Source organism: Manis pentadactyla, chromosome 2 (assembly GCF_030020395.1).
Source record: "Manis pentadactyla isolate mManPen7 chromosome 2, mManPen7.hap1, whole genome shotgun sequence".
In the NCBI taxonomy this organism is placed as follows: domain Eukaryota; kingdom Metazoa; phylum Chordata; class Mammalia; order Pholidota; family Manidae; genus Manis; species Manis pentadactyla.
In genome coordinates this window covers 102,762,126-102,906,304 of record NC_080020.1, presented here as the reverse complement: position 1 = coordinate 102,906,304, position 144,179 = coordinate 102,762,126, and positions in this window count along the sequence as shown.

Sequence of the window (144,179 nt, the reverse complement as noted above, 5' to 3'; positions counted from 1 at the left end):
AGACAGGATGTGCACATTTTCAGGAGCTGTCAATCTCTAGGAGGACAGGAAGAAGCATGCATTTGAGGACACCTAAAGGAATTAACTATGACACATGGCCTGATTCAAAGTTCACAGCAGAAAACATGTAGCTGGGTAATGATTTTTTGTATCCATTCTGATATACTCTGTCATTTAAGTGGTGTAATTAGACTGTTTGTATTTAAAGTGATATAGTTGGATTTGAATCTACCATGTTTGTAATGTTTACTTTTTAATCACATTTCTTCTGTGCCCCCCACTACCCCCAATTTATCTTCTTTCTCTGGTTTAAATTGAGAATTTTACATTATTCAATTTTATCAGCTCTATTAACATGCCAATTACACTTCTTTCAAACAAATTTTAAAGTTACCCTAGAGATTACAATATATATTTTAAAAGGAATCTACTTGCAAATAACACCACATCATTTCATAGTACAGGTAATTTATAACAGAGTATTCTCAATCTCTTTTTTCCCACTCCCTGTAACATTGCTGTCATTCATTTCACTTATCCGCACACTACAACCACCCAAAACATTATTGTTACTATTACCTTAAACAGCTATCTTTTAGATCAGTTAAGAATAAGAAAAATAAAACATTTTATTTTGACTTCATTTATTCATTCTTCCATGCTCTTATTTTCTTAATGTAGATCCAAGCTTCTTCATCTATATTATTTTTTTTCTGCCTGAAAAACTTAAGCTTTCTTCCAGGCAGGTATGCTGGAATGTACATGTTATACCTTTTTAAATTGAGCTACAATCCTGTTTTCTTTTCTTTCTTTTTCATTCTTCTATCTCTTTTTAAAAATCAGTTTGGGGAGTTCTTACTGACTTCAGGAGTACAAATTCTTTCCTTGCTGTATCAAGTACACTGTTGAGTTCATCAGAGGTATTCATTATTTCTGTTATAGTGTTTGATTGCTGGTATTTCTCTTTGATTCTTTCTTAAATTTCCCCTGTCTCTGTTTATATTATCATCTCTTCTTGCTTATTGTCTAATTTTTTTTAATTAGCTCCCTTAACATATTAGTCATAGTTATTTTAAATTCCCTGTCTGATAATTTCAACATTTATGCCTCAGTTTGTTTCTGCTTTAATGCTCTATCTCTTCAGACTGCTTTTACTTGCCTTTTTGCACACCTTGTAATTTTTGGTTGAAAGCTGGACATGTGTAATTAGATATCGCATGATTAGAAGTGAGGTACATGGTATTTACTGTGAGAATATGTGGTAATCTGACTGGGAGTCTGGCTCTGTTTAATGATTGCTCAAGCTATAGGTGCCAGAGGCTTCAAAGTCCTTTAATATTCTTATTTTTGTCTCCCCTCTTTATTGTGGGCTTTCCTATGTTATTCTCCCTCTGAAAGCATCTGTCTTTCAGCTGTAATCCACTGTTACACAGACTCTTGGTGTTGCAGTAGTGTATAGAGGAGAGAGAGAGTTCTGTACTTTCCCAGTTGAATCTCACCGCCTTTGCTGAGCCTGTGTCTTACTGAGACTGTGACATTCACAAGTGTTTCTTCAGTGGTATAACAGCTTTTTGCCATGTCCACTACTACTTTCCCTGACTGCATTGCCCCAAATCTATTTCCTTGAATCCCTAATCCATTTTGAATATTTTTTGCTATTGTTTTCTTGATTTTTGTTTTTCCCCCCTTAGATGAGACAGCAAGGCTACAAGTTGCTTTAATGGGAGGAGAAATGCCCTTTCTCTATGCCTATTCTAAATGAGAATTTAGGTGGGAGTGATTGCTAAAAGTAAAGCTTGGGAAGCAGGCCTGGTTTCCCTAAGACTGGTGACCCCAGGAGTTTCTTATTGTTGTGCCATTTCACGCTTAGACTCTAATAATTTGTCAAAATTATGATTTAAATGTTCCTACTAGTGTATAACTCCAGAAACTTATGCTTCAGATAGGTAGATCTCAACTGTGTCTTTTGGTATGAGTCTGTCCCTCCAGATTTTGGGGTGGCAGTTTGTCCACCTCAGTTCTTTGATAAACCAAAAAAAAAAAGTCACTGATTATCAGTTTGTCCAGTATTTTTTCTTGTTATGTGTACCAAATCCCTTACATGTTAGAGCAAAAACCAGAAATTAGTGCTAGACCTGAAGGAAGCACAGGTTACCATAACAAAACCAAAGGATGGTAAAGCTCAAGTGTGGGAAACAGGAAAAACTTTTGGAGTGGAGCCACAATAAATAAATTAACTATGTGAAGATTAAAAAAAAAAAGACTTTCCAGATAGAGTCTGCAAGAAAATGATGGCAGAACATCATATAGTACAGCCTACCAATAGTGCGCAGGCAAGAAGGTAGTATGAAGAATAAAGTTTACCAAGAAAAATGTGCAAGGACTTGCATACTTTTCTAGCATTTTCTGTTCAGTTGTTTTATGGTATCTAGTTATCTAAAATCAAAGTGTGTAATTAAAAGATTGATATCAATACACAGAATCAGCTCACAGTTCAGGAAGATGATAAAGTCTAATCTAGCAAAGAAAAAAACTTTCCTATAGTGAAAGTGTGTCCTCCCCTTTTCTTGCATATTTAAAATGAAACAAATATGTATTTAGTTAACGTCAACAGGGAATTATGGCAAGAAACAGAACAACTGGGGTTTTGGTTTTATCTTTGTTTAGCAGGAGTGAGGAGGAACAAAAGGAAAGAAGTATAAAGGAACCTTGAGGAAGAGAGGCCAACAAGAGCCCAGTTTCCCTTTTTTCTGCAATAGCCAGCACGCAGAAGTGAATGCTTCCATAGTGGATGAGGAAGGAGTGCTGTGGAGCATCTCCTGCCGCTACAGGTGAGCAACCACCCAACCCCTGCATAGGCAGTCATAGCAGGCACTGACTTCATCTACAGATCAAAAGGACTTTAATTTGCATGATATAATTTCCATTCTTATAATTCAAATGGGATTCTTGGATCTATAAACTAACGGAAGAAAAATGTGATCCCAAGAACCCAAAATCAAGGAACCAGCAACACAACTGCTTTTATCCTTGGTCTACATTTTGTATTTTAGCTCATAGGAATTGAGGTCTCTATTCATTTATTCTTTTCTTTCTTCCTGAAGAATCAAAGACACTGACAATGCAACCTATATAAAAAATAGGACCGCATAATTCAGCCATAAGAAGAAAGCAAATCCTACTATTTGCAACAACATGGATGGAGCTAGAGGGTATTATGCTCAGTGAAATAAGCCAGGCACAGAAAGACAAGTATCAAATGATTTCACTCATCTGTGGAGTATAAGAACAAAGAAAAAACTGAAGGAACAAAACAGCAGCAGACTCACAAAACCCAAGAATGGACTAACAGTTACCAAAGGGAAAGGGACTGGGGAGGATGGGTGGGAAGGGAGGGATAAGGGGAAAAACGGGGCATTATGATTAGCATATAATGTAGCGGGGGGTGGGGGGGTCATGAGGAAGGCAGTATATACAGAGAAGACAAGTTACTGATTCTATAGCATCTTACTATGCTGATGGACAGTGACTGTAATGGGGTATGTGGGGGGGACTTGATAATAGGGGGAGTCTAGTAACCATAATGTTGTTCAAGTAATTGTACATTAATGATATCAAAAAAAATAGGACCGCTTATAAGTTTATGATCAAGTGAGAAATTTCTATTTGTTTCAGTAATGTAGTAAGTGTTTTGGCTTATAGGTGGCTAAAGGAGGTTTTAAAGAACCTGGGAGATTGCATTAAATCTAAGCACATATCTTTTTGATGACTTTTATTTCAAACACGAAAATAAACATTGTTACTGATACTCTTTAATTATAAGTAGTAGATTTCTGTCTCCCCTAGCTACAGCCCTGAGGTTGAATTTCCTGTTGGAGGCTGTAACAAGAGATGTAATAAGTAAAGCAATTACTTCAAAATAAACTTGAAGATGATCACTCTAGAACAACAGGCATAGTCTCTGAAAACCTAGCTCACCTCCCACACATGGCTCCTATGGAAACCTTTCCCTTCTTCCCAACTCTGAGCCCCTGGTCACTGCATTCTTTTTATCTGCACTCCTCTTTTGTGGCCTTGTGTCTCTGTGTGTGGCTTCATTTAGGTCCATCTGAATTGGAGAAAGTCTTTGTAGTAGGTAGACAATAGCTTCAGGTTCCTTAAATCTTCTACAGCCTGAGAAAAATCTTCTGAAAGCCCAGTATCTGTGCTCCTTAAAAGTATTTGTGCAGACTCAGAGCTCCTAGGGACTCTAGAATGTGCATCTGTATTTTGCAGCCTTGGTTTCAGATTACAATTTTAACACATTAATTGGTAACCTGAGTATTCAGGCTTCCTGAGTTTTATGTCGGCATCTTCGAGCATAGGAAAATGTAATTTTCCACCTCCATTCTCTCCCTTGTCTGTGCTTTTGTTCCCACCATTACTCTCTATTTCATTATATAGGACTCACTGTGTTGGAGTCATCACCTAAAAGCCCTAGGTCGAAGTTCTAAAAGGATGGCCCCCCCCTCCTCTCCACAGGCATCAGCAAAATAATATAAATTTTAAAAATCACACTTCTCCATTATCAGTCATCCCCTCAATCTGCGATGATTTTCTTGGCTGGACAAATAAATATGGTACACAATTTTTAAACTCAGGGTCTAGGATTATTTATAAGTGGAATTTTAGGTGGTAAATGGTGAATACTGGTCAAAGATTCAAAATGAATATAGATTTTCCTTTAGGATGCAAAGGACTACCAAATGAGAAGCTAAGCTCCTCTTCCCAAGGGTGCGGAATTCCCCGCGGGACTCAAGTTCCTCATCAACTTGCTTGCAGACTTGGCATTGCCACTCCTTCAGGCTTTCTTGTATGAAAGTTCACTCTGCTCTCAGATTAGGACTTCATCCTGGATCCATCTCTCTTATCTCATTTATGCATTTCTCAAGTATCAGTCATTGATTTCAGAAATTATCTCAAAATGTCAGCAATATAAGAAATGCTGGTCACAGATGAATACAAGAGGATTGGAAGAGGCTTTGGGGCTCCAATTTAAAAACAAAGAGTTTTTAAATTAAGTAGTAAATAAATTTTCAAAATAAGCCTTAAGAAATAGAAAATATTTGCAATGTGCCTTCCCCCTCAATGAACTTTGTGATTTACATTATTAGGTGAACAACAGGAATCTTTTGGAGATCCCTAAATATTTGTATTACTCTTTTCTGCTTTCCCTATGAGTAAAGAAAGAGGCAAAAATCTCACCTTTATTAATGTTAGGGACATGTTGGTGGATGTGACTTTAGATCTCTTTGCCCCATGGGCTTGCCCTATATTTCAGACATCGGCAAAGATGGACTAGAATAAGCCTTTCCACATAAAAGGGGCCTGTGTGTGTCTGATTTATGACATAAAGGAGTAGAAGGGAGCTCATTCTTTCTATAGTCAAGCTGGTACTCAAAAGGAGGAAAAGGGCAGATATGACCTGAGTGTGCCTAGTTATTCTTCTCAAGGAGGTCACTCTACCTCTAAGTCTAGAATCAGTAGCAAGATGTGTGCTTTGAGAAAATCTTGGAAGAGTGAGAAAGCAGAGAAGGTGCTTTTCTCTAACACAGAGTAGTACAAGTCCATACTGCCTTATCCATAACTTCAAGATCCAAAAAGCTTTTAATTTTTTAAAAAACTGCAGCCAGCTCATTTGGCTGTAAAACCTCAATTGAACATATGTTATGCCATTTCTTTACTGTTCCTACTTGGGGTGAATATTCCTTAATTTTGTTATAAACATAGTAACCTGTCATTAAACTATTGTATTATACCCCAACCCACCCTTCCATATTTGGCTCTGAAAAGGAGGGGTAGAGACCCTACAAACTACATTTCTCTTTTTCCAACTGGCTTCCCATTCTGTTTACCAGTAAGTGGCACTAAAGGGAGGCAGGACCTGGGAGAGGAGACTTGCTGCTTTCTGTTGGTTCACTGTTCCTAACAGAATCAAGCTTCCAGGCCCTCGCTTCTTTTGGTAGCTCCAGAGTCAGCCTCGTAGCTCCAGTTGGGTAATATCCTGTACTAACTTCTAAATTCCCATAAACTCTATTTGCTATAATTTTCTCTGGATCCCTCAGTGTTTTCTTTTCTGGTTTTGCATCTTTCCAATGCCTGTGTAACCAAGCTTTTATATTAAACTTCCATTGCAATATGTGGTGAGATTTCTCTTTTCTTGAATCTTACTGATACTGGCACACTATCTCAGGATCTGCTAGGATATATATGGTATGTACACCATTTTTCCCTTCTAAAATTAAAAAATTTCACAATACCAAAATATTTCTCATGCTTAAAGTTTTAAATAAGGGATTAGATAAAAGCATTTTTGTATAACTGTATCAGAATATCCTGGGTTGCTTTTCAAAGGGCAGACTCCTAGGCTCCACGAGATATTTCAGAATCTGGGACGTGGCCTAGGCTCCAGCATTATTCAACAATCGCCCAAGAGGGTCCCTCTGGCTTGGTTTAAAAACCACCATTTCTATCCATTAGAAAACAAAAAGGGCCATGTATACCTTAGTGGCTACTCTCCTAAGCGAACATAGAGAAGCTGTAAACCAACTGTTACAGGAAGCCCCCATTAGTCTGTTACACAGAAGTCTATATTCTCATAAGGCACCATCTGGGAAAAGGAGAGATCACTATTCTTACCTGTATTACCTTGACTGAAAAACGAAAGTATGTATAATGATTGGGGTAATGTTCAGGCTGGCTTCCCCCAGCACTGCCCTCGAGACCAGCCAGTGGTGAGCTCCCTGCTGACTAGGATTAAACAGTTTTGTACACTTCCTTCTGGCATCTAGCCTCTGGTTCCTCTCGGCCTTTAAGCTTGGAGGACTCATCCAGCTGCTGCTGCTTTTTATGTTGGCTCTTCCTTCCTTACCACTACTTACAGATATTAATGGAGACACAAATCGGTGTTAACAACTATCCTAATATCCTACAGTTCCTGAATTATGTATGCAAATGAAGCTATGTCTATAACCCTTTAGGAAACATTCCTTCTTAGTACAGATTAAATAAGAATCATGGTGTCCAAAGGTGAGATGACATATGCACCCAAATTGCCAGCAAGATGGTAGAGGTGTGTAGGTAGATGTTTGTATTTAATTGATGTTACTAAATAGACAACAGAAAACCTTCCCTCCATGTGATGTGAACATAAAATTATGTAAATATATAACCTGAATTCAACTATATGAAGTCATAGAATCCTAAAAAGTTAAGCTTAAAGAGACTTGACCATAGTTGAAACATAATCATTATATACATCAACAGTCTCCACGTCTTTTAAATTGTGCACCATTATATTCAGCTACTTAATGTGTGTAGACATACATGGACTACTTTATTACTACAATATGCACATTATAAATAATACAGGAAAATATGAGAGAAAGAAAAACAAACCCAACAGCTCCAATGTTGTCCTTTTCAATCACAACAGAGCACCTGGCTTGCACCATCAGGTGGACATACCTGGAGATCCCCAGGTAGCACAAGTATCCACATTCATATAGGAAGGAAAAGCAAATAAACAACAATACCAGCAACTGAATTTGTCCATCATCAATGCCAGATCTCTCAGATAAGCATATTCACACCCTCTTTGCTTGCTGTGACAACCGATGAGAAATCTTGTTGCCAGTTTTTGCTGTGGGTAAAACTGGGCAGTGCTTATCTTGTTTTCTCATCTCACTGCCCCATGTTTTGGTTTTGAGTTGTAAACATAAAAGTTGTTGAAGGCAACTCACCCACCACGTTCCTACTTTACTTTTTCCCTTTACGTAGCCTCTCTAGACATATTGTATGGTCTCCTATATTATTGTTTTTCCACAAACTATTTTTGGCTATCATGTAGATACATAGTATGAATATCAGCATACTTCCCAAAGACAGATTTTCCACAAATTAAAATATTCTATATAGCTCTAAATATGGAAACTAAAAATATACAACCCACTGTGAAATGAATTACTCTTACATTATGTGTCACATTTTAAACCAGCAACTCTATAACCTTAAAATAAGCACAATCTTTAAGTATTAATTTTGAAATGATGCATTTGTGCTAATGATTTACTGGGAGGAAAAATCCTTTAATCTAACCTTCTTGCTTATGAACTTGAAAGTTGAACTCTATAGAAATGACTGACTGCAACAGCAGGGCTTTTCACCAGCTGATCAAAATTAACAGTTTCTTTCAATTGTTCTAATTAAGACCAAAGGGAGTTCTGGAATGTACCAACAGTATCTCAAATTGCTCCCTTGCTTAAAGCTAGCTTCTGGGAAGGAATACCAGCTTTTACCTCTTCGTACAAATAGTTTAGTCTAAGTTGCTATTATTACTACTTACTAAAAGGCCTTTTATGAATATATTTAATGAGAATTAATTTCCAGATTAGAAAGGATAACAATTAAAGATGAGAAACATTTTGTAACCTTGAGTAAAATTTTGTTAGAAACCAGAAGCTCTATTATTGATCTGTAAAATTGATGAAAGCTCTATGAATATGGGTTAGCGCTTTACATAGAAATAATTTTATCTTATACAATAATTGTTTCATATTCACACTGGAAATACAACTTAAGAAATCAGATAACTGAATCATGATCATGGTAATAGTATAAATTAAACTTATTTAAATCCTAAGTAATATAAGCACATTGCATTAATGTGTATACTTTTTCTGCTTTCTAAGTATCAGTCAAGGAATATTTTCTACCCTTCAAAAGCAATTCTTTCCTATTACACTGTAGTCTATTGTCATACATCACCTAGAGTTTTGACATGGGTTATTAATAAAACATGTTTTCTTAATAGTGATTTATTTTAAAATTATTCATTTAAAATGTTAATTTACTTCAAGACCCTTGCTTTGGAGGACTTAAGGAGATTTTCCTATTTAAATAAAACATTTACCTTAAAAATTACAGAAATGGTGGAGAGTGCATAAAGCAAATACCAATGTTTTCATCATTGAAGCAAAAGTAGGGTAAAGTTAAAATCTTCACCTGTATGTAATTCAGTAGCAAGTTATTTAAATGGTTATTTACAAGTGATAGATAATTAAAGAATTGTTTTCAAGGTCAACTTATTAAATTCTGAGAGCTTTGTGTATTATGATAAAGATTCCAGATCCCTGTAAGTCAGCTAAGCACCAGCTTGCTTAAAAAGTGTGACTGTGTGATGGGTGATGAAAATACGTCGCCTTGCTTCATCACTATTTTCAGTCATTTCTTCTCCGAATGTGGCAATTCTCAGTTTAAAGACCTTTGAAAGGGCATACTCTTTAACCTCATATACAATCCCTAAATAAGTAATTGACTCTTTCAACTCTCACCGCTGTGTTAAGATACAAGCAATCTCTTGTTGTAATTAGCATTCTTTCCTAGGAGAAGGACGATGACTGGGTGGCTAAGTGGGCTAGCAGTCTTCAGGGAAGCATTCTCTTCCCTAGGGCTGGACACAGACTATTTAAAACTGCTATGAAAGAGTCAACAGGATTAACATGGAGTCAACTTCCTTGGGAAATGGAGCCAAAAAGATTCTAAGGAGACAAAATACTTCAAGGCAATCACACTAGTGGTGAAAATCTCCAGACTTACTGGTCCTGTCACATGTAATTTAACTGATGACATGAACATTAAGCAGGGCCACAAAGACTTTTTTTTATGAGCTTAAACTCTTTTTTTACTTCCTGAAAGCTTAGAATATTTCCATTTTTTTCAAACAGAAACTGAAGTGAAATCCATCATAAAAACTTGGAAAACACCTTCTGTTTATTTAGACACCCAAGCAAGAAGATTAGCACCCTCAAATAGAAGCAATTTCGCCACCAAACTTTAAACTGTATTCAGGCTTCTCTTTTATTTAACTTGTAATCCTTATCATGTATCTTTTAAAAGTTTAAATTATATATGAAAGTTTTAATTTATAAATAAAGATTCTGGAAAGTAATGTCTATTTTGTGGAACTTGTTTATGTAAATCTTTTCAAGGATTTAAGTACTTTCTCATTATCAAATCTCATAACTGAGGACATAAATATCTAAGTAGGAAATAGAACTTTAGGAGACAACTGCACTACTTGAAAAATGAATATTTTAACAGTCAAATGTTCCATTACTGTTAGATTTTTTCATAGAAGATAAAAATCGTAGTCATCATTCCTTGTTTTATCTGTATAATAAGAAAAGCATTTTATTAACTATTAACTATGTACAAATCATTTTGATGCATATTTGTAGTGAAGAAAGGAATAACACTCAGTTTCTCTCTCTACAGCATGTATAGTATAGTTGGCTAATCAGACATATTCATGAATAATAGCACCTATTAACTATGGACAGTCTGCTATGTCTGGCAATAACCAGCTTCTAGGTTGAAACTGCAACACTGGTGTAACCCTGTGGGCCAGCATTAAATTCCACCCCAGGAGAGAAGCAGATGTGAAAAGCTCTGTCTGGTGCTATGGATGGGAGAAAGCCTGGGGCTTTTAATTATTTATCAAATTTAAACTAGATCAGTTTTCTAAGGAAAATAACTTTTTTAAGAGAAAATACGTAAATAATGATTTTGTATTATTATGGTTACTTGCTGGTCCAGGCATAAAGATTCCAGTAAATCTGGGATGGAGTTCAATTCTTTGACTCATTGGTTGAATGCAATCATTTCACAACAAGCATTTATGTAGTATATGCAATGTGCTTGGTACTGACTTATCACTTTACATATACTATTCCTTCCCTCCCATAAGATTTCAAATCTCCAAGTATATGTAATTGCATGGATGAAGTCAGTTAACTCTATTCATGCTTGTGGCACTGGCATAAAGTTAATTGGGGAAAGAAAAGGATGCCAGAAAAGGAATGATAGAATCTGCCATGAGGGAATCTGTGTCTCTGGGAGGAAAATTAATCTTAAAATAAGACCAAAGCAGACCTAATAAGAGGGATTCAGTTATAAAGCATGATAGTCAGCAGGGCATATTTAAAGCCTTCTTGACTCAAGCACTCTGGATCTATTATACATCCTGAGAATGAAAGAGTTACTAGGTGACACTGTGTGATTTATTGTGTATAAACCATCTCATTAAATGCTCATACTTTGTGCCCAAGAAACCCTACTATGGGACCCCCATAAGTGTGTAACATGGAGTAGAAGAGCCTCTCCTCTTCCTACTTTGGAACAACTTTAGAATTGGCACAGCTCTGTGATAGCTGTGAGAGTAATTAGTTAGGATAATGTTTTAAGAATCTGATAGATAATGTATGTTTCAAATATACCGAACTAATTTATATCCAGAAGAGAACATTGGAAAGAACACTGGGAGTCTTGCATTCCCACAGATAGAGGCTGATTAGGTAGAAAAATTCACATAGGCCAGTGCCTTAAAATTTGCAGAGGTCATTATCAACTTTTAAGTAAGACCAAGAAGCCATAAAAGGTTAAATCCTAATCTCCTGATGTACCTAAAAATGATATTGTGGCTTGGGGGCCTTATTATTCAACCCCTATGACTGAAATGGTAATGGTAAAAATTGAAGGATAAAGTGGTGTCATGTCAGAAAAAGTTACACATCTTGGCCTATTGTTTGTGTACCATTAAAATACTATACTAGATCTTAAAAATGATTTACCAAATCTTCCACTCTATGAAAGTTTTCCCAGCATAAAGAACCATTATGTTAAGAAACAAAATAAAATGCTTCAGTAGAATTTAAGAGGTCAAAAATTTGGCTATTTTGGCTATAAGACACTTGAATTTTAAAAACAAAAATCCAAAAATGAAAACCATTCTATAGGGTATCTATCATATATTCATATATAAATCTAGAGATGAAAACAAAACAAAAACATTATTTTGCAAAATTATAGCAACAGAATTCTGAAGAAAAAAATAGCTGCATAGACATTGCACAGATAGGTAGATAGACTGATTGAGAGAGACAGAGGTAGATGATAGATTCCACACTTCCTTCAAAGTGCTTTATATTTACCAAATCAGTTAATCTTCACAATAACTTTATTGGGGGCTGTCTTGCCAACTTGCCAAGTAAATTTTTTATCTGCTATCTATTGTTTCCATAAAGAAAAAATGTGATACTAAAAAAATGGACGGTTGTTGAGAAAAGAGTAGATCTTGAAATTAAATAATTATAAAAAAAGTTCCAAATTATTCTTATTATTTCATTCCATAGAAGACTTGTGAAATTTATGCACAGACTCTATTGTTGGAAAAGCATTTATCTAAACAATATATTGGAATAATTACAGCAATTAAAACACTAATAACCTACTATGTAAAAATTGTGAGTTGAGGTAAATACTGTGCCTTGTCAGTCCAGAATGTCTTCTCTCCCTTCCTTACAAATTCTAATTTTGCTCAGCACTTTAGTTTATTTCTACGCGTTCACATGCCCTGGAAGAAGCTGGTCCATCAGCCATTACCAAAGGTAACATTCTGATTAGATCAAGCCACTCAGTAGTCCTATGTGCCTTGATGCAGAATTTCTGATGTCCAAAAAATATGAGCATTTGGTTTGATTCTGGTCAATGATACTTAGAGTTTCTGGGAAAGGAGATTCCCCCTTTCTTGGGGAGAAAATTGAGGAACCAGTTCTCTCTTTCTCAGAAAATGAACAAGGAAGCCTAAAGTCCAGAACTAGCAGTCATTCAGTGGAACCAGCAGCAGGGTAGAGTGAGACAGTAGATGACAGGACAGACAGAAACTATCTGGGTGCTGGTTAAGTCACTCATTATATAAACCAGTTTTTAAACTCACCCTACATTTGGACTTTCTGTAACTTGATAGAATAAATGACCCAATTGTGTTTTCTATCCCATACAGCCTATAATAACTAATACAATGATAATAACAAAAAATAGATATAAAATTTTAAGTCTGATGTAATATCCCCTGATTAAATTATCTACAGACAAAAAAATGAAAGAAAACTCTATGTAATTGCAGTAGCTCTAATTTGTTTTTCTACATCCAGTAAAATTAATGGTTAAATAATTTTAAGTTATATATTCTTTAAGAAGGTGAAAGTTAAATAATTTCCAACAAAACCATGTGTATACCTATCTGCCCAAAATTATCTGAAATTTTACTTTCAATTTGAAACCCATCTACAATGCCAAGTTGGTCCCTAAACCGCAGGTTAAAAGTCCTTGCATCTTTGAAAATAAGCATTTTTAAAAAGAAATTTGATATCCATTTCTGGCTTAGAAATCTTCAGTGGTTTGCAATTACCATAGAGGATAAAGCACAAGTTTTTTTGCATCGTGTTCAAGCAAAACCACTTATTTTCCTTTGTTTTGCTCTTTTCTGGAATAACAAATCAACAATGTTGAGCTCTTACAGTTCTATGTGCCATGGTCTTTCATGCCACTACAGCAGTGGTTCTCAATCCTCTTTAACTTAGAATAATTTGGAGGAGATTTATAAAAATATAAAACCATGGTCAGCAGTCAGAGATTCTAATTTAATTGATCTAGTGTAGGGTCCAAATGTAAGTACTGTTTGAAAATTTCCCCAGATAACTCTAATGTGTTCTCTGGGTTGAGAAATGTGTGGGCTGTCAAGTAGACTGATTTTTATAAAAATGCTCACTGTAAATGCTGTGGATCACAGGTAGGTATGGGGGCTATGGTCACTGATAAACAGGTAAATTAGTACAGTTGTTAAAGTAAAGGTTAGAAGAGGAGTTAAATCACGAATAATCTTTCTTGAGAGGTAAAATTAAGGGTGAGATTCCAGTAGGAGAATAATTCAGGCTGGACAAGGGATGGCGGTCATAATTTAAGCTCACCCTCTTCCTCCCTAAATCCCTCCATCCAACCTCTGCAACCCCATAGATAAACAAATGTTAAAACATGCATTCACTATGAAATTATATGAATGCTCCTGTTACATTATAGTGTAGTACTATACATGCGTGTGTGTTTGTGTCTGGAGTGGGGGGTCAGTATCGACTTGTTTGGACTGTGAAGTAAAAGGAATTTATAAATTATATTTTCTCTTCAGATTACAAAGGTATCTTATGATTTAAGACAGCCAACAAATGAGATTCTAAGTCTGTACCTGGCCAAATGAATAACCCCATCCCACACTTTTAATGTCTTTAAAGATACAAATAAATCATTACTACAGCAGGAATGATATGAGAAATAAATGATGGCCTCCTTCCCATTTGCAAACATAACACAAATAATTATTAAAATAAGAAATTCAATTGGATCTGTTCACATATATCTATTTCATAGTACAGGCCTGATCTTTTCTATGCACAATGTTAAATAAACATTTGCTTTAGGTAGCATTAGTCTTTTGAATTAATGTTAAAAACACTTTACTTCACAGTGGTTTGCATACATTTTCACACATTCATCTCAGTCAGTCTTGCTTCTTTAGCAATAGAAAAAAAATTCCTTTTAAAGTAGGATGATAAAAAAAAGTGAAACTATTTGCAGCAAACTGAATGATTACTAATAGAAATGAACATTATTCTAAAAACTTAGAAATTCCTGACTTGAAGATATGAGAGAACAGAATCTCTGAATCAGTATGAACCTGAGAAGCATTATTAGGTGCCATTTCTCAGTGAACCTACAGTAAAAAGCCATAAGGCTAGCACCTGTCACCACTCTGCTCAGATTAGTTACTCTGCTTGGCATGAGATTTAAGCATGGTGCTGAATGCTGTTTCACACCAGATGATCTGAATATGTTGCCTTGAAAATGAGTATGATGTTTCCATTGTTATTTTTCTTATGATTTGGGTCCCTGTACATCCTTACTAGAAAGAATTTTTTACATGGAGCAACTCTAATACACTGACATGTGCAAGGATATTTTACACAAATTACAGGCCCCTTTGATCCATTAAGATATACAGCAGTATAAGACATTCATTTTCTTGAAGAAATTCTAGGCTTCCACAAGAAATTTAGTAACAAGATCTTACTTCAGACCTCACACGAACAGGGCTGTCAGGCTCTTCCTTCTCTAAGGTTGGAATACATGTAATAACAAAATGACTTAATAGAAGAAGAACACATTACCCTACAAAAGACAATTTTAACCATTTCAAACCTGGATAACTCATGTTAGCTCTAAATAATTGCTGTTGTAATGCAGCTACTTTATCCAAGAGACATCTTTTGCCTGTTCTTCTCCCTCCTAGAGGAGATGCGGTAATTCCAGGGATTAGCTACTATTGTTAGACAATTATGGCCACAAACCATAATGGATATCAGATGCAACACCCCGGTAAAGGGAGGATATGATGTAAATACTTCTGTCCATAAATGACTTCATGTTTGGGAAATGGATAAATTAAGGGCAAAGTTAGAACCTAAAGATATGACCACCATTATGACCCTCTTCCTCTGCTGTCACCAGCCAGAGAGAAAACAAGGACTAGGTCAGAGGGTTATGCTAAGTCCTGGTCTATCTTGCTGATGGTACTCAAGAAATACAGCTTGAAGAAAACTAACATGAATTAACTTGAAGCACTTGCTGAGGAACAATATCGACAGCCAGACATGCTCAAATGCATATGGTTTTTCTTTCTTAATAAGGAAACCCTCAGGTGACGATTATTTACCAGAGAAGCCTGGGATTTTTCATGAAAGACGGAAAAGTTACCACTATGAATTCTTCTATTACTCCAATTCCTCTCCAGTGATGTCCGGGAGTATTAGATGATGGGAAATCTAAGACTCACTGTAAAGAGTTTCATCTATGATCAGATGCAAACAAAGCCAGGAATAGTTGTGATAAATTTCATTTCCCAGCACAAGGCAAGCAGAATAATATCTTTAATAAGAGCATCTCCAATAAAAAGATGCAAAAGTGAGCTGTGTATATCATAGCCTGATTATGGTGTTTGGATTTGGTTGAAAAAAAACTATGACACTCATTGATTCATTCATTTAGTCACTCACTTATTCACTCAAAATGCTTTACATTATTTCCTTCCAGAGCTGATCATATAGCACCCGTGCCATAATGGCATTGGAAGAAAGAACACCCTAGGCGTTTCTTAAAGGATGCTGGTTTTATTCAGTTTCATTCTTCTTCCATTGGTTCCTCAAAGATGACAACTCTTAAAATGATCTCCTAATATATTTCTGGATTTCAGAGCAGGCTGAGCTTCTATAATGGATTATCTCCCCCTCATCCAGACCTTTTTCTATACTCTTTGTAAGGAAATGCCAACCAGCTGGAGCAGAAGGGCAATGAGTACAGCTGGGAATTCCTGACTCACAGGTGTCCATTCTCACATGTGATAGCTTGCCAATAACAAAGCTAGATTTGTCGAGGGGATACCCACAGTTGTTTCACAGAAAGAAAATTATCCTCTGGCACTAATAGTAATAATCCCCTCTTCCATATCTGACTTAGTACTTGAGCTAGAGCCCCAGGACCCTTCCCCACTAACACTGAACCAGTATCAAGTTCTCCACCCTTTTAACAAGTGGGTGGCAGATTGTCAGAATAGGAATTAGATGGGTGCAGGTGGCACCACCTGCTTGAAATGTTTTTGACTATTTTGTGTTTCATTATTGCTGCACGCCATTGCACCATTCTTTTCTTGCCAATAACCATAGTACCATTTGTTTGAGCTTAAAGTTTGTTCCAAACTTGGATTTTGGATAAAAAGAACATTAAAGAGATTTTTTTCACGAGAATGTGGAATAAGTCAGAGCAAAGTAATTCTTTTGTTGTATAGAATAGAATATATACAATTCTATTCTAATGTAGATTAGAAAGTGCACAGGTTCACTAGCAGATAGATGAGAAGTGATATTACTTATGATTCTCCAGGAGCTAATGATTTTTGCTTGTTGGTTTAGTTAAAATACAATAATCAGTAGGCTGTGTTTCTAAATAATATTTATAGTTACAAAATACAAATATAAACACTTATAAATTAAGGATGGATTCCTAACATCCATATCTTATTTTGATTAGTGCCTCACATAATACATTACTTTTTAAATAATTTTTATAACAATATATTTTTAATTGTAGTCCACATATAATACTACATTGGTTTCAGGAGTACAACATTGTGATTCAAAAATTACATACATTATAAAATACCAAGATTAGTCACCATCTGTCACCATGCAAAGTTATTACAATATTACTGACTATATTCCCTATGCTGTACTTTTCATCCCAGAGACTTATTTATTTTATAACTGGAAGTTTGTATCTCTTTATCTCCTTCACCTATTTCTACCATACCCTTACCCTAGTCCCCTCTGGCAACCATCAGTTTGTTCTCTGTATTTATGAATCTGTTTATGTTTTGTTCATTTATTTGTAATATATTATTTATTTTAGAGTTTTTAATCATTTTATTTTGTGTTTCAGCTTTAAACAGATAAATGGATGGCATTTGATGGGCTTGTGAGATGAAATGCAGTTTCACTGTACCACCTTGAGTGAGACAGCAGACAACAGAGAAATTGCAAAGGAGAAGCAAAGGATGAGACTAGTTTAACCAAACTTTAGTCTGAGTCAAAAGCTTCAGTATAATGACTTCAAAAAGTGTTTTCAAACATCCTGAAGATTATGTGGAGTGGTTAAGAGAGTCTCTGGAGTAAGCTCTCTTATCCACAGCACCCAAGTTTTCTAAATGGAATCTCAGCATATGGCCACAAAGACTATTGTTTAAGTTTGTTAAATTTGCTTGCTTTTATCAGTCAGAGTCCTGGAATGAAAGATATAGCACATTTAAACAGCAAAATAGTAAATTTAATAAAAGAGCCATTTATAACTATGTAGGTGGGGATGAGAAAATTAATAATGAATGTTGCAGTCCCAGGCACAATATCTGAATGGACAAGGAGAGAAAGTGATTACTGGAACTCACAGAGTAGATGCAAAACAGGGAGGGCCAGCTAACAGTACATGTAGCCTTAACTAGAGGGATGGAGCTACTGCCAAAGCAGACAGGGAAAAAGACAGAACCTCACTTTCTGTCCCCCAATTTCTGCACATGCCTTCCTTTAGCCTAACCCAACCAGAAGCCAGAAACAAGGGAGTCATTTAATGAAGTCCATACAGTTTAGTCTCCCAAGGAAACAATCAAAGTGTCAAAAGATGGAGATCTGGAAGGGAAAATAAAATTATCCAGTATAATCCACACATTTCTTCTCTATAAAATCTAATAATGTATTCTTTTTCTTATTCCAGATCATGACATTATAATGTCAGTTTGCATTTCATTTATTATATATTTCTAAGGTCATGAGAGGATGAAGGAAAGAGAAAAACAAACAGCAAAATAATGGAAAGAAAGAAATACAGATAGGTAGATAGACAGACATATAAAACATTACACCTACAGTCCCTACTTCTATACCTGGTCACAAGGCCCACGCTGATGATTACAGTTTGTGTCTCCCACCACATATTCTATGCTCCCCTTTGCTTTAGCCATATCTTGACTGGATGGTGTCTGGAGTAAACCAAACATTCATTTTTGCAGGATCTGAGTCTTGGGTTCGTAATCTTATCATTATTGAGTTGCTGTAGTTTTCCAAAGATCAAGAATATTAGGCAAGGGAGCTCAAAGGGGTGCCTTAGTAAATCCTTCTTGCCTCCATAGCATAGCTAAAATCCAATATCCCCATTGATAATTCGGACCACTCTTCCTAACTGCTATACGTGATCCTCTCTCAGTCTTTTAATTGAGCAACACACCCAAAGAGAGAGACCTCAATTTTCAATAAATCTGACCTATGATGATGTTCTCTGATAGGATGATTCCTCTCTTGAGTAGTGACACATCCAAACACATAAAGTCCAAGGTGGCAGGGAAGATAAGCAAAATGTTTTCCAGTGGGTAATTTAGTGAAATAATGAAGGGCCAATTCCATCTTTTTCAGAACAACAAATTCTATATATAAGATACTATGATCACAAATCAACCACAAGTTTATGGTATATAGAATATCCAGTAAGAAAATGTCCCACCTTTCCAGGTGTTTTCTCCAAGTTGTTACCACAACTAAGTTTTTAGCAGGCTATTTATTCATTCTATCAAAGTTGCTGCTTCTGAGTAATGAAAGTCAGCTTCTACTAAGCCTCATGAAATTCCAAATAATTCTGTGGGAGAGCTCACTGTTGCATTTCCCTTGCATAAAATGAATTATCTATTCAGAAGCAATGTTGAATGGGGTATCGTGGTGATAGGTAAGGCATTGCTAATATCCTTGAATAGTTGTTCTGTGAGAAACACTGCCGTAAGGGAAGAAAACAAAGTCCCATAAAATGTGTCAATCCCTGCTCCCTCTCTGAGAAAAGAGGCCTGATGCAATTTTCTGCCACCAGTGGACAGTGCCCTCTTGGGGGCTGTGGTGCCCTGTGATGTTGGCATGTTGAAAAATCAACTTGGGAGAGAAGCCAGAACAATCTTGGTGAGAGGAAGTCCATTTTGCTAAGCCAATATGTAGCTCCAATCCCTATCTCGATGGGTTCTTTGTACATAAGCCCTTTGATCAAGGGTGACTACAGGGAAAGAGGCTGAAGAACAACCCCAGGATAGGTCATCATGTCTACTTGTTTAATGACAGCCTCCGATCTAGTGAAGGGTCTCTGGTGGGCACTTAGTGAGAAATTTACATCACACCTTGTATCACCTTTGAGAGATCCAACCACATACTTCAAACCTGGATTTCTTAGTAATCACTCGTCCAATCTTTTTTATCAGCCATATAACCTGTTAGCCACTATATGTCAATATTGCTCTGAGTCTCAGGCCATCACTTCCACATAAAGTGGACCACTAGAAGTATCTAAAGTTTTTCTCACTGGGAATAATTTCCTTTACCAATGCCCTCCAAGGCTACCTGTGACTAATGCTACAGTGCTATTATATATCAATTCCTGTTTAGGTACTGGGCAAAAAGTTAAAAAAGACAAGGCTCCTGCCTATATGAACCTAATAATTTAGGGCACAGGTTCCCAAACTGTCTTGGTTCACAGCATACTTAGTCTCTCAGTAATTTTTTGCAGCATCCCTAGGCCAAAAGAAATACCTTACAGTTCAATTTATGAAGTATTTAAATCTAAACAACTTATTTATGTCCTAAGATGTTATTTAAAACAATAATACCTATGTGCTAAAAAAAATGAAATTCTATTCTTTAAACATCATGATTAATTACTAATGGGACGTGTGCAGCTATTGGACACTACTAAAACTTTGGAATCACATTGGAAACCCCGACCTTCCTTTACTATTCCATATTGATTTTTTCAAGGTACTTAAGGTTTTTTTATTGCTATTACAGCCACCAAAAACCCAGCTTTGTAAACAAATGATGATAAAAAAAAGAATATAATATGATCGACATTAAAATTAATCCTTCTCAAATTAGCAGTTTATGTGGCTTCTGAAATATATCAAGTATGAGGAAGTTTCCCTCAAATGTTTACAATATTCAACAGTGACCTTGTGAGTGCCCCAGGGCACCTGGTGCAGGCCTAGTGAAATATGACAAAAAAATATAGAAAATGTTAGAACATTATAAATGGTTCAAAGAAAAATAAATCAGGATAAAGAGGTAGAAAGGTGTACAATTTTTTTCACCAACACCACCTATCTTTGGTAAGAATCCAGTTTCAGCCATATGCAGCCAGCCAAGCCCAGCTGCCCTCTTCAAGGGGAGGAAAAGCCAGAGTGCATCTAGTACATGAGTGCTTAACAAAGCCAGCACTGGCTGCCCTTTTTTTTGTTATTATTAAGGTATCATTGATACACACTCTTGTGAAGGTTTCACATGAAAAACATGTGGTTACTACATTCTCCATATTGAGTTCCCCCACATACCCATTGCTGTCAGGAGTACAATTTTAAAATAGAGCTTTCAGAGTAACACAGAAAGCAGTGAAATGAACAGAGAGTTGAGTAAACATGCCACACAAGAGAGAACAGGAGGATAAATGTCCTGAGGAAGAACATAGTTCACATACTCTAGAAACATCAAGGAAACCAGTATGGCCAAAGTCAAAAGGGTAAGAGGTAGAGGATTCAAGATGGTGGTATGAGAGGTGAGATGAAGAATTCCTCCCAAAACCACAAATAGTATGAAAATATAGTTAATTGCTACAACTAACCCTAAAACAGCAACAGACCTCATCAACAGAGCAGACCTCAGCTCACAGGCGGGAGGAAGAGAAATGGAGGAGGGGAGGGGATAGAAGCCTAGAACTGCTAAACAGCGAGCCCAGGAGGACTGCTTTGGGAGCAGAAACCTACATTGCATGTTGCTCTGGATGTTGGGGAGCTCAGACAGGTAGAGTGCTTGAATAACAGATTGCAGCCATTTGTGGAGAAGGGAATCCACACCGGGCCTCTCTGGGACAAAGGAAAGGCAGGTAGTTTGAGAGGCTTCCTAGCAGCGAGAGGGCTCCTGTAGGAGCAGGGTTTGGATGGACCTTGCTGTGCAGGGGAGGGAAAAAGTGGACAAGGTTGTCTGGGCGTGCTCTGCCCAGCTGGTTGGGAACTTTGAGGAGCTTCAGGTACCCCATCCCCCTGGCTTCCTACTCAGCTCTGGGGCTACCCACTATGACACACAGCCTGCTGCGCCCTCCTCCTAGCCTGCTGGCACTGGTTCTCAAACTGGCAATCACTGCGCTGGCATCAGGCCAGCCAGAAGGAGGCTCAACCTACAACAGCTATAGACACAAAGCACAGGGGCTTACACCTGTGTGCTTGGACCACTGGCTCTGACACCTGAGACAGGCACTACAAATGGGAATCAGGAAACAGATCTTTCCTCCACTCAGGCACCAGCTCCGCTCCCCTATGACTCCCAGCCTCACTCTAGGGGCTGAGCAGCTGCAGAGACTGGAGCTTCTGGGCACTAGTGGGCACCACACAGAATGATGAAACATCAAAAGAACATGGGTCAGACCAAAATTTCACAAACACCAGAAAAAGGGCCTAATGAAACTGAACTCACCAATATGCTTGAAAGAGAGTTCAAAATAAAAATCATAAACATGTTTATGGAGGTACAGAAAAATATTCAAGAACTCAGGAACGAATTTAAGTCAGAGAGTCAATCATTAAGAAATTCCATGTCTGAAATGAAACACACAATGGAGGGATTTAAAAGCAGATTAGTGTAGTAGAGGAGATGGTAAAAGGAATACAAAGAAGCTGAGGCACAAAGAAAAAAAGAATCTCTAAGATTGAAAGAATATTGAGAGAACTGTGTGACAAATCCAAAAGGAACAATATTTGTATTATAGAGGTACCACAAGAAGAAGAGAGAGAAAATGGGATATAAAATGTCTTTGAGGAGGTAATTACTGAAAACTTCCCCAATCTGGGGAAGGCCATAGTCTCTCAGGCCATGGAGGTGCACAGATCTTCCAACACAAGAGATCCAAGGAAGACAACATCAAGACATATAATAATTAAAATGGTAAAGATCAAGGATAAAGACAGACTTTTAGAAGCAGAGAGAGAAAAAGATCACATACAAAGGAAAACCCAGCAGGCTATCATCAGACTTCTCAACAGAAACCTTACAGGCTACAAGGGAGTGGAATAATATATTTAATGCCATGAAGCAGAAGGGCCTGGAACCAAGAATCCTATACCTGGCAAGGTTACCATTTAAATTTGAAGGGGGGATTAAACAATTTTCAGATAAGAAAAAGTTGAGAGAATTTACCTGCCACAAACCACCTCTACAGTGTATTTTAGAGGGACTCCTATAGATGGAAGTATTCCTAAGGCTAAATAGATGTCATCCAATGGATAGACAAAGAGCACTGAATACGATTCATAACATACAAAGAATGAAGGAGGAAGAAAAGGAGGAAAAAAGAAAAACCTTTAGATGGTGCTTATAATAGCACACAAAGTGAATTAAATTAGACTGTTATATAGTAAAGGAATTGCCCTTGAACCTTTGGTAGCCACAAATGTAAAGCCTGCAATGGCAATAAGTACATACCTGTCGATAACCACCCTAAATGTAAATGGTCTGAATGCACCAATCAAATGACATAGAGTCACTGAATGGATAAAAAAACAAGACCCATCTATATGATGCCTACAAGAGAGTCACTTCTAACCAAAGACATACACATATTGAAAGTAAAGGGATGGAAAAAGATATTTCATGAAACTAACATGGAGAGAAAAGCAGAAATTGCAGTACTTGTATCAGACAAAATAGACTTCAAAACAAAGAAAGTAACAAGAGACAAAGAAGGAAATTACATAATGATAAAGGGGCAGTCCAATGAGAGGATATAACTATTATAAATATCTATGCACCCAACACAGGATCAACTACATATGTGAAACAAATACTCACAGAATTAAAAGGGGAAATAAAATGCAATGCATTCATTTTAAGAGACTTCAACACACTACTCACACCAAAGCACAGATCAACCAGACAGAAAATAAGTAAAGAGACAGAGGCACCGAACAACGTATTAGAACAGACGGACATAACGGACATCTACAGAACACTCCATCCAAAAGCAACAGGATACACATTCTTCTCAAGTACACATGGAACATTTTCAAGAATAGATCATATACAAGGCCACAAAAAGAGCCTCAGTAAATTCAAAAAGATTGAAATTGTACCAACCAGTTTCTCAGATAACAAAGGTATGAAACTAGAAATAAATTACACATAGAAAATGAAAAAGCCCACAAACACATGGAGGCTTAATAACATGTTCCTAAATAATCAATGGACCAATGACCAAATAAAAACAGAGATCAAGCAATATATGGAGACAAATGACAACAGAAATTCAACAACACAAAACCTGTGGGATGCAGTGAAGGCCATGCTAAGAGGGAAATATATTGCAATACAGGCGTACCTCTGGAAAGAAGAACAATCCCAAATGAACAGTCAAAACTCACAATTAATGAAACTAGAAAAGGAAGAACAAATGAGGCCCAAAGTCAGTAGAAGGAAGGACATAATAAAGATTAAAGCAGCAATAAATAAAATTGAGAAGAAAAAGACAATAGAAAGAATTAATGAAAGCAGGAGCTGGTTCTTCAAGAAATTAAACAAAATAGATAAACCCCTAGCCAGACTTATCAAGAAAAAAGAGAGTCTACACACATAAACAGAATCAGAAATGAGAAAGGAAATGTCACCACAGACACCAAAAAAAAATACAAAGAATTATGAGAGAATACTATGAAAAACGATATGGTAACAAAGTGGATAACCTAGAAGAAATGGACAACTTTCTAGAAAAATACAACCTTTCAAAGGTGACCCAGGAAGAAAAAGAAAATCTGAAAAGACCAATTACAAGTAAAGAAATTGAATTAGGAATCAAAAATCTACCTAAGAACAAAACTCCTAGTCCAGTTGGTTTCACTGCTGAATTTTATCAAACATTTAGTGAAGACCTAATACCCATCCTCCTTAAAGTTTTCCAAAGAGTAGAAGAGGAAGGAATACTCCAAAACTCATTCTACAAGGCCAAAATCACTCTAATACCAAAACCAGGCAAAGACACAACAAAAAAGAAAATTACAGACCACTATCCTTGATGAACATAGATGCAAAAATACTCAACAAAATATTAGCAAACCAAATTCAAAAATACATCAAAAGATCATCCATCATGATCAAGTGGGATTCATCCCAGGGTTGCAAGGATGGTACAACATTCGAAAATCCATCAACATCATCCACCACATAAACAAAAAGGACAATAACCACACGGTCATCTCCACAGATGCTGAAAAAGCATTTGAAAAAATTCGACATCCATTCATGAGAAAAACTCTCAACAAAATGGGTATAGAGGTCAAGTACCTCAACATAATAAAGGCCATATATGACAAACCCACAGCCAACATTATACTTAAAAGTGAGAAGCTGAAAGCTTTTCCTTTAAGATCAGGAACAAGACAAGGATGCCCACTCTCCCCACTTTTATTCAACATAGTTCTGGAGGTCTTAGCCACAGCAATCAGGCAACACAAAGAAATCAAAGGCATCCAGATTGGCAAGGAAGAAGTCAAACTGTCCCTGTTTGCAGATGGCATGATATTGTACATAAAAACCCTAAAGAATCCACTCCAAAACTAGTAGATCTAATATCTGAATTCCTCAAAGTTGCAGGATACAGAATTAATACACAGAAATTGGTTGGCATTCCTATACACTAACTATGAACTAGCAGGAAGAGAAATCAGGAAAACAATTCCATTCACAATTGCATCAAAAAGAATAAAATACCTAGGAATAAACCTAACAAAGGAAGTGAAAGACCTATACCCTGAAAACTACAGGACACTTTAAAAAAAAAATTAAAGAGGACACTAATAAATGGAAATTCATCCCATGCTCTTGGCTAGGAAAAATAATTGTCAAATTGGTCATCCTGCCTAAAGTAATCTAGTGACTCAATGCAATCCCTATCAAAATACCTACAGCATTCTTCAATGAACTAGTGGAAATAGTTCTAAAAGTCATATGGAAGACCAAAGACCCCGAATAGCCAAAGCAATCCTGAGAAGGAAGAATAAAGCAGGGGGAATTACACTCCCTGACTTCAAGCTCTACTACAAAGCCACAGTAATCAAGACAATTTGGTACTAGCACAAGAACAGACCCATGGACCAGTGGAACATATTAGAGAGTCCATATATAAACCCAAGCATATATGGTCAATTAATATATGATAAAGGAGCCATGGATACACAATGAGGAAATGACATCTTCTTCAACAGCTGGTGTTGGCAAAACTGGACAGCTACATGTAAGAGAATGAAACTGGATTATTGTCTAACCCCATACACAAAAGTAAACTCAAAATGGATCAAAGACCTGAATATAAGTCCTGAAACCATAAAACTCTTAGAAAAAAATGTAGGAAAAAATATTTTGGACATAAACATGAGCAACTTCATCATGAACATGTCTCCCCAGGCAAGGGAAACAAAAGCAAAAATGAACAAGTGGGACTATATCAAACTAAAAAGCTTCTGTACAGAAAAGGATACCATCAGTAGAACAAAAAGACATCCTACAGTATGGGAGAATATATTCATAAATGACAGGTCCAATAAAGGGTTGACATCCAGAATACATAAAGAGCTCACACACCTCAACAAACAAAAGCAAATAATCCAATAAAAAAATGGGCACAGGATCTGAACAGACACTTCTCCAGAGAAGAAATTCAGATGGCCAACAGGCACATGAAAAGATGCTCCACATAGCTAATCATCAGAGAAATGCAAATTAAAACCACAATGAGATATCACCTCACACCAGTTAGGATGGCCACCATCCAAAAGACAAACAACAACAAATGTTGGCGAGGATGTAGAGAAAGGGGTACCCTCCTACACTGCTGGTGGGAATGTAAACTAGTTCATCCATTGTCAAAAGCAGTATGGAGGTTCCTCAAAAAACTAAAAATAGAAATACCATTTGACCCAGAAATTCCACTTCTAGGAATTTACCCTAAGAATGCAGCAGCCCAGTTTGAAAAAGACATATGCACCCATATGTTTATTGCAGCACTATTTACAATAGCCAAGAAATGGAAGCAACCTAAGTGTCCATCAGTAGATGAATGGATAAAGAAGATGTGGTACATATACACAATGGAATATTATTCAGCCATAAGAAGAAAAATAATCCTGCCATTTGCAGCAACATGGATGGAGCTAGAGGGTATTATGCTCAGTGAAATAAGCCAGGCAGAGAAAGACAAGTACCAAATGATTTCACTCATCTGTGGAGTATAAGAACAAAGCAAAAACTGAAGGAACAAAACAGCAACAGACTCACAGAACCCAAGAATGGACTAAAAGTTACCAAAGGGAAAGGGACTGGGGAGGATGGGTGGGAAGGGTGGGATAAGGTGGAAAATGGGGCATTACGATTAGGACACCTAATGTAGGGGGTGGGGACATGGGGAAGGCAGCATATACAGAGAAGACAAGTAATGATTGTATAGCATCTTACTATGCTGATGGACAGTGACTGTAATGGGGTATGTGGGGGGACTTGATAATAGGGGGAGTCTAGTAAACATAATGTTGTTCAAGTAATTGTACATTAATGATATCAAAATTTAAAAAAAAGAGTAAGGGGTAATAGTAGGGAATGAGGTCAGAAACTTCAAGGGGGATTAAATTGTATAAGGCCTCATGCCTAAATGGAATCCTGATTTTCTCCTAAGTAAGACAGGAACTATCAGAGTATTTTGAGAAGAATGACATTATCTAACAACAAAAAAAATCATTTGAGACATATACACACAAGGAGAGAAAATCTGTCTGTTTTATTCACTAACATATATCAAAAAAACAGAGGAGTGCCTGGGCCATAGTAGATGTTAAATAAAGACTTGCTGAATGAATGAAGGAATGGGTAGTTTATGTGCAAAGAACAAATTCAAAGAGACAGAGTAGAGGAAGGGAAAACAGGTAGTTACTTCAGGAGTACAAGGAGTTAACAACAGCTTGGTCTAGGATATACCTGGTAAAAGGTTATCAGATTTTGGAGGTATTTTAAAGGTTCACTTACAAGATTTATTAATGGACTGGATGAAGGATGTGAAAGAAAAACAGAAATCAAGGTGGTAAAGACAGGGAGAAGAGCAGTTTAGAATGAAACTATTAATTGGACAAATAAGTTTGAAATGGTCATTGTATCTCCAATTGGAGATACTGAGTTGGCAATTTGGCAATATATTTATATAAACATAGTCTCATATGACTATTTATATATAATCATTTGCGTATATGTGAATATTCAGAAGTCAAGCTAGTGATAATACTTCTATGATTATATAAATTATATACAAAGTCAGGGGACATGTTGTCATGAAGGGTTTCCCCTATGATTTTTTCTAGGAGTTTTATAGTTTCAGGTCTTACATTAGTTTCTATAATCTATTTTGAGTTTATTTTTGTGTGTCATGCAAGATAAGGATCCAGTTTTATTATTTTGCATGTGGATTGTTTTATTATAGTTGATACGTAATATTATATTGGTTTCAAGTATACAGCAAAGTGGTTCAACAGTAACTCACATTAAATCCTCATCCCAACTAGCACTCTTACTATCTGTCAACATAGAAATATGTTGCAGAATCATTGGCTATATTCTTCATGCTATACTACCATCCCCATAGCCAACTTATATTAGGATTGAGAATTTTGGGGCCCTTTTATTCCCCTTCCCTTTGCCCTCCCCACCCACCCATCCAATCCCTCCCCCATGGTAACCACCAGTCGCTTCTCAGTGTCTATGAGTCTATATCTATTTTGTTCATTTTGCTTTTAGATTCCACTAAAGTAGAATCTAAGTGAAATGTAAATGAAATCACATGGTATTTGTCTTTCTCTGACTGGCTTATTTCATTTAGTTTAATACCCTCTGGGTCTATCTGTGTTGTTGCAAATGGCAGAATTTTTTTGTTTTTTATGGCTGAATAATACTCTTTTGTGTATGTGTACTATATCTTCTTTATCCATTCATCTCTTTATGGATACTTTGGTTGATTCCATATCTTGGCTATTTTAAATAATATGACAGTATCATAGGGGTGCATATATCTTTCTGAATCAGTGATTTTGTTTTCTTGGAGTAAATTCTTAGAAGTGGAATTACTGGGTCATATGGTATTTCTATTTTTAGTGTTTGAGGAACCTCAATACTGCTTTCTACAGTGGCTACACCAATTTATATTACATATATATTATATAAATATAAATATATATATATATCTGCATTAAGTTGATAGTCACTTTGTTTTGAACACAGTCTAAAAGTACTTCTTTTTTATTATTCTTCCTCCTCCACACTTTATGTATTAGATGTCATACTTGTTTAGTTAGTAATTGGTCTACTACCTTTACTGTGAGTTCATTTTCACTGATGAAAAATATTTAGGCTTAAGAACATTTCCATCTAGAGAAGTCTCTTTAAAATATCCTGTAAGGCTGGTTTACTGCTGGTGAATTATTTTAATTTTAATTTATCCAGGAAACTTCTAATCTTTCCTACAATTCTGAATGATAATCATGCTGGATAAAGGATTCTTGATTGAAGATTCTTCTGTTTCACATACATTAAATATTTCATGCCTCTCCCTCCAGCCTGTAAACTTTCTGCTGAAAAATATGCTGATAACCCTATAAGGTTGACCTTATAAGTAATTTTTTGCCTCTTTCTCGCTGCTTTCAATACTCTCTCTTTATCCTTAATCTTTGTCACTTCAATTACTATATGGCTTGGTGTTGTCTTCCTGGGGTTCCCTTTGTTAAGGGCTCTCTTCCCCAGATTGGGGAAGTTTTCAGCAATTATTTCTTCAAAGCAACTTTCTTACTCCTTTGTCTCTCCTCCTTCTGGTATCCCTATTATGCAAATAATGTTTCATTTGGAGTTGTCATACAGCACCCTTAGCATCTTCTCATTTCTAGAGATTCTTTTTTCTCTCTGTTCCCCAGTTTTGTTGATTTCCTGTTCTCTGATTTTCATCTCATTATCTCCTCTACTTGCTGCAATCTATTATTCATCCACTCCATTGTATTTTTCATTTCAGATACTGTATTGTTCAATTCTGTGTGGCTCTTTTTCAACTTTTCTATCTTCTTGTTGATGTCCCTGAGATTGCCGAAACTTTTCCACAGATCAGTGAGCATATTTATGACTGTTAAATCAAATCTTTATCAAGAAAATTGGTGATCTCCATTTCATTTAGCCCTTTTTCAGGTGTCTTACATTGCTCTTTTGTTAGTGACATTCCTCTGCCTCCTCATTTTGTCTGGGTTTCCATGTTTCTTGCTTTGTATTAGGTCCACTATGCTTCCTGGTCTACAGAGTAATGACTTTATGAACAAGGTGTCCTGTGGTGCCCAGAAGCTCAAGACTCTTTGCTCACCTGTGCATGGTTCTCCATTGCGGTGGAGCCCCAGTTACTGTTGATGGGCTATATGCAAGGCCACCTTTCTGCCTGTCTGCAAGCAGTGGGCTGTGTCAGTCTGCCATGAGTGGCAGCTCACTTCAGCCAGCTTTTTGTGAGCTAAGCAGCAGTGCTTCTGCTTGGATTCTTGTGGGAATAGCTGCCCTCTGTCATACCTGAAGCAATGGCAGTGCTGCTTGGCTAACAGGGTGGTCCCAGGGTGGGTGCACAGTGCCAGGCTGGGATGCCAGCAAGAAAGAAGCTCTCAGAGATGGCTCCAAAAGGGGCCTGCCCAGTTGGGCTGAAAAAGCTGGGAAAGCCTCCCTCTGCCTGCCAGGCAGCAAAGTCTTCTTCTGCCTGGCAGGCAACAGAGTCTGATGCTGCTAGTACAAGCAGGCCAGGCCAGGAAGGCAGGCAGGTGCACAGGGAAGCACCTCAGGGCTGGGCCCCCAGCAAGAGGGATGGAGCATTTGGGGTTCCCGTGAGTGCCCAACCAGTTGGGCTGAGGAAAGGCTGGGGAAGTGTCATCCACCTGCCCTTTCTCCTGTTGAGAGAATTCCATCTATCCCCCATCCCTCTAGACCCCCTCCTGCTGATGGTAAATGTTTCAAACTGCAACCTCTCTGTTAGGTCTCAGTGGGCCTGACATAGCATGTCTGTCCTCCATAAGCAGCAGGAGTCTCAGCCTCCCAGGGTGCTCCAGATGTCCCTGGTGTCCAGCCTCATCAATCACCAAAGCTTGATGCAATGTAAACTTGTGTTCCCAAAGCAAATTTCCAGGGTGAGGTGTGCAGAGTTCCTGAGAGCTTATCCCCTCCCCACTCCACTCCTCTCCCTCCTAATTGTGGGCTGGGATGGGGGAAGGGCTGTAGTTCCAATTGATCATGGCTCTGCCACTTTACTTTTCTCTGTGTGGTCTTCTCTTCTTCTCTAGGTGTAGGTGGTCTGTTTTGCAGTCTTCAGGTGGTTTTCAGGGTTAGTTGTATTTGCTGTAGTTGCTTCCTTGGTGTGTATGTGAGAAGAGTTTTCCACATTGCCTTCCTACTCTGCAATCTTTTTAGCATTCTTCTGAGATGACCCTACATTTTTTATCCTTGATTCTGTTAATGTTGTTTATCACATTGATTGATTTTAGTATGTTGAACCATCCTTGCTTTCCAGGGATAAATTCCACTTGTTCATGGTGCACAACCATTTTAAAGTGCTATTGGATTTGGTTTGCTAGCATTTTGTTGAGAATTTTTGCAACTATATTCATCAGGGATATTGGTCTGTTGGGTTTACTTCTTGTACATCTTTTTCTGGCTTTGGCACTATGGTATTACTGACCTTCAATTTTTTGGAAAGACTGGGAAAGGAATAACATTAATTAATCTATAAATGTTTGAGAGAATTCACCAGTGAAGTGATCCACCCCTGGAATTTTCCCTGTTGGTATGTTTTTGATTATTAATTCATTCTCTTTACCAGTCTATGTCTGTTCAGATTTTCTATTTCTTCATGATTCAGTCTTGGTAGATTGCATATTTCTAGTAATTTATCAATTTGTTCTAGAGTGTTCAATTTGGTGGCATATAATTGTTAATAACAGTCTCTGATACTCCTCTTAAATTTGTGGCATCAGTTGTAATGTCTCCTCTTTTATTTTTACCAGTATTTTTTTTAGCCTTCTTGTTTTGTCCTAGTTAATCTAGCTAAAGATTTGCCATTTTGTTAATATTTTCAAAAAAGCAGATGTTAATTTCACTTTTCTCTATTCTATAGTTCATTTTTCTGTCCTGCTCTAATCAATCATTTCCTTCCTTCTGCTTTTTCTAGATTCTTGAGGTGTAAAGTTGTGTTGTTTATTTGAGATATTTCTTCTTTAATTTGGTGTATATAATTAAAAAGCTTTTTCTTAGTACTATGTTTGCTGTATTCCAAAGATTTTATATATTGCATCTTCATTTCCATTTGTCTCAGGTATTTTCTAATTTCCCTTTTATGTTCTTAATTAATCCATTGGTTATTCAAGAGTGTGTTTTTAATGTCCACACAGTTATTAATTTTCCAGTTTTCCTTCTGCCATTAATTTCTAGTTTCATTCCACTGTGGTCATAAAATATATTTGGTATGATTTTGACCTTTTTAAATTTGTTAAGACTTGTTTTTTGACCTGACATTTAATCTACACTAGAGAATGTTTTGTGTGCTCTTGAAAAGAATGTGTGTTCTGCTGCTGTTAGATGGAAAGTTCTGAATATGTCTATTAGGTCCATTTGGTCTATAATGTTCAAGTCCTCTGTTTCCTTATTGATTTTTTTGTCTAGAATTTCTATCCATTATTGAAAGTAGGGTATTGAAATCCCATACTATTAACTGTGTTGCTATCTCTCACTTCAGTTCTATCAATGTTTGATTCATCTATTTGGGTGCTCTGACTTGTATACATATTTACAATTGCATATATATTCCTGGTGAATCAACAAAGTCTATTTTTTTCTGATACAAGTGTGGTGACCCTGATACCCTGATCTTTTTTGGTTACCATTTGCATGGAATATTTTTGTCCATCCTTTAATTGTCCAGCCTATCTGTAGCCTTAAATCTAAAGTGAGTCTCTTGTGGACAGCATATACTTTGATATTTTATTTAAATCTATTCAACTACTCTATGTGTTTTGATTGAGGAGTTTAATCCATTTACATTTAGAGGTATTATTGATAGGGAAAAATTTATTACTGCTATTTTGTTCATGGTTTTCTGTTTTGTAGCTTTTTTGTCTCTTCCTCTCTTGCTGTCTTCCTTTGTGTTTTGTTGATTTTTTTAGTGACATGCTTTGATTCCTTTCTCATTTACTTTGTATACTTTTTGTAAGTATTTTCTTTGTGGTTGTCATGGGAATTACATAAAGCATCTTATAGTTATAATAATATCTTTTGAGAACTTAAACTACATATAAATACTCTACATTTTTTATCCCTCCCTAACACTTTGTTACTGATGTCAAAAATTAAATATTTTTATATTGTGTATCCATGAACAACTTTGGTTACAGTTATTTTATATACTTTTGTCTTTTAATTCTACATGAGAATTAAAAGTGATTTATGAACCATCATTACAGTAGTACAATGTTCTGTATTTGTCTGTATGCTTACCTTTACTAGTGAAGTTTATACTTTCATATGGTTTCATATTTCAGTTTAGCATTCATTAGTTTCAACTTGAGAGACTCCCTTTAGCATTTCTTACAAGGCAGTTCAATGGTGATAAACTCCCTCAGCTTTTGTTTACCCAAGAAAAAGTCTCTGTTTCTCTTTCATTATTGAAGGATAGCTTTGGCAGATACAGTATTCTTGGTTGGCAGGTTTTTTCTTTCAGCACTTTGATTATTTCATCCCACTCTCTTTTGGCCTGCAATGTTTCTGTTAAAAAATCCACTGATAGATTTATGGTGGTTCTCTTTGTTTGGTGAATCACTTTTCTCTTGCTGCTTATAAAATTCTCTTGGTCTTTGACAAAAATTATAGTGTGTCTCAGTGTGAATTGCCATTGTTATTTTATGACTCTAAATATAGGCAAGGTGGCATGTATGTGTGTATATAAGTGTTTTCAAGAGAGCAAGCTTGATAGGTATGGGATAGACTGGGTATATATGTGGGCTGAAGGCAAGTTTATTTAGTTTTATCAGCAATAGAAAATTATTGTAACTCAAACATTCATCATGAAAGCCATCTTTTCTCTTATGTCATTTTGGTACATTACCATTCTCTGTGCTGTAAAGCTCATTATCCATATATCCATTTCTTTAAATCAGATACTCAATTTTTTTTACTCAACCTCTGTAACAGGATTTGACATTCTCCAAAACCTCATGCTATGTAGGTTAGTACTCCACTAAAAATGCCACTTAGCATTTCAATACAATACAACTGGAAGAACATCCTAGGGAGATAATTATAATTAATACTAATTTTGTCCCTTTTTTAAAGTATAGTTGATGTACAATATTACCTTAGTTTCAGGTATACAGCATAGTGATTCAAAAATTATATACATTATGAATATTTAATTATATTTATTTTAATATTTATTATTATGCATTATAAATAAAAATATATACAAAATATATAACACAATATAAATTATATATAAATATAAATAAATGTAAATTAATAATTTATTTTATCATAATGAATACTTTCTAATTACTTAAGAAAAATAACTGTTCAAATGCCATAGTCACATGTCTACTACAATACAACTTTCTGGTCCAGGCTACATTTTCAGCTTATCTTCCTAAACAAAACTGAAGAATTCTACAGCTTTCCAGTATCCAGGATTTCTGCATTTTGCTATCCACTACAATAATTTCAGAGATCTCCCTTTAGAGAAAAATGCAAACCAATCCAAGGTACTATGCCATAAGTTTTATAGCAACCATAAAAATTTCTTAAAAATAAATACAGCAAGTAAATTCAGATAATGAAAATGCATTTAAGATAATTGATTTGAGAACTTATACAGCCCAAACCTGACATTTCAATTCCCATCCTCATTTGGCTTTTAAGGATATTTCCATTCCTTGACATGTTTATTATTTTGACACTTAGCCAGTTTTCTCAAAGCATTTTCACTCCAAGGATCCTAAACTAAGCAAATAAATATTATGCTATTTAAAATATTCTTAGCTTTACTTAGAAAACTAGCAACTGACAAGTGATTGTTCACACACTGAAGCTCTCAGCAGAAAACTGCCATCTTCATTAATAAATTAAAAATTATACCTCCAAGCTTGTCAATAGAAAAAAATCTCAACTTATGAAGAGGTGACTGGCTTATACTGCCTTCCACATGAATCCCTATGTAGTTTGTCCTTACATGATGACTTTAGTGGACTGATGTTTGATTTCATTAAGAGTGTAACGAGAATTGACATTAAAAATAGTTAGCCACAGTATATTAGGGACACAAAGCCATCTGAAAAGAAATTGGCCACAGGGTTGGACCCCAGCTCTGGTTCCCGATTATGTGGATATCATCCCTTCATTTGATGGACTGTGAGCCGTATAGAGGGGTAGTCAGGGTATCAAGATCACTCAAGGGGTTCATGATAACAATTATTTATCAAATAGTGGAAAAATATTACAATAATTGAACTGTCAGTGAGTCAGTATGCACCAACTAAATATCACCTAAAATGGCATTTGCTCTCCTGCATCTTCATGGACTGACTAGCCTTAATTGCAAAACTCAGTACCTTCACAGGATCACAGAGGGAAATCAAGCATGATGAATACATTGTACTTTATTGAAGATTTGTAAGTCACCAGAAGGGGTTACAGCTCTTAGCACATAACATTCATTTGAAAAGTCTCCATAGGGCTCTCCAACCTGCTTCCAACCAAAGACTCTTTCCTATTTCCCTACCTCCTTGCTCCACTTGACCTCAGAGATGGCAGAGAGGATTATCTTTTTCTTGAATATTCTCTCTTTCCCTTAAGGATTTCTCAGCCTTGGCACTATCATCATGTTGGCTCATATAATACTTTGTTGTGTGGAAAGTGGGGAATCTTGTGCACTGCAGGGTATTTAGTACCATCCCTAGCCTCTATACACCAGTTTCCAGTACCATCTCCCTCCCAAGATGTGATGACCAAAAATGTCTCCAAACTTTGTTAAATATACCCTCTCCTAAGGGTCAAAATGTCTCCCATAGAGAAAAGCTGCTCTAAATCTGTTACCCATTTCTTAATCAGAACAATTTAAAAACTCTATTCTAGTGCCCTTAAACATCTACACACATCTATGAAGAGTGCAGAAAACAAAGAACACATGCTCCTAAGAGGCTGGAAAAGGGAATTGTACTTTGTTGTTGCTGACCAGAAGGTTTCCTTAAAAGCAGACAAATACCTTGAATCTGATGAGTATTCAATGGAACTATGAATGTTGTTAATCCAGGTAGCTCATTTGGTGCATCTGCTATGTTGAAAGGCCTTCAAAGATAAAATACAATCTATTATTGGGCTATATATAAAACCTTTATGCTAACAAGGCCTAAATTAAAATAAATCCTATATGTAATTGCATTAGTCTAGAATATTTCTTCTTGGTTTGCAAAATCCTCAGGAGTGAGAGAGTTAGGGTTGTTTACCATTGAGGGCTGCTCTTAGTCCATCCTCTTAGTTATTCTTACTTCCTCATTTAATCATGTATTATCTTTATTGATCTGTTATTTATATTTCTTTCTTTATTCAAGTCATATGTACATTCATTAATTATAAAGCTTAGAACCAGTTCTAAGATCTTGTATATTGTCCAACTAAGCTCAGATCAGTATGAGAAATTCCTCTCAAACCATGTCCTGCTTTTTTTTGTATAGTAAGTTATCTTTGAATTGTAACATGATTTGTTTCAGTAAAATTCTCTCAACCAAATCAGATTTTCTAAGAAAATACTCTCCACAAAAATAATTTAATTGTTGGCAAATTTATAAAGAGAGTAAAATTTGTATTTGGTTTTCTGTGTCTCTGACTATCACAGATATTAAAGGTCTGTGGAAAGAAAATGTCTGGGAAAAGAAAATTTGTGAAGATTACATGATTTATTCATTATTTGGTTAGTAAAGCTATCAGAAACTTTTTAACAACTATTTTCAGACCTTGCTTTTTAAAGGAACTAATGCATTATATATAAAATTTTTTAATGTAGAATTCTAACTTATAATAAATAAATTTATATGAAAAAATTGAGATATATTAGCTTTATATTCAAGAGCTACAGCATCATTTCTTGCAATAGTAAATATGAATTCTTTTCCTAGAAAATATACAGAATTATGAAATGTCTAGCTAAAACCTGCTTTTGTTAATTTTTAATAATTCATTACAGAACTACATAATTGTCACTAATAAATACATCCTACTTAAAATAATGTATAAATTTCCTGCTGCTAGTTTTCATGACAATGTCAAGGTAGAAATATATATCAAACCTCCAATGCATACAAAAAAATATACTCTGGAATATTTTACTATATCATACTTTTTTAAATCTCTATATAAATACGGATTTATGTTCTGCCATTCATTTTTGTGAGATTTAGCCTTTCCAATAAAAACTCTACAACCGTTCATTTCCAGAATTATCTTCTTGGAAACTCAGTTAAAGATACTTAATTTTGATAAGGTTCTTTTTTACCCCAGACTGTTTCTGTTACATAAAATACAACTGAAAGCATTGATATAAATGCCATAGAAGCATCATGAGTGATATTGCTCCTACTGGGATGTTTTTAGCTCTTGACTTTTTTCTTGGCAAACTTAGAGGGTAAAACATTTCTAATTTATATTAATCTCTTTTAATGTAAGTTCTTTCCCTATGGAGAATTTTAATTAGAAAGACATAGTGGTAATAGCACTACTGATAAATGTTTCTTTCCAATGAAATCTAAATATAAAAAATGCTGATGAGAATACAGCCCAATATTCCACAAGGAACAAATGCTGATTTTGATAAATAAGTCAAGACACACATCCTTAAACAAACGTGAATTTAATTTAATCATTTTCTACCAGATTTGTCTTTACTTTTGGCTAGCTACATTGCCCCATTAAAGGCTTTTTCTGTTCTAATGCTGATGGATTCTACACAAACTAGTGAAATATCGTCCCCTACTGTTCAATTTTGATAAATTGGTTACAAGGAAACTGTTTCAGCCTATCAAACGTGGCTTTTCTGTGACCTCTGGATGCTGGATTGCAAAGAACTCTATTTTTGTAGTTTATGCTGCTAACCATTAAACTCTCTATTTTCAATTAATTCAGTCAAGGCATTCTCTAATTGAGTTGACTGCTGACATTTTGGATAATTTTCACTATAACAGTAAGAAAAAATATGTTATTCTACCTATCCTACTTAGTGTGAAGGAATACTACATTTAGTAAATAAGTGAATTATTCCATTTAAGATATTATAATCTCACGTATGATTACCTTATTAAACTGTGTACTTTTAAAACTAGATTTTCTCTCAAGAAAGCTTGTCATTCATAGATTTTGTCACATATTAGAGCACAAAATTTTTTTAATTTAAAATTCAGAAGGGATAATTTATAATGTAAACAACCTTTCCATTCTAACTGCCTGCAATTTGACTCATTTTTGTAAAAGATAATTTTTTAATACACACGTATGTTTAACAGCCATTAATCCTCATTTATCTTTATTTGTATATTATTTTTACATGTTTCAGGAAGTTGGACTTATGTCTACCCATATGGTTTTTATACTTGTAATATAATGATAGATATCTAAAGCAATTATGTCTGAATTGATATTAAATTGTAAAAATTAACAAAAGAAACCATTTTGAAGTAACACCTGCACAGGGTTAAGGGATCTGTCCTGTTGCAGTTAACTAAATCACCACACTTCTTTTCCACCAGTCTTTTAAACACTTAGCTGTAAGAAGTGAAAAGAGAACACACTTTAAACTGATTTATTTTTAAGCAAAGCATCTTTAAAATCAAAGATAATTTCTTTTCCATTTCTCCTCTGACCAACCGAAAGGGCAATAAAAAATAAAGTCATTTTACCTTACCTAAAAACTGATATCTCAGTTATACTCGCAACTATGAAGGAGAATGGCTATAAGTAACAGAGATAGAAACCAAAATTCAAAGCCATGAATGTCAGTTTATACAGTCTTTTGTTCATGCAAGGAAGAATATTAAGAATTAGGTTGAGAGAACTTTAAAAATCTAGACAAACAGTGTTGTTGTATAGAAAAGGAGCAAATAGAAAGTAATCCTTATATGAAGATAGATAGAGGTTAAAGGGTAGAGAAACTGATAGACACACCAACCCAAACTTCAAAGACGAGTTACATATCTCATTTTCTTAACTATATATGTACAACTTTTATGAATTCCACAAAAAGCAATGTAGATGTGGCCCGGGATACTGTCATCACTGATGGAGGATCAGAATCTTCTGCGGTGTTTGAAGATTTGCTAAGTTCTTTTAGAATAATCTTTCAAACATCAGCCCCACTCACTATGTCACCTCTCTCTTTGTGACTAAGTCATTGCTTACTTTCTGCCAAACATAACTACATTGAAAAGATGTTTCCTACCAGTTTTAGAGCATATATTAAATACTTAAACAACTGGGCTTTTATAAAACCTGTCCATTGGAATATTTTAATTAATAGAGAAGCTGAGATAGCATATGGTTCACTCAGAGGGAAATGGGTAGGTAAATCATGAAGCACAGATGAAATAAAGTACATGAGTGATTCCTAGTGCAAGGTGCTGCATTTATTATTTGTTCAATATGTACCTGTCAAATTAGAAACTAAAATTTAAAGAATATAGGTAGAATAATGTTATGTTCATTGTATTTCAGATATATTTTCTATCCACACATAGGAATAGAATTCTGTAGAAAGTCTTTTATTTTTCCCTGACATCTTTGCTACCATTTTAAGAAGAAAGGATGAGGGGGGGAAAGGGGTTATCAATTCAAGAAGCAGAGAAAAATCTAATGAACCAAAATTGAACAGAGGACCCCATTAGAATTTATGCAACCCAAGAAAGCTAGCATTTTAATTTTAAGACTTATTTTGAGGTCTGTCTTTATAGAGTTCTGATATTTGCCCAAATTCTACACTAAACTTAACTTCAGAAGAGTGGATAGGTAGATAGACAGATAATAGATAAGCAGTCAGAAAGATAGGCTCTTGAATCACTGATTGTTGGAGTTCTTGTTCTGTTTGGATCCTCAAAAAATAAGAAAAATTTAGACCAGCCGTCCTGTGAAGAATCTTACTCTAGTACTAACTAAAGGGTTAACAATACATCTTTCAACACAAACTTCCTTCTCTTTTGCTCAGGACCAGTTTATCTCCAGAATGAGTCAAGTCAGTGAAATGAGTGTATACAATGGAGAATTTTGAGGCTTAGGCTGCCACTTTGTTATTTAAAGTAAGCTACATTCCAATAAATTATTGTCAAGTTCAAAAAGAACTGTATTTATTCCTTTGTGACCTTTAGTCAAACTGTGCATAACGCTGTTTCCTGTACAAGAACCACCTGTACAGATAAGCCTTGATAAATGTTCATGATCATTTGGCAAAATGTTATTCAACTTGGTTTTCAAAGGCCTATTGTATTTTCCTCATCTTAAGGATAGGTACTACATTTGTAATACAGTACTGTTGAAATTAAAGGCCTAAATAAGATTTTAACTAGAGGCACATTCTCTCTTCTTAAAAGGTACATTTACATTGAGAGCTCTACATACATTTTAACAAACGTTAATTATCTTTCTCATAAAAGTGAAGGATAGAAAACAGATATAGTAACACCAGCTCAATTATTATTATCAAATATACTGTAAAGTCTACCATAGATAGATTCATTATATTTTTAAGGACCATGTCTTTTATGAATATCTTAATATGTTAGGTAACCTGGCCCATTTGATTCAGTTGGGAAGAACAGTGAATTGATCATCTTAATAGACTTTTTTTTTTTTTTTCACAAATACACCATTCTTCAGCTACAGATTCTGGCCCAGTAAAGCATTTTATCTATATAGGCCTTTTATTACACTAGAGTCCAGAAGAGAGTATTAATAATTTATCATGGATTATCATCACTATTAAAAGAAAAACAGAAACCCTGCTGGATTACTCACTGCACAGTCCTCAATAATAAGGAGCCTTCCAACCTCTTTAGTCTCATCTAGTGTTTCAATTCCTTCAACATGTCATCAAGGAATCTCTTGAGGCTCCCTGTTGCACCTGTTGTTACCTCCCTCTGCCCAAAGTGTTGTCCCCAAGCCCTTTCACTCAGCTGGCTCCTTCTGTTCTTTCAAATAAACGACATGCCCTGTCTGGCTTTGACACATACCAAGTAAACTTCTGCCAACCATCAATAACCCCACCCTCCAATTCTCTACATCGTAACATTCCGTTTGCTTTGTACCAGTCTCCAGAATCTATCTTTTGCCTGCTTATCATGTACTTCCTTACTCATTATGTGTCCCCTACTTGAACAAAGTCTCTCCTTTATATCTATGGGTTTTATCATCACGTCTGGTAAGTAATAACGACTCAATAAATGGAAAAAGCAAACTGCTCCCTGTATTTAATACAGAGTAACATATAAAGCATGTAAGGGAACTGCACTGAGTAATTCTATTGAGTACTATTCATTACTAGGGGTTCTAGAAGGAAAGTATGAATAAAAAGAACATTTTCATCCAGGTGAATGGACATTCTCACTATTGCTATAAACATGCCAGCCAGGGTAAAGTGACTGAGGCTCAGTTGGAATCAGAAGTGTTAACAACACAGGCCTAAAAAGAGAACTAGATTAACCTGGCATTAATAACTAGGGCCGACTTTGTGAGGAAGTGAGTTTGAATCCCATATTTGAAATGAGCTGTAAAGGATTCTAAAAATTTGGCAGAGGTACATAATATGTCTGAGGTCTTGAAGTGAAAGGTAATATTTCAGAGTAAAAAGATGTGGTAAAGTGTCAATTTAATTAATATCCAAATTAGGCTACTAACCTAAAAGAGGTCCACAGCATAATTTTTCAGAAATGGTATGCCATGGCTTTAAAAGTATGTAGTAACTCTTATTGTTATACATGACAATATTAGGAGCTGTGAAATTGCAGTGAAGTCCTAACTTTATAAATATGTATGCTGTTTCCCCAGAACTCTAAAAAAGTTATGGGAAAATGCTCAGCAAAACTAGACAGGACCACAACAAAGAAGGTAAGAGAAAAGGTGATGAGATAAGGCAAAACAAATCAAGCGATTAAGATGCCTTCTAGCAGTGGCAGCCAAGTGCATCACCCACTGCAGAGACATGGCTCAACTGTACAGTCTGGCAGTTTTTGATGTCTCAAACTGATCCTCCACAATGCAGAACAACAGTGACAGTTCAGAACTCACAATTTTTCACTGCTTATCGTTAAAATGGGGGCTTTATACCCACACCTAAGGGAGAGTAAGAATCTTATTTTCTTCTATGAAAGTACCAGAAAATTTCAAAAAAACGTATTCAAAATACAATTTTCTTCTCTTTGTAAAATGACTGTACCCTGGGAAAAAGACACAGACTCCTCCTTTTAAGTCCTCTTTCTTTGAAAATAAATACTCAGAGTTGTGCCTAATCTGGAATATGTAAATGCATGTCTAGGTGGATATAAACTGTCCTGTTAGTATGTGAAATTTTATCTTTCTGTGTTTATTTCTTTACTCATTCTTGAATTCAAAAAATTTCCACACATAGAATTCCTCTGCTGTAGCCTTTTTTTATTCACATTTAAGGTTCCTACTGGTAATTCCTTCTAGCTTCTCTGAGAATCACTGAAAAAGTAATAAATGATAAGCAATATTTTTCCATTAATCAGAAAAAAATTGTTTTCAGTATTATCTGTCCTTTTCATACCTATATGACATCAAAACAAACAGGTAAAATGCAAATGCCTTTATTTAAATGGTAGTTAAGAACAGAAACACTGATTCTGTCTCACCTCTCTGTGCCTCAGTTTCCCCATCTGAAAAGTAAGGAGAATAACACTATTCAGTTGGTAAGGTTGTTGTGAAGATTAAATGACTTAATCTTTGTAAAATGTTTGGAATACTGCCTGCCACACAGTTAGCACTCCAAAAATAGAATTTGTTAATATTTATGAAGATTAACCCTAAAGGAGGTTGGAAATTAATTCGGCTCCTCTGTAAACATCTGAAATGTCAATTTGCTTGGGCATTGGGTGAAAATAAACAATGACTGACAAAAACTTGCTCAGGTCAACAAAATCTACTGATTTCAGTTCAGTTCTATAATTAGATCTAAATTGACACTATTCTTTATCTTCCAGTTCTCTCTAAATGTGATCAAGGTTTTTGTCATTTACCATACTACTGAATATCAAACAGATTAGCTTTTGACCCAGTGTATATACTGAGAATCTTCAACTTTATGAAGGACTTCTCCTAGTGCAGTCCTGTAGTTTCCTTCAACCTGCTAATTGACAGAGGCTATAAAAGCAGTCCACTTATATTGGTATTTCTTTCCCTAGACATGATTCAGTGAAAGAGTTTCTCAGTGACTCTCTGAATACTCAGGATGTCTCTAACTTGGGAACTAAAAGAACTTTCCAAAGGTCTTCTTACATTACATACAAAATAACTTTATGTTCTTTTTTTTTTAATTGGGATCCTTGTATTTTCCGCACTGTGCTTTGATTTCTGAAACTTACAAAAATGTACTGTTCCTCTGGTAAGCTACATACAATGCTATTTCAATCCATTCTCAAGCAATCCCCCAAAAATCAGAGAAAAGGAAGGTCCAAATAGAATATCCCTACAGTATATCTCCTTACTGGTACTCATTTTCCTAAAAAATGTCTTTCTTTGATTTTAGGATGAATAAACTAAATTAAATTCAGTATTTATAATGTCACTTATAGAGTTAAAGTAACTAATGCCTGTCATTCCAATTAAGACTTTGGTATTAGTACTAGTACTACTACTTCAACTACTTAGGTAAACTTACATTATTTAGTTATTTATTATGTGTTGAGCATTTTATATGTAGAAATGTATTTAGTTCTCATAACAACCCTGTAAGGCATGATTATTTGTGTACTTATTTTACATATGAGAAACCGAGGCATGGAACAATTCAGTAACTTGTTCATGATCACAGTGCAAATAAGGAGAGGGCCACAATTTGAGTCCAGAATTCAGATTATGATTCCCTTACTTATAGAATATTATGCTAATATATATCATAATCATTTTAGAGGAAAGGTGACTATTCACTGAAACAAGAAATGTATAGATTACCAGTTTCTTAGCAGTGAAATCTAAAATAGAATTATGATGCCAAACTCAGGATTGCTCTTTCTGAAGGTCACTCTCTGTATGTGTTTACTAGGATCATTTTAATGTCTGCCCTTATCGTGTTGATGGAAAATTCTATTATACAAAATAAAAATAAGAAGAAAATAATTTATTACTTAAAATATAAAGTTATTAGGAAGCCAAAAATATTCATAACATTGTCCTTCTCCCCCCTAAATGGATTAATATTGTCCTGGGTATATGTGGCAAACTATCTGTCATTGTGCTGAATTAATCAAGACCACAGATAGAGCTGAAGTTTCCAGATAAATATGTAGATGTTGACCGATTTTGAGCATCTCAATCATGAGCACCCACTTCCATTGGTGCTTTAAAAAGTTCCTTCAGTCTACTGCTGAGTGTTCATTAATTAGAATACTCTAGTTTAGTTATATTTTCCTTCCACATTCTCAACATTCTTGTGTACTTCCCAGAGCTGGAATTGAGAGATTTAAATTGTTGGTATATCCAATTTTTAAGAGTTTAATATAAGCAACACATTATACTGTAGCCCTATAATTGACTGAAGTTCTAAAGTTGACAGTAATGAAAAATGGTAAGAATATAAGTCTGATTCTGATGCACTTAGACAATCTCATAAATGTATGGAATAAAGTACTCTGCACTTACCCTTGGGAAACATTCAACCCAACTTCCATAATGTAAGTGCCAGAGAGAATTTCACCGCAATGTAGTAGTGCTGTTTATTTCAGAGCCAAGAATGAAAATTCATAGGGAAATCACACTGTAAACATAGAAATTCAGCAGCTGCCTGGTTGATAATGCTCTTACTTGATTCAGCCATGCAATAGGATCGCAGGTAGAGCTTCATATACACAAAGACATGAGACTGCATTTCAGATCTACTTGCTCTTGAATACTGCACTTCTTTGAAAGACTGGGACAAATACTAAAAACTCTGTAAGAGATTATGATGCATTTAGATCTCATACTCTTAGTTCTTGAACATGCACCCTAGACAAAAGCCTGAGTGCACCGAATTTGGTGGACTGTTACAGGTTCAGATTCCACTTGCCTATACTCATGAAGCTGTTTATTTCATCATGGTAATATTCTCAAGGTCCAGGAAGCTAGACAGTTCACAAGCAAAGTCTGCCCAACTACCTCTGCATTATGTTCTTTTTTGAGAAGACCTTGCTTGTCCAGGATTTTGATTTGAGAAAAAGCATTACCTTTAATAAATCTGTAACTAAAATGTAAGTGAAATGTTTGTTGTTTGTTTGAAATAATTTTTAATAAGACTCTGCTTTAATGTTTTCTACTTCAGTCCTAAAAGTTAAACTCAGTTCCTTATTGAGTCATATTTTTACTATCTTTTTTAAAAGCTTGGTTATCTTGTTTTCTTGACAACAGCAGATGAGAGGAGCAGTTTAAGAGATGGGAAGAAGGGTTGACTCGTGTCAAAGAGACTATGAGAAGGGACAGAATTTGACATATAGAATAGTGATATGGTTTAAAAGATTCAGAAGAAAAGACTAAAGATAAATACCAATTCTAATAATATACAATATAATTAAGTATGCTCATGACTCCAAGTAAACAAGAAATGTCAACTTAATTTTACCATTACATAAAAGAAGATAGAGGCCTAAGCAGATTTTAGGAAGAGCCCTTGAAATATTCTAAAGCCACCATTCTTAAAAGAGAAAGTTAGTGCTATAAGCAGTTCTTATGTGTAGGAAAGGTTATGCACTAATGAAGCAAACTTACAATGTATTTTACTTAAATACATCTTAACAACCATTTTCTAATTGACTCATTTAGCTTCTCTTTCACAATATTTATTGAGTGCTACTATGTGTCAGGCTTTGAATTAGGTATTGACATAGGCCAAGGCAAACAAAACATCCTAAAGAAGGAGTAAAATATTAACCAAATAAACAAAAATAGTTATACTGCAACTATGGTAAATGCCACCAAAGAGAGTTCTTTGTGCTTTCAGAGTGCTTGAAAAAGAACACCAGTGCCATAAGGGGAGTAGTAGAAACCTAGAAACTAACAAGGATGATAATAGTGAGTGAAGGGAAAGATATGGGGAGATGGGGTGGGGGCAGGTACAGAGAAGAACACTCCAGACAGTCCAAGGGCCTGTGGTCAGAAGGGACAAGAAGAGACATCAGGCTAAGAAGAGACATCAGCAAGAGTTGAATTGCACCAAAAGAAAAACCAATAGGTTGTATACTTTAAAACATATATAATTAAATTGTCTGACAAAATAGCAAAGCACTAAATGTGCTGCTAGTGTACACCTAGGAACTAAACAGCCTGATCATTTTATTTTTTATGATTAAACCTCTTTAAATCTAAGTAAATGCAAATCTGGAACAGAAAACAGTTTTTAATCCTTTGAGGTAGATTCCTATCCTATCATTTTTAGAACTATAAATTCAGTAGTTTACTTGATATTTCCTATTGATGACTAAAGCTTCTAAAATACAATATATCTAAAACTGAACTTGTGAACATATACCATCCAAATATCACCCACTTCTGCTTTTCTTTTTTAATGAATGGTACTATCATTTTTACCATTTATTCAAGACAGAAATCTAGCTATTACTATTTATACATAGAAGTGGCACATAATTATTCAATAGGCATATTTTACTTATGTTGTACCATAGATACCTCATTTGTGAAAAAAAAAAGAATAAGAAAGAGGTGTCAAATGATAAAGGGATAAGTAAATATAATATTGATTAAAAAATAAAAAGTAGTGATGTCTCTCAGGGTCTCAAATCTTAACTCATATCAAAATTCTAATACATAGAGGAAACATTTATATTTTATATATACTTTCATCTTCTTCACCAGATCACAGTTAAGAGGGTTGAGAGTGGGAACTGCTATATGTTTAATTCAGATTGAAATTTAGTCTCACCTAAAAATAAACACTGTTTTTTAAATTTTTGCTTATTATCTCAAGGAAAAAAACAAACATCTGTTAAGAGTAACAGATTTCTAAATCTTTCTTTTCCTCTTTCCTTTTCAAGAGGGTATCTGGATATCATATCAGTTTGAGGGATATACACTACCCCATCTCATATTACAGAGAAAGATTCACAGTGTCCTTGTTTCTAGGGTGGATAGACAAAAATCTGTTTTCCTCTGAGTGCTGCCTACAGGTTGCTGCAAATCTGTTGTTGGTATATATTCTTGGAATGTTTCTCTAGACTTGAGTTCAGTATACAGTGGCATGCTATAGTGGAAACCTCTTCATGGTGGCCTTCACTGGTGCTCAGGATAGCCCTTGGCTCCCTTTGACTCACACTGTGCTGGCACAGAGAGTGTTCTCAGTGGACTTCACGCTTCAAACACACTCTCAGTGCCATCTGGGCCCCTTCTCAACAATCCCTGAGGTTTTGGGGGAAAGAAGAATTCAGAGCAGCTCAATATTGATAAATCAAGGCACATTGTGGGCTGTACATGTTTTGACTCCCTGTGTTCTGAGCTTCCTTCTGGAGTCCCCAGTGGGGAATAAGGCAGGAATAAGATGGGCTTTCATTTTAGTGATACATCCTCTCTAATTTGCCCCCCTTATTTCTAACTTTAACATTATAGTTAAATCATAATAGGCAACAGTAGTAATTTTCTCTACATAGCTATAGAATTCTAGGGCTGCTTTTTTAAGGTTTGACTTTCAATAAGCTAAAGGAAAAGATAATGAAGCCTGGAAAATCTTATAATCTAATTAATACAATTAGCCTGGCTTATAAGAATTCTGTATACAAAAAGTCTATTTTGTATGTCAAAGGTTCAAAATCTATTTCTTTTATCTTCTTGCATTCTCCTATAATAAAATTATGTTCTCTTTTTCTTACCGCTGCTGCAGTCCAGGTAGAAGAACACTTAAATCACTGCCTATTTGTTCTCACATCCATTCCTTCTCCCTTTTCTACAGTCTCCCAAGCTCCCTTGCTAAGTTTGGCTAAGTTCAGTCAAATGGAAGCACTGGTAGAAAACTGTAGGGTAGAAGGCTGGGAAAAGCCAGGGCATTTTTCTTTCTCTTTCCCTCTTATGGAAGACATTTTCTTTGGTATCTTCTCTTCCCTCCTGTAATAATCCACGTTGTGGTTTAAGCTGTTACCAGGTATCTTAGGTATCTAGATTAAAATAATACCATATTCAGCTTACTATCTTTACTCTTAGGTGGTAGATTTTTACTAATCTATGGTTGCTCAATCATTCTCTGCTTAACATCTCATCTTGTATCAAATTTCCTAAAATTGACTATATTCTCGACAGGATCATAATTGATACAGATACTTAGGGTCAAACAGAAGCAAGAACCATATATTTAGAGAGGCAGGAGAGGAAAGTATATTTTCCTCAAATATCCACATTATAACCTATTTTTTAAAAATTAAAAGGTTTTATTACCATTTTTTCTTGTAAAACTTCCTATTTGCTTAGATATATAGTTCTTATTGGTCCCAAATATTATATACTTCTTCAGATGAAGCCCATATCTTATAATTCACTTAGATTATTTACAGTTCTCAGAACACTTTAATATCTAATAGTTAGGGACTCTCTATAACAAAAATAAGGTTTTTTGAAAAATCACTTCTCAGTTTATGGATTTGGATAAAATGTGGTTTGATCATAATTCCTGAAATAGTGCTACCTATAATTATATATAATATGCTGTCAACACTGATCATTTGCATGCAATTTTCACAAATTTGCCATATCCAATATGTAAGTTTGTTCATATCCCCCTTTTATCCTCATGCTTCAGTGGTTACTTTTCCACAGTGACTCTGAACCTGGCCATGAGATTCAACGTTAGTCACCGGGTAGTAGCAAACCTGACACAGTTTGATAAATGTGATTAAGATAATGAACATAGAAAGCACTTGTCCATTGGGGTGTAACTTCACTCTGCTCTGGAACTCTGCCATCAAATGAATACCTGCCTACCACGCTGGAGGGTGAGAAACCTTGTAGGCGGAGTCTCCAGTCCTCCCAGCTGTCACAGCCAAGAACGTTACAAAGCAGCGAGCCCAGAGCCAACCAGCCAACTGTGGAAAGATGCACGAATGAGTTCAGCTGAGATCAACCAACACAACCCAAAAGGAACTGCTCAGTGAACGCCAGCCCAAATCACCAATCTACAAAACTGTAAAATAAATAAATGGTTATATTTTAAACCACTAGGTTTTGAGTAAGTTTTATAGCAGCAAAAGTTAATTGTTATGACTAATACTATTAAGTTTTTCTTTAAACCAACTTTATATTTAAATATCTACATTATTTTTATCCTAAGCATTCTTTGCAAATACTATAATATTTGTATATGCTAACACTTATCTTTGCCCCATCTCTGCTGTAGAGGGAAAAAAGAGAACCAGAGAGATGCAAGGAAAAAAAACAAAGAAATGGCTACTAAGAGATAAAGTTGTAATTGCATCAATGTGCCATTAAACACAATTTTGTTATAGTATACCTACACACACACACACACACACACATTTTGAGTGGAGTTCATAAAGGTATTTCACATGAAAAGAAAGTGATAAACCTCCTTGTACACAACTAATGATGCTTTTTCTAGAAAACCATGTGTTTTTCATGCTCTGATTACCAGAAAGACACAAACTGGAGGGAGTTCAAATAATGGTGAAGGCTTTGGAATCATTGGTTTATTTACTAAAGAAGCTAAATATGTATTGATTGCCTAAATGATAATGGAGAGAGAAAACAATAACAATTCATGGGTGTTTGAAATGAATGAGAGCAGCTATATTCTGCCTGCTATTAAAACTGATCCAGAGCCCTAAAGGTCATTTTGTGGGGAGAATTTGAAAAGACGGAAAAAAAATTGTCTTGACTATCTCATCTGAAATGCCAGAGGCTGACGTAAAAATAATTAGTGGTTAAAAACAGTCCCAGATCTAAATAGATAGGAAAAGGAAGTTTTCCCTCCAGAAAAGGAAATTTGTAAACATATAATATATATATATAGTATAAAGCATTGCAGGGTGCATAGTGGGCCAGTACAACTATTACTGCTGACTTATTCTCCCTCCCCTCCTCTTTCTCTATTGCTATTTTGCTGGAAGTTTTTCATCTTGATTTAAAAGACAAACTGCCCCTTCTCTATGGGATATGATCTTTTGCCTCAGTTCCCATCTCTCTGTTATCAGGGATACAATTCTTTCAGACTCATTAGTAATATAATGCTGAAGTACAAGTGATCTTAAATATCATGTAGTTAAAGCCGCCTTACAAATAACTGGGGTGCTGGAATGAAAGGTCCATAAATTTGGAACTTATGTCTGACACTCTCTCATTGTGTGACTTGAAACAAGATATTTAATTTATTGTAACTTCTTAGTGTATAAAATGAGGAAAATAACAATATTACATCCTGAGATATTTTTAGTATTAAACAGACTACCATTTTTGAGATTGCTAGTAAACCTATTTATTTTATTTCTAGAAGCAAATTAGGTGAACTCAAAGTGATTCCTTTACTCTTCTCCAAGATACTCTCAAAAAGACGTAAAAATTCTCCCTATCTCCTCTCACTTTGCTCTTTTGAATCCAAGTTTCTAAAACATTTTTCCCTTAGTTTCTATTCTTTGCTGTTCTTCTTCTGTAAAGTTATCTAATAACTTAAGTTCATTGTAGTATCTTTTGATAGATTTGATGCTTTATATCGAGTACTTGCTCTATGCAGAGAATTGTATGAGGTTTCCCAACTAGGTAAATTATGTGCCATTACTCTTGAAGTATTTTCACTGTTTTCCAGTTATAGAGACAAACTGCTAGTAAATCATGTGAAATACAGAATCAAATAACCAACAGTGACTGTATCATGAACTCTAGTGGAAATTTTTATGCTAGCTTCTTACTTCTTAAGCATTATTCTATCATGTTTGTTTGTTTCCTGCCTTTCTTTCAGCACTCATTTTTATCTTTATCAATCTATGATCTCTCTATATCAGTCCCTGCATTTCTAGTATTATCTTTTTTGCATAGTTGGATCTTTACTCTTCCCTTTCTATACTTCCTCTCTTACTGGTATTCAATTTCAATGCCATCACTATAACACAGAAGTTAAAAATTAACATTCCTCCTTCTCAAGATGTGTGTCTCTAGCTTAGAATTTTTTTCTGTGTCACAAACCCACCTTTCCATTCATCCTCCACCTGCCCAAGAGTTGGAAGATATGATGGTTCAGAGTATATGGTAATCCAGGAATTACCATACCTGGATTCGAATGCTGGCCTTAGTTAAATGTGTGACTCCAGATAAGTTATCTAGCCTTAAGTACCTCATTTTCCCAAGCTAAAAGATAAAAATAATATTAGTGCTATATTGTAGCATTGTGAAGATTATAAAAAACAATATAATATTTGGCCTTTCTCCATTACTTCTTTAATCTCTTCTTTCCAATGCAGTAAAATAAATTTTATCAGGCCCCAGTGAGTTGAAAAAGCAGCCTGGTAGCAGCTGTCACCTACATAAAGATGGCAGTGGTGCAGAGCAAGAAGGTAGCCCAGTGGATGTGCTGGTGGCCCGATGGATTTAGGGGATTGACCACTACATACAAATGAATTAAGCAAAAGGTAATATATTGAGGGTAAGAGGAGCTAGAATTTTACACTGTTTGAGAAAGGAAGTACCAATATGAACTCATGGTAAAATGGAGTTATCATTGTGAACTTGTGGTTTTTTTTATATAGATATAGAAATAATGTGAATTACATGAGTACACATGCACATATATGCACATTCATATGTAAAAGTTGTATCTATATACTTACATGTATGTTTTCTAATTTCACCCTTGAGACAGCTGGAAACAGCAACACTACAGTAGTTACAACCTTGTGCCTAGCTTTGAGATTCTACCACTGTTCCACAAAAGGAACAAGGCCTTCTGGGAGAAATAGTGGGTTCCAAGATCAAAGCAGGGAAAGAATGAGTCTGGAACACATTGTATGAGGAAGTAAAGAAAGGCCCAAAGAAGGATGGAAGTGGCTTGAATAGGCTCTAACTGGAACAATTTGAGCATCAAATAAGAGACTAATAGATAACAACACACTGAGTGAATTTTGGAAATAATTAGTACACACTGATATAAGTAAATAAATGAATTAATAATTGAAGAGAAGAGAAAGCTTTTCCTTATAGTTGAATGACATCTAATAAATATAGACAGAATGATGGAATCAGAGAAAAACACTATTTGACATCTATCATAATGAATCTTGAAAGAAACAAAGATTAAACTTGTCATTTAAGACAACTTGTTCTCCCTCCACAGTGCAATCACCTATACCGTTACACTGATCACACTGCATTGAGTATCTGTTTATGAAGCTGAGGGTAGGAACTACAGTGTACTGTTTTGTTTTCCAATTTCAAAAACATATCATGATTTATGTCACATATTTTATGCTCCATTAATGTTTTTATCTAAAAAGTTAATGAATACAGGTGCTTGGAGTGCCAATACAATATAACATGGCATAAACAGGTCAAGCTGTTAAGGAAGTAGAGCTTGGAATTAGATGCCAGCTCCACCACTTACTAGTTGTGAACTCATTTGAAGTTACATATCTCAAAGCCTTGGTTTCCCGATTTGTGCAGTGAGAATAATAATGACTAGTCTACCATGTTGTAAAATTTAACATAAATACCCAACTTACATCAAATTTCTAACTACCTTCTTGTGCTTGGCAGTCTGGGGAAATTCATATCAATTATTGGTACCTTGGGATTTCCCCAATCTGCTTTCCTCAACCTTAAACATGAACAGTGAAAATTTAGGGATCAAATTGCTTCCTGTCCCATATTGTGCTAAAGGATGTCTTCTGGTGTTTGAAACTTATATAACATTAATTCTCTAGCTGAAAAAGTTTCCCCCCTTCTCAAATCTTTTAATTGGACTTTACTAAAAAGTTAATTTTACTGTGAACACTTCTATTTTAATTTATTTGATTTTTAAATAATTTAAAAATTTTAAATTTAACTAAACATTCAAATTTCTTATCCAAAGCTAGGCTGCTAGACTGTCCACTTGATTTTGATTCTTTTGATAAACACAGTTTTAACTTTATTTTCCTTAGTTCCTGTGATCTCTCAGGAAAATATTAATGTCTAACTGAATCATATAATTGCTCAACCTACACTCCAAGAAATATGAAGTTATGCATTCTCATAAAAAAGAATATTTTATTGTACAGAGCTCCACATTTGTAAATAAAAAGACTATTATGTGTCAGCCAAAAAAGATGATGAATAGAGATGGAGCAGAGACAGTTTTCCACTAAGTGCAATGGTTAAGTAAAAGGTGAAACTTATGGGGAATTGATGTCATATACTCATCTCATTTAGCTTCTTTACTAAAAATAGTCTTTCAAAGAACACTACCTCCATTTCTAACTTTAGATATGTTATTACTGGAAATGCTGCATAGAAATGCCATCATGCTTACCATGGTGAAATTTTTAGCCATTATGATTTAATTTCAGGTTAAATTTAAAAATAATAAAATGTAATAATGTATAAGAAATATAAACAATATAATCTCATCTTTATATTCAATCAATTTCTAAATTGCCTTTGCAAAGATTACATACCCAGAATAGATAAGGGAATATATATTTTAAAAATTATAACATATTTGTAAATGATGACAACGTTGAACTTCACCAGAAAGAAAAAAATAGACTTTGACATAAAACAGAAATAGATCTTCACACTGACCCTATAGTGGCATCCTTTCATTATAGTGGTTAAGTACGTGGATTCTGGAGTGAAATCGTCTAGATTTGAATTCTCACTTTACCACTTACTATGTGTGTGACCTGAGTCCAATTAATCTTTTTTACCCTGGTTTCTCCAATAACAGTACCTACCTCATAAATTTGCAAATGAATATACACATATAAAGGACTTAGGAGAGTGTCTGGCACTTAGTCAGCTCTCAGTAAATATTAGCTATTGGTGATTAATTAAGCTGAACTGTAGGATCTCAACAATCTATTTAACCTTTCTTAGTGTTCACTTTTTCATTCTATTTGCAATAGAGATAATAACCTTGCAAGATTTGTATGAGGATTAAATTAGTATATATTTATATGCTTAGCATATAGTAGTAGATACACATAGGTGTTATTAGAATTAGTGTTAGTATTCCAGAAGTCTGCACATATCTTAAACCTACTTATGTAATACTTATTCCAGATTCTTGAACTTGGCTGTGAAAATCAACACAGAAGTTTATAAAATAAGATTTTGAAGTGAAGAGATGCCAAGCTAGAGCATTTAGTCAACATTTGGGCAACTAAGGCCACAACAAATGGGACACAGCCATAGAAGGCACTGAGACAAAGCTGGTATTAGTGTATAAGAGCCTCCTTGGCTGTTCCTGGTCAAAGAGGAAACAACATAGTGTTTTCCCTTCACCTTAAGGTCAGGTTCATTAATGCACTCATCTATTCATGCATTTGACAGGTTTTGAGCACACCCTGTGTGCCAGGAACTGTGCTGCATCCTGGAGTCACTGCAGTGAGAGGGGCAGACACTAATCAGGTCTGTGTGGAGCTGAAAGGTTGATACAACACAACAGCTCATCACAGTTGCCAAGTTCCAATGGTATTTTTTTTTCAAAACTTGAATATAAATTTCAAAATAAATATTAACATCTAATAATTGTTGAATACATCCTACGTGTCAGAAATATTATTTGTATTCTTTTTTCTTTAAGTATAGTTGATATTCAATATTATATTGGTTTCAAGTATACAACACATGATCTGACAGTTACTCACATTATTAAATCCTCACCCCAACTAGTATAGTTACTGTCAACATAGAAAGATGTTACAGAACCATTGGCTATATTCTTCATGCTGCACTTTCATCCCCATGATTTATATTATGACTGAGATTTTTGTGCCCCTTTATTCCCCTTAACCACCCTATTTACCTGCCCTAATCCCTCCCCCATGGTAACCACCAGTCACTTTCAGTGTCTATGAGTCTACTGCTGTTTTGTTCATTTTATTTTGTTCTGTTTTTAGATTCCACAAGTGAAATCATATGGTATTTGTCTTTCTCTAACTGGTTTATTTCACTTAACATAGTACCTTCTAGGTCATTTCGTGTTGTCGTAAATGGCAGAATTTATTTCTTTTTTATGGATGAATAATATTCAATTGTGCATATGTACTATATATTCTTTATCCATTAATTTATTGATTAAGGAAATTTTGTTGTTTCCTATTGCCAATTCTTTATATGCATTACATCTAATACAATAATCCGAGAAAGTGGGCATTATTGTTACCACTCATTTACAGTTGGAGCAGTTGAGTGACAGAGATCCCAAGTCATTTATCCAAGATTATATAGCTGGTGTAGGAGAACTAGGGTCCACAGTCAGGCAGTCTAATTCCTCAGTCAATGTTTTCAACTTCAATTCTATTTACTATGGAGTTTTAAAGAGCTTTGTAATTCCATATTTACATGGAAAGAGGGATGACACAATGAGATTATAAATTTTAGTCATATACAAAAACACTAATCCATCCATGCAAAAAGTAGAAAACTGAAAAATTTTGTTTTACTTTCTTACATAGGTCACCAGACTATGCTGGATGTCATAAGATGGTGGTGGGAAATGTTTCCATTTTGATTAAGATATTTCCATAGTGATTTACCTGCATCTAAAATATATTACACCTTCATATATATTTCTAGAAATCATGCAGAATTCATATTTTTACTACTAAAATGTTTTTTATTTACTTTAAATATATTCAGAAGTAAAATTATCAATTTAAGAGCTTTTTTATAAACTTTTTTTTATGTTGTACAAGCTAATATCAAAATACACTTTGTGTTTTTAGGTCAGAAACATTTATGTGTTTTCTCATTTGCTGATGCTGCTGAATGAGCTCAGAATGACTAGAGCCAGTCATTGAAATTAAAAAATATAAACTTAGGTTGTTCAAAATGTTTATCTAATAAAAATATATGGTTTAAACATTACAGTAATATAAAAATACCTCACATTCTTATAGTGTTTACATTTGACACAGCATTTTATATGCATCATCTGTAGTTTTGAAACTTGAGCTGGAGTAGCATATTAATTTTAAAAGTTTGCTCCTTCCCACCTATTCCCAATCATAAACTTGGCTGGAATGAGATCTTTGTTGTCTTGCAGGATCCAGCAATTAATATTTTAGGTTTAGAATACAGCTTCAAAAAGACCTCCTATCTCACTGATAAAACTAGAGATGATATTCTATGCTCAATGTTTTATTTGTAACAATTTTATTTAATAGCTTCTATTCACCATTTTATTCCTTATAACATCCCAGAGCACTTTCCAACATATATTAGACCATGTCGAGAATGTGGAAGGCGAGATGAGATAAAACACATGCCAACTGTCACCAGGTTGGACCACCACCAACAAGGCAGTCAACTAGCACCTGAATGTTTATAGAGATCATCATTAGTCATGAAGTAATCTTGCATGATACATTATTCCCCATGGGACCTTTTGAAACACATACCCCTCCTATTGCAAGCAAGGCACCTGCTTTGGCAATAGAAGGGAATGCCAAATTGAGAGATGGATGAAAATGAGTAGGGAAGCATTTGACAGAAAACAGACCTGGAGTAATAAGCCTTTGATACTTTGAAATACAGGCTTTCAGCCTTTACTTCTTGCTTCTCCTACACTGTCATTTTGAAATCATGTCTTCAGCCATATTTTGATTTAAATGATTATGGATTTGGGGGGATTTTTGTTTGCTTGCTTTGCTATTCTAAATTCAGAAACAAGTTTTTTTCGTAAAATTTTTGGTAACCCTTCATCTAATCAAATAGGAAAAGAAAGTTCTTATTGAATTACCACTTGTCTGACTAGTTTATTGCTATATTTATAGTAATGGGAGTGTATTTATACATATAGTTTATACATTATACATAAATTATTAGCACACACATTTTCATAATTATGCATAGGTGTGCTGTGGACAGCTGATGAGAAGACTGGTTCCACTATGGTCTGATTGCAAATGGGAAGGGCAAAGTAATTCTGGTCATTTTTTAGCCTTCACCTTAGAACTGTATGAGTATATTATTCCATTTTCTAAGTATGACATAGAACTACAATTTTTTATACAGACTGCATCATATTAGTTAGCTATTAAATATTCAGAAAAATATACCTTGGCGGTGGGTGGGGGGCATGTTTCAGTAATCATGATACATAATTAGAATAGAAATAGTTTTCAGCTGGTGACCTTCTAAGTGTATACGTTTTCAACTATATTCCTAGTATCATATTAAGAGAGAGAAGACACACTAAGTATTTGACTATCTTCTATTTAGTAGGCCTTCTTATACCTTATCAATAAACAAGATTGGCATTTATAATTTGGAAGGGCAATAATCAGCACAAGAAAAAAAAAGATAGTCTTATTGCCGGGACTTCACTTTTGGTTTTCTAGTATTAATTGCGAACAATACTAATAAAGAGTTTGACTAAAGGTTAGAAAACTATGGCCAGAAGGTAAATTAGGTCTACTTTCTAGTTTGTAAATAAAGTTTTATTGAAAACAGCTACATTCAATCATTTGCATAGGGTCCATGGCTGCTTTGGATTTACAATGGCAGACTTCGGTTGTTAAGGCAGAAGCCATATAGCCTACAAAGCTGAAGGCTTTACTATCTGATCCTTTACAGAAGGTCTGCAGATTTTCTCCTCTACATTATGAGGATTTTCTGTCATTAAAATAGAAATGTCAAGCTTTCTTCTTGTTTTTACCTCACAGGATTCATATGACACTGAGACAATATAATACTGATTCTGAAAGATGCTAAAATGAAATAAAATGGTTGGATAGACTACAGCTCTGTATCCTTTTATGCAGGTGTTTATAGATAATCTTGATTGACCAAGATTTGAGATTTTCTCTAACTCTCTGTTAACAAAACCTTTGTTCTGACCAGTTCTTCTGTTTACTTTGACCTGTTTCTGTAGGATTAGAGCCACATGGCACTCCATGTGTCTCACTTTTTGCATTTATTATAGCTGCAAGCACTGGGATCTGTGGTATGCTTGTATTTCAGATTTGAACTAAAAGATAACCTTGCCATTTTAAGAAGTCAATTTCATTCATTAGGCAAATTGCCACATTTGAGAACAAGCAAATTAAGCATTTTCATCTGTCTCTTGGCTTCTCTGAGCAATGTAATCACCATGGATTGTGTCATGGATAACATTCAAAGCCTTGTAATTGTATGTCAGTGGGCAACATGACGCGGAGCTTTCTCCTGGAGCTCCTTCAGCCCACCTTCAGCTACACACTCTCCTTGGACATACCATGCCTTCAGATATACAATAAGGATCATTTGGAAGCATTGTTCTTTCAAGCCTCTTAGACCATATCCAATTTGGAGGATCTTGCTGTCCCCATCTTAAGCTGAAGTAATAATAATACATAGTAGAAGTAATGAATAGTTGCCTATTGTTTGTGAGAACTGTGTGGCAAAGAAACACTCTGCATGTGGACCCCTTCCAGGAAACTCAAATTTGTATTATTAATCCTTGTTGTAAATTGCTACCATCTATGGAAATTGCTACAGTGCAAAATGCAGAAATATATTTCCTTTGTTAAAAACCTAATTGATTCATTTAGAGCTTTCTTTTGTTAATCTACCAAATCACAGCTACTAAATATTGCATGTTATAGCCATAGATACAGTCATTATTAACATGGCAATTATTGTGGGGGATTTTCAACCCACATTTACATATATTTTCCTTTTAATATCATGGCACTTCAGGAAATTTTCTTGCAACAGAATTTACAATCTATCTTGAAAGGCAAAGCATTCCAGGAGAACACTATGACAAATCTTTCTCCATTATATAAGAAATATGTGTGTGTGTGTGTGTGTGTATGTATAAACATTTATGTTCAACTATCTGTGTGTATACATATATATACATATATACAATTCTGTGTGTATATGTACATTCTTATAAATTATTTCTTCTTATAAATTATATTTTATGGCAATCAAAAAATATATTCTTGATAAATACCACTGATCAATTATGTCTCTCCCTAAAATGATGCTTATTTTTAATAATGTTAAGCATAGTAATAAAACAAAGTAAAAGTCTTCTATTCTGTCTTAAATGTGGTCTTTTGTATTCATGACTATCAGGATCCTTCTAAATAATAAAACCTAACAATTTATTGATGACTTACTATGTGCTAATACATACATAGTAATCCATACTATCATTACACATCTGTCCCCATAACAGCCCTATGAGGGAGATGCCGTTACTTGGCCCATCTTAGGAAAGATAAAATGAGGGGAGAGGTTCCATACCTTCTCCAAAGGTATAGAAACTCATCTTGTGTCATCCTGGATTTGAATCCTGAAGCTCTAGTTCTAGATCCTGAGTACTAAATCACTACATCGTACTACCTCTCCTGCAACATAGTCAACTAAAAATTTGTCAAATTCAATGAACTGAGTACACAATTAAAGAAAATTTCAGCTTTTTCAAGCCTTATGAGTTTTAACGTAGCAATAGCATTTTCAATTTGTGATTTTTTAATTTTAATTTTGCAGTGTGTAGAAATTACATATTTATATGCAATTTGAATCCTGCTACTTTTAGAAAGGATTAGAGTGGTATGAGGAATATGTGCCATCTTTCTTTAGTTTATGTGTCTATTCCATGGATTTTATTTGGTTTTTGGTTCTTCCAAAGACACCCTCTGCAGATGACACAAAAGGATATGGAGGGTCACTTGTGGAGTGATATGGAGATATATGGAGTGGTGTGTTCTTGTACTCACCTCATCTCTCAGATTTACTTTCCACATCCAATGATGGGATGAGACCTGAGAGTACATGGAGTGCTTCCAACTCTGGCATTTATGATTCTTATGAAATTCTCAGCATTCATTCACTTCTCAGGCATTGAGATAATTAAGCCATTATAGTACTTTGAATTGTTGCCTGAGAAGTAACAACTCAATCAAACTAATTCTTAGCCCACTGCTCATTGAAGATCTGCTAATGGTGAATACTGCTAACTTAATCTATAAGCAGTCTATTTTTACATAGTAATAAAGACTATTAAACCAAACTGGCAGCTAAGTTCTTTTATTCAAGTATGTAATAGTATGAATCTCTTTGACTCCTAGTGAAGAAAACCAGTTTTCACCAAGACTGAGCACTAATGACATGAACCTTGTTGGTGTGTGCCCCGTTGAGATAACAACATCTCTAGCCACATAGCATCCTTTTGATAACACTAATATGTTCACTATCTCAAATGTCACATCTGAAATGCCAACATAACAAGGGATAGAAATCTAGATACTTTTCCTTCCCTAGGGTATCTATTGACATTTCATCATTTATTTTCAAAAATAAGTTAGAGCCTAAAACATTCTTATTTTATATGACATATGCAAACATCTAGGGATGCCATTTTCTGCTTCTAAAAAATATCAAATAAAATATATTTATACTCCCTCATTTATCCTTTCTATATATTCTATCTTTTTTTTTCAGAAATCATATATTCATTTTTATGCCCAATTTCTGATTCTTTTTGCAAAATATACCTTAAGTATCTAAAAGTATAACTAACTTCTATAGCAAGTTTTAAAGCAACTTTTTACTTTCAAATTAGAATGCAAAATAGTAAGACTTAGATGGTGGTAAAAGGAAAATTCCTATTACAGCATCTACAAATTATGAGTGAAAGTCACTTATAACTTATCCTGCAGTGCTTTTGATAAACTTAGCTTATTTTCTTCAAAGAAGAAAAATGCTTCATGAAAGGCCTAATAACACATTTAAATTACTGAGGATAATTTGAAAATTTAAGTTTTATGGAATTTAGATGATTACTAGAATCCCAGCAAGTAGCATAATGGACATAATTTTTATAACAATTGAGAATTACTCTACACATGATACACTTGCATTTAAAAACTGCACTTAACCCAAGTCAACAATCAGAAAGAATTTTTTTGGTAAAATACAATTAGCTTGATAAGAAATTTAGGTAGCCCTCAGTATCCTATATATTCAAATAAAATGGAAAGGTACATTTATCTTAGACATCAAGTCATACAGTTTTTGCTTATTTTCATATTTTGATGAAAAGTTTTCTGAAAACTAATAAAGATATATGGATAGAGGTATGTCTGAGCATGGATGTATATTTGTGTATATATCTATATGTACGTTATATATACACACACCCATACAACAATGTGTTTGTTTACCACCCAGAGGATGTATCTGCTCTAAAAGTGGCTGCTTTCACCAAAAAGTCCAGGGGGGGCAATTACTGAATGCCTTTTCATGATCTTTTCATCAATCAACTGAAAGTGCAAAAATGGCAAGGGGGGACTCCTGACTTTACTCTAAAAATAAAGTCTAGGAAGAAGACTGTGTAGGAGGGAGAGAGTACTGAGGGGCTCCCCTTTTTTTCTGTGCCTCAATCAGTTTAGATCTGATTATATCCTTCTTAACCACCCAGCCACCTCGAAGGTAGATCCATTTGCAAACCCAGAGAAAAGGATAGTGGGAGAACACCATGCCCACCTCAAGTGGAGAAAGAAACTCTAGAATCCTCACTAGATCATTGTTGAACCACTAATCAATAACCTAATTTAAGAAGACTTGCTGTAGGCCAAATAACCTGAGTCCTTAAACTGGATCATCTAAGCCTTCAAATTCTGAGTAAAAAGAATTTACTTCGGTTTTAAGGAATAAATTGAATAAAAAATAATTATGTACAACATTTCTACATTATATGCATCATCTAGATTTTGTTCCTTTAAGGAATTGGTAAACATATTAAAGTTGAGATGATCCAAGTATATATTAAATGTCTTATGCTTCATGACAAATTACTCCAAAACTTTACAGTTTTAAAATAACCTTTGTTATCTTACATCATTTCTGAAGTTCAGGAATCCAGAAGCAGCTCTCTTGGGAGGTTCTAGGTCAACATCTCCCATGATGTTCCAGTGCAGCTGTCAGCCCTGGCTATACAAAAGCTCAACTAGGGGTGGAGGATCTACTGACAAGTTCACTCATGGTGACTGTGGGCAACCCTCAGTTCCTCATTATAGGGCTACTCATGACATGGTAGGTACCATCTCCCTGAAGGAGTAATCCATGAAAGAGAGGACTCTAAAATGGAAGCCACAGTCTTTCATAACCTAATTTTGAAAGTGACATACCATCACCTCTGCCACATTCTATCGTTCATTCAGACCACTCTAAGACAATATGGGAGGGCACTGCATAAGGATTTGAAGATCAACAGGTGGGGTTCATTGAAAGCCACTGAAGGCTGGATACCACACCATCCTTATATATTTACTCCCTAAGTCACATAAATATATAAATGAGTAGGATAGAATAGGTTAATGAATGCAAGAGTTCATAATGAAATATTTATTATCAAATTATCCCAACATTATTTTATGATTTTATTGCTGCATTTCCCAAAATGAAAGCAATTTTCTATCATTTATCTGGAACTAAAACACATAAAAGACAAAAGTGAAGAGAAAGTTCTAATAAAGGTACAATAAACATGATGGTTTAACACATGTTGCTAATAAAAAGGAATGAAGAAAAATGGACTTTTAGGATGTAGAGTAATCTGAACTCTCCCAATTAACAAAACAAAATAAACCCACTGTAACATACCTACTGCTTCTATCATCACACTAAGTATTTCTTTCATAGGAGGGTTATAATGACTTCTTTAGGTAGTAAATCCTATAAAGCCCTTTTGACCTTGACCTTTCTTGACCCCAGGTTTCAGTGCTTATTATTTCATTTTTGGTTTTGAACATTTCAGTTATCATAATCTCTAAGTGCTCATTCCCTCCACTTCCAGCTACACTGTCACCCCAAAGATAGTCCTGAAGAGAAAATTTAGAACTACTTTACCCAAGCATTTATCTGCCATTTTATAAATTCATATAAATTAATTTCCTAAACTTGAAGACCCATATTTTGAATGGAAATTAAGATACCTTCATTTTCATGTCCTTAAATACACCAAAATCAATGTTGAAAGCAAATATTATTCATCCCCCAACATTTATTCTTCTAGATGATTTTCTTCCCTCAGTGAATTGCATTCCAATAATGTAGTTATTCAAGTCAGAAATTTGAGAACAGTCCCACTAACTAAAACTTCTATGTAAGACTGTGCAGTCTGTGCACTGCAAAAAGGAATCCAGCTAAGATGACAGGCAGGGATGGAAATCTAATCTACCTACCATCTGCTCCTCAAGCCCTGTGACCTGTGTGCCTGTGTTCCATCAGGCAGACGGAAAGGGTAGCCACATTTTTCACAAGGTCATTTCTTGTTTGCCAGCCTAGAGGAGCTGCATCTGTCTAGAATAAGTATCTTTTTTTTATTTGCGAAATGATACTGAACCCTGAGCTCCCAGATGTAATCTGCCACCAGACCTGTTGATTCTCTCTCTTACACAGTTTAAATCAATGATTTACATTTTTTCTTTGGTTCAAGTCATCCCTTGCCTAAATCATGCATTCGACTCCTAACTGTTCCTCTCATCAGAACTCTCTAATACAATCTCTAAACTGCTAACAGATTGATCTTTCTAAAATGCTCATCTGACCAGATGTCACCAAGAACCTTTCACATATCCATTTAAAAAATATTTTTAAGTACTTCCTATATGTCTACCACAGTATGACACTTAATCCTCAAGCAGAAGTCCAAATTCTATAGCAAGTGAGTGCAGCTCTTCACATCTGACCCTTGCTTATGCATCCAGTCTTACTTCTCTTAAGTGCCTCCTCAATCCCTGAGAGCCAATCACCCTGAACTGCTAAAGCAGTCACATTATCTCACACGGCTAAGATTCCTCACATGCTACTCTCTGTCTGAAATGGTTTCCCACCTTCTTTGCTCCAATAATTTTGCTTCATTTAAAACTAACATGAAACATCCTCTCCTCTTTTCCTGCCCACCCATCACAGTTATTTTGTTTCTCCTGTGTGTTCCCATAGCCTGTGTGTTTCTAGCTCCTAGAGACTTTTCACATTGTGTGGGTACTGCATATTTACTTGTACTTCTTTCTTACCTGGATGTAAAGTTTTCAGACACAGGAAAAATAACTTATTAATCCTTGCATCTCTGCATAATAAATTCCATTAACCATCTTTTTTTCCTGAGAAAGTATCTGTAATTCTCAACTTTTATCATTTTCTATCATATGTATATTAGTATTTGTTCTTCATAGGTTAGCAATTCTAGTTTCCCTATTTCCTTCAATACTGAATGACCAGAAAATATTATAAATTAAGACAAGATTAAAAAAATGCGTTTCCTTTTAATTATCCCTTTACCAGAATGCATGTGATCATTTCAACTGATTATTCTTTTTATAATAATGCCATTTTATTCTTAGGATATTCTTGCTTGCTGCAAGTTTAAAATTTTTATAAAAACTTAACACCTTTCGTATGTATCTGATATGTAGGATTAAAAGGTAGAAGTAACTTCAAAACTGGAAGAAACTCCATATGCAAGTAACATTTAAATGAAATTTGTTACCTGAGGAATTTGCGTACAAAGCATTATGTGCCTGATTCTATATGTGAGCGGGGATAATGTGAACCAAAGCCCTAATGTCTTTTTACCGCATGATTCCTTCCAATGCAGAGCATGTACCCTATGAGCAGTTCTAATGAAAGATTTGTTCTCTAAAGATTACTGATGAAAGATTTATTCTCTAAAGATTACTGTCTCTAGAACTTAGTTTCATCTGTGCACTATTCTGCCAATTTATAAGTGCCATTTGTTTGGCACTCCTTTGAATTGTAAAAAAAAAAAGCACTTTCAAAATATCATCTAATTTAATATCCAAAACAACTTTATGATTAAGTAGTGCAGATCTTATGCCAAATTCACATATCCTAACCCTAATATCATAAGTACTTGGGAATTGATGTCTTATATTATTAGAATAAACTCCTATTTCTGTTTTTCTCCCTGTTGTATCTTCTTGATACAGTGGCAGCCATCTCTGCCATCCAGCCCAGTTGCTAAAGTTCACATTTACATTTGTAATGGGAACATTTCTGAACCTCTGCTGGCTCTTCACAGGTTGTTTATTGCACACTGGTGACATAATCATTATCTTTTCATTCTAATCTTCCTTGTCAATGTAACATCTGAAGTGCAGGATAGAGGATTAGCAGTGCCTCGACTTAATCAGTTTATAAAAAGCTCTAGAAAAAGCCACCTCCCTTTCGTACATCACAGATGTTTTGTTTTCACTTGATTAGGCAATTGATTTGGCCCTCAGTGCCTCAAGAAAAGATGCTCTTACCATTTATTTTTATACTAAAGGACGGCAAGGGAATGAGACAGGTCATATCTAGTACAGCTGGATACAGAATAAAGCATTCCAAGAAGCTGCTGGGTGTTGACTTTACCAGCTAGAAAAGGGGAAAGAACAAAGCATTTGCAGACATTTTATTCTTTTCATCCCACAACCTGTAAAAGTGTGGTCGAGTGCACTGTGATTCACAACACAGCAGGGCCTTCTCTACTATAATTCATGTTTTATATATAGCAGCTGTACATTGGGAAGATTACTAGGAAACCATTTGTAGAGAAGTCGAGTTCAAGTTGTTTGCACAGGTGAATGAGCAGTGCAGCTGGGGTTCAGGACTTTTTTCCCCTTTCAGCCCATTACCAAATGAACCTATTAAAGGTTCATTTAAAGGAGCAGAGGTGGGACAAATGTGTCTAAGTGATGTCTGGAGTGATTTAGTTCCAGAACTGTTAAAAATTGCTCTCCTGTCTGAATTCTGTATTTCATCCAGTGGAATCTCTGGTGTAACTATTCTGCAGAGGCTGCCCAGCTATAATGATATTTTGAAAGTTTACTTGCTGCACTAACCAATTTATTACTGTGGGTGCTCTTCAAGCATATTTCTTAGTCCAAATAGTGAAGATATAATTTTTAATATAATATTTTCTAAAAGTGCTGTTCCCTAAATTACTACAAACAAAAAAATCGTCCTGGCTATTTTATTTGATTTTAAGCCTGGTAGAGGCATTGAGCTTATTTACCGGAACTATTTGCTATCTGAAGTTTATTTTTAAATATTTTACCTTAACTTATTTTGAGGGATGTGTTTTGCCTTAAGTATCTTCCCAGTCAGTACATCATTACAAAAATGAGAATTACTTTTAGTAAAAAATTTTATTAGAAGTAATATATTGTGTGTAGATCCATTAGGGTAATAGATTGTTGCAATTTTAATCATATATAACATATTTTCATGAATTTAAACCAAGTAATTAATGAATAAGAAACTGTAGTTCTGTATTTTTACTGTTTGCACATTTGCCTGTTAAAGAATAGGGTCATTTGTCATGGTGTTGTTGCTTGGAATGTGACTATCCACGATGAGGTGGAAAATACCCTTCTCAATAAAGGAACTCAGCAATATGTTAGCCCAGTCCCTCTTCATTCACATAGCATAGTTTATGGCAGCTAAACTGGAATCAGCATCAGTTATGAATATCATAAAAGAACAGTCCCATCAGAGCCAATACCTGTTATGAAGAAAGTGTATTCAGAGCAGAGCTAGGGAGAAGAGACTAAAATATACCCACAACACATCTCTCAAGTATATATTTCTGAAATAAAACATTAGAGCAAATTTTTATAAAATTCATAAAGCACTCATTTTTTATTGGTATGTAGCAGGAAATACAGCATTTCCATATGGCTTCTTCTTTACCTATGTGAAACATGAACATTTAACATGTATGTGAAAGCTAGAGTATTCTGAAAATGTGAATGAGTCAGATACTTGGTGTTTATAAACAATGGGCACCCAGATTACCATGGAGATGAATAATCCTTTCAATACTTCTTAGAATACATTTTCAAAGCCAAAATGTGATCACTGCATAATGAGAGATATGCCCCGTGAGAAAAGCACATGGACTAGTATGAATAATTCTAAGGAGCACTCCTTAAACTGTTCTTCACAGATAATTAAGTTCATGAGATTAAGAATGTACTCTGAAGATTAGCCTAGAGACCCTACTTCAGAATATTGCAACATGTGAAATGCCCTTTCAAGCCATATGGTGACCAAGAGCACTGTAGCCTCCAGGGAGCTTTGGCATATTTTGTGCAATCTGTTGCCAGGCCCCATAGGTGAAAGCTGATTCCAGAGATGTTTAAATCCAGGAAGTCTCCTGGAAGACACTACCAAGATTACAAGGACACAACTGCCCTGCTGAGTGTCTGACTGTCACAGGTTTCTCTTCCCATTTGTGCTTAATAGGGTATCATAAATCCAGAGCTCTCTCTCTTAATATAAAATCAGCAGTGATAACAATGCTAAGAACATACATTCTAAGATCAGTGAATTTCAAATTAGCCCTGTGGTGACATGGAGAATATTTCATGTCTGTAAAATTTCCCGTTTACACATCTTGTCCTTTACATATCTGAAATAATTTAGAAGTTAAATTATATAGCTACAAATGAGGAAGCATTCAATATGTGGTTGCTTTTGTTATTATTATTATACTTTTTAAGGTTGAATTTCTTTCTGAAAAAGAAGCACTCTAAATTTTCACTCTAAATGCCTAAACTTCTAGGAATTCAAAAAGAGTATATGTAAACAGCAATAACAATAGCCCAGAGAAGCATCTCTACCTCTTTATTTTGCCAAATAGTAACATGTTTCAACTGCTGTCTTCTACTATCATTTTTATAAAGGAACATTTTTCTAATTTTAGCAAATTTTAGAAAATTTTCTAACACTAAAATTCGGAAGACACGCTCTTAAAGAATAGTCCTTCAAATTGAATAAAGTAGTAATCTTCATAGAAATGAACTTTAAAAGTGGCTTCATATATTTTAAGGGGGTTGAAGCCCACAGCTGCTTTTTCTTCTCTTAGTTTCTTATTTCCATAATGTTTATTTTAGTATGTATGCAGTATGAAAATAAACAGTAATTGCTTCATAATAATATTGACCATATTTAAGCTGTGAAGACTAAAAACTTGCTATTATTAAATATGTCTTGAGTAGCGTTTGTGGGCTAACTTTTAACATGGTACCTTTAAGATCATACTATCACATAATCAGTGAGCTGGATATGTCATTATCTCAATTGATGTGATCTTCCTCTTTTTAATCAAAAGCACAACTACCATGATTGTTCACATTTATCTCTGGCTATATGCCTATCATCTGTCTATCTATCCTCTCTACACCTATCTACCCACTTATCCAACCATCCATATATTTAACTGACTCAAGAAAGAACACTTTAACTGTTTCTCCAGAGGTCTTTCTCTTCTCATTCTGTAAACTTCAGAAATATAAGAGAATATGCTTTCTCATTAGTTTACATTGCCACTTACACATAATCATGGATGGGTGTAGCAATGGAGATGCTGCCATCCAAATAGGATGTTCCAAAAATGTACAATTTGAAAGTGAAAACTTGTATTCAAACCTTGGTTTGCAATTGCATATTTTCATACTCTAAGCTTCTTAAGAATTTCAGGACTTCTAGGTAAGGGAAATTGGGACCAGGGAAATAAAGGAGAGTAGTTGGTATAATAGCACTGAACCAGATGGGATGGGAGCCACCATACTTGAATATTCTAACAAACATTGGCATATCTTATGTAGGGTTCCCTGGGAAACATACTCTGAGACAGAGATCAGTGTGCAAGAAATTGACTGGAAGTGCCCACAGGAGCAACGCCTCTGAGAAAGTGAATTAGGGCTGGACAAAGGGATGAGTTCCAACAAAGGTGTTGGTAAAACCCATAGGAAACTTTAAAGCTGAGGTGGCCCTTCAGAACTGTCCACAACTGAGGAAAAGGGAGCAAGCTTTTATACCCCATAATGACCATTTATCAGATACAGGCTGCTCTGGGAAAAGGAGTATAACCATGGAAGGTGGGTTTCTTCAACAGAAGGTAAATATTAGAAAGAAATTCAGGTAAGACTAAATAAACAACTACCAACAGTCTGGACTTCCCTCCATCTGGAAAGAGGAATCTGGACAGCAAACCATGGAATTTGTTGCACTCCACTAATATATATAAAAATCTGCTCTATTCTGTCCCTGTTTTTTTCCCCATTGTATTTATGTCATCTACACAATATATATTTTATTATATGTCTTCTTGCTTATACTGACTGTGGATAAAATGCGAGTTCCTGTGGCCAGGATTCTCACCTGGCCCTGGTTGACTGGCTCACTGCATCCCTGTGGGCAATACATGGCTGTTGACTCTATAAAAAGAGCTCCACCCAGTGCTCTGGGCACAACACGGTGGCAGGGCTGCAAGGCTGCAGGAGAGCAGAGCAGAGGCTGAAGTGGTGGCAGTACCGAGGACAGAGGCCCAGACGGCTGTGTGGGACGACTGTGCAGAGAGGCTCAGAGGACAGCTGTACAGACAGAGGGGCCCAGAGGCAGAGACCGGCTTGCTGCATGCAGACTCGCTCTGAGTGAACGGGATTCTAGTGACTGACCTGCCACCTGGAAATAAAGTTGGGTATAACCCTTTCACCCCAAGAACGTTTTGCTGTCAATTTCTTTGGTCACACTGAATCCATAGCGAACTTGCCCAGGGCTGAAACCCATTGGCAAGACACTGAGTTTCCCAAAAAGAAGAATGTGAGGCAAACTCATGTACTTCCTTAAAGAGTGTGATACTGGGGAGCAAGAGTCAGTTTAAAGGGAAACTAGACCAAGAAGTGAGGCTGAGCCAACATCAGGTGAGTTAGCAGACCAGCAACCACCTGGGACCAAGTAAAACTCATTGCTCAGTCTCTTGAGACCATCTCATAAATGACCATGTAAACAGCTGCTTCATAGATCAGCCCAAGCAGGGAAAGGAGAGAGAAGACTTTCTCTGTTGGCTTTCTTTTCCCACTGATAAAAGTTCATCCTCCAGAACACTGATTCAACTCCTGAGTTTAAGATACATAAGTATATACACAAGACTGCACTTGAATGCAGGAATGCCACTTTTAGCATTTTATCCAAAGATATTCTCAAATAGATTAAAAAAAAAAGTAATATCGATTCATATTTATCTACTTCAGCTTTGCTTATAATTGCAAAAGATTAGAAATGACAGGTGAGGCCATTTTATTGACTACTGTGTATCATTAAAAAGAATGATACTAACTTTTTATATTACATAAAATAAGCTTCAAGATGTATTGTTAAGTGTAAAGGGGAAAAACACCCAGGAAACAATATATAAGCCTAAGAAAAATGTGTTTTCTTACTACCAAAGAAGTATGGTTCCAAATATGACCTGCGTCCTACCAATTAGATGTATTTAGGTAGACCTTTATTGAGAACCAGTCCACATGAAGAAACAATCTTGTGAAACATGAATATAGCCAGAAATTCCCTAGGAAGAGGGAGAGGCGGACTGTAAGGAATTCATGTTGTGGTGTGAATCCAGGAAGAGACCCTGGGGTTCTGGCATCAGCAACCATGGGCATGGCTTAATAGCTGGCTTACAGAGCTTTCCCTTGTAGTTGTAGTTCTAGATGAGCTACCAGAATATCGCTGGAATTTTAGCCTAGAGTCTGCTTCTTCAGACATACCAATATTTTTCTGAGTTATATACACCTTTTAGAAAGACCTTCTGCTAGAAAGTGACCCAGCTAGATTCTATTGTCTATAACTAGTCATGATGACATATAGAATATGCTACCAGGTTGGTATCAAAAAGTAAATGTCAAGATGTTTTCTTATATATATGTAAAATATCTCCTGAAGATGCATGAGAACTAAACATTGGTTGAATCTAGGGAGGGAAACTGAAGTCTTGGAGTCAGCAATAGGAGAAAGATACTTTGTGATACTTATTCTCTTTTAAATTTTGAACCATGTGAAAACATTATTTTTCAAAAAGCAATCATTCAAATTCTACAAGTAGAGAATAGACATAAATAAATGCATCTTACCAATTTTTGTTTGTAGACTAAAACATGCAATCAGTAGTGTTTATTGAATTGCTGCTTCATGCCAGAGATGGGCAAAATAAAGAACAAGAAAGGTAAGTTTCCTAATTATATGGAGGCAGATGGAATTGTAGAAAATTGCTACATGCCCATCATGAGTGTCATTTTCACAGTAAAGTGCGATTTTCATCAATATGTTGATTAATCTAACCATTATTATTATTCATTACCAGAATCTTATTATACACACACATTATATATCTATATATATAACATATATGTATACACATATATGTCTGTTTAATAAGCCATATACACATACACATATACCTGTGTAATAAGAAATATTTTGCTTATTTGAAGAGACTAATAAAATTCCAAATGTGTTCAATTTATAAGTAAAAATAGGTTTTGCATAATCTTGGTCAAATAAATATCTGAAGAAATATTTTTTGTGGATTTTTTCCTCCTATGAAATGGTACCCAAGCAGATGACTTAATGGTCACTAACCAGTCAGGTGATGGTCATCATTTTAAGTCTCTCAACTTTTCCCATCATCTAGGAAGGAGAGTATTCTAGCTCTTTCAAAAATTATAAATGTCTATGTTAATTATTCAAAGTGTCAATGATAATCATGGAAAACACATTAAATCATTTGAAGATAGTACATTAAAAAATGCCCCCTGAGTAGATATTCTCTTTAAGCTAACTCTAGTTGACTAATCAAAACTGAAAGGTTTTTTTTTTCCCCCACTTGGAGCCAAGAAACTGAGTAAACATCAGGTTTTTCACATTTTATATAAATTTAGAAAATAATGACATTAATCTTTATGGTTCTGAAACTGAATATTCAATGTTCAAATATATGAATAATTTTCATTATTATATTTTGTAGACCTTGGAATAGTCACATTTAGTAAATGGAGGCAAGATCATATAGTATGAAGAGTCTGGCTCTAAACTTTCTGGAGTAAGTGCCAGTTGGGCCATTTATTAGCTCTACGGTTTTCAGCACATTAATCTCTCTACATCTTAGTTTCTTCAACTCTAGAATGAGGATGGGAATAATAACTATCATAGAAGCTGGTATTAGGATTGCAAAGAATAATCTATATAAAGCACTTATCCTAGTGCCTATTAAGAGGTATTGACAGGTTAGCTATTTCAAAAATAATTAATAATTGAGGATCTCGTTTTAAATGGTGTCTAGCTAACCACTAGTCTAAGAAGCCATGTAAATATAACAACTACCTAAAAGTTTGGAAAATAGTTTTATGAGCCTGATATATCTGGAAGAATTTCCCACTATTAAGATGTGTAAATGTGAATTGAGAATCTTAATTAGTGCCTGATATGTTGATTTTTATGTTTTTCTCCTGAAATGAAGCAAGTCTCTGGTCCTTAGAGAAGGTAGGCTAAGTCCCTGACTCAGTGAGGCAGCAAAGGAGAAGAGTCATCTCTTAACTGTCATATCTGTGTTGGGAAGTCCATCTAAATATCTTCAGTCACTCCAGAACACGGTAATGCCAGGGTTAAGCATAGGTGAAGGGAAAACAAAAGATGTACCAGTGAGTGTCCCACTCAGTTTTGGGGGATGTTGCTCAAATAACTCAAATAATATTGCTCAAGAAAGATCTGGGAAAACACCTTATGGATGTATTCACTGAGGATGCCTGTTTCATATATGTTTTACAGGTCAGTCTTAACCAATGCTATATAAATTATTAGAAGCTTTTTAAATGTATAACTGAAAGCAAAACAAATTTAGTGAAATTATCAGGAGCTAAATCAAGATAGAACATGACAACCAAAACGTCAAACTGGAGCTATTGTAAATTTTGGGAACGTAGGACCTCAGGTTTTAAATACCATCTAGGGGAATGAGGTAAGGCCTACAGCCCTGACAAGATGAAAAAAGGACAATTGCAAAAAGACACAAAGTCCAAAGGGCTAAATGCTCAGTAGAAAGGTATGCCAGAAAAATTCTACTGGGAATCCATGAGTAAATAAGAAGTTCCAAAATATTACTCTATCCTTTAAATGGTATTACATATTAATATTAGAACGTTTTTAGAAATAATATATATTTGACATAAAAGTAAAAATAAAACATTTATAAGGTAATTATATTATCTATAGAATTCCTTTAGTTTTACTTTGGCTTTGTTTATATATTACATTTGAGTATAATTTTACTAAGCTTTATTTTAAAAGCTTTTATAATAGGAATTTTTATAAAATTCTCTTTGCTGCCTATACATTAAATTTTATTATCCCATTTATCATTATTAATTGTTATTAATAATCATATATTAATATATGCATATATGTGAAGAGGTCTTATATTAAAACTGGTTACTCCTGTGTGTTGTGAATTAGGTTGACTGTTGTAGTCTTTTATTTTTCTATATTACTGGATTTTTTTAATGAGCATGTCCTTCAATAAAAGAAAATGAAAAAGGATACAAAAGTTCAATCTTGAAAATAGTCAACAAGTTCAGAAAGAAAACAAAAACCAAAAGAAGTTCAAAGTTGTAAGTAGTTGTGGAATTCAACAAAAAATAAACAAGCTTGAATTCAGTAACAATATCATACATGGTATTGTGAAATGAAATTAAGAAGTGGAGTGAGAGTAACTCAGAAAACAAGAGCTACCACAGCAACAGTCGGAGGATCAGGAGGTTCAGGAACATTTTTGTATTAGGACACTGAAGCCCTTGCAATATAATAACAAGACATAGAGTAACTACAGAAGACATCTAAAAGGGCCTGAAACATACTAGGAAAACGGAAGAGCAAAGAAAACTAGCTAAACAATTGACCCCCTCCCTAGTAAGGTTGGATTGGAGATGCAGGTGATGGAATAAGTGTGTATATGCATTATCTTTAACCCTCAGTCACCCTGACAAGCCGGTTAGGGTACTGATGTTCTGGTTAAGGAAAATTTCAACATTAATGTCTCAAAAGTCAGTAATGACTTAAAGTTTGACAGCAAACTTATAAATCAAATTCCCATAGAGACACTGTAATAGATTGTGTTTTCATTAACTCCAACATATGAAGATAGGGATATTACAGTAGTATGTGGAATACTTTTGTTCTTGCATGAATATTAATATTATAATGGGGAATATAAAAAAGCAAACACTGGCCAAATGAAATGCTTGGCCAAACTCCAAACCCCATTTTTATAGGTTCTAGCCAATTTGATGGGAGTCATTTTCATTTCTCAAGTAAATAAAGTATTAGACTGACAGCTCAAGGAGTCAAATGGGGAATAACCTCATTTATTGAGCCATGGATTTTTGTCATAACACAAATATTTACCAAATTTTTTCTAAAATAATTACTATAAGATTGTGTTAACATAGACTTCATTCTTTTGGATTTAGTTATTAAAATATTTTACCATACAGCAATCATACTTCACAAAAATTAGTAATAAATACCAAGTACTCAGCATATTTGGATGCAGGAATGTTGCAGGCATGTGAAATAATTTTTAAATTATAGTTTTAAGCTTTTTTCCCATTTTAGAATCATTTGATTTTTGTAGCCAATTTTTGCAATGAAATATATTTGAAGAGAAAAGTAAGAGACCTGTTCCTCTGTTATTCCAGCGCCTCTAAAAATTGGCTTAGGAAGAAGGTTGCATGTAAACTGTATACTCTGCAACTTATAATTTATCAGGATGCTTGAACACACTCAAAAGGAATTATGGGAGTTTTACTACCCCAACCACCCTCTCTGTCACAGATGAGCACATGGCCAAAATCATCAGGTATAAAATGAAGAGTTTTGTTCATTGAATATGGTGAAGAAAAAAATGATGAGTGTCTCTGGGAAAATGGATTGCTATCATGAAACATGAACCATGGACCTCTTAAGTAAAGAGCAACTTAATTCAGTTTTAGAGACTTCTTTGTTTGTTTGGGGGGATAGTTAAGAGTGGAAAAGAAACAAGACATTTTATTCGAGGTGTTTTTAAATCCAAGAACACAGGCTGTAATAATCATCCATGGTAAAAAAAAAATAACAGATTATAAACTACAGTTTTATTTGGGGATCATTTCCAAATGAAGCTGAAGGGAGATAAAAAAAAAAAGCATTCCTTTCATATCGCTTTTCTGGAAAACAAAGTCCTATAAATTTAAAAATACACAATTTCTAGGACATTAATTTTATAGACTGTGATGTTCTTCCCTGACATAAAGAATACAGGAAAATGGGGATACTGAATGGGAAAAGTATGATTTCTCTCTTTAGCATATTTAGCATAAATTCCCTATGGTCCTTTAAGTGGACTAATCCAGCAGGCTTTAGAAAGAAATCTAGTCTGTAAATACAGATATCTAGTCATCAGCATGAAGGTGACAAGTTGGGCCCAGATCATTTGATCCTGTAGCCTTCATGTGTCCACTCCCATCAAAAGGCTGTGTCCACTGCAAGTGAGATGCCCAAACATTTGAGACTTTTTATTTTGCTACTTACTGTTGTCCACATTTTATTCTTATCACCAAATTAATTTGAAATTTTTTAATGAATTCATAGGGTCACTTCAAACATGAAGAAGTAAACATTATTAATTTGCTTGAGGGAATCTGAGCATTTGGCTCAGTAGAGCATGAAAAAAATGACCTGCTGATTCTTCCACATGAATATCTCTTCACTTCATCCCCAACATACCCTAATCTAAGCATTTAATTTTCTCTGAACATGGGCTCCTCTTCTGGATTCACTATCTTATTTTTTTATATTATCATACCATCCTCCATCTCACTTTGCTTGAAATCTTTGAGTTTAAAACAATGTAAATTTAGTCTTATCAATAATAGCAATTGAAAATGTAAAGGAAGACAAATTTTATTATTTAACCCTATCAAAATGTTCTCTAAAAAATTAATTAGTTTTGCAACAACATGGATGGAGCTAGAGGGTATTACGCTCAGTGAAATAAGCCAGACAGAGAAAGGCAAACACCAAATGATTTCCCTCATTTGTGGAGTATAACAACGAAGCAAAAATGAAGGAACAAAATAGCAGCAGACTCACAGACTCCAAGAAGGAACTAGTGGTTACCAAAGGGGAGGGGAAGGGTAGGGTAGGTGGGGAGGGTGGGAGAAGGGGATTGTGGGGTATCATGATTGGTGCACATGGTGTGTTTGGGGTCATGGGGAAGGCAGTGTAGCTCAGAGAAGACAAATAGGGACTCCATGGCATCTTACTACACTGATGGACAGTGACTACAATGGGGTATGGGGGACTTGATAATAAGGGTGAATGTAATAACCACATTGTTTTTCTTGTGAAACCTTCCTAAGAGTGTATATCAATGATACATTAATAAAAAAAATTAATTAGTACTCCTTATAATAACAATCATGATTCTCTGAAGATAAAACTTTTAATTCTCATTAATTGCAGAAGTCTGTAATGTCTCTATGCATGCTAAACTGCATGGAATAAAATGACAGCTAATGTTTAAGAATTTTTAAATGATAAACAAGGAATACTGGAGTGTCATAAAACTGATTATAGATCAATTTACTTCATGCATGCACTCGCATCAAAGAAAAATCAATCACTAAACTATGAAAAGAATATTGCTGTCATTTTCAATTAGAAGTGTATAAATTACTTCGGGCCCTGCAGTGTTTCTGTAAGACATGATTTTTTCTTCAATCAGTGTATGCAAAACCCAAATATATTTTGTCTGATTCACCTTCTTAAGTGAGATAATATTTCTTACTTAACTACTTGAAGACCATCTGGGGTCTGAAACCTCATTATGATAAATTAACATAAGTGGCTCATGGCTAAAGTAAGGCAAACATAAAAATCTATGTGTATATACATATATGTGTAAATTCATACACACACACACACACACAGATATGCACACACTAGATGATAAGAAGCTAAATAAAAGATTCCACTTCAAACACATCTCCTAGAAACTCTCCTGGAACCTAGTATTTCAGTTTCATAATGGCGTCATGGCTTAGGGACTGATTATAAGGATATGATAATTCAGGAAATTAAGGAACACATGCAGGCTACTCTCTCAGCAGGCATTCCTTCCAACAGAACAACTAGCACAGCTGGTCTGCTCAGCCCAAGTGCAGGCACAGCACCAGGTACCACTTCAAAATCACCTCTCAGCATATCAGAGATTTCATGTTTCAATCTTAGCAAAATAGTCTTTTAAAAAAAAAAGTTCCTTTTGAGGAATTGTTTCAACTCTATGCTTGATGTGGAAGGGTCTTATAAGAAATACATTGCATTATATTGTTTCATGATATTAATTAAACACCAAGCTGAAATGCTCAAGTAACTGTCTTTAATTCCAGATGATTGATCAGTAAGTCTTGTGATGCCACAGTTTTTTATTATATTAATTTTTTTTGCAAAATGGGCATAAAAAAATTATTTTCTTAACAATACCTGCCAATAAATCATTAGATGTTAGTGACTGGTAGTTATTTCTGTACTTTTCTGATTTTTATTAGTTTCCAAAACAATATTGTCATTCATTTTAGGCTGTGCTTGTAAACATTTTAACAAAAAACAACTTACCCATTGGGGAACTAAGCCCCAATGATGGCTTTATCAGTATTTAATTCTGAATTTTTTTGACTTTTGGAATTTAAAAATATATAAAGCTGCTACTATTGCTATAAGTACTTCTAGAACTTAACTCTGGGGATATGTATTTTTCCTCTCTTACCACTGTTCAGACTTATCCCTATTGTGGTAGAAATAGTTATGATGAAAGACAACTTAACTTTAAAATATACCTACTTTTAGTGTATATTCTGCATTTTCATTTTAGGTAATCTCTTCAGTTACCAGTTTCTGTAAAATAGACATAGTGATACTGCAAAGATTTTTAATGAAAGCAAATGAAATAAGCATGTAAAGAACTTAGCAGAATGCCAAAATGTGATAATAATGACTAACATTTATGGAGGACATGATGTGTTTGTGTTGGTAATTTGCATTTACCAATTGTAGGAGATGACTGTGATGAGTCCTGTCACATAGCCCAAGCCCCCTGATTTAGCTCAGCTCTGGTTGACAGTTCCATGCATGCATAATGCCAGAGCAACTATCACATTACCAGTGGTGTTTCTGCTTTGAGCCTCAAGGCTTTCTCTGAAGTTAAGGAAGGCAGACCAACCATGCACAAGCCAATGACAGAAGTGAGGAAGTTACATCTCTCAGGCAACTTTTAACCAGTGGGGGACAGGAGTTGGTGGATTAATTCCTCAGCCTCCCCTTTGTATTGTGGGACAATTCTAAGGTACCCCTCAGAAGATTCCCCATGTTATTGAAGCCCAGTTGCCCAAAGAGGTAACCAGTCCACTAATTCACCCTCCACTGGCTGTTCTCCTGTCCCTCTCTCCTTCATCCCTCACATTCCCTAAAATTTCAAGTATGCAACTGCACCCAAATCCTTCCTTAGGCTCTGCTTTCCAAGGAACTCAATATAAGACAAGCACTTAGTGTGTGCCAAGCACTATGCTAAGTACTTTTATGATTGACTCATTTAATTTTCATTATAAACCTATAGTGTAACTACTTTTATGAGTTTCATTTTATATATAATGAAACTTTAGCATAAGTAAATTGCCTAAGATCTCACAGCTAGTAAGTGACAGAGCTAAGACTCAAATCCAGTATATCTAGTTATTCCACAATTCTAAGTCACTACACCTCCTCTTGCACTAAAAGCTAGACATAGGTCAGAATTACATTGGTGACTTTTCATAAATAAGATATCTGAGCATCAAACAATACCCCAAAATAAAGTAGCAGAGATCTTCAAAGCTCCCTATCAGGTTCTTATCTCACCCTGAATTCTCTCCCTGGGCAATCTCAGCTATGCCATCACAACCAATTGCTATCTATAGGATGATGATATATGACATTTATATCTCTGAACCTGACCTGTTCTCCAAATTCCAGACTCATATATTCAGGTGCTCACCTGACATCTTCCTTTTGTGCACCTGAATGTCAACTTAAACTCAGTCTATCCAATCCAAAACTCTGGGTTCACCTGCAGACAGTTATCTTCTAGTTTTCCTTGTTTCAATATATGTTTACAACCACTATTTATTCAATTATACCACCCAAAAAACTAGCAGTCACTTTCCATATGTTCATTTTCCTCTTAACCCATATTCATTAGGTTCTAATTCTTCATTGTCTCTTAAAACTCTATCATTATTTTCAGATTCATGCCATTTCTCTCCTCCAAGCTATCATTATTTCCCTTGTAAGAACTGTCAAAGCCACCTAATTGGTCTATAGCATCAACTCTGACCTGCTCAATTCATTTCTATACATGGCAGCCACAATGGTCTGTTCAAAAGACAAATTTCTACCAAGTATAACAAGATTTTCTAAAATGCCTAAAACTTACTGGTTAAAATGGAAACAAAACTAAGTAAAAACTTTCCATTTTCCCTGCTGTACTCCTGAAAAATTTAATATACATTGAAACCTTGCAAAATCTGCTTTATATTTATAGATAGATTTTAGACCTACTAAATATATACATAAGTACATATTTTATACACATTTTTATACAAAAATTATGGCCTAGCCCACTGGGTGTCCTCTCAGAAATCATGTGGAACATGTATCTTCCCTGAAAAGAGGAAGGTTGGAGTATTTGTCCATGGATTCCCATGAGCCACTAATGTTTTTAACTATTACTCACTTCTGTGTCACCCCTGCTTGTAGCTGAATAGGCTCCTGTTATCCTGAAGAAAACTCTCATCCAGAGAAGAAGAGACATGGAGATGTTAGAGGTGAAAATTGCCTACTTCACTTATCTGGCAAGGAGCATATAATACGTGCATTCAGGATAACTGAGGCTGACCCCACACACTAAATGTCAGTGGTACCCCAGTTCACTGTGATGTCAAAAAAGGTGCCACAACTTTTCAAATATGCCATAGGGGAGTTAGAACCCCCTTAGATAACAAGTATTTAATAAATATTTGTTAAATGAGTCAGTTAATTAGTTTAAACAAATCATTCTTTTCTCTCTCCAAAAATCTTCTTTTAAGATTCTAGTATAAAACATGTAAGTTTTGTGGCTGAAATTAATTTACATTTATATGAAGTACAGTTTGGAGATTTTTTTAAAGCAGGAGATTGTTTGGATTACTTCTTCCCCAGGTTTAATTTCTTAAAAAATAGACTAGAAGTGTATCATTCTTAGAAATATTCATTCTTGGTGATACTCATTCTTGGAAAATAAAACTATTTTTACCTGAGTTATTAAATGTATTGTTTCATTATGTTACCATCACCTCTTATTAGATAATGTTATGAAACCAAACCAAGCCAAAATATTTACCTCATACCAAAAAGCTAATTTTAGAGGCAAAATGTGAGTTACATAGTAGATTTATTTTTTAACAAATTAACCAGGTGCTGGAAATATATAAATCCCCTCTAATATACAGGGGCACACATAAACATACACAGCCACTCATGGCGTTAGCGCATTTGAAAATTTCAAGCACACCCAGGCACTGCTGACATGACGCTCGCCAATTCAACCTTCAAAGCATAGTAACTAATGTGACTTTTCAGACTGTTTTATTACTAGGGTTTTACAGAAGGAGAAATGTTTTCTGGTTTCCCTATAAAATATAATACCCAAAGCTTCTCAGTTTCTGCTGCTTGGTAAGAAAAACAAGATTGGTTGAAGCCAAGGAATTTACTCTTCCCTTCAAACCAAAGCATGACTAAATAGATTCTGGGAGTACCTGAGACAACAGAAGCGTAGAGTTGAGGGCTGAGCTTCCCTTAGCTGGGCGTTACCTCTAATACCTGAACTAGTCGGTGTCTCTAGGCCATGGTCACAGTGGCGGATTTCCAGTTGTGACTAATCTTTACTTGCTGGAACTTTAAACAGTTACAAATGTGCCACATATGTATGTTTTAATTACGGTAATCACCGTGCCCTGACATTCACTCAAAGAAGGCATTTGATATTCACAGGCAGCACTTGAAGTGTCAGAACAGCATGCCCTTACTTGGCTACTTTCTTAATAGTACATTTACTTCTGTCACAGACTCAGTGTCCTGTGCCCATGTGGTCTGACTAATCTTACTGGTCCTACAATTATTTTGTCACTGTGATGTTTGAAGGGTGATCTATGAAAGGCAGTGTTTTTGTTGGTTTTTTTCCCCCTTTTTCATATTGATGGTTCTGTCTGGCAGAATCTACAATACTAGCAGCAGATAGTCTAATTTTTACGTATATTGTGCCAAATTTCAAGAGGAAAATTGTGGATGAAGCACAAGCAAAGCAGAACTCACTATAGGGAGCATTATGGATAGCAGCTATGCACTTTTTGTTAGACCTACTTGCCTAAAAAGGAGAAGGAGAGAAAGAAAGAAAGAGAGGGTTAATTAGTAACATTTTTAATGTGATAGCTTAGTTAATTAGCAACAAGGCTAATATTCATCAACTGTATCCAGAAAATACCATTTATACAAAAAATCAATGGCTAATCATGTTAAAATGATGGAGAAAGGAATCCTTTCCCTTTTAACTTTCCTTAAAGCTACTAGATTTGTTTTACCAAAAAGATCTACAATTTCCCATGTTTTTAGAATGAAATCATTTGTCTATGGAGTAACTTGAGAAGGAAATTTTTTTTCAATACAAGAAATCAACCATAATAAAATGAGTCTCAATATATGTAAATCCCCTACTTCAACTGTACTAGAGATTTAATATTGATATTGCTGGGAGCTGACTAGGAGCCAAACTAATTCCACAAAAGTGCTCCATCTGCATATTAACTACTGAAAATGCACAGATACAATCCTATTTATGCTACTCTGCAGCATCTGATGTGATTTAGTTTTGCAATCTCTTTAGCTTTTTAAATGTGTTGCTATGCCTCTCTCCCACTTACCTGGAGACAAATGCTCCTTACAGTCAAATTTTAGGACATCCTACATTATACATTCTGCAAATATAAATATTTATAAACATGAGATTCATTTTATTTCACTGGCTTGTACATTTCTTTTATTCCAATGTTTAATATGGTGTCTACTGAATTATGAATTTTCTTGAGAAAATAAGTTGCCTCCCTTAATGCAGTCAAGTATGGCTAGCTCATCTTTATGACATACAGAGTCACCAATAATTTTCTTGACAATAAAAACACAAATTTGAGAGTATAGTCTTAATTAAAGTTGATACAACATCACATTTTAATCAGCAGGAAATAAAAGATAAATTATTTTTCTATTTTATAACTTCTCAGTTTGGTTATAATGTTCTATAGAATGTAACTATATTTAATATAATTTCCAGAAATGATCTTAAAAATCCCAACTTCTCTTTGAAAATATTCAGACCATTTACTTTGCAAATTAAAAAGCAAAATTTTAGTTTAAAAAATGCCTTTACGAAAGGAGCTATAAGAAGATTAACTCTTTGGCTCCTAGTCAGCTCCCAGCAATAAAGGGATTCTCAATGGAAATTTTAGAGAACACATAACAAACAATATATTCAAGAAGACGGAGGTCATGCTAGGGTATCACCAGCACTAAAATGTAATAGATATACAGAGAGTTAAGATAGCTAGAGAGCTAGATATACACAGACCTAGATTAGATATAGGCACAGATAAAGACATAGTTTCATTACTATCAAAAGAGTGAAGAAAAGCTTAATGCAATCAGGTGAAGGGGATGCTGTGTAAAACTTCTAGGGAACACCATTCAAAAGGAACACAGTCAAAAACTCTTAAGATGGGAAGATTCATGAGATTCATGCATATTGAAAGGAGAAATCTGTTCTAAACAACAGTGAATCTTTGCTTTCAATCATATATTTTACCTGTGCCTGTAAAAAGGAATTTGATTTATGAGAATCAGTTATGCACACTATGTTTAAACATTGCATTTACCTATTGAATAAGTGAGGTATAACAGTGTACTGGAATCTCCTAGAATTAGGAAGGGGGAAAAAATCCACTTGCCCTCTATTCCCCATTTTCTCAGGTACAGGAGTTTTGTCACAGTATTCCTTAGTCACAGCTTTGCTCCTTGATCTTTCCTGTTCTTTTTTACTTACTTTTTTCCAAAGAATAAGGAAAAGAACTGCTCTTGACTAGAACCAAGGAAAACACTAAGTAACCCCTTGTTATACTTATTAACCAACAAATTCTTGACTATTCTCTTTCATACTTTAGGCAATGTACCTGCCAATCAACCCTTTCCTTTTCATCCAAGAAAGAAAACATTGCAAGCAAAAGTCTCATTTCCAACACACATAACCCCATGTGGGGCATCTCTTTATACTATCACTGCTTGACAAGGGAGCTAAGGGATGACTTAATAATACTGAATCTAAACTTGAGATAAATGAGGAGAAAGTTCCTAGAAATATGAGCATTTCTCTCCCAACATTTTCCAAACACTGCAGCATGAAGAACTTAATACACACTTTGATTTCATGTTTTTTCAAGATACACCAATGGTTGTTTAGATTTTTCTCCAGTATTATAACCAGAGTGTTTCAGCTCTGATATACTACTTATTCCTAATATCAGGAAAAATAATGAGACTATGTTTTAAATGCAAATAATAATGATAAAGAGTAGATATTAGCAAAATTATAGTAAACCAGGACAACTGAACATCACTGAAGGATGGGGACCAGAAACTAATCTTTAAGGTAGCTGTGCAGTACTTAGAAACTCCTATAATAAAGCATATAGGCAATTTCCTTTGCATATTGTTTTTTCATTTTTCTTTTATTCAACATACAATGCATATGTATAAATGTGACTAGGTTACAGCTCTTCCAGATTGTACATCAGTTTGCTATAATTACATTGTAATATAAATGGCTGAAAAGAATTTACATGACTCAATCAGTGACCTTGATTTATTTTTCCAGGTCATGGAGATCCATCTTTGAACCTCATCAAAAATTCCAACTTAATAGCAGGTGTCAGCCTTTAATATTCCTCTGTTTGTCACAACCAGATTTGTCAGAAAACAATCTTAAAAATGATAAAGCAAACTGGATAAAATTTGCATTTTTCCATCTTTAAATTATTTTACAAATTATTATTAAAAAATATACCTTACATGACACAAGACAGAAAGAAAAATAAATGTTTAAATGTACTTTTATATTCTCTACTTTCCTTTGGAAGCAGCACACTGAGAGAGAGTGATCTTTCGTGGATTTGGAAGAGGGTAAGTGAAGCTTCCATATTCCTGGTCACCATTCTGAGAATGGCATAGCACTTAAAACTGCATCTGTTCAAGAATGCCTCAACCCCTCTTAGTGTTAGAGCAAACCTTTCAAATATTATTACATTTAAAGCTAGATAGTACATTCAAGTACTATCACATTAGACAAATACTAGCCTGCTGGCCACCCTTTTGGTAAAAGCATGTGATCAAATTTGAGCCCGGGTTGGTAGTGTCAACATTCCTGTGTCAAAGTAAATTTGGAGCTGATGAAAACAAGCCCAGGCTTGCTTTGCTTATCAACCTGAGATAAATAAATGTTCCAGCTGGGCACATATGATTTAAATAAGAATTTGATAGAGACCCCACTTTCCAGGACAAATTCACCCACGCATTTTAACTTGTAGTTATCTGGGGCAGATCTCTGTGATGGGCTGAAGTGAGACAAAGATATGGTGTGTGGGCTATGAGGTTGAGGGGAACAGGAATCAGTGAGCCTTAAACGGGAGCTACATCCATTTAAGCTGGGTAATTATATTTGCCCTTTTGGGAGGGACCTCCTCAGCTCCAGGCACACACCCCTCTGAGAGCCCCAAAGAGCCAAGCTCTTAGAATTGGAATGACCTCCTTTTACGAGATGACTCTATGGTTATGATGCCTCTTTTACATGGTTGGGAGGGATAGCCAAGAGGGAAATTTACTCCCAGCTTCTGTTTACCTCCCATTCATTATGTCATCTTGCTCCTTAGGACTCTGTTCAAAGGTAAGAGAGCCGTGTGTGACAGGTATTTCAAGGAAAGCTACATCAACTTCTCAGGATGCTTGGCCAGAGAAAGTAATAGCAAATAAAGACTGGACAGAGCTAGCAGTGTGCTGGTAAAATGTTTAACAACCATCTCTCTGGTAGTGGGGATTGGGGGAAGCTGGACAATTTCCATAGTATTGCTGATTTCAAGCTACCAACATGATAATGTCACTGGGAACTGTGATGAGATGCAAATACTGGCCCTCCTACATCAGCTGCAGCACACAACTGACTATGGCTCCAACAGTTCAGGAAATCATTCATCTCCATCTCAGAGTCCCTTATCTCTGAACATCAAAACCTGTTGACTCTTTTTTTTTTTTTTAGATAATTATTTTTTATTGAAGGGTAGTTGACGCACAGTATTACATTACATTAGTTTCAAGTGTACAACACAGTGATAAAACATTTATATACATAATTCTAGGTTCCAGCTATCACCCTACCAAGCTGTTACAATATCTTGACTATATTCCTTATGCTATACACTACATCCCGGTTACTTATTTATTTTAACATTGGAAGTCTGTCCTTTTTTTTTTTTTTTTTTTGTGAGGGCATCTCTCATATTTATTGATCAAATGGTTGTTAGCGAAAATAAAATTCTGTATAGGGGAGTCAATGCTCAATGCACAATCATTAATACACCCCAACCCTAATTTTCGTCAGTCTCCAATTTTCTGAGGCATAACAAACAAGTTCTTACATGGAGAACAAATTCTTACATAATGAATAAGTTACATAGTGAACAGTACAAGGGCAGTCATCACAGAAACTTTCGGTTTTGCTCATGCATTATGAACTATAAACAGTCAGTTCAAATATGAATACTCATTTGGTTTTTATACTTGATTTATATGTGGATACCACATTTCTCTCTTTATTATTATTATTTTTAATAAAATGCTGAAGTGGTAGGTAGATACAAGATAAAGGTAGAAAACATAGTTTAGTGTTGTAAGAGAGCAAATGTAGATGATCAGGTGTGTGCCTGTAGACTATGTGTTAATCCAAGCTAGACCAGGGCAATAAAACATCCACGTATGCAGAAGATTTCTCTCAGAACGGGGGGGTGAGGTTCTAAGCCTCACCTCTGTTGATCCCCAATTTCTCACCTGATGGCCCCCCTGCGACTGTGCCTGTCTTAGGTTGTTCCTCCCTTGAGGAATCTTACCCGTCTCTGGCTAACCAGTCATCTTCCGGGGCCATACAGGGAAATGTAAAGTTGGTAAGTGAGAGGGAAGCCTTATTGTTTGAAAAGGTTAGCTTTTTACTTCTTTGCATATTTATGCCCTGTGGCTTCTATGCCCAGCATTTATCTTGAGGTATCTTTACCACTTGGAAGAATTATGATACTCGGTAAATTTGATATGAGGCACGAATTCTATTTAAGGGTTGTAATTAGGAAGGAAGAAGAAAAGCTATAGAAGTAGCAGGCGGAAGAAAACGTGGGAAGATTGATTATTTCAAAACCTGTTGACTCTTAAATTCCTTTATGAGAAGTAACAAAAAAAATTGTATAAAATGTCATCAAGAGAACATGCAAATGAAACAGCTTTAAGAGGGACCCACTAGCCAAGTGTAAGACCATTGTGTGATTTAAAAAAAAAAATTGTATGGGTTAGAAACTGCTGAATAAAATGAAAACCTATGAGTCCATATTAAAATAAATATATAAATTTGAGAGAAGGGAAATCTCCTTATAGTAGAATGACAACTAACAAATGCACAAGGAATGATGGAATTAGAAAATCACCACTGTGCAATAACCATGATAACTGATTCATGCAGGAATGGAAAATTTGTAGGAGGAGAGGAATTCTTACATGCTCTCAAAATATCTTCTCACATGTAACACATTAATTAACCACTTCTTTAAAGTGAAAAGAGGATACCACCTTAAAGGAACGATAAAAGTTAATGTAACCAATAATATGGATAAAAGCAAAACAAACAACAACAAAAACAAGATGTGCCTCTAGATGCGGCACACTGTGAAGGATGCAATATGACTGTGAAATTCTTGACAAAGATGCATAAATGGAATCAAATCATGGGGAAAAATCAGACAAAACATCAGACAAGGCCATCAGTTATTCTACAATATAACTGGCATGTACTCTGAAGTATGTCAAAGTAATAAGAGTGAGAGAAAAAATGAGTGAAGAACTATTCCAGATTATATGAGTCTAAAAGAGAAATGACAACTAAAGACAATGAGTGATCTTGTTCTGGAACTAAAGAGATAAAAGGATATTATTAGGACAACTAGTGACATTTGAAAATTGACCATGAATTAGATAATCAATGCATCATTTTAAAACGTTAAATTTCTTTTGATGATTATATTTTAGTTATATAAGAGAAAGTCTTTGTTCTCGAGTAATACTGAATATTTAAGAACAAAAGGACATGATATCTGCAATTCGTTCTCTCTCATATATTTATGTGTATGTGTGTGTGTCTGTGTGTATATATATATATATATTTCTGTAAAGATAGGTCTAGATCTAAATGCCATTCTCTCATATATGAGATAGATGAGAAGATTTACATATATATGTGTATATATACATATACAAAGAGAAAGAGACAGAGAGGAAAAAGTAATGTTAATAAAGAAAACAATATTTGATGAATCTGCGTCAAGAGAAGATTTTAATTCTGTAGCTTGTTTCTACAATTTTTGTTACTTTGAACTTCAAGTGAAATATTTTTTTTAAATCAGCAATTGAGCTCATTTATTTATCCATTTAATATGTCTTAATATGTTCATAGCAAGTCAGTCACTTTGTTGGGCTTTAGGAATATAAGGCACACCTTCACAATACACTGCAGAAAAAATTAAATATGTTTTAATAAATGTAATAATGGACTGCTGCTGAATAAAAATAAAAAAAGAGCCATTTGACTCAAACCAAGGGGTGGTAGAAGGGTGGGCAAGGGAGGACTTTCCAGATGTGATGCTTGGGCTGATTTTTGAAGGACGATGAGCAGAAGAAAGCCAGGTAGATGAGTGGGGAAGGCAACTCAGATAGAGAAAACAGCACAGACAGAGACATACCAGCATGAAACACTGGGAAGAACGGTGAGAGCTAGGGAAGAACATAGTTAATAATGCAGGCTTTAAAATCAGAATTTTATTTGAATACTATTTCTTCCACTTATTAGCTTCAGGATAATGATAATTACCTTGATCTTTCTAGGCCTCATGTTCTGCATTTTAAAGTGCAAATAGTTACAGGGGTTGTTTTCAGGATGAAATAAAATACATGTTAAAGTACATGACCCAAAGTGAACTTTCAAAACATTTTAGCTGCTGCTGTTATTACTGTTTTTGGATTTCAGGAAGGTAGACATGACCAGAGACAGGGATGCATGGTGGAGAGTTCAGAAGTACAACCCTGTATCAGTTACAAAAGGCATTTCAGGTTATAATAATGAAAGGTAACCAGCTCTCATAAGAAATTACCAATAGCAGTATGTGAGTCAATTTATACATTTGTGACACACAATGCTAAATATTTTTAATTAACTACCATGGTTACTTTTCTAGGCCACCTAGGGAACCAGAGCTTTTCACTCCTTTGCTTGCTTTGTTTTGTTCCGTTTTCCCTGAACAGGTTGATGAATTACTGCGCACTTTCTTCCTGCTCTCACAATCTAAACCACAACCCCTGTGGCTCTGCCTTGACCAGAGCTCACACACGGAGGCAGTCATGCAGAGAAAAAGGAGACAAGAACACAAAACCTAGGGTTGTGTGAGCAGTGATCAGGAAGCAACAAATGCCTCTACCACTCCTCTTTTGGTGAATGATTTGGCAACCCTGACTCTAAAGCAGCCTAACAAATCTTTACTCCAGACCTCAGAGTGACTGTGATAAATGTTAGAGGGAGTATATCTTTGTGGTTAAGACCTTGGGTTCCAAAGTCAGACTAGATTTAGACTCTGGCTCTGCTGCTTACCAGCTTACTGACCTTGGCCCATTTATTTTATGCTCTACCCAGATGTCTCATATGAAAAAAAAAAAAAAGGAAGGCAGAAATAGGCAACTATATCTCGTTGTGGTCTGTGAAAAATAATTGAAAATATGTATGTAGAGCTCTCACATAGCGTAGTGGTGAGGATGTTCGTTGTGATGATGATGGCCATGTGACAGGGGCAGCAGTTTTCAGGTCACTGATTTACTTATTACACAGATGTGCATTCTTTTTTCAGTAATGTTTTAGACACTAGTAATAAAGAAATAAGGTAGAGTTTTTTACCTCATGAAAATAAAATTTAATGGGAAAAAGCAGAAAAATGGGTTATTCTGCAAGTTCTACAGTTCAATATAAGAAATACATATAACTGTGCAAGATACAACAAACATATAAGAGAATTGAATAAATGAGACTGAGCATTTGGAGAAATCTGGCTGGGAAAGGTCAGGGTGTGTGAGAACTTTCTAGATTCAAAACTAAAGAGTTAACTTTCTGAAGTGGAGTAGGAAATTTTTATAAACAGTATAAAGATATAAACACAAAAAAGTGGTTAAATGAAAAGAGCATTACAAAACAAGGAATCAAGAATTAATGGTTGAATGATTGATCCCCAACAGAGGCAAGCTTTCACATGTAGGAAAACAGAAATCCCTCTGCCTCTAAGGAGACAATAATGGCAGATGTGCTAATCCATCCCAAGGGAAGTCTGGTTTTGCTCACTGTGGCAATCCCAGATTCCACTTCAAGCAGAGCAGCCCATGAGGAAAGGTCAGTCTTAGAATATTAGTCTCTCAGATTGTCAGATCAGAGAGAGCCTCTAGGTCAGTTTCCTAAATGGCAGTTACCACTATAACTACATTAAAACCACCTGGGAAGTTTAAAAAAAATACACATTGCTAAAAAATACAAAATGCATTTCAGACTTTTTGAGATTGTTAGTCTATGATAGGACCTAGAAATTTCCCTCTCTACCTAGACACACCACCACTGAGCACCACCCCCCTAGCACCTCCCCCTCCACATTGTTCCCATGAATACTAAGTTTATAAATTTCTCAGCAGTCACCCCCTTTTTGTGAGCCCAAGAAAGAGAAACTCTTATCTTAAAAATCTTAAAATCACAAGGCATGGAAGGAACCTAAGTGTCCATCAATAGATAAATGGATAAAGAAAAGTACCAAATGATTTCCCTCATTTGTGGAGTTTAACAACAAAGCAAAACTGAAGGAAAAAAAACAGCAGCAGACTCAGAGACTCTAAGGGACTTGTTACCAAAGGGAAAGGAGGTGTAGAGCGTAAGTGTGGAGGGAGGGAGAAGGGAATTAAGGGGCATTATGACTAGCACACATAATGTAGGGGGGACACAGGGAAGGCAGTATAGCACTGAGAAGACAAGTAGTGACTCTATAGCATCTTACTACACTGATGGACAGGGACTGTAATGGGAGTGTGTGGGGGGGACTTGATAATATTGGTGAATGTAGTAACCACAATGTTCCTCATGTGAAAACTTCATAAGATTGTATATCAATGATACCTTAATAAAAAAAAAAATCTTAAAAACAGGAAATGACCCTGACTCTAAAGCAGCCTAACAAATCTTTACTCCAGACCTCAGAGTGACTGTGATAAATGTTAGAGGGAGTATATCTTTGTGGTTAAGACCTTGGGCTCCAAAGTCAGACTAAATTTAGACTCTGGTTCTGCTTGGATAGTGCATTCCACTGTTAAAAACTAGGACCTCAGTTCTTATAATTCTCCAAACAGAATTTTCCCACTCGACTTTAGGAATTGTATAAGGAACGCTACCTTTCCCTGGCTTTTTCACAGTGCCAATCAGAGCAACCATTGGAACAGAGTTGAATTACAGTAGAGCCCCAGATCAGGAATCGCAACAGAGCAGACTGTGGGCTGCTTCTGGCTGCCAATCTTTTCGTTTACCCTACACATAATTTTCCAAATACTTTGTATGCCTTTACACTGGTCACGCCTTCTCCAACTGGCCAAAAGCTCCTCCACAGACAATTGTCTTGTACCCAAATGTTTTCATCTATATAATTTTCAGTCCAACTTCTTGGAAGCATTTGGACTTAATGATCGATGTGCTAAAGAGTCATTAAAGGGCATAAAACTTTACCAGAGAGCAACTCACAAACACCTCTTGAACACATTGAGATTAAATTCCTTATTGTGAAAAAGCCGATAAAGCTGCACAGAGAAAAGTCTCAGGTGTCTTTCAGAAAACCAAGCCACATTTCTCCACTTCTCCACCCTTCAGCATTGTTTGTACCAGATATCTTTTTCTCTCAAGCCATAGCTGACTAAGTCAGGGCTGGTCAGCTAATCCAGGAAGTGCATTGCCCCATCAGACTCTCTCAGAAAATTATGATTGGCATACTTAGAAATCAGGTTAGTCAAATTTGGGTACTAGACTTGTAAAGTCAATAGCCTCAAATATAGGGGTCACTTTTGGGGGACAAGTCAAGATGATGTATCCTCTGCCAGTAAGCAGAGTATACTCTCTGAAGATAAAGAGAAAAAGATGCATCAAGAGATGTATATACATGCAACCCCAGAGAAAACAGATGGAGAGGATAATTTCTTTTATTATAGATGACTTTCCAGGTTCTTTTTCCAGTTCCATGTAAGGCATGGCTACAATTTCTGCTCTTGCCATTGGACATATGGCCATCATTTGCTTAAATTAGTTGAGGTAGGTTTCAATTTCTTACACTCAAACAATCCCAGGCAAAGACAGCCACCTAGGAATATACTTTAGTCATGGAAGTGGGTAAGGAAAGTGTAGAACAGGCCAACATTGGAAGTCAGCCCAGAGAATGCATTATCCACAGATAGTGGGTCAGTAGGAGGGCTTAGAAGCAATGGACTTTGCTGCAACATCAAAAGGGAAGATTCACTCTCATGAAAAGAGAAAATTTGGATGAAGTGTGCAGGTTATGAAATGGTACCAATGACACATTTTACCTGCTTCATAATTTTCACATATGACTATTTTGAGCCAATGAAATAATCTTTTTTTTATTCAAAAATTTGAATCATTCTTTTCTTCTAAAAGAAGGACATGCCATTCCAAAGCTATCAACAGATGTAAGACTGTTGTATTTCCATCCACTAAATTAATTAACAGTCACTCTAACTGAAGCAAATCATTGCAAATTACTTTTCAGCTGTTTGTTTCTATTCTATTCAAAACTTGTATTTTTGACATTTTAGCTGTAATGAACTTTAAAGTATAATCTGATGTATAAACAAATTTATTTGGAAGCCACTAAAGTTCTATGTATGATTCTAAACCACTCTGCAACCACTTTAGTGCCTACACAGCAATCAGGAAGCATGGTAAGAAAATCAGACCAAGTTCAGTGTGGTACTTTCCAACCCCTACCTTCCCTGATCACAGATTCTCCACCTGCAATGGAAGCCAGTTCAGATGTCCTTTTAGTGCATATGTGGGATCTGTAGATCTGATTCTGAGAAAATACCCAGCAATTCATGTTTTTACACTAATCTCCAATCCTCCACTCATACAACAAAGGTCCTTGTTCTCTGCATCTGCTGACAAGTTCAAACCCTTTCTTAAATGCATCAGAGATGTCAATGAAGAAGAAATTCCTTCAAGCTTATGCTTATTTTCTTTAGTCCACTGTACAAAGACATTTTCCCTAACTCTGATCCTTGTCAGGGAGAATGATGAATTGTCCTGCATCTGCTACTTGGATCCTTTATTATTTGGCTATATTCAAACAAAACATTTATCAGTAAAATTAACATCTTGGATTAGGAAATGTTTAGTTATAGCCACAGAAACACCATTTGTTTGCCTTTGTATTCTTCTAATATTAAATTTTGCTATGATTATAATTAGAAAATTATCCTGTGATGTGATACAACTAGTTATTTTGTAAAATTTAAAAAGATGAATATAGTTCCAGCTTTAAATATAGTTCTAATTTTAAAGCCTTTTGAAAAATTGAATGTAAAATCCTGAGTAACTCAATAACCACTATAATGCTTACTCAAAATGAATGCCTAACTATTGTTTCCTTAGATTGAAGGTACATTTTAGTGATAAAGAAGCAAAGAGAAGGCATGGTCATGGTAGTTTAACAAGCAATAATGAATTTTATTATTCCAAATATTTAAGAGTGGCAAAAGATCTGCCTATACTTCTGTGACAATGAATGCACTAATTTGCATGTTTATTTTAATCTAGTAAGGTGAAAATGCCATATAACAAGATTGTAAAGTATTTGCACACACAAATATTGCCATCTGAAAATATTTGTGAAAACCTATATTTATGCCTGAATCTAAGTTGAATGCATAATTTAGTACTTATTTTCAGAACAAATAGTCTGGAAAATTTTCATGCACAATTGATGATAATTTGAGTGTACAATCCATGACTGCAACTCATTAACATATCCATTCTGTCTAAGCTCTGTGTGCAAATTTAAATTGTAGTTTTCCAAAAATGGTTTGTAACTCCAAAACATCAAAAGCAGTCATTCTACCAAAAATGAAGTCTGAAGACTTCCCCATGATAAGCAAATCTTTTGGAAGACAATCCCCAACTCTGGAAAAAAGATCGTAACAATACTGAATATTATTTGCATTCAGGTATATGGATACAAAAGTTAAAAAACAAAACAAAACACTGCAATATATAAAAGGAAATTTCATCTAGGAGTAACAAGGGGAAAAAACGTCCATGTGTGAGTGTGTATAATCCTAGTGACAAACCCCAAAGTAATTGTTTTTATTTTTTCTTCTGGATAGAGATTTTTTTAACTTTAAAGAGGACTTTTAAAAATTGATTTATGTATTAACACATCAGCAAAAACTTTTTAATATAAAGTACACTAAAATATTATTTTTCTGGTTTTACATATGTCTGTATGAACTAGAAATCCCCAAACCTCATTTTTAAGTTTTATTTCAATGGGCATACGTGTAAATGCCATTCTTGAGAAAGCAGAAGAGGCTTAGCTATTACTTACACACATGCTTTACGTGCTATATTTGATATATGATTAATTGTTTCAAGCTGACCCTGGTGTTGTAGAATCATTCATCTTGATTGAGTTGCAGATTAATAAATTGTAAAAAGTAGGAAAAGGTATTACTAAAAGTTAGTAGAATATTTTAAATAAATATGCTTTCCAAAACTTAACCAAAACCTAAGCCATTGTTTTACTATATATAGTATTGTATAATACACTACTTTAAAATAGTCATTTTTCCATACACATTTGAGACATCTTTTCCATTGAAAAGTATAATACTGAGTATTTTTCATAATTTCAGTATTTTCTATAATTCAAAAAAGTTAATGATTCATGATTTTTCATATAGGACATAAAGTAAACATGGCTTACTGAATCCTCCAATAATAAATAACTGATAAATCAAAACTTCTAGAGGAAAATATTGTCTATAAACCAGGATTATATATTTAATAGTACAGTGTTGCAAGAGCATGCCTTTCAGCACTGATGCATTACATAAGAGGATTTGACAAGGTTAGAATTTGTGTTGCTAATGGAAGTTACTTTTTCAAGAATTAACCTTTAGTCTATAAAGAATGACAGATATTCAAATATTCTCAAATGAGTATTTAAATTGAAAATTTCTATTCATTCCTGCCCCCCAACAGAACTTCCATTCTAGATTCCAGCGTGTCATACACACAATTGAATTCTTAACAGCTGCCATTCAAAAGAACTGCAGAGGACCATTTGAAAGTAATATTTTGCTCTGTGTGACATCTCATTTTTTTCCCCTCAGAAATCATAATTTTTTTACACACCTCATAGTCTTCCTAACAGGAAACCAGCTCTGCCTGTCATTTTGATTGGGGAGGAACCTTGTTTTCCAGGTCACTGGCTTGAATCCTGGAGACAAGATATTCATGAGGGACCTGGACGGGGGGATTTACAACTCGGTACAGAGTTTTCCTCTCCATTTGCCAGCATGCCAGGTCAGTGAGCTGCTCTGTCAGAGGGAAGATAATGGCTGCTGTAGTGCCCCCTGCTTATTACACACTCAGTGCTTCTGACCTTCTTGGGAGACCCCCAAAACATTCTGATTTGGAGCATTCCCCTATGCTTTAAGACCCTCTCACACCTAGATCCACCTGTCAGAAATACAACATCATGCATGACTTTGGAGAAGGTTACTCTTACATAGACTTCAAACTTTTTCCCTCCACTAAAAACTTTTTGGATGTGCAAAGAAGAAAAACATAGTTTTTTTAAATGTAGATTTTATAAGATAACTCAAATCAATGCATGCAATTCAGCAAAAATACAGTAAAATAAAATCATCAGTCCAATTGAAATAAAAAACAAAAACACAATTTGTCACTCTTCATTTTCAACTTGAGCCAGTCACCCTTAAAACAAATATCCTTGATTTTAGACACCAAAATAGCAAAATTTTTATTTTTGAAGATATATATATATAATTTTTTTTTAGTAGATTGTAATGCTGTCTTAGGACCTGGAAATATTGGAAGTGACTCCTCATCCTGTGCTAATGCCTTAACTGGATTCTTTTCCTCATAATAAAATTGATGTTCTGGGACATTGAGCAATGGAGACAAAGCAGAAGGTTAACTGTGCCTTTATTTTCTATCCCAGACATGCATGCATTATCTAAATAGCTTTACTCTTTGCCTGAATTTTGAAAAAATTTCTTTGAACAACCAATCTAGCACCCTCTGATCATCTGGATGAGGAACCAGTAAATTTATGAGCAAATGACATCAAAGCTAGGTGACTGTCTCAATATGGGGAGAGAAGCCCCACTTCCTCTGAATCAGGACAGGCCCAGAGATGGTTTCCAATCACAGCTTTCCTACCTTATTATGATATATTCAGTGGTCACAAAAATAAGCGAGCATAATTTCTGGGCAAGAGGGATTCTCACAAGAATTTGTCAAACATTCCACATTCCCTCTCCTTATTTCTGTTACAAAGCATTTGTTGATAAAAGGAGCACACCTGTTCCAATACAACTTTTTACCAACTATTTTTTTCTCCAAAAGGGAAAACATAATTATCTACTGATGCTGGGGGAGTATCCCACATATCTTTCCTAATTAATGCCTTCTGTAGATTTCTTAATTTAAAAATTTAAAGCTGAATTTTTATTACATACTAGAATTTTCTGACAGCTGTATAGGATAACAGAAGATAAAGAACAGAGTCATTACATTGTATGACCTTGCATTTTGTTAAGTGTAAATGTGTAGTAAATATTGAGGACTGATTTCATGGAGGTAGAAATTAAAAAGAGTGTATTTACTTTTTTAAAAAGGGAAAGTTCTGAAAGTCAAGTGTATGCCAGTTTCCTTGGGACATTGTCCACTCAGATCTGTTATGCACTGGCATGCAGTGATTGGCTCTGCAAATGACAAAACACAAGAGAACAACAAAGGTTGAGCCCTACCAGCATCCCGCGTCCACACTGAGGGATCAGCGTCCAGGAGAGGTTCAGATTTTATAAGAGGGTTACCAACATTTTAGTCTCAGAACCCTTTACACTCTTAAAATATGTTGAGGACCTTAAAGCATTTTTGTTTATGTGGATTTTATCAATTGATGTTTAATACATAGAGAATTAAAATAGAATTTAAAAATGTTTATTAATTAATTTAAAACTAGCAGTAATACATCTGTTTATGTTAATACAAATAACACATTATTTATGACAAATGACTATATTTTCCCAAACAAAATAATTAGTGAGAAGAACAGCATTGTTCATATTTTTCAAAGTCATTTTAATGTCTGGGTTAATAGAAGACAGCTAGATTCTCTTATCTGCTTCATCATTTAACCTGACTGAATATGTTGGCTCTGTTGAACTGTATGAAGGAAATATGGCCTCTCACAGATATAAAGTTGGAAAAGCCAGGAGTATTTTAATAGCTTTTTCATACTTGTGTATGTTACTCATTGATAACTATACCAAAACTCAACCTGTGGTAATTTCTTCATGGTTAGTTTCAGTGTATACTCAAAACCTATAAAAACTTGTTTCTTTAAAGTCATTAGTCTATTTTTCACTTGAAATGAGTCTTTTATCCACGCATGATTTTGTAATACCTTGACCTGGTCTCTGAAAAAGCTTAGGCTACTGAGTTATGCACATGTTCCAAATATTGCCATATTTTATTATACAATACCAAAAAAATCCCCGTTTATAAATATCACTACAGACCACATTAGAAAAGTCTTTCACTATTGGGAAGGTGTCAAATCCAAGGTAGAGATGCAAGTTTTAAATTTTCATTTTTGTTTGAAAGCTCTAATTTGATCATTGGCAATAAAAACTGTCAGTTGTTTTCCTTGAAGTGACACGCTCATTTTTGAGAAAATCCCTGCCAAGTACTCAGGTCTGCATAACCATAGTTTGTCAGTTGTTCTTTCAAGTATACATGTACTCCAAGAAAAAGTGGCTGTTGTACCTTGTAACTCGAATGATCACAGAACAACCATCATGATTCAGTAATCAGCAGAAATGCTTTTCATGAACTTCGCAGTTGTCACATAAGAAGTCTTAATTATCAGAACTTAATAAAATTATTAATTTTTACTCCATCAAGGATATCCTTAAGTGAAATTGGCAGTACAGTTTGACATCACTGCCTTGATTTATACTATGGTACCAGCAGTTAATCCGAAATTCCATTTGTATCAGCAGGGCAAATATCAACACAGAGAAAAAGACAAGTAATACCTAGTATTATTTTTGGGTAAACAGTTGTGACCTCCTGGACCCAGTGAAAGCATCTCAGGAACAGATTCACAGATAACACTTGCAGAACTGCAGTTTTACAAATTCACTTGCCTCCACCAGCAAATTCTAAGCAGTTCAGAAAAGCTAATGAGCACAGCACTTCAAACAATAGCAGCAGTAAAGTCTAACTCCTTCTACTTTTACTCATCAAATTGTTACCTTCAACTAATTAAAAAAGGTTTTCACAGGATTGTATGTGGGTAGAGGAGTGCAGTGGTACAGACCATACTACCTAGTGCTGCCCTGTGGGAGCCATATGCTTCATACACAAATGTGCGTCCCACACATCCTACAGATATATTTTATGTCCTTGGGTAACATTTTAATTCTCAGTATCTGAGGAATTAAGCATTGTTTATGCCCAGAATATTAACAAACTTTTCTGTGCTTTTTAAATTATTTATCTCTATATACACACCTAGAGGTAGATTAGATGTATCTAATTAGAAACAAGCTTGGCTAGCTCAAAAAGTGATCAAAACTAAGATAATATTGTATATCAACCGTACTTCAATAAAAAAAAAGAAAAGTTGTTTTCACTTAAACAAAACACCAGTTGTTCAGTGGATAACAATAGGAACTATCATTTATTGGACCAGGTACCATTTTTAGCATTTAACTGGTATTACCTCAGTGAATTTTCACAAGAATCCAAAGATAGACATTTTATTATCCCTACTTTACAGATGAGAAAATATAAATACAAAACAGGTAAGTAAATTTTTCCCAAGATTACATAGCTAGTAAGTGGTGAAACCAGGATTTGATACTGAAGTAATGTTCTCAACAACCAAAGTATACTTCCACTAAAAAGACTGATACATTTTGAAATTTGAATCCATATATTGGAAATATTTCAAATATATTTTGAATATTAAGACATCCAAGCACTATTAAATATCTGCTGGCAGTTACACACATTTTTATTTTTAAAAAGTGTACATGGCATTCCAATTTCAGAGTACTCCTAAGTGGAAGTTTCAGACTTAAGATCAGAAAAGCCATATAGTTATTTCATATATATTTCTTATCCTAACCATTTTATAGGTATTATTGGAAATTTAAAATGGAGTTTTATTTGTGCTATTTACACCTGCCTAAATTGTATCTTGTTACATATCACTGGTAGAGTTCTGAAAGTGCTTTTAAATCTCAGGAACAATATGAATTATTTCCATTTTTTATATGTAAAATCAAATTAGATTTTTCAGGCATCAGACATAAATTTCTATATAAACACAATACATGTGCACACACATACACACATCACAATTAGCATTCTTTCATTCATTCAGCAAGTGTTTGAGAGTGCACAATGCTTATGGATTGAATTGTGTCCCACCAAAATTCACATGCTGAAACCGTAACCTCTGATATGATTACTTGGAGATTGGGTCTTTCAGAACATAATTTAGGTTAAATGAAGTCATAAGGGTTGGCCCTAATCCAATAGGACTGGTGTATAAGAGGAGGAAGGGACACTAGAGCTTCCTCTTTCTCTGCACACTCACAGAGGAAGGGCCATGTGACTTGGTGAAAAGGCAGCCATCTGCAAACCAGGAAGGAAACCTTCGCCAGAAACCAATCCTAATGACACCTGGATCTTGGATTCCTAGCCTCCAAAACTGTGAGAAAGTACATTTTTGTCATTTAAACTATCCAATCTGTGGTATTTTGTTATGGCAGCCTGAACTGACTAATATAACACATAACAGACATTTTATGTCACATGACATATATTTATTTCCAGATTGAATGAGTCGTGACACCACTTCAATACATGATGCACAAGATCAAAGAAAAACTAATTCTCCCTCAATCTTTCTCTCTCTCTTGCCCCCCCACACACATACACACCCTCACACCACACCACCTCACTTAAAACAATTCTTTAATCAACAGTGTTTTTTCAGAGTCAAGATTGTAAGTCAAGCATAATTTTTTAGAAGGTGTAGCCCAAGTTTCCTGACCTTCAAAAGAGCTCAATGCAAGCACAGTTTAAGTGAAATGATTCGAGGATTTTTAATTGAGGACTGAATTTGGATTCAAATCTCAGATCCTGAACAAGTCAACTGCTTTTTCACTCTCTGAGGTTTCAGTATCTTCAAAGGCAAGAATAATTTCTTACTCACTAGGCTGTTGTGATAATTGAATGAGAAAAGAAATATAAAAGCATACCTCATTTTCCTGACTACCCATCAAAGCCTGAGGAAAATTAGAAAGCTAGCATGGTTTTCACTGCTCCTTTTAAGCACATTCTTGTCCTCTAGGATGCTCACGGCCCAAGTGTAGTCTTCCTTTGTACCAAGGAGCTCATGTGCTCTGGATTGTTGCTCTCAATTCTTGAGTCCAGTCACCATAAAGCTTCTAGCATTTTATTTCCAGTTTAATAGATTACTGCCTAGAACTTAATTATCCCTTCAAGCTTAAGTCAGGCTTCCTCCGCCTTTTGAGGTGTACAACTAATCTGATAAATTAATTCTTATAAATAGCAGAAGATGAGAAATGTTCACAACAAAACTCAAATAATTTTGATTCAGACACACATACACTCAACAGAAGCACATATAGCCAACCATTCTTTTTTACCTATTTAATTTTAAAGAGGAAGTTTTCTAATTACCTGTGTGTGCTTTCTAAATTAACCAACTGAATTTAGTAACATAAATCTCAGTTCATAAAAAAAAATTTTTTTCAGTATCAGTTTAAATTTTAGTATTAAATTTCCATGTATTTTATATCTTGTAGGTAAAGCAAAATAATTAATAATATTAAACCTTGAGAGATCCCCAAACTACTTGTACCTATTTCCCAAGAGTTTCAGGGCTAATAATGCTTAGTAAAAACCCTGGTACTACTTCAAAAACCTCCTAGAAAGTGCCTGCCGTCTGTTCACAGTCCCTAAACTTTTATGTTAGAACTGCAGGATGGCTGCTCTAACAACCTTTTCCTAGTCCCCTACTTCAAGTCTGAAATAGAAATCTTTAAGAGTTCTTCTGTACTTTCTATCATTGGATCTTTTGAGCATAAATAATTATTTCCTCAGTAGGTTTTCTATTAGGAAGGGAGATCATATTCTTGAGCCTCTTCAACTAAAATCTCCATGAATTCAGCCAAGTTTTCAACATGCTACTATACAATTGAGTTTCATGCACTGACTATGGGAACATTCACTTTGATCCTGTGTTTAATTTGTATTTCCACTTCCATGCTGTTCTGAGGAAAGGGCACTGCACGGTTGTAGAAGGAGACATAGACTAGAAGTAAGAAGACCTTGGGATCTGGGTCTTGAATCAGTTCTGTGGACTTGGACAGAGAAGCCACCTAACACTCTGCTTTTTTCCTTATCCTTCAGGTTAAGAAAAATGTCCACCCTGCCCATCTCTCAGGCTGTTTGATGTACTAAATATTGTGGACACATGTAATGAAATTTATGCAATACAATCATGAAAGAAATAATCATTTTTTCATTATATAAATTCACTATATAATTTAAGACATTTACGCATGAGAAACTAATATGAACTCCAATTTTAAAAGATTAAGTACGACTCTGAGAGCTAAAACCTTCTCAGTTGAAAATCAGTAAAGCTACCTCTCTCTCATGTTATGAATTGTTTTGCTTGGGAATGAAATATCCCAACAAAAAGAGTTGATCTTTTATGTCATACAGACTTCTCTTAAGATTAATTAGATCTCAATTAACCACTAAATAAAAGATAAACTCAGTTTTTTATAAAGATGAATTTCCTCACGTCTTTGTCTAAAGCTTTCACTAAAACAATTTTAATGATTAATTAAAAAACTGGCATAAATAAATTTCTTAATATTTGGAATATTCTGTCTACTCTTTCAAATGAATTTGCACCTTTCTGAAGACTATGTTGATTCTTTCAAAATGATAGTCTTAAAACTGTTTGAAGACAATTCTCTATTGGTTTCTCCTTTTGCTGCATGTCTTACAAGTAGAGGCACTTTAAGTGCCTTTGTTCTAGACAATCATTCAAGAATGTAAAGAAATCAGTCTTGAAAATAAAAATAGTACTTCCCTCTGAGGAAAAAGGCAGGCTCGTTTCAGCCCCTAGTAAAGATTGTATCACTCTCTGAAGCAAAGGTCCATTAGGCTTACTGCCCTTCCTACAAGAGTAGGGTTCTCTGAGCTCAGAATTCTTCCGATAGCATGGCCCACTGTATGTGCAGATGTTCTCTCTCCCTCTTTGCATTTCCTTATGGCAACTGGGGCTCAGAAAAACAGTGCAAATGCTGCTAATTCTGGCTACTGCTATTGCTGTCTGGTAGTAAAGTTCTTTTCTCTGATCCAGGAGACTCATGTCTTCTACCACCATGTATGAAACTATGGCATATGAACTTGCTGGTGTCAAATTTGAGATTCTTCACACATTGTTGATAATTAAAACATCTGCAAAAAAGATAATATAAATGATCTTCTTCATTATTTTTCTATTACTGAATTCCATTGGTGAGTTATCAGAAAAAAAATCTTATTAAATCTAAGACAGTCAGATATTCAGTGCCCAAAAAGGTACTTGCAGAGTAAACTTTCACAAGATAATAGCTACTGAAGCCAGGAATATTTTGCTAAGCATCTAAAATTGCCCAAATTGAAACCCAGAGGTCAGTCAGGCCATAAGGACACCCGGTTCCTTCTGCTTTTTCACACTACAGTACAAGAGCTGTCTATAATTTTATTTCTGTCCACATTTCTTTTTAGTGAAACATGTTCACAGAACTCAGAAAGAGCAGGCATCTAGCAATAGACTCTGACCTACATGCCAGAGCCACTTTGTCTGGGAGTAAACAACTAAAACAAATTCAGCCAATCCTAGTCTTCTGTCAGGGAATTTGGAATAGAGACACTAGAAGTTAGATTTTCTATCTCACTTGTGAGGCTGTGCTGAAAGGTCATGCTGATGGGGAGACTGAGAATACCATTTGAAGGATGACATGGTGAGATGTATGCACATAGAATACTATGAAGTCAATCTTCAGAGAGATAAAATGAAACAGATACATACAGTGGTGACAAGAGACATGTAAGGCCCAAGAAACAGAGACAGAGAGCTAGTAGTGCCTGCTGTCACTCCGTTCCCCATAGACACTAGCTCTTCCTTTTGAGTTGATGCCCATAAGCTCTTTCAGTATTCTGACAAGAAATTTCCTTTATTCAAGGAACAGAAGAGCTCCTGATTAAGTAAGTGTTGATTTTATTTATTTATTTACATTACTTTAATTTGGTACAAGTAAATATTTTATCTAAGTGGTTTTCTTATAATGAAAATAAAGTGAGTCTAGTTCAGAGACCATCCAGAGCACTTCATTATATAATGGAATAGTATGAGTCAGTACAACTTAGTACAATTAGTACAACTGCTTCAATAACAATTCTTATAATCAAATCCCAAATATCACAAACATGGAAATTTTACAATAATAGAAAAAAGCAAAGCCCATAGAGTTAGACAGACTTGACTTAGAAAAAATATGAGTTGTGTTTGCACAGGCTAATAATGAAAAATTTTGCAGTCAGTTTTTAACCTATAAAAATAAAGAATGAACCTACATTACAAAAAAGTTTTTGCAATAACATAAGACTAAAATTTGTTGACATGGTGATTGTGTCACAACTCCCCAGCCATCTGCACTCTTTCCATTTCTCCCCATTCCTACAAAACACTCCTGTCATTGACTGCTGGGCTAGACTAGTACTGAGGCTAATAGTCTGATCATCCCTACATGCACCTGCTCTGCTCCGTGACTTCACAATGAACATTTCTTTGCCAAACCAGACACTACTAGACTTTGATGATGAAAACTTGGAGAATGGTCAGAAATGGACAAAAACCAGGAGAGAGAAGATGGGAGAACTAACTATACAAAAATCATACAACAATATATGTAAAAGGTGGTAGATAAAACAAGAGGAGGGAGAGTAAAGACATTGCATTTCTGGAGACTTAATCTCTGGGGAGTGTGGAAAGGTACAAGTTTTTGGAGAGGGGAGACTAGAAAGTGGGAAAGTATTGTTAGAAGATACCAATTGGATCCTCAAGATGTATAATTAAAGACTGAACTGCCTTTTTATTTTGGAGACAGTGGCAGAAGGTGACTGTTGAAATATGGTTCTTTGAATGAAACTTACCCTAAGTTTGAATCATAGAGATCCACAGCATCAGTATTTATATATAAATTATACACAACTATTTTATCATGTTCTCAATAATGAATGTCATCTTTATTTTTCATATTATTCCAGATGCAATATGACTTAAAAGGAATACAAAAGACTTAGATTCTTTGACAAAAGACTGTCAAAAGCAATAAGGATATTTGTACTTGGCTCATGTCCTATAATAATAACGGTGTTAGACCACTGAAAACTTCTGTCAGTCTAACAAGACTCCACTGCCTTTGTATAATGCAGACCTCCTAGTTACCCAACAGTTCCATCCTTTGGTTACTAGGATGAAGAAGTTGAATTAGGCCCCACTGAGAGTCACACTAGGTCATTACAGATAGAGAATAATTGTCATATGTATTAAACAAATTTCAATACGGCATGCATAACATTATGCACATTATATATTATCCCATCTATTTCCCAGGGCATATGTGGTGGGAAATAGTAATACAATGATCATCCCTACAATGAAGGGGAATGAAACAAAGAAGTTAAATAATATATTGTATTAATTAGGCTACCATGCTCTAGCACTACTATATTAGCATATTAGTTATATATAATTCGTAATTGTATAATCACTATATTGATTACTCTATACTAGGTATGTTAGAGGCTACTTACATATTGGAATTCAGGATAAAACTCAAAGTTACATCAAAGATCTATAGAGCAACCCACTACCTAGTCTAGAAGCCCAGTGCATATTCAAACAGATTAAATCCAACAGAAGTAGAAGATGAAATGGAAAGCAGGAGATGGGCTCAAGCTGCTCTTGATTCCCCAGGCTTACCAGATCTGATTACTCCAGCTGCCTACTGGTCAGTATAAATGGGGATCCAAATGTTTGTCTAGGATGGCTCAGTTTAATCAACAACAGAGAAAGGATGAACCTGAAGTTTGACAGTCTTAGTGTAAGCAGCTAGTAGGGTCCTGAGCAAGCAGAATTGGAAACTAGAACTTTATTTTCATCTGAACACTATGTTTTTTAAGATGTTTTAATAGCAGAGTTTATCTCCCGTGACCAAACATTTTAAATTTTTATATGCTTATAAGTTTGGCTTTTAATAATGATTGTTGATCTTCCAAGCATTTTTGAAGATCGTATACTTTATTCCTGTGATGAAAAAATCAGGACTAAGTACAGTGTTTCAGTGTGGTTTTGTATTTCCTGTCTTCTTGTCATAGATAAACTTGTATGCTTAGCTGCAATGTCAATATCATCTCACAGACAGGCATTAAACATAGGGGAGATGGTGAGCCATCACTCAGATTAAATGCCATAGGCTTTTCCCCCCATTATAAATCTGAGCCATCTGACCTTAATAGCAGGTGTGTCCTATTTCAAGAGACACTGGATTTGGTGGTAGACTAGCCTTGCATGCTATGCACAAACTCTGTTTTATGACACTCCTTTCTCTAAGTGAGGGCTAACTACAAATTACTTGGTATGGCCAAAAGTAGGAGAAAACTCTCAAGTAGAAAGGAAAGTTTGCTTGTATAAATTAAGCCACCCTTGAATAAACAAACAGTAATTGCTATAGTAACTTTGCAAATCACAGAAACAATAGGACTGCATTTTTTAAATATTTGAGAATGTCAGTTCATTGCTTCCTGTTTACTTGCAATTATTTGAAAATAACCTGGATAACTTTATAATCAAGGTATTTCCTCTTGGCTCCCTGGTATACATCAGACTGCCTGAGGAGAGGATTGACATCCTAAGGTGTCCAAAGCATAATCAGTCTTAAGAGCTGCTAATGTTAAAATCCTTACTAATGTTAATCAAATATTTAAAAAAACTTAGCTTGTTAAACACACACATTTGCACAGAGACACACACAAACACACACACACACTAGAATCACATTAGTTTTTAAAACACAACTGTAAGTGATATTGCCTAATTTTAAAATTATTTTGCACATGTTCACTTTGCAAAACTAAATTTATGCACATTTCTGTGTCTTAGTGTACATGTATAAGTAGTAGTCAACATAGGTTGTTTGAAAGGTTTTAAATAGTATTCAATTTCTGCTTAATAGTATATAGTTAGCAAAAGTTGAAACGTCAGAACATATATTCCCCTCAGGTAAAGATATTTTCATTATTAAAAAAAAAAGTCTTGAAGCTTTTATTATGTGCCAGCATTGATTGGGCAAATTTATTTTATGACTGCAATCTCAGTAAATCTATATAACTCTGCTGAATATTAATATTATAAGATATACTTTATGTATCTAGTTATTGGTGTGTTTAAACACATACTAAGTTATTAGGGAGATATTAAATTGGATTAAAGCTGATGGACCTAAATTACCTAAAGGATAGTCAGAATCTGAACCTGTACCTTGCTAGTCTAACCCTTCCGTGCTCTGGGCACACAACCCCCTTCAGTCATGCTCTGGTACAACCATCCTGGGTATGCTGGCTCTCCTTCTCCAACTCTACACTTTTCCTAGGTCCTCTTACCGAGTCCCATGATTTTGCCCGTGTATTGGTCTGTGTGTATGCCCATGATTCCTAAGTATCTTTCTCTAGATCAGCCCTCTCCATGAATGCCAATCTAGAATATTTCATGGATTACTATTATATCCAACTGTCATAATGATATCTAACAGACATATTCCTTTGTCCAAAATGGAGCTTTTATTTTTTTCATGAGTGTTGAAGGGCTTCTGTTGACATGAGCAGAAATTTTCACATACCACTTTCTCTCAGGAGATGAACTTCCACAGTAACTTGGTTTTACTCATATGCTGACCACAATGCTTTGTTCTTTCACTGCTTCTGTGGACTCAAGTATTCCATCCTTAATTCTAGGACTGCCTCTCCACTGATAACAGTGTTTTCTCCAGGTAGGCATATCATGGAAAAATCATCAGGAAAATCTCATCATAAGAAGTATTTTTAAGATAAATAAAAAATGGAGACTCTGCTGTTTGTATTCTTCATTTTGTTATTCCTAGTTCTCTATTATTGGTTTAAAAAACCAGAAAAGATAAATATGCAAATATGGAGTGAATATGGAGGCAGACAAAATTATGTTCAAGTTCTAGTTCTATTGTTTATAATCTATGTATCAGTAGACAAATGTTTAACAAATGAGCATCATTCACTCTAAATTGGGGATGATTGCAACACTATGAAGTTGTCAAAGAACTAAATGAAATTAAAAAATGACAGGGCTTTCTTGCAAAAACATGAATGGATCTAGAGGATATTATGCTCAGTGAAATAAGCCAGGTAGAGAAAGACAAATACCATAAGATTTCACTTATTTGTGGAATATAAAAACAAAGTAAAACAAAAGGAACAAAATAGTATTAGACTCACAGATGCTGAGAAGAGACTGTGGTGGTTACCAAGGGGGAGGAAAGTGGGTGGGGTGGGGGGAGGAGGAGGAGGACTATTGAACCACTATGATGTACATTTGATGAAATTTTTTAAAAGTCAAATAAAAATGACAGGGCTTTGTATATAGTGGCTTCTTTATCTCCCTCCCCAACCCTGAGGAATTATTTTTTGGATACATCATTTGGAGAGCTCTTTGGAATTTCAGATTATCGACATAACTATTCACATAGCTTCTCACTTTCACGAAGAGTTGAAGGTATAGCAACAAAGTATACCTTCTTCCCTAAACAGAGGAACATCAGAACAGAACTTCTCACAGATGGATGGGAAGGAAAGTCACCTTCAAATATTTACTGAAGAACTATATTATGCTGTGAGGTAACATAAAGCAAATCATTTTCTCTATTAAGTAAGGTAACTAAAATACTACTTAAAATTCTAGGTATTTTTGAAAAACAACAGCAATAAATCTTCAGACATAAGTTGTCACTGACTGCAGCTCAGTGTTATTCTCAGTTTCATTTATTATCTTACTAAATCACTGAGATAGAAGGATGCAGCTGAACTGAAAGAGACTGAAACAGATTTTGTTAAGTTCACGGAACCCCTTTCTGTGTGATTTGGAATCAAAATCTAGAAAATAATGGCTCTGCAGCATCATCTCTCAGGGGACCCAGGAGGAACAGACAATATATTTACAGGCCTTAACCAGTCTGTAATCTGTGTCATAGTTTTCCAACTTGGAAATAGCTGTTATTAATGTAATCCTTCCTGCTTGCCTAACTCTTGGTCCAGTGCTGTGTGTCCAAGACCTACTCTCAGTTCAGAGGCTGTAACTGATTTACGGTTCTAGGACTTCCAACTACACTGAATTCCAGCAACATCCAGGGCCTAGTCAGAAACTATTTGTACAATCCCTCCACAGTTTCCAGTTTTCCTTATCTCCAAATGACAAAGATGATTTAGTCTAGGAATCTAGAATAGTAAGGGAAGGAGCTTTTATCCTTAGTTCCTCCTGCTTCTTTAAGAATATTCTGCCCCATTCCTGTCTCTTCAGAGACACCCACATGCAACCACATGCATTAGTTTTTAAAACACAACACTCATTTCTGTTCTTCTTCTCCAAGTTTTCCACTGTTCTATTCTGGCAGATGTTCTCAGCCTACTACCTTTCTATTCTAGTTTCTCTCCTCTAGGGCAGTTGTTCAGCTTTAGATTTTCATGCATTGCAAATGACCAGGGCTCTTCCCAAAGAAACTGATGCTCAAAGATTACTTAAGTGGTCTTTTCTCAAGCAGATTTTCATCCCTTGGTCACTGGGGAACGCAATGTCATTACTTCAGCATTAATGACAGAGGATAGCTCTTGGCATAATGTCTACTTAATTCTTCACCTAACTGCCATAGTATTTCCCAGAAATCTCAGAATTAATTTCATGGCACAACATTCCAAAATTACATAAAAATATATCTCTTGTGTGGCTGCTTTCTTCTGCAACATGAATCCATTGGTTCACAAACTCATTTATGTATTCATATTCATTCATTCATTCAACAAATATTTATTCAGTTACGACCAGTGTAAAACATGGCATACTGGATGCAGGGAAGAAAGTGGAGAGCAGGCATGGTTTCTTTTCCACAGGACTTATGTTGGATAGGTGGACATGAGTCAAATAGTTGCAGGATTGAATAAATAATGTATCATTATTATATATTGGCACACTCAGATATATGCCTTCAAAATAAGAGCATTTAGGAAAAATCCTAGCCTCAACTGGGATCTAGGGCAGAGTTACCAGAGGAAGTGATGTCTGAGTTAAAGGATGAATAATTAAAAGGAGTTAACTAGACAAAGTAGAAGGAAAATATTGCAGGCAGGAAGAATGGTATGTACCAATTCCACTAAGGAAAACAACTAAAAGAAGCCCAGTGTGGCTGGAGCATAGACCTAGGCAGAGGAATTGTGTGTGTGATACATAGAACTAAAGACCAAGGCCAGACCAAGTTTTGATCTTTGTCCCAAGAAAAATAAAAAGTCACTGAAGACCTTGAATCAAATGGTGGAGGATGGGGAAATGGAGGGCTGTGTAATCAGATTCTCATTCTATGAGCCCATTCTGGCACATATTTGAGACTGGGTTGAGATGGAGTTAAGAGTGAGTGTGGGAAGTCCAGTTAACTGGAACAATAATAAATTAGGCTAAGGTAGTAGCAGTGGAAACAAACAAGAGTGAAAAGAAATTAGATAAAATTAACAAAATTTAGTATAACATCCTGAGTTCAGAGGTGTTCTCATATATTTCATGGGTTTCCTTCCAGTTCTTAATCAGATAGCCTGGAAACAGAAAAATTTTCTATTACCACAAATATCAAAAATCATACTCTACAAAGTCACTTGAGTCCCCAAGAATCCACAATTATTCCCTAGAGAGAGAGAGTAAAAGTAGCCTCGAATAGCGTCCCTGGGTTACACCTATAATTTTCACTACAGAAAAGAACAGCTTCCTCCTCATAATTAACATAGTCACAAAAATCATCTAGCATTGAACAAAAAATATAGCTGATTTTCTTCCAGTAGAAATACATATCTGATATACTACTACAATGCTAGGAATGTAAGTGAAAGCACTTGTAAACTACATAGTTCATTCAGTTTAGTTATGTCACTTCACCTGAAAGCATTACACTTTGAGAAAAACATTTGGGGATTGTTTTTAAGAAACTAGAGAATTGTGTTTAATTATGTGATCCAGGAACCAAGTTTCCACTCCTCTTTGCAATGGAACAACCAATCCATTTGAAGAGAACATAAAAAGTACATGATGCCTCTTGCAACATGCCAGTGACTAATATTTTCCCCTCATTTCTTCTTCACAGCAAGAAAACAAGAGCAACCGCTTTACACCATTCTCAAGTGGTTTTAAAAGCTCTTTAAACTACTCAGCATATTAATGATTGGCGCTTTATAAATTACACCCATTGAAAGGCCAAAATCACAAATAAATAGAACATTGAAACTTATCTCTGTCAGAAACTTGCCTCTCCCACATTCAAAATGAACAAAGACAAAGCAGACTCCAGTTGACATCACTGTTGTCAGAAACAGCTCTGAGACCTTTAAGACCCTGAGAGATGGGCTGGCTATTTTTTTTTTTTTCTAAAAGAAAATCTTCTCTGAGTTCATAAGTCAAGAAATAACTTAATTAAAGTGTAACTCCTCTAACAGAATAAAAAGGGAGGGGGCTATCTTGCTTCTTTTATGTCCTTTCTATTGTTTATTTTAATTACCAGGCCTTTCAGTTAACTATGATTAAATTCACATATCAATACCATAATATCACATAAAACACCTTAAAAAAAATCCAGATGAAGGGGTGAAAAAATTCATTGGAACAAGTGGAGGGAAAAAAATATTAGTAAGAATGTTTGATATCTTGGACTGGGTGGTGGTTACATGAGTGTTCACACGTTAAAATTCATCGAGCTAGACACAGTTTTGTGTATTTTTTCATTGAGCTGGGGACTAAGATGTGGGCATTTTATTGAATGTACCTCAATTGTTTAAAAAAATTTTAATGAAATGCTCCTAAAAATATTCAGAAGGCAAGCTTCAGTTTATTTCACCAGAAGCTTAGTGAAGGTAAAAAAATAAAAGGCACATTTATAGCACATTATTCACCCATGTTTATAGATCTTCACATTAGATGTTAATTTGTATTTCTAAATAGCTTTAGAAAGTATATGAAAGAGCTGACAGTTTTTGTTTGGCTGTTTTCCCATCAGAATATAATCACTTAAAGAACAGTCCTGTATACTGCTGTCACCGACATGGCAGCAGAGGGGAACAAGTGGTATTTGCACAAATGAATACATACACATCTATTTATTTTAAAAGGCAGAATAAAAGCTGATATTCTGAAGAACTCATTTGTTGGCTGCTGTTTAAATAATCTGTAAATATAGATTATGACAAGTAGGATAAATTATAAAACTGAAAACTGAAAAGGTATCATTTACCACTTAAATAATAAGTACTATGGTTGACTGAAAACACGTCTATTGATAGTTGGAAAACATAAGAGATACGGAATTAGTCACTGGTATGCTAAAGAGCAGGAGCATCTACCCAGCAGTTCTCAGTCTCCTGGGATTTTTCATGCTGCTCTGACCGTTAGAATAGGGGATGGTGGATAGAGGCAGTGCCTTCCCCAACTATCCTGGCCTCATCATAATCTCTCTTCTCTGGCATTCTTGCCAGAAAATTTAACTACAATATATTCCAAAAGTGAATCAGATTACACATTACTATATCACTGTTCTTTAATTCACTCACATTCATGATAACAAAATAAAGAAATCTGTTAACATTTCAGTGTCTATGGCTCCTATGTTCTGGGTGTTGCATAGGCTTACATGTGACTGGGACAGGTCTTAAGGGAATGTGTTCTTTTAGAGTGCTAGGAAGATGGGCAGAGCTGGAAGAGTGTGGGCAGAGAGAACCCAATGATCCCACACACCGCTAAGCTGATAAGAAGGAAGCTATGTACATCGGGAATGGAAATGGAGGTCAGCTTACATATTCTCCCATAACACAGGCAGGGAATCAAAAAAAGAGGCTCCTAAGAGGCCAGTTCTCAGCCTATGCTCAAGGAGATGGGAGAAGGACCTCCTGGTGACAGGCAAGTCCTTTGTGTTCCATTGAGATAAGGGGCATTTGAGAAAGACTGAGATGTCTCAGGGTGTACCAGGAGTGGTCTATTGATGTCATTTCCTTCCTCTGTTAAGTGCTGAGAAAGAACTCAGAAACCTTTAAAGATTTTAATTGCTCAAGATCCAAAACAGAAAATAACTCTAACTCTATGACACTAGTGAGAAAAAATTCTTCCATGATCATGGAGACAAATTCACCACAGGAGGAGGAGGTCTATTGAGAGCCTGCAGTGTGGTTCCAGGCAGCAGAAATTACAGTCTCAAGAATTTGCAGTTGATAATGAGATATTCTTTCTAGTTTATTCTTTTGGATGCAGACCCATAAAAAGGGCTTTTTGGAAAACAAAGAAAATGAAGACCATTCGATATAAGACCTTATTCTACTACACCTCTCCTTCCCCCATAATGCATAACACACACACACACACACATACTATTACAGGAGTTAGTCTTAGTTGTGTCTGTATGTCTATTCCATCATCCCAGTAGGGATCTGCTTTTCTCTGATGCTTCCATATACCTTCAGCTGGTTTACAGTTTGATTTCCATGCTGGCAGCTCCAGACCAAATGATCCAAGAAGTTAACAAGTTCAGCACTTCAGGAAAGTAGTTAACCAAAACTTAACATAGCAATTAGAATATCTGGGCTAATAAAAAGAAGGGGGGACAAAACCTCTACAGAAGTGAACAGAAAAAAATCAGGATTCCCAACTGAATTGGAAAGAAAGACCCTGTTGCAAATAGTTATATCAAATTTGTTCACGGTGTCACAATAGCAAAGTTACAAATAACAAGTAAATGAAATTTTTAATATTTCAAGTAGTAGTTTATAAATATGTTCTTCAAATCACCCAAATCCAATGAAAATTTTAGATTGTCTTGATCTATACTGGCATAGAATGACTGATATGAATGCGAATTTGGGGTTTGGGCCCCAAATTATTTCATGCAATGTAAAGTAGAGTAGAGTGATTATGGTTAGAACCCAAGCTCCAGAAGCAATACTTTGCCGTATAGAACTGTGCAAATTACTTCATGCTGTCTAAAGGTTCTCCTTGGCAAAGGGAGAACGGCAGGTGTTTCTACCTTACAGAGTGCTACAGGCATTCAATAGGATAAGTACTCAGTACCTGTTAGCTGCTGTTATGCTAGCTCCAGCTATGCTTTTTCACTCAGCATGTGAATTTAAGCTAGTCACTTAAGGATTTAGAAGCCCATTTCAAGTCAGCTCAGCTCATTTTCCTCTTTTCTCCATATATTTAATAAAGATATTTTTATAAGAATTAAAGTTCATTATTACTCATTTCACATTAATTCAGACCAATGATTGTAATAAATAATCATGTTTTCCTAAAGGGGAAAATTCTATAGATTAGTAACAGTATAGATATGCTTTCATGAAAGTTTTCTTTTAAAAATTTACTTTGACTTTTAACTCCTAATCCTTAGTTATATCATTATCACTTTCAGAACTTCCAGTAGATAGTACTAAGAAATCTGCTTTTTAGGGAAAAAATATATAAAATATATATATTTGTATGATTATATAATAGATATATTAACCAACTGTATACAGTTTTTTATTTCTAAATAAGTACAAACCATTCTATAAGAAGTAAAAGTTCACTATTAGTTATTTCAACACAGACAAAAGAGTAAAGAAATCAATTGTGACAGAGAAATGAGAACATGATTCTTTACAGTGTTTCCATTATTTTACACTGAAAATATTGGTTTCTAATTACACTAACATAATTTATATTGATTTTATCCTACGTTTTACCTATGAGGGTTTTAAACAGACACACTAACAATAAGACTACCTTAATTAAATTTTAGAGGTTTTTTTTGTTTGTTTGTTTTTGGTTTTCTTTCTATTTGTCCTAAAGTTAAAATATCAGGAATTTAGAATAGTTTGAAATAATTCTTTTACTGGGTAGTTTTGACAGCTTGATATATAATTAGGGTCATTTTTTTCAGTTGGTTTTGAATTTTTAAAGTTTGATTTTTAATTTTTTATTTCACACATAAAATTACATAAAACGTAAGATTGCAAAGGAAAAAAAAAGGTGCATACACAAAGGTCTTTATTCCATTACACGTCCTCTGCCCTGTATCATTCTCTTCCTTCAATTTTTTTTATTTTTAATTTATTCTGTCACTGTTTTATTTTAAAAATATAAGCAAATATATGTGTATATTAATATTCCTCCCTTTTCTTAATCATATATTTTAAACTCTGTCTTCACTATCAGTTTTTCATCGAAAGTTCATCGTCAAGATCATTCCAGTTGAATTCCTGGAGATATTCCTTGGTCCTTTTATAGTTGCACAGATTCCATGTTGCAGATTTCTCTTAATATGTTCAATAACTGTCCTACTTACTAACATTCAGTTGTTTTCAGTCTTTTGTTATAAGGTCACAATATATAGCCTTAGGCATATTCTTTAGAATACATGGCTAACCACTAAGAGTACCATTTCACATTACCTTTTGTTTAATCTCAAATACATATGCAGGTAGTTTAGTAAAGTGTTACTGTTTTCTTTACCATAGCTTACAGTCTGGGAAAATGCTTTCTAAACTGCCATGAACTCTAGGCACTGAGGAGGAAGATAGAAGACTTGACCGGGATCAAGTCAATCAAGGACAATTTCAAGTGGAGAGAAGGGAAATTGAGCAAGTCCACATTGAATGGCTTTTCAATAAAGAATGCTCAACTACAAAGAGTAAGTTGGGAGTTTTGTTGCTGTTTGTTTTGTTTTGTTTTTTTAATGGAGGGAAATAGGACAGGTTTGGAAGAAGTCCTTTGGAGAATTTGATTGGGGGGCAATTATAGGTAAATTTAATTTCCATCTCAAATAGCCTCATTGAAGTCAAACCCATAAATTTATGCTTCAATAAATCATCCTAATTCCCCCATATTCTCATTTTTCCAAAGCACCATGCAGTAGATGAGGTGGCATGTCTAGGGCTATGTGAAGAGCAAGGCGGATGCGCTATACTGACAAAGATGTGCTGTATTCCCCACTAGGGAATCATGGGGACTTGAAACACATGACTGAATGGTTGGCTGTGGAACAAACTGAGCAGGAAAGAAGGGGACCATAAGAAGACCAGTGGATAGTACAAGTGAAGATATTCAGTGCCTTATGAAGTAAAAGAGCAAAATAATAGTCCCTGATTAAACATAACTTTGAAATTAACAGGATTTTTCTCACCAAGTTAAAATTACTGTAAATGATCAATTTTACTTCTAAAGAAAGTAGTGAAAGACCTACTACATGTTCATACTGGAATGGTTTTTTTAATGGAAGCAGTTTTATCGTTGTGGCATAGGCATATATTCATACATGTTTTTTCATGAGAAATTTATCATAACAGTTATGTCTGACATAGTTTCAAATTATACACAGCTATATTCAGAGGTTAATAACTGTCCAGTATGATACTAACACTCCCCATTGAGCCACACAGAGCTCTCTTCAATTCAAGAGTCATATTTGGAAGCAAGCCCACATCCCCACTTCATCGTTCTATATTTAGTATTTGATAACCACCATGACACATTTCCTTATTTTCCCTTTTCCAGCCAACATAAGACTCTTCAATTACAATGGTACTTCCTTTGACTGGTCAAAATCTGACATTGCCAAGGATTCAGATTATTCTCTTAATTATAATATTCACAAGACAAAAAAAGTGATACATTTCTGCTTTTCCATAACTTATCTCTCTTTTCCTGCTTGTCAAAAATAAGACTTTGTGCAGTAATATTAACTCCATAAAGACAAAAACTCTTTCTTATTCCATGCTTCCTAAATTTCTATCCCAACTCCAGTACCTAATCTAGAGTCAGATCCCTATATGCATTAACTATGTAGTAATGGAAAGTATGAAATAATACACAATACAGTTTATGATAAGCAGAAGGTTTACAAATAGATATAATTATATTTATTTATTCTACTATTCTTTAATATGTGCTTGATTTCTAGGGCCTTACTCTGTTTGGATGCAAGTAGAGGGGGTGCTTTATAGAATAGATTATGGTAAGCCCTTCAGTGTTTCTAAACTATAATCCCCAAGAAATGTTAATGTAATAAACTAAAGTTGAACTAGGTAAAGCGAAAAATGAAATGTGCTGAAAGGCAATTTGATTGATAAATACATTTTTTTAAAATCAAGATTGTTTCTTACCAAAGCATGCAAACCTTAGAAAGGCAAAAATATCCCACTAGGCTATTTATTATCAATGTCAATTGCCACATGTTAAATTTAGGTGTTAGACCTGACATTAGAAACAGAAGGCAGGTCTTCATAATTTAATCCATCATTTTGTTCTTGTATGATTCAGCTGTGTATTCTTGAAACAGTCTTAATTGGGATATGTATTTACATGTAGAAAGTTATTCAGAATATTTAACCTCAAATAGAAATAGCTGCCATAGTCAATACATAAATTGAATTACTGCTTGAAAATATGATTATTTTAAAAGGCAAGTCAATCTTTGTTGAAAGATATGAAGAAGCAGTAAGTTACACATCAACATAAGAAAATTACAGGGTTTTTGCTCTTGCTTTTGTTTTTGACAAGATAAAAGTTTCTCTTTTCACTGTCCAGAATTTACCAGACCAGAATTATTAAGTCCACTCTAATTATAAAAATGATGAGAAATAAATTTATTGGGAAACAAGACATAGTAGCTCAGTGGATGACTAATGGTTTATGCAACCTTTTGTTATGGATAATTAGTTCAATTTAGTAACTGAAAAATTTTGAGTCAATAATTAGTTGCATGTAGATAAGACTCTAGAAAAATGTTTAGCAAATAAACCTCTCCAACAATTTCTCAGTTCTCATACTGCAAAATTTATACACAGGAGAAGTATAATTAAGAATATAATCACTAACACATTAGTCCAGAGGTTTAAAAAAACAGAACAACAGTAAAGAGAGCAAATAAAGAAATGCATTGACTACCTAAATCTTAGTTTTCCTTTCCATTACTTTTAGCCTCATTATGTGGGTAGCTGATTGTTTTTAAGGAAATCTAGATTCTACAAAACTCTCTACTCCATTCCCCACATAATTACAAAGATACACTTTCTAAAAGGATAATCTAATAATATACTTTCAGATTTCAAAATCATCATCCAATATGAACTCATAATTTTCAGAATGAAATCTAAAAATCACACATATTACTGTGGTATTTGTAACTATTTGTGACCAAATCTCTGCTTATGAGTCTAGGCTGTTCTTACTCTCTTTCTCCTACCCCACATACCAATTAAATTTATTATTTTTCTTCATTCATTCATAAAAGCGTGTATCCAGCACCTAATATATGCCAGTGTCTCATGTGTTTGACATACTTAGGGGAACACAGATACCTGGCCTCACTGAGCTTATATTCTCTTCCCTAACTCTGACTGAGTTATTGTAAGGTTCAGATCATTTAAACAGGGGTTAATATTGACAGTTCCTTCAATTGTGTACCCCAAGACCTGCCAAATGGTGTCTTATATACTATTTCATTTGATCATTACTTGAACCCTGTGTTACAGCTATACTTTTCACTTTTCACACTTTGGACCTTTGACTGTGCAAGTCTTTCCTATGTCAGAAATGGATTTACCTTCTTCCACTTCTCACCCAGTTCTCCTAGATCACTTCTCTAGTAATTTAAGAGAGTCAGCTCAGTTATGAACTCATCAAATAAGGACTGCTTGACTGACCCCAACGCCTCTCTTCAAGATTGGCTTCAGTATTTCTCCCATGTGCTGCTATGACATAAATCAAATACTATATTTATAAGATCATTTTGGATATTTAATTTATATTTTATTTGAGGTAGATTGCTACCATTTGGATATGTTGACCTGAAAATAGATTATTCAATTCTGTAAACATATTTTGATTTTTGGTTTTTGGATTCAAGAACATAATTTTACAAGAAAAGACAACTCTTCAACATGTACCAAGCAAAGATAGGCTCTTTTGTTAATGTGGTTGTGTTGCTACAAAAATTGCTAAGAGATTTGGTTTGATTGTTTAAAACTCTTCAAAGGTGCATCTGAGGTATGTACACTGTTTGACTAATGACTCAAATAATACTTAAAGGTAGTCAAGTATGTATGGATAGGTTTTAAGTATACCTGTGGATGTGCATCTGTGGGTGTATCATCAGACCTGATTTCAGAATGGAAGATAGGAGTTTCATATACATTTGGCACATGATTATACATGGATAAGATCACATTTATTAAATACTGAATCATAACCTTATACATGGGACAAATGACTCATTATCACAGTATTGGGGATGAATCTCTTAGTTTGAGCATAAGTAAATCTCAAAAGTTAACACTATAAATGGATACGAAGTAAAAATCACCTAATGGTGGGGACTTCCAAAGAAGAAGCAGATTTCTTATAAACTCGAGTGCTTCTGTTTCATTGATGCTATAGACTGAATGTTTGTGTCCCTCCCAGAACTCAAATGTTGAAACCTTATCCCTAGTATTTTGGTGGTTGGAGGTGGGGTCTTTGGGAAATTATTAGGTCATGAAGGTGGAGTCCTCAGGAATGGGATTAATTCCTTTATAAAAGGCATCCAGAGAGCTCCTGCACCCCTTTCTGCCATGTGAGGACACAAGGCAAAGAAGGGCTGCCTATGAACCAGGAAATAGCTTCTCACCATATGCCAAATCTTCTGATGCTTTAATCTTGGATTAACCAGCCTTCAGAACTATGAGAAATAAAATTTTGTTTTCTGTGGTATTTCATTATAGTAGCCCAAACTAAGACAATTGGCAGAGAGAAAAAATAGAGAATGTGGTTCCTGTGATATTGTAATCCACAAAAGTAATTTATAAATTGGAAGATTATGGGGTTATTTAATGCAATTGTGTGTTTGTTAATAATCTCTATTATTGACCTTCTTTAGAGCTATGAAACAGTGATTCATGGTCTTTCAGAAATATGGCTTCTCTGTCTCTTCTCCCATATCTGTTGACTTCCTTATTTGGCTTCATTGTAAGTATTATGCCAAAAAAGAATGGATTTAATCAGAAGATGACTGCTAATGTGAGTGACAACTGCTGGTCAAATACTAGGAAGTTCTTTGTACATGTGATGACCATCTTTTAAAAATAAAACCTATGAGCATCAACATATGTAGTAAAATTCTTCCAGGAGGAAATTTCAAGTTTCTATTTCATGACTTGCTTTTATAGGTTTAAGCACAAGCTTGACATTATGTGAATGCAGTTTGCTGTGTTTAATTACTATCATTATTATTATTATAGATACAGTAGTAATTATCTTTTCCTACTGTCTCATTATGTTTTGATCAATTCACATAATAAAAGTTTACTATAAATATAAGGTTAGGTAGCATTCAAGAAAACATGTAATTATGGAATATATAATCATATACAATCTAAACAGCTGAACATTTCCCAACATTTCCAACAATTAAATATTTAGAAAGTAAAGAATCAGTTGCTTTTAATAACATAGGTGCAGTTCTGGAGGCAATGGGTACAGAAGGCTTTATTTGTTGACTTAAAATTACTTTACTTCTGTTATATTAATAACATCTAGGTTTCTCAAAAACCTGCTGGCAAAAAAATCTTTCCAGCTTTATTAATGATTCATATGGCAGTTTCTGAAGAGACAAGTCCCACAGAGAAGGAGCACTTGATTAATGACCTGGAAACACTTTTCCTTTTCAGCTGATTAAATAAAATTGACTGGATTTTTACATTTTTATAATAAAATGACCCGCAGGGCTGAGATGACACAGTGAAAGCAGCATGTTCACTCTTCAGCAGATTTTTATTTTGTCACTTGTAAAAATGAAAGGGCTAACCACCCAAGCAGAAAAATGTACTTTATCATTGTCCGTGGCTGCCATGCTGACAAATGCTGCATACAAATACAAAAACGTGGAGGAAAATAGATAGTGTTTGTATTCAGTATGATTTTGTCTAATGATGACTAAAGTCTTGTTATTCCTGTGCCTAAAAGCTATATGATTAAATAATTATTTTAAAATGAAAAACCTAGAATAAAAGAGAAAACCTCTATACTTTACCTGCAATCTTTAGAGGCTTTCAGTAAGTAGGATTATTAGATATCATTACTATAAATCCTTCTTGCTTTTGGGCCATGGGATTCTCTTTGGAGACCAAAGAATCTGTTCTTACTTTGACGCTAACAGGCTCACAGACAGCCCCAGGCAAAACTGTGGTGCAGGAAATACTGTTTTTCTTGCCTTACCCACTGCACCATCTTTCTTCTGGATGCTTCCCAGAGCACTTTTCAGCCAAGATATGACACCACCAAATTAGTAACCCTTTGCTACTTTTTTGCTTCCTAAATCTTTGTTTAGTTGTCCAAACTTGTCTGTTCCCTTAAAAGTGGTATCTTTGTTATTCCCCATTTCCCTCCCCAAGACTGTGACTGCTATTTATAGTCATTCTTAAAAATACTAGTTCCAGGCCCATTGCCTTGGGTGATCTAAAAAAGAACCCCTCCATAGCTATTTACTTGATAAAGGGAAACACCAGAGAAAACTCTTCAGGGAGAGTTATCTTTTACACCAGAAGTTACTAAATGGAAGCCCTACATTCAGCCAAAGATGTACTGATTGGCCTAACAAATTCAAAATACTTCACACCAAAAACAAAGTTCTGGGTACTTTAGAAAACTCCAAAATTTGTCAGCACCAGGCTAGCTTTCCTATATGACAATAGTTACCTGAAGATGATTGATAGGAATGTCTGAGATAGGATACAGGCTTATCACATCTCCCCTTTTCCCTAGTGCCCTTAACGCTGAGGTTGAGTGTCAATCTCTTTACCTGATTACTTCCATCCTACTTCTGTCATTGATATTAACTACCTGACCTTTGTAGGCCTTTGAGTTTTGAGGCCTAAAATGTACGGGATCTTCCTAATCTCCAAAATGATAGTTTGTCCTTTTCTGCTCCTAGGAAAAAAATGTAATTGCCTTTGTCATTTAACCCAATGAAAAAAATAGCAGTGAGATAATTTCTAGCTAGCAGGAGTGGTAGATGGGCCACACCATGGAAACTTAATATGACAGTTGATATTTTGCAGCAGACATAAGTTTTCTTTGTCCATAGTAATACTGTGACCTCTTCACTGGACTGATCATCTTGAAATTCAAATCATCCAGTAATGTAAGTGGGTTATTTGCATTTAAAAGTCATTAAACTCAGAGAAGACTGGCATTAGATATACTTGACTTCATGTTCTATATATTTTGTAAAGTTTCACGATGGTAATACAGGTGTTAGCATATTTTCACAAGAAGAATGGGGAAAAAAAATACTGAGAAATACTACCTTTTGACCTTGATTTGGACAAGTGCTGTTCATTAAAAAAACACCACCACACTATGGTATTTTGGCACTGTCATTACTACTCTTGAGCATTCTGATCTGTTTCTTCAGTGAGCACATAAGAAGCTTTTAGGTTGCCATACTGGAGTTGCATAGAAAAGGCTATGTGTTCTTGTGCTTACATCTTTATGATATAGAATGATATAGACATAACCTAGTCAATTAGTTTTATGATGTTAACTTTACACTATTACCAATAAATCAGTACATGCAATGATGTATCTTTATGTGATGTATCTCTAGTACTTACTACTTCCACTGCATTTTGCCATACATTAATTCCCCAAAACAGCATTAATAGAAACAATGTAAGTCCTGTGAGGCACAGATTTTGATCTGCTTTAAACCACTATACCTTTAGCCCTAGAGCCATACTGGCAAATAGTCAACTCTCAGTAAACATGTTATTTAGTGAAGATGGTGACTGAATTTAAGTTAAGTTCTCAGACTCTCTAATCATGCAGCATTTATATAGTCACTAGTAAATTTTAAGCAACCTGATTATTTTCTCCCTCTCCAGGTCAATAGTTATCTGATTTGGTATGACTGGACCTAAATCTTAGTTACATTTGGAAGAACAATTCATTATTCTGTGTGTAGATGAATGTTAAATACTATGTTCAAGAAATCCATCAAAATCATTGTGTCTGTCTAGATCTCTCATAAGTACTATAGGAAGCAAAGAAGTGCATTAACATCTGCTTGTGAGGCTCTAGTGTGACTAGTTACCATCTAGCCACATTGACAGACTTATTTTACCTTCCCTTTATTTAAAACATCACTTAATAATTATTAAGCTCCAATATAGAAAGGAATTTATATAACTGGTTGCCATGGTATATTCTTGCTTCCTCACATCCTTTCTCTGTATAGTCACTAGTATATAACTCAGTTCATATTTATTAAATATATATGCACAAACACACACACACACATACACGTGTGTGTGGGTGTGCATGTGTGTATTCCTTAAGTAAGGTTGTTTCTAAATCTTCCCAGGGTAATTGAAGACTTTTATTTCTATTCATTTCAATATAAGTTTAGCTGTTTTGAGTTACATGATGATTTTAGCTTTGAAGTTAAAGGTCAATCTCAGGGCAAGGAGCACTTTACTGTGAAGCTGGAAATATAAAGAAGTGTGAATAAAACCGTTCATGATCCCCTGAGTCTCTGTGAGCCAGCCAGGAGTTAAACTAGAATTTGAAGGATGTCAAATACACACTCACTTCAATAGGCCATTATAAATGCCATACAACTTTGCATAGCATGCAATAAGGCTGGTGACACTGGACACATGGTGGGGTGCCTGTACAAAGCCATGATATAATTGCATTTACATGGAGATCTCTGAGGAGTGCAAAGCCCTTTATGAGCTTTATTCAAAATTGATTTGAGCAATTCCCAAAGGTGTTCTGCCAAATTAGAAAGGGTAGATTATATCCCAAGTTTTATAGAAAGAAAAATGAGGCAGAAGAAAAGGTAGGTATCTTACTGAAAGTCCCAGAAAACACTTTTACTACTGTCCCTTTTACATGACATTCCCATGCCATTGCACTTTGCTCTTTCATCAAGAGCACATACCACCTAGAGACACTGAGGGAGGCCTCGGAAAACAATTTCATGCAGCTTTCACTTTCAGGTTTATAGGTCTTCACAAAAAGTTCATAAGTTCAATTTGATGACATAATAAGAAGTTCAAAGTTTCACAGTCTGTCGGTGAAAGTAATACCACGAAACTAAAACATGTAGATTATTTTTCGCTTCACTTGCTAAGAAATATCTCTATTTCTAGATAGAAAATTCATGAAGAACTCTGTTTAAGAATATTCCCATTTTTATCTCACATGAAGGTTTCAAAGGCAGAATGAAAATGGAAAACAGAAAATTTTTTTAACAAGTGGGGAAAATGAGAAATTCCTAGTGTTTTGGAGAGGTGAAAATGCTAGATTCCATTATCCTCTCTCTGTGAATCTTAAAGGACACAGCCAGCAAAAGGAGCTCAGAGACCTCAGGATTCAGCTTTCTGAACGATTTTTACTAAAGAAAACCTTTCCGGCAAGAAAGTCATTCTTCCTCCCAAATGAGGTCAATGGCGATTTTGTTTTCACAAGTCAAAATTAAGTTTTGAGCACTTTTAGGCATGCCAGTTGCAGCTCTTCGCAATCCCTTGTGGTGGTACTGGCAAAACAGCCAGGATCAAGGGAATAAAATGGAATTAACTTCACTTTCATATTTTAAGAACACGGAAGCATTAATAAAATCCACTTTGTTAAAGTTTGTGGTGTCCTTTTTTGACCAAAATTAAAATATAGAAAGGGCCCCTAATAAATCAGAATCTAAAACATGATGATGCTGCGAACTTTAGAGTAGAAAAATTATGTGAATGAATACTGAAGTCAATCTCAGGTTTATTTACCACTGCAGTCATAAATAAATTTCAATTTTTAGAACAAAATATTCTCACTTATTGGATATTCTTTTTAATAGAGAACTCCATTTCAATAGCATCTAGTTTTCTAATTCTGAAACTCAGGATACAAGATGAAGTGTGCTGTACAGATGCCAGATGTTGATGATGAACCACCATACAAGCAGTGAGGCGTGGACTGTAAGAGCAACACTATAATGTCTTATTGGGATTTGTGGGGGCATGGGTTGGTACTGAAATGATTTTGCACAGTCATAGAGCTTACTTCTGCAGCTAGAGATGTCCTCTTTGCTCAAATCCTCAACTACAGTTACAGAATGTGAGACTACAGGATAAGCTGCTGTGAACAGTGGGTGGGTTCTATGATTCCCCTGATGGCATAGGCAAAACCTTACATGTGTCTGTGTGTGTGCATGATTCTTTGTGGAAAGAGAATAAATAGCTTTCCTCAAGATTTTGAAGAACATTTATAATGAAATGAAAGGAAGGCCAAGTGGGTTATTTTGCCTGGATGCAGAGTGGTCTGGCAGCCCTGAACTCCACCAATGGCTTGAGATTTGCACCCCAGCCTCAGTCTATCTGGAAGCAATTGTTTGACCTTAAGTTACCTAATCTCTTCATGTCTCAATTTTCTCAACCATGAAATGGGGGAAATAATACCCTGCACTTGCCTTTCTTACCTCCTAGGGCTATGGTGAGGGTCAAATAAGAATTTGTAAGAGAAGCCTTTGCATTAAAGTGTTCTACAAACCCATGGCTTGTGGGGATCAATGCTTTGTGCGCTTCCCTCCACTCTCTTCCCTTTACCTTTACCCTCCTCACAAATTCACAATCCAGCCCTTGCTTACAGAGAATTCCCCATTAATACTAAATAACACTGCATTCATATGCTAAATTCAATATTTTATAATGTAACATTTCTGAAGTATGGAGAATATTATCAGGGTCTGTCCTCACTGGGTATTCCCACCTTTTCTCTCTTTAGTAAACTCACATCTATCACCCAGGACAGCTCCAGTCACTTCCTGGATGAAGTCTTTTCTCCAAGGCCACATGAAGTCCCTCTCTTCATGCCTCCCTGGTGCTCTTTTCAAGATCAGTATTATAACACCTTATCAAATTGTACCATGCTATTTATTTAGTGGGCCATCTGCCTCACTAGACTGTCAGCACCTTCTCTTCATTCCTCCTTACACAGATACCAAACCATTGCACAGGGCCACATACATCGTAGGCCTATGGTAAATTAGTTGTTGAATAAGAAAATTCATATTATCTGCACAGCTTTGGAAAAATTTGGATAAAATATGCTGCAGTTTCCTCAAAGTACAAAAAGCCACTGCAACTTTGCTATGTAAGGTGCAATGCCTATGCTATTAAATGGCATATAATTCTCCAGTAGAGAACATCTTGTATGCCTTATTTTAACTATATTTTAGTGCCTTTTGTAACCTTGTCTAGTGTTTTTATTTTTCAAGGCAAAATGATTCCTGAAACTAGTGATGTTCACCTTTTTTTCTGAATGGGTCCTTACAGAATTTTACATCTATTTCCATGTATATATTTCTTCTGTTTCAGAACATATTTAGCCGTAGTGTCAAAGCACCCATTATAACCATTATACACATTATTTACATTCAAATTTAAAAAAAAAGAAATTCAAGATCACACCAATTATTTAAAAATTTAAACAAAAACAGATTACTTGATAATTTAACCTGTCTAAAGTTGTCTAATATAGCCTAATCCTTAATGTTCTCTCCCTGGAATCTTTACACCATCAAGAGGAAATAAAAGTAAAATTTTTGTCAGATTGTAGCTTGCAGTGCTTAGACTTCAGGACCCCAGTAAATTGTTACACCCTCTCCTTACTCACCTCACCTTCTATTTTGGCTCTATTCACCAGTCAGCATATTGTTCTAGATACTCTCTCAAGGTCTATTCCTCCAAACTTAAGTTTTTTTTGACAGTCTTATTACAAGGATATAAAGGAGCAGCTGTTCTGAACATCTCAGTTAAAGGATAAGTAGTAAGAAATCATATCTACTGGTATGTTGCTGTAATATTAGATACAGAATTGTAAACTATGTTCCTACACAAAGTTTAGCATTTCCAACTGGTTCCTAACTTTACTGAGCACACCTGGTTTTTAGAAAGAATCCCATCGTTTGTAAACCATGACACAAGCTTTTGCTTTGAGGAAAGAAAAAACTCCCAAAGAAATAACCACTCAACTTTGAGGACTGTGACTCCTTCATTCTTTCTGATTTTGAGGATATAGCCAGCCCAAAGAGACCAGAAAACAAAGTGGAAAATGAAAATGAATCTCAGGGCTTAAACCCAGTATGAGCAATGGGAGGTCACTTTAGCAAATTTAATTCAAGAGAACATGACCAATTAATTGAATCATTCTGGGATTGCGATGATGAAAAGATAAATCTATCACTTGATCTCATAAGTGGCCACACTGACTTCTTTCCTATTAAGTTAGTAAGAATACTTCTGTTCTGCCTCAGGTTATAGCTTTCTCTCACCCAATAGGGTAAGGCATTTTCCTTATACTCCTGATGTTTACCCTCCAAGAAATTTGTTGTAGCTTTGACTTTCCCAATACCAAATGCCTTAAACAGTCAATTTTCACCCACACAATGTGTTATTTTTGTCCCCTGTGTCTGGTGTCTTTGCTCAGACTGTCTCTATTGCACGTTCTCTTATGGAATAACAAGACTCTCCCCTGCCTCCCACATCATTACAGATCATGAAGACCATGTTTCAGTATGACCAATCTAAGTATATGTAGGATCTAGAATTCATAAGTATTTTACTTATAATATTAAATAAGTGGTATAAATATTAAGACCTGATATTACCAATTCAAAAATTATATTGTAGTAGTGGGCATAACTTCTTCTAAATCTGTTGAGGTTGTTTCAAAGAACATACTGATTTTAATGCCTTTTATGGCACTTTCACATACATAGTATCATTTTTTGTCATCATGCACTGCAAGCTCTGTGATGCTATTTTTCCTTTCTTTTTTTTTTCAACATTAGTTTGCAATAAAGCTCTGAAGAACATAGGATAACCTCAGAGGTGTAAGTTTTCCATCCTTGTTTTTTTATATAGTACATTCATTCCTCTTTAGCTTGGAAGAGCTGCTTTCCAACCCCAGTAGCAAACAAAACTCCTCTGGTGATCTCTGTCTCAAATACTATTATATGTTTTATAAGAAGTAAAACTAGAATGGCAAGAGTAGTATTGTGGGTGGCCTTAAAATGTTAGCAAGTATTAGAATGTAGCCTGCCTAGAACAAGGATCCAATTCTCTTCATTCATTCAGAAATATGTATTGAATATACACCACAGAAGCAGATAAATTCTTTCCTCCATGGAGCCATCCAATCTGGTGAAAGATAGAACAATTCATTAAAAAAACATAAAATTATAATTATGACACATGAAGAAGAGGCATTAGTGATATAAGAGCAAATAATAGAAATTTGACTTGTAGAAAGGTTGAGGAGAGTATCCTTAAAGAATTAACATCTGAGATAACATGTGAAGGATATTGAATATTTATCTAAATATAGGACGGACTGAGCAAAGTTCATAAGGGCCTGAAAGAAGACTAGTATAACTAGAGAAGATAGACTAAAGAGAGATGATCTTCAAGATGAACTTGGAAAAAAATGCTATAAGCTTTACAGTTAGTGCATTGTAGGCTAAGTTCAGGAATTTGGTGCTTACCCAAGAGCTATAGGAAACCACTGAAGCACTTTTAAGAAACAGAGAAAGGGAATGGAGTACTAGGAGGGAGGGAGAAGTTAATCATATGATGAGATTTGCACTTTTTTTCAAAAGATTCTTCTAGTTAGATGTAAAGCACAGATTTAAAGATGAAAGGCAAGAGTAGGTAAGGTAGATCAGTTACCTGGCTTTTGCAGTATGTATTAGTAAAATTGTAGTGAAATTGAAGAGAAATGAAGATACTTAAGAGCTTTTAGAAGATAAAATCAGCAGGATTTGGGAATGCAGAGCTAGTGAATGAATTTTAAGATGTTTAAGAAATACTTAGGTTTCTGAGTTGAGCTGTTATATTTGAGTTCTATTTCCTGAGAGAGAGAACACTGGAAGAGAAACCAAATTTCAGGAAAAAGACTATGAATTAGGAGTTACCAAGTATAAGTTTTAAGGGCTACTGAAGGTAATAGTAGCAGCACACAAATAATGGTATTTTATGAAGATTAATTAAGCATAGGTTTGCAGGGTGAATTGGGTACGGTAATGATGGAAACAATAAAAACAGAAGACTAGTGTAATAGTCTATGTGCCAGATAGCGAACAGTAAGAGCAGCCTAAACAAGGATGTAAAAATAATGAAAAAAAAAAGTTTCATTATAAATTAAAATGTGAATGTGCTTAGTAGATGGTTTTCAAAGAGGAACTAGATTATTTGCAAACAGACTATTAAAACAAAGATAAATTGTACATTAATTTCTTCCTTTTCCTTTGGAACAGGATTAATCTTATAGAAGAAGTGGAATTCTAGAGTGCTTTATTGGATAATGGTCAATTTAAATTTTAGCAAATTAAAATATAAAAAATATTTTAAGCATAGGGTGTGGTTTGAAGGCCAAGACAGAGAAAAATTTCAACCACAGCAGCAGAGTTTCTGTCTGTTGCCTCTGCTTCTAAGATTATTTATTCCCTTATCATCTTTCTTATTTCCTTTTTATCTTCTTCCCTCACTAGTCACCTCCCGAAGACTACTGCTGTCTTATAACTAAATATGAACTCAGGAAAAGAGAAACAAACAAATGGGTTTATGCAGCATGTCTGGTAAAAATCACTGAATATTTGCTATTATATTAACTTACTAGTACATATTTAAATTAAAAAATTAATTTATGATTTCTCAGAAACTTGTAAAATTATTCATCTCTAATTAAAAAAAAAACAAGATATGAAAAATTGCCTTTTTCTGACCTTTATGGGACCATGTGAAACCATGATGCCTGTAACTATGGGAGCCACCATGTAGCCATAAGGGGCAAGTCTGCAGTCTAAGCTTGAATGCTGACAAGGAGAGGAAAGATAGAAAGAATACAGGTGAATAATGACATAGTTATGACACTGAACTCTTAAACCCTGGAATGTCTTATCTCCAAATTACTTGTTCTGTGAGATGATAAACTTCTCACTAGTTAAGCCACTTAGGTTTCTGCTTCCAAAAGTATCATGATACAACTTTATTCATTTTATTCGCTCCCTACAAATCTCAACTTTCTCATTGTGAGGATTTTAACAATTGACTAACTATAAATAACAACCTAAGTGACATAAATTCCTAAAATATAAGTACCTTTAATCCTTTAATAACTACCAAAGTCCATAAGATATTTGCTTGGTTTACAAGAGAAAAGCATGAGTGTATACAAAAAGGCATATTACAAAAGCACAACTTACAAAATTAAAAATAACTCAGTGAACTTACTTAACACAAACTTGTCTACTTAGTTATAAATTATCATTGCAAAAATACACATCTTTGTGACATCCCTTTATCTATGTCTATACTATATCTGCTTCAGCAATAAAGATATGGATTATTTATTTGACTTACAATGAATTAATATCTTAAAACTTGGTTATTGGTAAATATAGACCCGTAACACTATTAATGAATATGCCTCACTAAACATCTTAAGTTAAACAAACCATCCAGAAAAGCTGAATTTAAAAATGATGACATTAAAAGTTTGTTCACTTACAATTTAAAAAATTAAACAAGAAGCAATTGAGAGCAAAGATTAACCCAAAACAAAGGGAAGCACTGAGATCTGCGCAAATGAAGAGCAATCACAGATGAAATGATTCTACAAGCTAAAGATGAAACCACAGAAAGCTGAAGCCATAATCAGCCAAATTTATAACATGCAAGTTTGCATGCTTAACAACATTAACACATAAACATTTGCAATTAATTTTGATGACAGAAAACACTAACTTTGAATCTGAATTAAATAAACATTATCATCTCCACAAGAAAAATTCTATGTATCTCATTAGTAAGCCTGTGCTAAAGAAAATTATACTCAATAGTTTTTTTTTTAATTTATGAATAAAAATAACTGAAGAAATTTGTTTTCCTTTGTTAAATAAGTTAATAGTGTCCATTTTGACTGTTGGCCTACAAACCCTAAAATGTTTACTATCTGATCCTTTACATGAAAAGTTTGCCATCATTTCATTTAGTATAATGCCTGGAACCCATTTGATATAACTAAACAAATAAGCAAACAAACAGAAAGTCTAATTATCTAAACTCTTAAGTATCTTACACAAAGCCTTTCTGACCTGCTTCCTACTTTTCCTATATTCCATGTTCTACTGTTTCCTGCTTTGGACTCCTGCTTTTGCTTACATATACACATACACACACAGACAACAAGATTTGAGAAACCTAATGTTGATAGCCACATTATTTAAAAAATAATAATATAAAGAAAAATTCTGGCTTTATAATGTATAATAGTTTCCTTGCTGATGCTGTAAAAAATAACCACAAACTGTCTTAACCCAAATTGATTCTCTCATAATTCTGGAGGTCAAATGTCTGAAATGAGTCTTATGGAGCTAAAATTAAGGTGTCAGCAGGGCCAGTTCCTTCTGGAGTCTCCAGAGTAGAACCTGTTTCTTGCCTTGTTCAGCTTCTAGGGGCTGTCGGCATTCTTTGGCTTGCAGCTGCATAATTCCAATCTCTGCTTCCTTTGCCATATTACCTTCTATTCATTCTTATATCCTATCTCCCTATTATAAAGACCCTTTTGGCTACATTGAGTCCACCCAGTTATTCCAGGATAATCTCATTTTAAAATTCTTTACTTAATCACATCTGCAAAGTTTCTTTACCTACAAATGGTAATATTTGCAGGTTTATGGGATTAGAACATAGGCATCTTTGGAGGGCTCATTGTTCAGTCTGCTGCACAGGGCATTTGGGCAATGACTTGTTTTGGATAGATATGTTTTTCAGATAGCTAATATTTTAGTCTCTTATTGACTAAGACTTCTTATTAGCTAAATATATTGAATGAATACATTTTTGAAATATAGTAACTATTTTAAGAGTTTGTATTTATTTGTCTTTCTTGATAAATTAGAGTTACCACTTCAGATACTATTTTACTACATAAAATGTGGTGGTGACTATAGAGTCTACTGATATGGGCAGGACCATTTCCCCTAGATTCAGTGGTCCCATCATAGTGTTTTTATAGTGGGCTTTTCCTCTGTTCACTCATGCTTAAGCAAAATTTTTCATAGTTTTTGGATTTCTCCTCCTATTGTCTATGCCAGTGATTCTCAAAGTGTGGTCCCTGGGCCAACAGCATCACTGAAAACTTGTTAAATTCAGACCTACTTAATCAGAAATTCTGGGAGTGGTTTCCAATGATCCTAGAGATTTCTTAAGTTTCTGATGATCCTAAAGATCTGAAAAACCATATATATGTTTTTTCAAATACAACCATTTCTCTGTGGCTGTATCTATTTGTAGCAGACCTTCTGATCTTGTTTTGTTGTTAGTAATCTATTGTGGGATTGGAAACAGATGCCTACTCTAGTTATAACTATCTTCAGTATTAAGGCTGCAAAGGCTCTGAGTGAAAACTAGGAGATTCTTATGAGTAAAGACCATGAACTTTTATAAATAAGTCAATAACTATCAATTTTAGTTACTTTGAATAATAATTTACTTATTTATTACTCCCCCGTGAGGTCACCCATAGACAATATTTTGTATATTTGGCTAAATTCTATAAAGATGAGTTCAATTAAAGTAAGGAGTGAGATTAAGGAAATTCTACAATCCATATTTTCCAAGTTCATGAAATTAATTTTTAAATAAAAATGAATACTCAAATAGATGACTAAGACATGTACTTATTCAAATATTATTGAATATTTAAAACTTCAATCATATTATCCTAAAAAATAAGCCAACCAGAGAATATTTCACCCTAAAATTTGTCAGATTTTTGGAAAATGTAGTACTACATATAGATAAATAACTGGATAAATATGAGTAAGTTATTTTATATTTCATGTCTATAGCAATAAAAAGAAGCTATAAGTTTTGAAGTATGTTTCTGGGTGCTAGAATTAGAATGAATTGTGTGGTTATATTCAATGTTTTGAGAAGCATGTCATTACATGAATATAATAATTCAGCATTATTTGTCATAGGGAATGTGAAACTTTTGAAATTAATTTTTAAAAGATTCTTGTCATTTATTAAGTGACTGGATTTATGAATAAGAAAGCAAAAGGTAATGATGAATGTACTAGTTATGGCTTTATATATATATGTGTATACACATATATATGTCACATAAATTTACACATATATATATACACATATATATGTCAATATGTGTATGTGTAATCACTAACATGCTTTTCCTACAAAAGCAAAAATTTTACTGTTCAGTGTATTTTCTATCCTTTGAGTAATTTTTTTTTACTTAGAGATAATGTTGCTAAAGTGTTGCTATTCTTGTGAACAAGCATAACTGAAAATAATACCTTATATTCTAAATCAAACATCGCCTTTCAAAAAGGTAGAAAACAACCTTTTTTGACATGTTTCCACTATTATTTAATAAAATATATTTGATCCAAATAAAATGTTTACTTGAAAATAAATAAATTATAAACTTTGTACTAACAAAATAATAGTATACATGGCATTCCTTTGATGGCTGGACCTCATTCCCTTTGTAGACTCATTGTGTCCCATCTAGATCCCCTCAACCCTTACCACTGTAGTGCACAAAATCTCAGAGCTTCAGTGGCCTTCTCTGTGGGCCACAGCCTATTTTGGCACGTGCAGGGCAGGCCAGAAGTACAAGGAAATGCATACCCCTCATAAACAGCCTTCAACCAATGGCTGACAAGAGTTGGTAAATAAGTACTGTAGTTTCCTTGACTCTCAGAGGAATAACTCTGAGGCAATTATTCTACACAAATCATCCAGTTACTCATACAGGCATTGATTTGATTGTTCGCCCTTTATTGATTTTCTTCTCATGTCACTCTTCCTCAATCACCTCCCAGCATGTCCTGAGATCATCTTCAAAAAACTATTTACATTCGTATCCTTGTCTTAGTGTTTACTTCTAGGAGACACCAACCTACAGCATCACTTATTTTGGGGAGAAAAGAAATCACAGTTTTGAAGTTTAAAATACGGCCTTTAAATGAATCAGTCTTTAAAACACTGCTGCTATAAGAAGAGAGAAAATAGAAGTAAGGTTATGGGATGGGGATTGAGGTTTGACAACATTGGAGTGAAATTGAGCAAAAAATAAATTTCAGTTGAATTTAAGAAAAATGTTTCAATGAGCAAGTCTTTTTTAGACAATAAAAGAAAATGTTCTTCCACAGGGTAGAAGTCCTATTGTTTGAGGCATTTAACTCTAGACGCAACACTATGTTGTAAATACCAATGCCAAATGGCAGTGGATAGACATGATAACCTAATAGGTCTTTTCTGGCTCTAATATCTATGATCGTATGATTCAATTCAAATACAGTAGTTTACTGTATCTCGAGTGTGTAATACACTTCAATTGTGAAGTGTTACAATTTCAATACTAATATGTTTGAACTGACAGACATATCACCTAAGTACTTGATAGAGTTGTTTGAAATGCTACAAAAAACAAACCTTCCCCTTGTGGATATATTTATATACACTCCTGATTTTCCATCAGGAAGATATATTGTTCCCTTAGGCAGTTGTCACTATTGTCACTCATTAACAAGACCCATATTAAATCTTTGGAGAGCCCATGTGTGTGAAATTATTCAACAAAGAAATAAAGAAACTGGATCTTGCTAGTTTCATGTGAAATAATATTAGTCTGTACTGAGACACTGATCAAAAGACATGCAGATCATTGCACTTTCAAGGGAAGTCAGTCTCCATCAACATCAAAATCACTGAACTGAGAAATCTACAGTGTCTAAATGATGTTGGGAGTATTGCTGCTATGTCTCTATTTAGTGATACAACACATGTGGCTAGCCTCTGAAACATGCCAGTTATGTCATTTCCAGCTGAAATAAGGGACAGAAAATTCTTTAGAAATCCCCTTTATTTAGTCCAGATATTGTTGCTGTTTGTCATTTATGAAATGTAATTCTTGAACTTACAGGTCACCTCTTGATTACCAGTGAAAATGAAGACAAAGGACAGTGGCTTAATTACATGAGCTCCATTTTCATGTACAGAGTTTCCTTTGAAGGAAGTGAGACCTTCTGTCCCATATCATGAGAAATGAGGACCATTGACAAAGGAACTTCAGAATGAACTTCAGGTGAATGTATTAACCACAATGTTTTTCATGTGAAACCTTCATTAAAGTGTATATCAATGATACCTTAATTTTAAAAAAGTAGTTCTTTAAAAACTGCATTATAACAAGTATATATTCAGTCTTCATCCCTGTTCCTGGCTAAGGTAAGAACTCTTACAACCCTAGGATTTCCTGAGTGATGGCAGTGTCTTTTTCTATTCATAAAGAACCCCTTTTGAACACACCTGAGTTTATATTTATGATTGACTTAGGCTGACTTAGGTTGACTTATGGGCCCCTAGGTAGCCCCAGAATGAGGCTGGTCACCTGAAAGACCAAGTGATTAGAGGACTGGCACTTTTAGCCCCACCTCTTGGAAAGTGGAGGTGGGGCTGGAGACGCTGTATAAACACTCTTGAATGAGGAGTGATGAGCTTCCTGGTTGGTGAGCACTTTTAGGTGCAGAGAATGGTGTGCTCAGCAAGGGTTTGGAAGCTTTGTGCCTCCTTCCTGATCCCCACCCCACCCCATACCTTTTCCTATGCATCCCTTGCCTGGCTGTTCCTTAGTTGTATAACTAAGTGTAAAACACTCCACAAAAACTCAGTATAATAAATCAGTAAATATAAGTAAAGTGTATTAATTAGTTCTTTGAACCATTCTAGCAATCTCTTGAACCTGAGGAGGGGCTTTTGGGAACCTTTAATTAATAGCCAATTGGTCAAAGGCACCAGACAACCTGGGACTTGTGAATGGCATCTGAAGTGGATGCAGTCTCTGGGACTGAGCCTTCTTCACCTGTGGGGTCTGCATTAACTCCAGGAATTAGCGTCATATCTGAATGACTTGTAGGACACTAAATTGGTGGAAGAGAATTGGTTGCTTATGTTGGAGAACACTCCACAAAAACCCAAGAACAAATCACTGACCAGCCTTACAGTTCCATGGAAGCCTATTTTTTTTTTATCCCATCATTTATGGGAATGCAGTTCTTCCACTGACTTACCAAAAACCTACCCAAAATATTGGGTTCTTTGTTGAATATTTCATTCAACCTGAAAAATAATTCCCAAATACTTATGATTCTTTAACTTGCCTACCCCTGTGAGAGTTCTCCCACACCTTGCATAAAAATAAATAAATGTATCTGTAACCAGGGCCTTCCTTATTTCAATTTTTTATTCAGCTTTAGCTTTCTCATAATCCAGAAATTGCCAAATGTCTCTAGGAAATGATATTGGAGATGAAAGGAGAGAGAAATGAAAGACAGAGAAGGATTACCAGTGAACTGGACATGGATTTATCAAGAGGCAATTTTGATCACTTGGAGGGTAAGTGGTGCTACGTTCTAAAACAGTTGCTTTCTCTCTGTGTACTAAGTAGTTAAATTCTGTAGACCTAAACTCTCTTGGGGGTTTCCTCCTCTCTGTAAGAGTCACTTTCATTCTTTATTTTCTCTCTGTTCTAGTCCATGCTTGTGTGTTCCCTTTATATCTGCTTATTTCTCTCCTTGTCTCCTAATCTGGTCTCTGTTCCAGACCTACTATTCACTCCCACTGTCTCTTACATTTTTATGTCCCTCCATCAAATTTTGCCCATCCTATTATAGGTATTGATAGCATGTATCCCTCATCCTTAATCACAAAATTGGTGACAGGACTTCTTACTATTTAAAAATAGGTTTCTTTAAAGAAGCATATGCATGACTTTACCCTTCTCTTGCTAAAATATTTTTTAGACCTCTGACACAGTTTTTTCCACATTGATTATTCCAAGACATTTGGCTATAAGCCAAACTCATATTTTTCTTATGGAAAATTTCAAATATTTTAAAGAAGGGAGACTTGGATGAACTCTCTTGTACCCATCACCCAGCTTTAATGATTATTAACTTTAAGCCAGGCAGCTTAGAATTTTTGAGCTAAGAGAACCTTAGTTATCATAAGCCACTATTAGAGAGGAGCCATTGATGATAAATTACTTAAGACAAAAAAATTGTAGTTCTCTAAATTGAGGGTTTTCAGCCATGTTTAACCCATGCTCACTTTGGAAAATCAAACAATCAATTTATATCTTCCTAGATATCTAACTGGAATGTTATTTAACATTTTGAAATAAATTTGTTTTGTATTACAATAAGATAATCATTATATCAAATTCCATTTACAAACAATATGTAACTCTCCTTCCCAAATACCCCTCACTTCATTCTTATATTCTCCCCTGAGATACTCACCTCTAATCCTACTTATAATTCAGAAGTCCTAATCTAAATATTTATTTTAAATAGGTCCTTTTAATAAAATAATAAAATATTTAAATATTGACTTAAGAGAATGCCCAATAACTCCAAGAGGAATAAAAGCTGATATTTTAAATTGTAGCTAACACAAGTAGACATGTCTGTTAGGTTACTATTGTCCAGTGTCCACTGAGGGTGATCTGAATAGGTTCCAACAAATATAGAGGTCATATGACAAATCAACACTGATATTTCTAGGCTTTACTTGTAGATTTATATTTTAAAATTAAATACATATTACAGACATCAGTCATTGTTCTATTCTCAGCATATCATTTTTCTGCCCTGACTTTATTTTAGCATGGAAATAAAAGATAAACTTGCAGTACCAGCCACAGATAAAAATAAAGTACTGTAAGATGTTTCTTGACCAAAATAAATAGGGGTCAAGGGCAATTTATTCTGTAAGAGTCTTCTATAATTATTGGCAGCTTAATTACTTCTTTGGTTCTCTTTAAAATTGCTGGTGTTAAAATGAACTTTCCAGGGCAAGTGAAAGGGGCTGTGACCTTCTTTTCGATTAAGTATGCCTTTTCATCAGAGACTTACCATTAAAAAAGAGTTTGCAAAGTAGGGGCTTAGCACATTCCAACAAATAGGCCACTCAAACAATTTGTTGAAATTTCCTAAACTTTTAAATATGAACAGTGAGATGCAAGTAAAGAACCTTTTACCTCAGGTGTCTACCTATCAAATAACACTTATTTTAGAAGATGCCTAACTATAGAGAACAAAACATTTGACAAATGTTTAGGGTGGAAAGTGGTGCCTTCCTATGGAGGTTTACTTGGAGGTCAGACTCACAACAACAATTAACTTTAATTTTCCCATAATGGTGTTTAATGATATCTTGAGATTCAGCATAATATCAAGGGATTTACAAGGTAGCTCTTTATAAAATGTTATTTGAATCATGTAAAATAATTGGTTCATTGTTCAAATCTTAAGATTTTGTCTTTATTCAGTAAAGTGCCCACAGCCATCAATCCTGGTACCTGACAATCTTTAAGGTATGATTTAGATTCAGGGTCAACATGTTGAATATTATTAGGAGCCAGTACTTTGCTACCTTTAGTCTAGGAACAACAGAGAATATAAATGGGAAATTCTCCACTGCTAACAGTAGTGCACATGTGGCTTGATTTTGCTATTCTAGCATCCTAACTCTCTTCCTAATTTTGAAGGGATTTGCCTCTGGCTATGGGAAGGAAAGGAGCCAGAACCTCTTTTCCCTCACTCATAGAAGCAAGACACCACAAGTGACTTAACTTGGCTAACTGTATGGTCCATTTTAGCATCCTGAAAATAGAGGGAGACGAAGGGACCATTCGAATTATTGGTAATATTGATCCTGGGAATGGGTCTTCCTGCAATGTTAACTTTTTCTATCCAATTCTCTCTAAACCAATTGAAAACAGCTCAGTTCATCTTCTTTTAGAAAAAAATCAGTGCATTCCCATAGGCTAAATTCCATGAATTCTCCATCTTGATTACATAGTTTTATTGTATACATGTAGTCTATTCCTTTCCCTCAGTATACAATTGGTAGCTGTTTGCAAATGTATTCTTATAACTTCGTGAGGGTCCTTGAGACCTTTTAATGAGGTCTATGGTGTCAAAACTATTTTCATAATGTGAGTAAAATGTTATTTTTCTTTTTTGATCTTATTCTCTCACAAGGGTGCAATAGAGTTTTTCCAATAAACTGAACACATACAAATATCCAGCAGTCTTCTATTAAACTACACACTAAAGAGATTTTAGGAATTTTTTAAAAATCAACTTTTCTCTCATTTGAAAATATAGCTTTTTAAATAAAAAATTAGGCTATTTATGTTACCATGTAATGAGTTTTTCTCACGAAATGAATAAATAAATAATTCATATAAGTTTTAATTTCTAATTTAATAGATAATCAATATAATACAATCAAAATCTCTTTTGGGTCTTTAAAGATTTTTTAAGTATATAAGGGGATCTTGAAATCACAATATTTACAAACCACAGTTCTAATAAATTTTAGCTATGAAGAATAACTGATAATTTATTATATGGAGATATTAATTGTAGTTAAATTAAAACAAAACAAAGCAACAATAAAAAATATGTTGGTTTCCTTGGTAACCAAATGAGACCAATAAATATATGGCATTTAAGATCCTTTTCTTTCTCATTTTATAATCTTTTATAAAAGAAAGAATAATATAATTGGCTTAAAAGATATATTTGCCCAAAGAGCAAACTATATAAACCATTTGGTAAAAAGCCTACTTTATTCACATTTAATTTCAGCTAAATCCCTCATTCTACTTACCTTTGTGAAGTACGTCTTGATTTTTCCAGAAAATCTTTCCACAGAAATTGGGCAACTATAGAAAGATACACTGACAGAGTCATACGTTTAAGTTCTCTTTTAACAGTTCTATTGAATTATTTAATTGGCTAACTTGCCATAGAAAGAGGAAAAACAGAATGTGGATATATTAGAGGAATCAGTGATACAAAGTAATCCTAGTAAAAATGTGAATATGAATATATTCTCAAATTTGAAATAACTTGTAAAGTTCATGATGTATAGTGAATAAGCCAAAACAGCAATGTATCAACACTTTGTATTGAAATAATCATTGAATAAGTCTAAAGTTATAGTACATTTGGAATTTATCATATTTTTAATAGTTACATACAATTCTTATTTTGTCAAATAATTACAAGTGACAAGTAGTTGCAATTTAACACAAAATTATTCCAATTTGCTTTGTTCCTTTTTTTAACTATGATAATCCAAACTTTATATTTAAAAGTAAAACTAATATAAAGTCATGGGAATTGGTAAAAGCACTCAAAGATGAAACAAGAAAATAATCTCTCACCCTAGCCCAAGTCAAGTCTAATTCCCTGAGTAATAGCTGAGTGTGCATACTTTCAAAACTTTTTATGCACTCCAACTGAATGCTCACATTTAGATTGGCAGGGGTCAAGAGCTAACATTTCCTTTTGTCTGTTGTGAATAATATTTGATACATTACTCTTCAACTTGCATCTCTCTCTTTAAAGGACATCACAAAGGACACCCTTTCAAGTTAACAGATAAAGCTTTAATTCTCTGTGTTAACACCATTAAAATTCTATAGCATGGCTGCACCAGGATAAAATCTCTTAAATCCCTATTAATTTGTAAGCAGATTGTTTAAGTATTTTTATCACTACAAACAAAGCTGCAATAATCACTTTCTTAGTATATTTTTACCAATTTTTTATTTCCTTAGATAAATTATGGGTCTTTATGTTTTCTGTAAATTTAATATTGATAGATACTGGTAGATCCATTTCCCTTGAGATCATAGCCATTTACAGTCACCAAGGTACAAGACCATTGGTTTACTCATATTCTTGCCTGCATGACATTCTTACTATTTTACATTTGTGCCCATCTTCTGAATTATTTTCATTCAATTATCGTTTCCTGTTTCCTTTCAATTATCTATTACTTTCTTATCAAATTATGGTAGTGAATTTTTTTTTTTTTGGGATATTATATGACTTTCCTTTTTTTTTTTTTTTTTTTTTTAGATAATTATTTTTTATTGAAGGGTAGTTGACACACAGTATTACATTACATTAGTTTCAGGTGTACAACACAGTGATTCAACATTTATATACATGATAATTCTAGGTACCAGCTATCACCATACCAAGTTGTTACAATATTTTGACTATATTCCTTATGCTATACATTACATCCTGGTTACTTATTTATTTTACAATTGGAAGTGTGTACTTTTTTTTGGTTGTTGTTGTTAGGGCATCTCTCATATTTATTGATCAAATGGTTGTTAACAACAATAAAATTCTGTATAGGGGAGTCAATGCTCAATGCACAATCATTAATCCACCCCAAGCCTAATTTTCGTCAGTCTCCAATCTTCTGAAGCATAACGAACAAGTTCTTACATGGAGAACAAATTCTTACATAGTGAATAAGTTACATGGTGAACAGTACAAGGGCAGTCATCACAGAAACTTTTGGTTTTGCTCATGCATTATGAACTATAAACAGTCAGTTCAAATATGAATACACATTTGATTTTTATACTTGATTTATATGTGGATACCACATTTCTCTCTTTATTATTTTTAATAAAATGCTGAAGTGGTAGGTAGATACAACTTAAAGGTAGAAAACATAGTTTAGTGTTGTAAGAGAGCAAATGTAGATGATCAGGTGTGTGCCTGTAGACTATGTGTTAATCCAAGCTAGACAAGGGCAATAAAACATCCACATATGCAGAAGATTTCTCTCAGAACAGGGAGGGTGAGGTTCTAAGCCTCACCTCTGTTGATCCCCAATTTCTCACCTGATGACCCCCCTGCAACTGTGCCTGTCTTACGTTGTTCCTCCCTTGAGGAATCTTACCCGTCTCTGGCTAACCAGTCATCTTCCGGGGCCATACAGGGAAATGTTAAGTTGGTAAGTGAGAGAGAAGCCTTATTGTTTGAAATGGTTAGCTTTTTATTTCTTTGCATATTTATGCCCTGTGGCTTCTATGCCCAGCATTTGTCTTGAGGAATCTTTACCACTTGGAGGAGTTATGATACTCGGTAAATTTGATATGAGGCACGAATTCTATTTAAGAATTCGTTGTAATTAGGAAGGAAGAAGAAAAGCTATAGAAGTAGCAGGCGGGAGAAAACATGGGAAGATTGATTATTTCTTTGACATATCTTCTTGTAGAGTAACTTCAGCATGTATAGATTTTAAGCTACTACTTAAATTGCGCACACACATTAACATAATAGGAGTATAGTTACATAACCAAAGCATACCTGTAATTACCAGCCATCTCCAGTGAAACCAAGAAAACCAGTTAGGCACCCTAGGCATTTGTGAAAACTTATCAATGATATGATGGTTATTATCTAACTGAATTTGAATAGTTTGAGAAAAATCAGACAAATTAAAACAACCCATTCCTGGACACTGTTCACATCCCATATGTTCTTTTAACAGTAAATAGTCTGTAGTTGTAAGATTTTGGAGCGCTACAATTTGCACTTCTCCTAATTCTTGGTTGAGTTCCAACAGTATAGATCCAGTCAAATTTGTTGTTTTACTGTATGCACAGGCCAGCTTAGATATCTCCTTCATTCCCATGGCAAGTCCAGGAGCTGGTGGGATGAGTGCATCTACAGCTGTAGCAGTGCGTGGATCTTTGTTGGGGTTTTTTGATGATCATCTTCTGGCATGAGTCTTCCCGAGAGTGCTGATGTTGGAAGTTCTCTTTCATATCGTATCTTAGTTCATTTTCGGGGTAGCCAAATTAGGCTTTGATCCTCTGTATAAACACAAACAGACCCTTTGCCTACACTTTTATATGTCCTTTATATCATTGTGTAGAACTCATTAGAGGTCACCACATAGGAACTGCATTTTTTTTTTTTAATCATTAATCTACACTTACATGACGAATACTTTGTTTACTAGGCTCTCCCCTATACCAGGTCCCCCCTATATACTCCTTTACAGTCACTGTCCATCAGCGTAGCAACCTGTTGTAGAATCACTACTTTACTTCTCTGTGTTGTACAGCCCTCCCCTTTCTCCCACCCCGCTATGGATGCTAATCTTAATACCCCCCTACTTCTCCCCCCCTTATCCCTCCCTACCCACCCATCCTCCCCAGTCCCTTTCCCTTTGGTACCTGTTAGTCCATTCTTGAGTTCTGTGATTCTGCTGCTGTTTTGTTCCTTCAGTTTTTCCTTTGTTCTTATATTCCACAGATGAGTGAAATCATTTGGTATTTCTCTTTCTCTGCTTGGCTTGTTTCACTGAGCAAAATACCCTCCAGCTCCATCCATGTTGCTGCAAATGGTTGGATTTGCCCTTTTCTTATGGCTGAGTAGTATTCCATTGTGTATATGTACCACATCTTCTTTATCCATTCATCTATCGATGGACATTTAGGTTGCTTCCAATTCTTGGCTATTGTAAATAGTGCTGCGATAAACATAGGGGTGCACTGATCTTTCTCATACTTGATTGCTGCATTCTTAGGGTAAATTCCTAGGAGTGCAATTCCTGGGTCAAATGGTAAGTCTGTTTTGAGCATTTTGATGTACCTCCATACTGCTTTCCACAATGGTTGAACAAGTTTACATTCCCACCAGCAGTGTAGGAGGGTTCCCCTTTCTCCACAGCCTCGCCAACATTTGTTGTTGTTTGTCTTTTGGATGGCAGCCATCCTTACTGGTGTGAGGTGATACCTCATTGTAGTTTTAATTTGCATTTCTCTGATAATTAGCGATGTGGAGCATCTTTTCATGTGTCTGTTGGCCATCTGTATTTCTTTTTTGGAGAACTGTGTGTTCAGTTCCTCTGCCCATTTTTTAATTGGGTTATTTGTTTTTTGTTTGTTGAGGCGTGTGAGCTCCTTATATATTCTGGACGTCAAGCCTTTATCGGATGTGTCATTTTCAAATATATTCTCCCATACTGTAGGGTTCCTTTTTGTTCTATTGATGGTGTCTTTTGCTGTACAGAAGCTTTTCAGCTTAATATAGTCCCACTTGTTCATTTTTGCTGTTGTTTTCCTTGCCCGGGGAGATATGTTCAAGAAGAGGTCACTCATGTTTATGTCTAAGAGGTTTGTGCCTATGTTTTCTTCCAAGAGTTTAATGGTTTCATGACTTACATTCAGGTCTTTGATCCATTTTGAGTTTACTTTTGTATATGGGGTTAGACGATGGTCCAGTTTCATTCTCCTACATGTAGCTGTCCAGTTTTGCCAGCACCATCTGTTGAAGAGACTGTCATTTCGCCATTGTATGTCCATGGCTCCTTTATCAAATATTAATTGACCATATATGTCTGAGTTAATGTCTGGATTGTCTAGTCTGTTCCATTGGTCTGTGGCTCTGTTCTTGTGCCAGTACCAAATTGTCTTGATTACTATGGCTTTATAATAGAGCTTGAAGTTGGGGAGTGAGATCCCCCCTACTTTATTCTTCTTTCTCAGGATTGCTTTGGCTATTCGGGGTCTTTGGTGTTTCCATATGAATTTTTGAATTATTTGTTCCAGTTCATTGAAGAATGTTGCTGGTAGTTTCATAGGGATTGCATCAAATCTGTACATTGCTTTGGGCAGGATGGCCATTTTGACGATATTAATTCTTCCTAGCCATGAGCATGGGATGCGTTTCCATCTGTTAGTGTCCCCTTTAATTTCTTTTAAGAGTGACTTGTAGTTTTCAGAATATAAGTCTTTCACTTTTTTGGTTAGGTTTATTCCTAGGTATTTTATTTTTTTTGATGCAATTGTGAATGGAGTTGTTTTCCTGATTTCTCTTTCTGTTGGTTCATTGTTGGTATATAGGAAAGCCACAGATTTCTGTGTGTTGATTTTGTATCCTGCAACTTTGCTGTATTCTGATATCAGTTCTAGTAGTTCTGGGGTGGAGTCTTTAGGGTTTTTTATGTACAGTATCATGTCATCTGCAAATAGTGACAGTTTGACTTCTTCCTTGCCAATCTGG